The 133056-nt window shown below is 39.2% G+C and overlaps 1 protein-coding gene across 1 annotated transcript; it reads right to left on the reverse strand.

Moving 5' to 3' along the window:
- Positions 1–4865: 4865 nt before the first annotated feature.
- Positions 4866–78534, reverse strand: LOC139472170 (uncharacterized). The gene is made up of 49 exons (XM_071254547.1): positions 78474–78534; positions 77614–77814; positions 74855–75001; positions 74671–74688; positions 71435–71688; positions 69289–69375; positions 68638–68758; positions 67962–68176; positions 65346–65431; positions 64976–65039; positions 64306–64494; positions 63590–63837; positions 62701–62971; positions 61931–62086; positions 61158–61341; positions 60168–60355; positions 59502–59759; positions 59095–59209; positions 52351–52604; positions 51814–51900; positions 50327–50462; positions 49716–49942; positions 49325–49410; positions 47902–47965; positions 47602–47790; positions 46738–46991; positions 43751–44024; positions 42079–42234; positions 29362–29551; positions 27369–27556; positions 26986–27249; positions 25684–25798; positions 24830–25237; positions 23196–23449; positions 22563–22649; positions 22121–22250; positions 20878–21098; positions 17588–17673; positions 16720–16783; positions 16386–16574; positions 13098–13345; positions 11674–11947; positions 8649–8804; positions 7899–8085; positions 7427–7614; positions 7036–7299; positions 6683–6797; positions 5182–5540; positions 4866–4976 (listed from the first exon to the last, which is right to left on the reverse strand). Exons 1-49 carry the CDS (start codon positions 78532–78534, stop codon positions 4866–4868), a joined length of 8688 nt encoding a protein of 2895 aa, XP_071110648.1.
- Positions 78535–133056: the final 54522 nt, after the last annotated feature.

Below are 133056 nucleotides of genomic sequence, written 5' to 3' on the forward strand. Positions count from 1 at the left end.
ATGTGGAGGGATATAGCGATCAGCCAGTCTGTCTGTCCGTCCGTCTGTCAGTCCGTCCGTCCGTAATCATTTCCTTTTCCGGGACAGAATTCCAAAACCATTCAGTGTATTTTGATCGAAACTTGGCAAGGCTATCAGGCACATACTGAAGTGGTGCCTTTTGATATTTTGGGATTTTCAAAAAAACATTTTTTTCAATTTTTATGGTTGGACATACACTCAATTGGGGATGGGGTTCGTTTCCGGGGCAGAATTCGAAAACCATTTAGTGTATTTAATCGAAACTTGGCAAAGCTATCAGGCACATACTGAAGTGGTGCCTTTGATATTTGTTTTTTTTACGAATTCATATTTTTTACAATGTTTATGGAAAGAAGTTGGACCTAGACTCCATTGGGGAACGGGTTCGTTTCCGGGCCAGAATTCGAAAACCATTCCGTGGGTAAACAATGTAAGCTTCTTAAAGAACATTCAACTGTTGTCTCATTACATACAGAATTGCACATTTACTAGTGGTTACTTTACAGACAGCTGCCGGGGGTATATGTCCTGTTTCTGATGACTCTTGTTTTTCTTCCTGTAGGTGTTGTTTCGTAGTTTAAGAGGGTTATATAAGTATTGTTTCAATTTAGAACGAAATTTAGTTTTACAATTGGTTCATTGTTTATTTTTTCCCTTCCTTTTATAAGCTCTGTGACGATTCAGGAAAGAATTGTTTTTCAGCAACCCATGTTTGTCGTAATAGGCGATGACTTGGTTGATGCATCTGCATTGCATAGGTTGATGTCAATCACTGGTTTGCCTGGTCCATACTCGACTATTTACAGACCCCATTCATATGGCCAGAATATTGCTAGAATAAGTACGGCGTTACACACACACTAAAATCGCCCACAGACACATATGATATTGAAGTCTTCCTACAGGATGGAGTCTTGATGTATTGGTGAATGTATTGGTGAATAATCTCCCCATGTCAGTCAAGAGAATGGGAGGTACCAAACCTGAGGTCCCGAGAACAATGGGGAGTGGTACTTACATTAAATTCATTGTATGATCTACATTTCATATTCACATTTTGATGAAATATTTTAGTGTTAAGGATGGAGCCATGTTACATTCGCACACGTCTACATAAAAGGTTTTCAGCCTAGTAACTGGTTCCCCAGGCTTACCAGACATCACCGACCCGTGAAGATTCCGGGGTAGAATAGGTCTTCAGCAACCCATACTTGCCCTAAAAGGCGACTTAAGGGATCGGGTGGTCAGGCTCGCTGACTTGGTTGATACATGTCATCGATCCCGATTACATGGATCGATGCTCATGATATCAATCACTGGATTGTCTGGGGTCCAGACTCGATTTTTTTTTACAGACCGCCGTCATATAGCTGGAATATTGCTGAGTGCGGCGTTAAACAACCAACCAACCAACCAACCAACCAATCGACCAACCAGACACCCCTTAAGGTGAGGAATTCCGGGTAGTTCATTTAATTGAGTATATGAACAGTTGGCTTGGACCCTAAACTAGGAAACTTTATATCCCTGAAATGAAACAATTTCTGTGCATACTTTTGCCAGTCAAACACTTTCATGTTAGGTAGTAGTACCAACCATTATCCACAGGCAACGAGGTGTGAGATATTGATATATGTTTATTCCCAAGGTAGTAGAAAATACTCAAGAGTATAGTTTGAATTTATTCTGTCATAACAACGATTACACAATATACATAATGTAAAGTCACAGCTAGTAAACATATGTCTTCGTCACGAACAAGGTACTTAAATAAGCTTGTCTATAATCTTACACAGATGTTACATAATAATGCAATATTAGACAGGTGACTTTACATGATTGATAAATGAAATGACTGTTAACATACTCGTAAAGACATTTATCAATCATGTAAAGTCAACAACATGACATAATAATGAAACAAGACTATAAACATTGTACAGCGTGTCCGTGCACCCAGCAGCCTGACAGACAACACGTACATGTATTAGAATCTTATATAAAATGCAATACACTGATGTTTTCCTGATCAGGACATAACGTGCTAACATTATACCATCTGAAAGATAAGTATATAATTGTAAATACCATGATGAATTGCTACCATGATATTGCTTACATTTCAGGATTGAAAAGATATATCAACCAAACAGAAAATAGTTACAAAACAAGAATGGCTAGCCAACATATTGACCAGATTAAACATATTGAAAACAAACCATACACACATTCATACAAGTTAATTGGCAGATTGTATATATCTACATTACGTTTATCATTAACTTATTTACACCTATTTAAGCAGTGAATACCTGTTATGTGCAATGATTCATATCAATGATTACAATGTATATAGTTACTAAAATATATAATGACTATCTACAACTAACTTTCAGTTTGATCATTCTAAATATTGAGTGTAGTCCTCATGGGGTGACAGTGTTGTGAAACAAACTAGGAACGTGGCGGATGACATATATATTGGAAACAGGACCAATCAACGGGTGAAGTTTGGCCTGGGCTATTGTCCAGCCACTAAAGGCAATGACATCAAAATAGATTAGACCTGGTAGCCCCAAACACGTGGGGTCGGGTGTCATTTGTGCTTTTGACACGTTCATGGAAGTTCGATTAATCTCGGTGGGGCCATTATTTGTCAATCTTATTTATTCTGCTTATCCTTCTGTTTAATTATTTACTTGATTTCATTCAGTTTGTTTGTCTACACGCCTTTTGACATGCTGGAAACTGGCATAGGTCAGCATGTAGTGGTCATACGTTCAATGTTTCACAGGTTCTGAATATCAGACAACCCAAAATGTTGACAATCGACCCTGATCAGGGCGTCCCAGGTAAACGACAAGCATACAGGATTGATTGATCTACGAAAACGAGCTCAAACGGAGAAATCAAATTGCTGACAACTTTCATCAGTCAACTGGAGTACGAATTACGGGTCGCCTATATGCAGAATATGTCCATGCTCGACGGTCACAAATTGTGGCGATATTACGCACCACTGATTCAAAAGCTTTGAAACCAAATCCAACTTTTAACATTCCCAATGAACCCATATCGTCCTTCAAGACGTCATTCAAGCCCTTCATGTGCAGACGAGATGTAATGCCCTTGATCTCTGTTGATCAAAAGTAAGCTAGCTGTCATGCGTTTCTGATAATGATAACAGTGAGACTTTTAGTCAAAATTAATAGGAAAGCGCACCGCTCAGGAACGGCTAAAGTATAACTTTCTTAGTCATATAGTCAACAAATACGCAAACAAATATCAAATTGATTCTGAATAATTTGCGGGCTTCCACAACTTATCTTTGTAAAAGATGGCCTTGGTATATATTAACGCTTACCTCATACCTTATATAGTGATCTGATGTTACAATGTACTCGGCTATGTTCTTGTTAGCAGATTACTTGTCACATATTCCGTCTGTTCTATGGATATCTAGGCTGCCACCCAAACCGATTAAAACAGGGTACCCCTTGCCTATTGTGTACCACATAGTCATTTTGTAGTGTACCAGATTTCAGAACGAGTGTGTTCTTACGTTTACTTTTAAGTCAGGAAAAATAACTTAAAAGGTGAACTGTTAAATATAATTAATAAATGGTTCCCTTGCATATTAGCTACTGGATGTGCTAGTATGTCCTATTTGTGCCGTCTTATATATACGTCCATGTATCCATATTGTTACCGTTCATATAACCTGTGTATAATATTTTAACCAACAATATCTAGCGCAGCATACTGCTCAAACATCCAAACACAGGCTGTTATCAACGACTAATGCAAGCATGTGATAGATCGTTAAAACTGTATCGTGATGAGTTCAGAAACACAATTTCTTGCAGATATATTGAATTAACATAACGTTGACTCACTGGTAGTACGTAGAAAATATCGCTGATTACGAATATCACGTTTGTGAATGTTAATACTGAGGGCACGCACATATACTCAATTTAAATTTACTTTTTCAGTAAAGAATAAACACTTACATCACGATTATTAGTAACAATCATCAATTGTGCTCTTTGTTTAAATAACCCTTTTTTCACACATTATATGCGGCATTGCCCGGTTGCCCGACCCGACTAGTCTGTCATACAGACCCTAAAACAAAACAATGTAAAGAAATGTATATTCATGTCTATACCAGTTCAGCTGGTCTAGATGTCTTCAGTTACGTCAAACCAACTCCTTACTCTTGCCGTATTTTAGGAGAGATGTTTTGTATTATTTTCATTTCAAGTTTTCAAGTTAAGTCCAAGGGTATCTAGCGATGAAAGTTCGCTCACCTTTGCCAGTATGTGACAATCTGAAAAAACGTCAAATCTTCAGAGAGGATTTGCATATATTAAACTGTTTCTTTTTTGAAGCTATGAAAAGATATTTGTTGAAAGAGTCAGCACTTTGAAACTAGGACAGAAAGTATTTGCACTATTTGCTTGCTACTAAACCAGTCAATAATGTTTATGTTGATTTAATGGCATACATATCAAAATATATAAGCAACAAAAAGGTAAAAAATACCAACACACGTGTCATGTGAAGGGCAATATTTCAGCCATATCGTGACGAGATGTCTAATAGAGGAAATAGGGTATATATATAAATTTTCAGATCGCTTGCCAAACATAAACCTTTATAAGGTCACAACAAAGGATCATCAACTCATCCTTTAAAGTCAATACAAAGGTTTATCAAATATGTTTTAATATGATTATTCGTCAGTATGTATAGAATGTGTATTAATATGCCCTTAACAAGAGTATCGAAATGCATACAAAAATGTTATGAAACACATGCCATGATAATATCAGTATTATTTATGTCATAGTTTTCGATCTCGGAATCCACGTGGTCTTTACAAGAGAGTTTCTTCCTAAGGGAGGTAAGTTCTGCTGACTATTGGCCGATATGCTTGTATCCAACTGTGCCTGTCAAAATAGATGAGATAAAGATGAATGTCAATATATATATTTGATAATAATTTCCCTTTTTTGAGATAAATTTATCAACAAATAATTATAATAAAAGTAAATACAACGATTGACAATAAATATATTTTTAATTACAAAAAAACCCTATTCTTTAAGAAAAGCCCCAAATGTTTTGAGGAGTCTATTATGCGTTTATACCCACCTTGTGATTGTTCTTGTTACGCACGAAAACAACGAAGAGGATGACAGCAACCACGCTTAAAACAACAACTCCCCCTACCGATGCTGCTACAGATGCGACGAGGGAGATTTTGTACCCTTTTACGGATTCAGTAGCTGTCGTTGTCTCCGAAGATGTAGTAGTTGTAGTTGCCTTGGCAGACGAGGTAGCTGTAGTTGTCTTTGCAGATGAAGATATCTCGCCGGACATAGTAGGTGCAGTAGAAGTAGTTTCCGTGAACACAGTAGTCGCTATTGTTCTAGTTGTCGTAGTAGGTGCAGTTGTCTCAACATACGCAGTTGTTGCAGACGTTAGTGTGGTCGATTCAGTGCATGCAGGAACTGGTGATAACAAGCCACATGCATTAATGCATTCGTTACTGTATTGCAAATGTAACAAAACCAATCCATTAATAAACTGGGGGAAATAAGTCCACCATTGTTTTTCGTTCCGCAAAATTCCAGAAAAATCACTGAATACTTTTTATCAATCAGTTTTCAAGCTTTTGCACTCAAATGATGCCAAAATATTCAACATGCGATTCAAACTTACAAAATATAAAAAACAGACTTTCAAAATATATAATTATCACTTTTAAACGCACTTGTGGTATTAAGACTACATATACTATACTAACATCCAACAATATATAAATTTCAAAGACATTTGGTATTAATTTGTGATGGGGGAAAACGTTTTTTTTACTGAAGAATTATATAATTTGATAATTTTACCCCAGGATTTGTCTGGGACTGTTTTGTGCAAAGGTGCAGTAAACACGTTGTTATTCGTAATTGCAACATGAACATGGTCACAGAAAACGATGTTCATTTGGTTGGAAAATTAAATAAACTAATAATAAGTGATAAAACCTTTCTGTAAAAAAGCGACAAAGCCCTTTCCATATTAAATAGAAAACTCTGCATAACGCAGAGTCGATTGTACGATTCTGACTATATCATGAACATGTTTTTATTAATCACTATCAAATAGTAATGATACCAAGTGTTCGCGAAAAGGTGAGCTTATCCTGCCCCAGCGCTGTCACCGTCACAAACAAATGCAAAGGCAAGTCAATTGTTAACCTGAACGCAAATTCATCTTTTCGCGAATACCTGCTATCACCACTATATGACAGCAATTCATGAATACATGCCTGTAAAAATAGTTTGAATCGTACAATAAATATACTCTGCTTTTAGCAGATATTTATTATTATTACGGAAAGGATTTTGTCGCTTTTATTATGATTGTATTCAATCTATCCTTGACAGAGAATTTACATGATGGGATGAATTCAAATCTAAACCGGACATATGATATCATTAGTAAATGATTGATAGTCGGAATCGTACAATCGACTCTATTTTAGGAGAAGGTTACTTGTGAATATGGAAAGGGTTTTGTCGCTCTTATTCAGTTTAGTTTTCATAACCCGGAGACAGAGGTAAGATGATCCAACGTTATTGAAAAGGATAATCACCTGAACTGCTTATCCAGCGTCTCCCACCATCAGAAACATCACAGACTGTACAGGGTATGACAGGGTGACTGCTTCCGTTCATCACACACTTCCCCTCATGCAAGCAGTATGCCCCCTGCAGAAACAAACTCGACATGGTCAAGTAGAACTTCCTAAAACCCTCGAGTTCATGGCGTGTAACCCCCAGGTGTGGGTGCATTTGTACTACCAATCTGTACTGAGGAGACACTATGAAAAATACACTATTTTATCCTAAAAATGAATGCATCATTTTTAATATTTTGTGTTTTTACATACTTTTCACGGGCCCCTTTTTCAATACACCAAAAACTTATAATTATAACGTTTAGTACCTTCAACGTCCAGGTGAAGTCTGTCCCATTCACCGTGCCATTGACGCAGGTGCTGTCATACAGCATCAATCCAACGCTGGAGCTGAAGTTGGTCGGGTTGTTAGAAACTGAAATTTTGTAGGCCAAAATGAAGGCTGCATTTTTGGCTGCATCTCCGTTATCAATGACACTCTGAGGTGAAATATCACACTCCACCTGGCTGATACTGACAACTGACCCAAGCGACGTTCTTGACCATTTCCTTTCACTGCTGGTGTTGTATACCTGTGAAGCATATAGTGTGATCAGTGGAAAAGGACAATATCCATGATGGTGTTGATACTAAATGTTGTCACTGGTCATCTTACAAGGCATTTATTTGGAGTTTACATAGCAAAAGAATCATATTTACCCTAAAAGCGTCCACGTGACAAGACGTTAGGTTATCTAGGTATATTTCGCCATAAACTGATATCACATGACACTGATCACGTGACGTGTCACAGTGGCCGTTATCTTGTATGCTGTCTATCGCTGGAGGAGCCGTGAGATCAACAGAGCAGTCGACTCCGTCGTAGTCAGCGTCGCAATCACATTCACCTGCATATGAGGGTTTCACTGTTAGTATTATGTGACACAGAAATCACATTGGTTTCTAACCAATCGCAAATTACAAGGCAAATGCAGATATTGAGGAAATAGTCACTGAGGTTCAAGACAATCAAGGGACGTATGCAACATGGTGATTTGCATAAGGAATAAAACAGCACACACCTGTTACACTTCCAATACCTATATGTTGTTAAAGGTTTCATATCTCCATGCTTCCATTGTATAATTTAATTTCTAAGCAGCCTATCTAGTGAGTGAGTGAGTGAGTGTACCTTCAGTACAATTCCCATGTCCACTACAGTCGTTTAAACACGCCTCCGCTACAACGATGTCATAGATAGAATGGTTGGCAGAAACACCGCTCTTCTTCTGGAGTACAGGGTTAACTGCAACCTCATGAAGACACTTGTCTCTCACAGTGTCCAAGGCAAAGGCTGTAAAGGCCGTGGTACCAGTCAGCTAGGATACAAAATTATCCCCCGTTAAGTACATGTATTACAGACAGGCAGAAATCCTGTATCACAGTGAAGAAGGCGCCACCAAGAGGCACCGCGGTTAATTGAAAACAATTCAATCAATCATTCAACGCATAAAGGATTACTACAATATAAAAGATGACAACTTTAAAAGTTAGATGATGGATACAGTGGTCGATGCGATGCACCAATAGTTGTTTTGTTTTGCAGTCCTTCGAAGACATATATATTTCTGATCAATTGTGAACATTTAAAATCACAATATTGCTGAAATACTGCCGATGTGACATCTGGCTCAATCCTTCACACACACGGAAATCCTATGATAACCAAGGACAATTAAGCAGTGTGCCGTTGTACAAAACGACCTTGGCGCTACGATTGTCGTAAGTCTATGTTAAAGTATCAGTATAACAATCAACTTAGCGCTAAGGTGGCGTTGAACAAAGGCTACCTGTATCATCCAATGAGAGATGCATAATTGGTTAACATGATGTAAAGAACCTTAAAATATACTTAAAAAGGTTTTAAATAAAATCAGCATACTCGTATATCCAGCACACAGTTGTCTATGCTTCCCATGGTGTCAACTCCAGTCACGTTGTTGCAGACCTGCACGGACCTTGAAGCCTGGAATATTTTCGTACAGTAGGCCCTGGCTTTTTCCTCTGTCCATCCATCCAGCCACTCTCCTTCAGCTTGCTACGTAAACAAATATTTGGTTACAATATAAAGCATAATGTAGAGAATAAGGATATTAAGAACATCAGAGGCCATATCCCGCAAGGAGGGCATAAACGGGTTGTCTCAATGCAGTGTATCAACATTACACTCCAGGGCACGGCAGTCATCGTTGAGTGTCGGCCCTGGAGCGCCAGACTAGATATTTAGGAGGAAAACTCCTTTTTGTGTTACCGGGACCAGTAAGGGCACAGGCACGGTTCACTGACACGGGATTTGGCGCTCCCAGTACCATGCAAATAAAACAAAGCAGTTCCGCTCATTAATTTCATTACCTTACTTATTCATGTTAAAATGTATTCAATGTTCAGTACAGGTGATGAAGTTCAGAGAGGTTAATGTTTATTTAATGCATGTCAAGTTAAAATGGTTTAAACATAATTGATTTCTATTTCGACTGAAACTTGCGACTAGCGAACATGACAACGCATATGTTAATACCTCTACCTGTATTAAAATAATGTATCAGAAGAAAGTCAAGGTGTCGGTTATCAAACAAAATCAATAGTATTCGGTTTGATAGAATGTTTTGATTATATATAATAATAATTACAAGATATATATATAAGTTCTATTTCGAATATTAATTAAATTTAAATCTAACAGAATCCGTAGAGTATTGTATTGACGTTCCCAGCCCATAATCTCGTTAGTGGTAATCTCCTGCTGAGGCCTGTCCCTCGGAATATAGTCTCTGGTGTTTACCTCCTTCCTGACCGAATTGTGGTTCTGTTGATTACTGCTATCCTGAAAGGACATATCGTTTACAGAATACAAGGGCCCTTTGTCTGACACTGCACCAAATAGCTCTTCTGTAGACGTATGTCGTTTTGGTAAACATTGTTCATTTCTTATACATGAGTTATAAATAGACAGTGAGTAGCCCATGAAACGTTTGTATTAGTGAGAAAATGTTATGTAAGTATAACAAGATGGGGCAAGAGTATCGCAGGCTATGTACAGTTACCTCCCTTAGGCATGTCAGAATCAATAGATAGCGGGTTGCACCATACCTACATTCGGATGTTTGACGACTAAGCAAAATTGCCTTAGACCTACACCAATATGGGGTTTCCCTCACGTTAAGCTGACGGACATGAAACTTAAATGTTGTACAAAGCAGCATTAAACTTTACTGAATAACTTGATTTATATTACCATGGTTTCTCTATATGCTCTGAAATGAACTACATACAAACAGTTAGATGTCCAGCGTAAGATTTCTGGGATATGCAAAATAGAATAATAAACATTAAAGTTGTATTCACTGTACTGGAGAAGCATATGAGTGTTGGAATTTAATTTTTATAAAATCCGCATTTGAATCTGCATTGAGGGTTTATGTAATACGAGCAGACAATACATGTAGATTGAGGAAATTACTTACACATACATACATACATACATACATACATACATACATACAGGGATCGGGTGGTCAGGTTCGCTGACTTACTTGATGCATGTTATGCTCATGATATTAATCACTGGATTGTCTGGTCCAGACTCGATTATTTACAGACCGCCGTCATATAGCTGGAATATTGCTGAGTGCGGCGTTAAACAACAATCCAATCCAATCAATAATTTTACCTAAAAACAGAGTCCAGATATTTGTGCCTGTCAAAAGTCCTTTATCCACACAATATGTTTATCCGTTTAACGACACTTCAGGAGTAATTCCAGGTGTATACATATAGATATAGATATATTGATATACATGTGTGTGTATTTGAGTAAAACTACAATACATCAGCTAATGTAAAATAAGATATACCGGTAAGGTGGTTTACGCTTTGCTGCTGGTGGCCAGTATTTTAATAGTAAAACATGTAACATTGATGTATGTATTTTAATATTTGATATGGCTAGATCTTAGGCTACCTTTTTATTCCGTGCTTATGCTTTACTGTCCATTGTGACAGGTGATTATCTACATAACTGCTGTATCACAATTTAGCTGACATACTGCCAATGTGACGTTAACATTGAACTCCCTCACTCACTAGTACAAGTCAAGGCCCGAGAGTAACCCGTTATTTATGTTATCCGCCGAGACAGATTCCTTTAGGCCTGAAATACAAACTAGTGGCGAAAATGACATGAAATTGGTAAGCAACCATTTATAACTTCAGTCATACAACAATTACACCTTCTAAAAGTCCAAAATACAAATAGGTGTAAATATTCAATATGCCGATCCATGCATATGGTAGGGTTAGAGCAAAAGGTACTTGATTTTGAGTGGCATGTAAAATGCGTTTCCTATCACCGAAGTGGTAAACGTTTGAGACCTGCATCACGTCAGGCCTTCCTCCCATATTAAGCTGACACGCCCCGATATAACTTGAATACGGTTAAAAGCGGTGTTAAACCTAACTCACTCACTCACGCACTCGTGACACTGGATTTTCTGGTCCATAGATCACTTGATTGTTTGTTCACAGGCAGTAGTACTGCTGTGCAGCGTCAGAAATAAATTCTTCAAATTGTATGAATGGCGGGTGCTACCGGTAGGGCAGGAAATGCTTACCCTTTTCGCGAACACCTGGTGTAATCACTGATTTTCAGTGGTCCATTCATAAAATGTCCACAGCCATTTGCCCTTTACGCCAAGAGGAATCTGTTTCGGCAGGGTGGCTATTCTCTTGCATTGACAATTTATATTGACATATTGACATTATGTCCAAAGCTTAAGTAAGCCAGCTCTCTCGTCTGGACTGACGGGCCAAACTTTATAATGTAGATCATATGTGGATAAATAAACATCAAATCGATTACATGATAGAATGCAGTTATGCTAAAACAACAAGAAAATAACTATAAATACCCTTTTCAGTCGGTGTTGTTCCTTCCTTGCAGACTGAATGTTTGCATACCGCCTCTTGCGTCTCGCCTTGATTGAACAATCTGTCGGGCGAACATCAGAAAACCCATAAAGTGTCCTGCAGATTGTTCGAGCTGCATCGGCAGTACAGATGACTTCTCTGACCAGTTGAATCCCTGTAGGATCTTTTGTACAGGAACAGAATGTGTTTGTCTTCGGCCAAGGATCCAAACGTCTGTGTGTATCATAATCAAAGAGATCCTCTTCCCCGTTAACCCTGCAACATTGCATTTGTATTTATGCGCGTTCAAGAATATTGTTCGTGTCTGCTTGCACAAAGTCTGGACTAATAACGGTCCCCTAGTGCTAGCTCACTGAGATTCCATGCCGCGGGGCTAATTGATAATGGACGGAGCTAATTTCTAGCTTTAATAAAGATCATCGTGAAGGCCAATAATGGCGTTCGGGATTTAACTAAATGCATCGTCAACGCCTGGAGTAATAAAGCCTCGATTATCTGCCCTAAAAGATTACATTCTGCTTAAAAGGCGAAACAGTAGAGGAAGCATAAGCTCTTTCCCTCTCATCTTGTTTTTATCTCCTACGCAACACGTACAGAGAACGCCTTTATTGGAACAAGGGATGTTAAAACGTTTGATATAGGATATTGTACTCATTTCGCAGAGGTCGTTTCCAGATCGCAATTTGTGTAAGATACGAACACTCAAATGCTGTGTTTTCCTGGGGTTGATATAATGGGGAATGGTCAGCGAAATCAGGCGAGATCAGGTGAAATGGGGTTAACGTCGTGTTCAAGATTATTCCACGTATATAGCGACGTGCATGCACATGTATGTACGGCTGCTTGTAGTAGTCCGCACTGATGCCGATTTATAGTGTTAGCTCACTGAGATACCATGCCGCAGTTTAACATGAATACCCCGTTCAGACACAGTATACTGACTCGGAGACGACCAGTTCTTGTTTTAGCCCCTTAATGCCGAGCGCCAGACAGGGTAACAACAAATAAAATTTTGACGTATTTTTGTCCGTGGATCGAACCACCGACCTTCCACTCTCCGCGCGGACGATCAAACACTTGACCAGGTAGGCGGTCCAGCGAAATGAGGAAAACATTTTGTGTGTCACATTACACGGAAAACCAAGCAACCTCGTCCCAATCTTTTCTCAAATACCCTGAAATCTTCCCACTAGACACAACAACGTACTGAGTACTGAGCATTTAGTTTTCATCTGAGTGATCGGGTGCATGTTGTATGCCGCCGCAGTTTATCTATCTCTTAACACAAATTGTTTCAAATTTTCCTATTATTTTTCTCTGTATCAACCTATTCACATTTACAACTGAAAAGAATACGAGCGTTATAGTCCTATGTGCGTTAATGTTCTACATTAGAGTCTCTCACCTCCACGAGTTGGAGAATGTCGTGAGTAGGTTCTCCCAGACCCTATACCCAGCATTGCAGGCATCGGTAGAAGTATTGTCGGTGGAGTAGCTGCCGTCTCTCATGACAAAGTCGTCGCTGCAGACATCGGATAGTTTACCACAGAGACCTCTACTGTTCCCGATATCTTGGACCGACGGGTAGATGTACACGTTGAGGAAGTTGTAGTACAGGTAGATACTGATCTTCCCTCCTGTCGGTAGGTATACCTTCAAGACACACCAGTGGGATATTGTTCAATAAAAGCTCTCCCCCAATCAGTCTCTGAAACTCAGCAGAGTAAACTGAAACTCTTAAGGGCCAGCACATTTTAAACAAAAACGTATGCCGAGTGGAAAAACTGTAGTCCCAAACATTTTAGCTGAAGTAGGGATACCTACTCTTGCAATATATATAACAAAACACAACCAGATAAGCAGAAGCTTTACTGCTATCACACCAAGTTTTCAGAGACTCGATGGTGATAGATGAAGCCTACATTTATCAGGAAATTATCGGCTCGTAAAACTTATGAGCGACTACATGTTTTTTGAAAGGTCTAATCCTGCTGTTTATATAAATATGAAAGTTATGTTTATAACATTACTTAAATATGCTTAATAAATAAATAAACTGTACGCCGTTAGGGCCTGCTGAAATTTTAAACTATCAGCCCGAGATAGGCCTCGGGCCTACTAGCCGATGTCTATTTTGAACACTGCCCCCAATGTCCAAATCACTTGGGTTAGAGTGTCTTAAAGACTAAAATCTTACAATATGCAGCCCATTTCTGGTGTCCCCCGCCGTGATATTGCTGGAATATTGCTAAAAGCGGCGTAAAACCTTACTTACTCACTCACTCACTCACTACAATATGCAAGTATTCTGTGTTGCGAACAGTAACTTGTTGTGCAGAAAAGTAGTCGTCTATGTTTGAATGACCAAGATGTTCGTTAAACACTTGGTGCTCGTGGTCGTGTAGTACATACACACTTATTGCTTAAATTTATTGTGTCATTATGCCTAATAAGAAGGGTATAACGGGCTATACACGTATCAAAATCACATGACTTTTACACGTCGATTTGTAAACACTCTCCTGTTTTTAGTATCCAAAGTGTGCACGTGTATGATGCGAGGGTTGTACAACCTCATCCTGTCTCACCGCGCGGTTTCGTACCTTGCCCCGCAATGGGGCCATTCTCTTTTCAGTTGTAGCACTTTATTGTGTCAGTCCTTGGAGGTGGGGCCCCGATATTCCTACATACAGTGGCTGCATGTCCGATTTCACCGCAAGTGCTGCAGGGCTTGGGGCAGTGCTATAGCCAGTGTCCAATGGGGTATGGCACACTTGTTTGTACAGCTAACATTCGAGCGTCAGATCGACAACAGCTACACAGTGACTCGCCTAAAGCAGCGAGTTGACTCGGTACCTCGTATACCAGGCTAGTGCAGCCATGCTGTTTCCTAAGATTGGAGTGAGGTATCACAGCTCTCAACGCACTTCTACACAACCTGAGACCAACACCCTACCTCCTCAAAAGGCCGATGTTTTCATTTTCATTTTATACCTTATATATTTTTATATCTCTTTGTGATTTATATCTAGACAATTACCCTCACTTTGCCGGCAGGCCGGGGTCAGTCTCGTCTGGGACAAACTATAGTCTTACTCTCCATTGTTCTTAGATTTACCTCCGTCTGGTGATATTTAGTTCCAACACACACCTGCGGCAGTGACCATAAAATAATTTATGATCAATGCTGCCGACAATCGTATAAGTTGGTCTGTGAATAGTTTAACATAACCTGTTTCCATAATTTGAATCCTAGTGTATACCATTATCTCCCAGTCAATGTAGCAAGTTCTTAAATTGTGTTACGGTATCTGCCCCCGTCAGGTTGTTTGGCATCATATTCAAAAAATGTGTTGTAGCTGGTATAAATAAATCAGCATAAGCTTTTGTATTACACTTCACTGTTCGAAGATTAGCTTTATCTCTTAAGTTTTAATTTGTAGTTTCCGAAACTGTATAAGGAACAAAGATATTCGGGTGAGAGATTTCATTTTGTAAAACATTACCAATTTCCAATTGTATCTTCTCTCTTTCTATGACTTACAATTTGTTTCATTTTAAATTTTCTGATGACTCGTACCCCGGGCAGCGCCACATATGGTTCTAAGAGCACTAAGTTTAAGTTTTCCAATACATTAGCGTGTTCATTAAAACAGTTATCCCAAATATGACAATAAAAATAACAAATTGGTGAAAAAATTGTTTTGTACATAGTTTCTAAGGTAGTTCGGGATAGACGACATTTATAATTTTCTTGCTACATTTTCTTGCTACATTGTATCTCATCAATGTGCATTTTCGTGTACAATTACCTTGTAATGTAACACCTAGGTGCTTATGACTTTGAATATCTTTGATTTCTGTGCCATACATATAACAGTTAGTTTTGCGACTAGGGTTTACAGGTAAACTGAATAGTTTCAGTTTGTCGGGACAAAATTTAACTTGCGGTCTAGCAGCCCATTCAGAAATTCTGCAGGAGCAGCTGTAATAATAGTCGACATGAAAGGAAAGTTGACTATTGTAAAATTGAAGTCATCCCTCTTATCATACAGGCAATGTAAAATATTTAAATATGAAACAGATGAGGCGGTCAGACTGGTTTCAAACTTCACTTTATTTGGATTGATTGGATAGGTCGACCACTTGTATGTGAGGTATTTTTGAAGTACTTAAAGCACCAAACATTGGTAAACCTACAATGAACATAATTTCCGTGTTTCAGTGATTCCCTTATCAGTTATCAGCTGGACCTAGACCACACACATGCAGTGAGTCGTAGACTTTAAGTTACGACCCATGTCATTCGTAGATGATGAGTGATGTTGTAAATACAAAACGGCAGCGCCAGAGAAAAATTAGTTTCGACTATCTACCATAATAGATTCAATTGAGCATAAAAGGCAAAATAGTGTTGAAATCAGTGATGACACCAGGCGTTCACGAACTGAGTAAGCTTGTCCTGCGCTACAGGTAGCATATCTAGGCTCATGCAGGAAAATAATTTGTTTACCCAATAGATTTCCCCAATTACCTATGTTACACATATTTACACATCCAAAAATTTAACAGAAATGTAAAGCCAATTGAAGATTTCTACCGCCGTGATATGTCTGGAATTTTATCAAAATAGGCATAAACCCTATTCATTTACTTACTTACACCAAACATATACCTTACAAAGAAAGAATACCTCATAGCTGCTTCCCCTTCTCTTAACCTGCAGCACGTCTCCACCATCCTCACACAGTGTGTACTGTATTTTCCAGATGTTGGTCAGATCCTCGCACCTGTTGAGCTCAAACACTGTCCGTCCTGCTCGAACAGCTAAACCACAATTACACGACGCTCGCGATCCACATTGTGTTGTCTTGAGTTGAACCTGGAAAAGGTATTGTTACAGTGCAGTAGCATTATGTTTAGTGAAATGGAAACATAAGATGTTGTTGAAACTATCGCAACGAAATTTAATATTGCCGATGTGACTATAAATTTAAGATGCCTCAGTCCCTCATTCACTATCTTACCTCAATAGGAAGTTTGGAATGCTTGTACATTGTGAATGTTCCCTCATATTGATGTTCGTACCTCCTGGAAAAAAAACATGAAGCAAGTGCATTAATTGTAATCTTAACACCGCGGATAATATACAGTATAATGTTATAACATGGGGGACATTTTATCGGTATCTATTCATGTAATTTTAATTCAATTTACATTGTCTCAAATGCATTGCATGATATATGTTCTTTGCAAGAGCAATAGTTAAAGGTATTCAGTGTATCGAGTGATGTATCTCACATGTAGGTACGCATTCTTAGCTGGCAGGAATTAAACAATCAACATTTCTGTCTTAATGTAATGAATATCTTAACCCCTAACGATCTATAGATTAATACACCATTTAGTGACAATGTTCCGGTGAACGAAAGTAATTCTTTATACAGTTGTCAAAAGTCACGTTGAGCAACTACTGCTTCCAATGACATTGGGTGTTGCTGTCCTTATACATGCTTATGTAAGTCTATTAGAATCCCTGTTACAAATAATATCAGACCATTGTCACATTGTAGTTCATTGACTATATTAAATTCTATCAATAAATGAAGAGACAAAACCCTTTCCATATCCAATAGAAATCTCTGCATTAAGCAGAATCGATTGTACGATTCATATGCAATGGCAAATCAATTGTTCACCTGAAAAAAACATGGGAACATAGTCAAAATAAGGAATTGGTTCGGACATCATTTTGGTCACTGATGCGTCAAATTTGGAAATATCCTCCACATGTCTACCATAAAACTTGTTGAAAGCTTTACTGAGGCCTTGAGTGTTGTAACCTTGATCAAACAACAAGCGTCGTATGACGTCATAAAGCAAGAATATATTTACCTGCCATCAAATGTTTTCATGTGTGGGTCATTTGTAGCGAAGCAATCCTTGTTCTGTATTTGCGAAGTGTTTTTCGAAACTTGTACCTGTGATCAAGAAAAAATACCTTGTTTTATGATATTCTGGATATGATTAACGTTTACTGTTACCTTATGAATCTTTTAAAATGGATATGCATTAAGAAGGATGCACGGCCTATTGCTATTCATTCATGGAATTTGAAATTTGATTTTGAAAATTTGAATTTGTATTTTACATGCTCTGTAAAGAGAAATGCAAAAGTAGTAAAATCGTAAATATCTGACAGTGGTGCCGACATCCATACAAAATTAATACCAAAATATAAATAGCTCATTTCTCCATGGATTGGAACTGATTTGTGAGGAAAGGATGAAATACTGTAGAAATTTGGTAAAAAAATGGAAAAATACCCAAAACATAAACAATTTAGAGCCTAGCGACAAAACACACTAACATGACTTCCACATGCAACATCACTTGTTAGGCTATGAAAAACGTTGGATTTTCATATGCATGCAATCACAATCGTACTGCAAGTGAACAGCGAAAACATGCCACGATTGACGGAAGGCCAAAGCAAACAGGAGAATCATCTTCAGCTGCAGCCAGGTTTTTCCACGTATCACTAAGCACCATTGAAAGACTGTAGGGCCTTTATCAGACACACGGCACAACACGTGACCTTCCCAGCCTCGGTCGAACACGTATCACTACCAGAGCTCAAGGGAGAATCAAAAGGTTACGTCACTTACGTGAAAGAACCACCACGTCCACGTCTACAACTACGGCAATAGCAGGATTGTGTAGGATATCAGCCCAGACAGTGAGGAAACGTTTAAACGATGAAGGTATTCGCGCTAGACGGCAAGTTCAATGTCATTTTGACGGATCTTTATCGTCGGCTGCGACGGTAATGGTTTCAAAGTCACTGAGCATGTCGACCGGTTTGGTTCAGTAACGAGTCACCTTTTATGCTTCGCCGGGCGGATGGTAAACGCCGTGTTTACAGGCGTCGCGGGGGATTTTATGCACGAAAGTACACTCTTCAAAAAAAGAAACGCATAGGTGTTTTGAGAATTCCAATTAGATTTTTTCCCCAGAAAGCGTCATAAAAACAAATCCTAAGTTAGATTCCCGTTAATCATGTCGTGTTTGTTGTGCATTGCGCGCAACCACATCTCAAATTGTTTTTTGTAAACTTTGCTCAGCCAAAATGCAAAGGATGCACAGAATTTGCTTTCAGAAAAAGTTTTCAGCACAATGCACGTGCAAAATGTTGGAAACAAGAGTAGAGACACTGACTATAAAAGACCGTACACAATTCATCAGTTCATTACGAATCTTCTGACGTGAACGGAGATCGAAAAATGCCAAGATTAAGTGCAGCTGGCCGAAATATCGCCATTGGACGTTTGGAAGCAGGGGAGTCCAAGTCTGCCGTTGCAAGACATTTCAACGTTTACCAAAGCACTATATCTCGACTATGGGATCGATATACCCGCACTAATTTGACTCAAGATCATCCAGAAGTTGAAGACCAAGAGTGACCACATCCGGTTGCATCACCTTCGGAATCGATTTCCTACAGCAACGGACACTGCAGGACAAGTGCCTGGTATGCGAAGAACTTTCGACCAAACCATCAGAAATCGTCTGAGGGAAGTTGTAATTCGAGCGAGACGACTAAAGGTTGGACCTATCTTGCGACGTCTACACCGTCAAGGACGTGTCCGGTGGTGCAACAGAGTACAGGCATGGGATCTCAGGAACTGGCGACGCGTATGGTTTAGCGATAAGTCACGTTTTCTTCTTTAACGATGGCATGGAAGATAACGTGTATAACGACGTCGACATGAACCTTTTGCGCCGAACTGCGTTCGACAGGTGGACCGATTTGGCATAGGGAGTGTCGTGGTGTGGGGAGCCATATCCTACGCGGGTAGACCACAGTTAGTGGTTGTCCAGGGCAATCTTACAGCAAACCGATACATAGACCAAATTCTGCGTCCTCACCTCCTCCCAACTTTGGACCGGCAGAGGGAACTGTTCCAACATGACAACGCTCGGCCCCACACATCAGGTGCAACAGTTGATTTCCTTGTTAATGAGAACATCAATGTCCTTCCCGTCCAAATCGCCCAATCTCAACCCGATTGAACATTTGTGGGACGAACTTGATTGACGCGCCCGTCAACGCCACCAGCGTCCCCACATTCTGGCACAAGTCCCCAACGCCTTACAGGCGGAATGGCGAAGAATTCCCCACGACAAAATCTGATGACTTGTGCAATCTGTGCCAAGGAGGTGTCGAGAAGTGACGCCTGCAAGAGGAGGTGTGACCAGGTACTGACCATGACGCCCCCTTGTGGCTACACATGTGCAATGACTGAACTGAATTAATGCTAACAATGACGACAATGCTTCTGCCCATCACTGTGTCTAATTTCATTTGATTGTGTTCACGCATATTCTGTGTAGATACTTTCACATCCGCTTAATAAATATCCTTATTTTTTTAACTATGCGTTTCTTTTTTGGAAGAGTGTTTCATGTAATGGGCATATACTGTGGTGGTAGTGTTATGATATGGGCAGCCATCTCCTCCACTGATAGAACAAACTTGGTGCCAGTTCTGGGAAATTAAACGGTGCAATGTTACACGGATGGGATTCTTCGGCCACACGTCCTTCCCATTATGCAACAATCAAACGTCATTTTATAACAAAACAACGCCCGACTTACACGTCAAGACTGACAACAGCCGTTTTCACGAATCACAACATCCAGGTCCTGCCATGGCCCTCCGGGTTTCCAGATTTAAACTCAATCGAACATGGGATGCACTCGATCAACGACTGTGGCACGCAAGCAACAACCACAGAACCTGCGACAGTTGGCACAAGCACTGCAAACAGTGTGGAGGAACATTCCCCAGGCCACCATTCGGGATCTGATTGCGTTCATGGGACGACGATGCTGGTCAATTTTGGACTCTAATGGTGGCCATACAATATATTGAGATCAGATTACTTCACCTTGAAAATCTACTGTCCCATGTGTGCCATGTGAACCCTGATCAATGACAATCATGACTGTCAATTAGAACAATCGATTACCTTCTGTTGATATATGTGATATATATCTTTAACATACATCTAAAATCACTTTTGCGTTTCCTTTGCAGAGTATATAGAATAAGTGTACCAAATTAACAAAAGACTTTAAATAGTCATGTACAGGGCTGTCTACAAATAAACATGCATATTTACCGTTATTGGTCCTGGGTTGTAATTCGACCACAGTTGATGTTGAATCACATCCCCTGTTCCCAATGTAAGTGTTAGGTTCTGGTTCGATAAGCCATATCGCACAGATATACTCCCAAAGACCTTGATCGTGTATGTTTCATTCCATCGAGAAGAATGAATTGCCACTCCACAGATGGAACGTGTCAGGACAGTATTATCGCATGAATTGGGATTTTCCTTTCCTACAAAGTAAAACAAACCAGTTGATGTATAAACAATGGAACTGTTACTCCGCATGTCGAACGTGAAAGGACAGCATTATCACATGGATCGGTATTGGTTGGATCCTTTTCTACAAAGTAAATATAAAACGTCAACGCCACAGTCTTGACTATGCGACGAAACAGATTCTAGTTGGCGTAAAAGACACAGTAGCGACGAAACGAGTGAATGGATCACTAACATTTGAAGAAATGTCATGTACTTTTACATAAATTCCCTAAACTAAGGAAGATGTGTTACATTTAAAAGAACTATTGACTTCAAAGTGATTGACTGCGTGGCGTCAAACTAAGCTTCTTGCTTCGTATCCCATATCACACTGTTCAATTTGACGACATATGTAATATGAGCATATATCTTAAATAACAATATACCTTATTATTTTGCATTCCTTTCCTACAAAGTAGTCAGTTTTTATAGAACTATTCAAAAGGAATGATGGGATAACATTCAATTAAGGCATGAGTTTCTGTCTCATTATATTGTACAATGTTACTGAAGATATACTGTATATAAACAATAATAACCACCCTTAAACGACAACATGCCTCCTTGTTAGTACAAATAAGACTGCCTCCGTGGTCTATTGTGTACAGAGTATGCCCGGAGATGGGAAGGTCGGTGGTTCGATTCCCGGCCGCGTCAGACCAAAAGACGTTAAAAGATGGTACTTGTTACCCTGTCTGTCACGTTGCATTAAGGGGGTAAAACAAGGACTGGTCGGCTCGGAGTCGACCTTGAAGCCTTTTTCACTTCAATTTGCACAACGCCGCGATATGACTGTAATACTGTTAAAAGCGGCGTTAAACCAAACTCACTCACTCACTCACTCAATTTGCACAAATAGGCGATTTTCAAATACGAAAAAGTGACAAAGTCCTTTCCATATTTATGAGACATCTCTGGAAATCGTGTATTTCTATTTTTTTAAACAACAACAACTATTAAGCGATTCAAAAGAACTGAGGTCTAAAGTACTGACCAAGAGTATATGCATTGATGAATATTTCACACTGGTCAATAACTGATGTCTGGCAGCCAAACGGGGCAGTGAGCTGAAGAGAAATATCAGCAGATTCCCCTTCCTTCAGGATTAATGTGGTGCTTGACAGCTGGTGGTAATGAGAAGTAAGATGGAATCACAAGTATACCAATACGGAGATAGCACCTATCATGCATCCAAACCAATAGTTCACTACAAAATCAACCAAAATAAGACAATAAGATGTATTAATGTATCAGGATTGTCTGGTCTAGACTAGATTATTTACAGACCACCGTCATACAGCTTGAATATTGCTGAGTGCGGCGTTAAATAACAAACAAACAAACAAACTTAAGATTTATTTATCCAGATATATCATGAATGTAAGAAAATACTAGCAATTACAGCAAAATGTTATTCCTGTGAATCGGTAACCTACCTTTATACCTATGAACTTGGGTTCAGAAAAGACGGGAACGCTGGCCAGAGTATTAACGCCGCGACGTACTATGATGGAACAGCGTATCTTGGAAATACAAGTTAAGTATGCATATACATGCATGGACATTTATGTACATTGATGATCTTGTCAATACACTTTGTCTTTATGACACAAATTCTTACAGGAAACTCAATGCGTTGGTTTCCACGTTAGAATTGGCCCCAAGCAATGCTTGTTGTACTGGATGGATCAGGTGGTCAGGTTCATGTTGGATTAACATACAAAGGACCACGGGGTTCGGCCCCTGACAGAAATTATGTGTTTATTGCGGCACAGTGCCTAAATATTTCACTGTAATTGAAGAAGAATTACAATAATGCAAATATAACTAGTTTCTTTTTTTTATTTATCACAGCTTTTTCATTTATCACTCAACTGCGGAATAAATATTGAAAGTAGTTTGAACATTAAACATATGATACAGAACAGTATAAAAACATACAAGTATCCATCAAATCCTTGTCAAATGCTCGTCTGATTTATTAAATAATTATTTTGATGTTTTGAAAATATAAAATGAAGCAAATGTAAGTTATATGGTGTTGTATGTATAAACGAAGACGGGCATACCTCGAATCCAACACTAGTTATTCCTGCAGCTCTCAGGACATCCTCTGTCAATGCGTGTTTCTGGGTAACGTTTCCGTCATTCCATTGCTCTGGGTCTTTAGCATCTACTTGTCCGCCGTCAACAACCCAGTAGGTACTGTAGTAGACGTCGTCGGGGTGTTTCTGGAACTCGCAGTGGAACTCCAACTCCGTTGTAAAAACGTCCTTACGGACGAGTTTCGTTGATACAGTGGTTTCCTCATTAAATGCTGGTGCTGCAAATATAATCATTGTTTTCGTTAAATATTACCAACCCACCTTTAATTTAAGAAATAAAGAACGAGTGGGAATTGTTTATCGTACAGAAAACACTGCAGCCCCGAGTTGTTTATTCTTCCTGCAGTGTTCCCCACTCGTCGTTTATTTCATGTATGAGATATCCACATTATGTAAAGTCTCTGTAAGAATGATGATAAAATGTAAAAGCTTTAAAAATATATACCCGTATTTAAATAATAAAACCCAACCTTGGAAATATCAGATACGTCCCTTTTATGAACAGGTTGTTATTTCCCGCATATCCTCACAATCCTCACGTCGATTACCTGTACCTTTCTCCCAGTACCGATTGTCATATCTCTCACGCGTTGGGATGCGATCGTTCGGCCACTGCGTTTATATGCGTTACCCAGCTACATCTTTGCAGAACAACTCACTTGACACTCTCCTCTCAAAAATAACCTACGACAATATACGACGTCATCAAGTTGTGAGCGCATTTTCGAATCTCCAGAAATGACGTCATGATAGAACAAGGTTTTGTCGTGGAATTAACCACGCTTCATTCTTCATTGTTCTTTGCTATGTATCGCGTAGCTATCTTATATTGCATGCTAATTAAAAGCTAAGGTTAATTGATAGTAACATATCTACTATTGAATAATCGCCATGTTGATTTGGACTAATTATGCTTTTATGGTGTTTGTTTGTGTATTGTTTAACGCCGGACTCAATAATTTCCTGCTACTTGACGGCGGTCTAAATAACCGCGTCTGGACCAGGCAGTCCAGTGATTGACGTCATGAACATCGATCCATGCAATTGGGATACGATGACAGGCATCTACTGAGTAAGAAAGCCTAACCAACCGATCCCGTTGACTCTTACGGCACACATAGTCGCCACTTATAACAAGAATGAGTTGCTAAAAACCAATTCTAACCCGGATCTCTACGGGTGAGTACCATGATAAGCAATCATAATATTTATCACCTATGACTTCAAGCATACGTATATGTCCTGTGTGACAATTACATCATCCAACCTGCATGTACATTGCCAGTAATGTGACGAATAAGGCGACTAACGGGATCGAGTGGTCAGGCTCGCTGACTTGGTTGATGCATGTCATCGATCCCAATTGCGTGGATCGATGCTCATGATATTATTCACTGGTTTGTCTGGTCCAGACTCGATTATTTACAGACCGCTGGAATATTGCTGAGTGCGGCGTTAAACAACAAACCAACCAATCAAAATCATATAAGTGAAGTCAAAATAACAGGACCGATAATAAGTTGTGTAACTTTCGTCGTGTTGAAGAAACGGAAAATATATGATAACGCCTCTGGCGTAATCACAACCACGCTAATTACCTGTAGTAGTTTCGTCATACGTAGTAGTTGTGGAAGTCTCGCTGGACGTAGCAGCTGGAGTTGTTTTACTTGAGGAAGTACTTGTAGTAGTATCGTCATATGTAGTAGTTGTGGAAGTCTCCGTGGACGTAGCTGCAGTTGTTTTACTTGAGGAAGTACTTGTAGTAGTGTCGTGATATGTAGTAGTTGTTGATGTCTCACTCCTTGTAGTAGCAGTAGTTGTTTCAGAAGACGAGATAGGTAAAGATGCATCTGTGGTTGCCTCGGTAGATGCACTTGACTGGGCTGAAGCAGCAGTAGAGGGAGTCATAGTAGATGTAAAAGTCTTCGTTGTTGTAGTGGTTGCAGGTGACGCTGTGGAGGTTTGTGTTACCACAACGGGCGTCGTCGTGTCGGAGCATGCAGACGCTGTTGATTAATAATTGTATTTGTTGTTTTATTGAAAGCAGCCTTGACAGAACGTAGTGTGTAAAACCTGCAGAACTGACTTTTGTATTCAGTTCATAATTATGTTCAGCATTGTAATATATAAGGGGACATGAGCACACAGTATGATGTACACACACACGCACGACGAACCTGACACGGCTGAACATGTAAACATATCTTTTCATATACTTTAGCATGACTTATATTTAATTGATACATATACACTGGTAACAAAACACTGGTTATAAAATGACAGAATTGTACAGAAACGACGAATTTTTAGTTTCATCTGGCATCTCCAATAACAATTTAAAGCTATGTATCTAATAACAAAAGATGATAACAAATGATCTATTGTTTGTCCGTACGTGTCACACCAAGAACCTGATAACACATTATCAAATGTCATAAAAAAGGACAATCACCTGAACTGTTGATCCAGCGTCTCTCGCTATTAGAAACATCACAGACTCTGCAGGGAACATCGGGATGACTGCTTCCGTTAACCACACACTTCCCCTCGTGCAAACAGTACGCTCCCTGCAGAAACAAAACTCGACATGATGAAGTAGAACTTCCGAGAATGTCCTCCGGATGTGTATATTTTGCCTCAGATCCGCGGTAAAGGACAATATTTGTGAAAAATGAAACTTAATGTTTACTGAGAAAAGTCTATGTGAAAGTCTGCATACTCATACGCAGTTTGCGGGTGAGACATTCAGACAAGAAGTGGGCATCCCCATTGGCATCAACTGTGCTCCCCTTCTTGCGGATCTATATCTTTGTGCATATGAATCGGAATTTCTGCACGGATTGGCAAAAGTCAAAACAAGAGATTTTGACCAAAAGGTCAGCCTTCAAATCTACAGATAAATAACCATCAAATAGACAATTCCCTTCCACTGATGAAGAAAAAAAGGTGTCCAGTTAGACCGCCTCATCTGTTACATATTTAGATCTATGCGTCCGATTCATAGTGACAAAACACAAGACTGTGTGACAGGAGAGATAACTTCAACTTTCAAACAGTCAACATTCACTTTTAGTCGAGCAATATTCCAGCAGTTCCAACCTTTGATGTCCACATTTCACAACTTTTGAGGTACCATCGAGCATGTACGTTCTACGAAGATTTGAAAAAGTGTCATATTCACAAAAATCTTTGCCACACTCCAACATGTTGCATATGTCAAAAATTGGTCCGACATGCATGTCCTCACGGTACAATGTGACCTATGCAACAAAGTGCATAACTGCTAGTGCCCTTTAGATGCCTGATATTATCTTTGCTTGTTTGTTTGTTGTTTAACGCCGCACTTGTATTCCACTTGTATGACGGCGGTCCGTAAATAATCGAGTCTGGACCAGACAATCCAGTGATTGACATCATGAGCGTAGGTCAACGCAATTGGGATACGATGACATGCATCAATCAAGTCAGCGAGCCTGACCACCCGATCCCATCAATCGCCTCTTACGACATGTAGAGTAACCTTTTACGGCACGCATGGGTTGCTGAAGGCCTATTCTACCCCGGATCTTCACTGGTCCCTGATATTAGTACTCACCTGAGTACAATCACCTTTGCCAAATAACAAGGGAACATCAGTTGACATTGAGCATGCACTTTTTCAAATGAATTATATCGTAATGTTAAAAAGAAGTATACTAGTATGTCTCTTCAATTCTATCATTACGATTACATCAGAATCTATAATGTTCAGTACCTCAAGTGTCCAACTGAAGTCTGTCCCATTCACCGTGCCATTGACGCAGGTGCTGCCATACAGTATCACTCCAATGCTGGCGCTGAAGTTGGTCGGGTTGTTAGAAACTGAAATTTTGTAGGCCCAAATGAAAGATGCATTCTCGGCTGTATCTCCATCATCAATGACATTCTGAGATGAAATATCACAGTCCACCTGACTGATGCTGACAACTGACCCCAGTGAAGTTCTTGACCATTTCCTTTCACTGCTGGCGTTGTATACCTATGAAGCATATAGTGTGATCAGTGACCATGACCGTAATCATGACAGCGTTCATATCATCATTGGGTATTTAACGTTTTAATTATTGGGATTTTACTTAGTCAAAATGTCATATTTACCCTAAATGCCTCCACGTGACATGACGTTAGGTTATCAATGAATGTCTCTCCGTAAATTGAAATTCCTTGGCAATCGTGACGTGACATGTCACAGTGGCCATCATCGTCTACGCTGTCTATTTCTGGAGGAGCCGTGAGATCAACAGAGCAGTCACCACCACCATAGTCTTTGGCACAAGCACAGTCACCTACAATGAGGGATTGTGTGACACATTAAAAATAACTGCATTTTACATGTATATATAATATAGCTACGCGATAATTCGCAAAGAACAATGAAGAACGAAGTATGGTTTATTTCACTCACTCACTCAATGCATCCGAAAGTGGCAATCTGTATTGGGGGAAAAGGTACATATCATCGCCTTGAACATTTTTGAGAATATCCATGAAATACCAAACAAAGCCTCACAAAAGCTGACCTTGATGTAATGTCAGGTAAAATGTGAGATAACCTAAGAGATGAGATTGGCACGCACCTGCTCCATTTATATAATCTAATTTTCTTTCAGCACTTTCCACACAGTGCTTGACCAGTCCAGTGTCCCTAGAACATCACAGGATATTCCTCATGTTTCTAAAAGCTTGACATCCATCCATGCTATTCCGGAAGTTTACAGATAGGTCAAGCCTCTAAATTGATTGTATATACTATAAATAGCCTCTATATAACTTCCTCACCTCTGCTTACATTCACTAGTACTACATTCCTGACAATGAGCTTTTACTGAATCTCAACAGAAACAATGTCATACAGTTACAATCATTGTTCAACAATATATTACACTGCCATATAACAATATGACAAATCATCTCAAGTGTCATACCATAACCTTAGGTTTGGAGAAATGCATTTCAACCACAACATGCCTGGCCTCAACCTAACATAATGCAGAACCTAATTGAAGTGACAAAACCCCTTCCACAATAAATAATGCAACGACATCAGTTCTAATCTAATGCGAAGCACAGTATATAATACGTAAAAGCCGGAGAATAAGCAGTTTCCAAATCGTCCGAAACAGATTCCATTGGGCATAAAAAGTCAAATGAGTGTTGTAAATTAGAGGAATAGATCACTGAAAATCAAAATGGGTTGTACAATTTAAAAGTCATATTACTGTAGCTGTATATGAAAGGTATAACCGCTTCCGGTTGAACAATATCACTTTCTGTCTGTTGGTATACATATATTAATAATATGAAGATCGTCGGCTTCAAATGACCTCAATGAGAAAGGTATATGCACATGCGGTGCAATTATAACCAGCAATCCAAATGTCTCCAGATAACTTAATAAGAAAGGGTACATGCACTTCCAATTGAATGATATCACTTGCAAATGGCCTCTTTAATGAAAGTTCCATCCATGCCTCCAATTACCTAAATAATCAAGAAATATGCACTTTTGGTTGCATGATATTTTTCCGGTTTTGGAGACAACTGTTTAATGCAAGGCAAATTTAAACAGAAAATGGCATGCCCCTGACTACCTGATAAAGAAGTGTACTTAAACCTTTGTTACACGTTTGATTATTTCTACTTGAAAACATTAATGTACACGCCATACAAGCACAGAGTGTTTGTTCAGTAAACAAAGATGGATAACAAACGAAGGACCAACCCTGCTGCGATGACCCGTCCTTGAAGGTCATTCAAACCATACCACTACCATGTCCCAGTCTAAGGACGATATGTACTAAATTTCATCTGTCTACAGTAAACACTTCATGAGGTATCATGTTATATGTATCAAGTATCACTGAAAAATAGGAATTCGCGAACACCTGCCATCACCATTATTTGACAGTGATTCTTAATGTATTGATCATGTTAAATGTATCAGTTAAAATACACAAGCAATTACTTAGATGTCGAGGCTTGGATTTGTTTCAAAACGTTTAGCGATGGTATTTGAAAATATGTCAAAACAAATCTTTAAGATTGCCCATTAACGCGAGGATGCTTCATAAAGCACACACTGTATGTTTACCTTCAATACAGTTGCCATTTCCACCACAGTCGTTCAAACACGCCTCTGCCACAACGATATCATGGACAGACTGGTTGGTAGCTGAAGTCTCATTCTTCTTCTGGAGTACAGGATTGACTACAACCTCATGCAGACACTTGTCCCTCACCGTATCAACAGCATATGGGGAAAACTCTGTGGTTCCAGTTAGCTAGAAGCAAAAGTAAAATACCAAATGGATTTTATTCAAAGAAGATGTCATGATAGTTACCAATAGAACAACAACTTATGCTGGAAAGAAAACGTTCAGTCAGGCATATGTGAAACATAAGGGAGACTGACACTCAATAGATTAAATGTCATAACTTTTAATATTAGTATTTTTTTTAAAAATAACTGTCAGTCTCTGATTTATTATTTGACAGCCAAATTCATTTGAACACCCTCAATTAGGTTGATACAACATAAAGCTGAAAACCCGGACAACACTGTGATGAAATCAAAATCTCTCACAGGACAGTTTTTCTATGGACGTGTCGGCTAATCAGAAGGATGCCAAGTTATTTGAGAGTGTAGCAAAGGATCTTATCGAAGGCCTAGCCAGTGATATTGTTCAACCGCTAAAGCAAGAAGTCATTGATCTTCGAGATGAACTTGAGATGAAAACTGATGATCTTGAGCAGAAAAGTAGAAGAAACTCTCTATGAATTAATGGCCTACCTGCGTCCAAGGATGAAAACAGGGAGGCATTAGTGATGGAGGTCCTTAGAGACCTACACCCTGACCTTACAGCATCGTACATCGACATATGCCACCAAGTCGGTAAGAAAAACATGGCTAGGAAACAGACAGGTCATCGTAAAATTCGTCAGCTATAGAAACAGGAACAAACCAATTTCTAACAGAAGAATGCTGAGACAAAATAGAAGTACAGTCTTTATATAGGACTTAACCAAGCATCAACGTAAACTGTTCAAACTGACCCGAGACTTAAAAGCAAATCTAATCTCTTCCACGAGGACTTATGATAGCCGAGTGTAAGTTGAGGAACAACCCGAGGGTGTTGTGAGGGTGATTCTGTGTCTGACCAGCACAGATATCGTTGATGTTATTGAGAACTTACATTAGATTAGATCTGTACCCTGCACTGTACAGCTTCAGTTACAAGTCATTCATACTGCGATGCAACAGTGATAAATAAGGATCCGCCAAAGCATCAAAACTTCTGTCACGTCTCCACACGATGGAAAACACTCCATGTATCTGTTGTTACTGTTAGTTAAGTGATGTACTAAAATTGTATATAAGCTCAGCTCTCTCTCTACTTTCTGCCAGCTTTCATATGTATTCCTACTGAAACCTTCCTGTATCGTTTTCCTGCTGCTTTCTGGTGTACAGTTTTATAATGATTAACTATCCTTGTCATAATTCCTCGTCAAGAACTGCATTGCCGGTTTTGTTAAATATGCATGAAATTTTGTTCTCGAAGTTATCTTACTATTGTCAATGTTCCCAATCACACTACCACACACCTATGAGACGTATGTACATATTCATCTTACCGAATGGGTAATGATATAATTCAACACTGTGTGGTGATCGGGGTTTTCAATTGTATTTTGTGTCAAAAGAGCCCGCGTTGCACAAATAAATTCAGCCTTAGTAGTACTTCATTCATTGTATCTTTTCTCAGGATAATTTACAAATTGTGTGATATACTTTATATCGAATGCAGAGCGTGCAGTGTGTTTGTATTTCTTTGTTTCATACAAGCTCAGATCAGAAGCGCCAATGTAACAATTGTATTTTTATTGTTGCTTATGCTAGCCGGGGACGTGCATCCAAAGCCAGGGCCACCGAACCGTGACAACGCTGACCAGTCACTGTCTTAATCCAAGAAGTATACTAACAAACTCTCTTATTTTGGTGAATATCTTTCATATTACAGCGACATTTGTTTCACCGAGAAACACCTAGATCACAGTATTAAAAATGAAGACTTGAGCTGGGAATATTTTTACGAACCTGTACGAAAAGAAATATGTTTGGAGGTAGTGTTATGATATATGTCAATATACTGTTGTCTTTTAAAAGACGACATGAATTAGAAAACATGTAAGACGATCTATATGGATTCAAATATGCTTACCTCAAAGCTCCATTTTATTGTGCACTGCCTACAGACCGGAACATAATTCAGTGATTTTTTGGAGTCGCTTAGATGATAGCATTGAAAATGCCCTGGATATTTCGTGCAAGATTATTATTGTTGGTGACATAAATGAAAATACGTTATCGTGTAGGAGCTTAAGCGTAAATGAATTACCAAATTGGAAAAATCTACACACTATCAATACCGAGCCTACCAGAATTACTGACCATACAAGTAGTTTATTGGATCCTAGTATTATCAGTGAAGATATAAACGTCATGGACAGTGATGTAATTGATTTTGATAACGTCAGTAACATTAGCGACCATAGGGGAATTAACATTGAAAACGACTCTAATTTGCGAACAAAATTAACATATAAAAGAGAATTTTTATGTTTCAAAAACGGTGACTATGATAAACTAAATTCGCTCATTGAAAACACTTGCTGGAATGAATTATTTAGTCAAATTTCAACTTGAATAAATATGTTAAAATCTATGTTCCAACCAAAACAGTTACTATTCGTCCACAGGATAAACCTTTGTGTTTTTAGTTTTAGATGAGAATCCAGGAAAAGAGATAGATTAAAAACGAAGGCTAGAAGAAGTAATAAGGAAAACGACACTCGGGCCTATTAAAATCAGAGGCACAATGTCTTGCCCCTACGAGGCAATATTTTACGGTCGCTTCTCTTTCAATTAGTCAATTAGAGTTATCTTTTCTTACCTTTTTTTCATACTTCCGGAAAAGGCAGTGTTTCAAATAAGTGGTTTCTATTCCTACTCAAAGGTCTTATCACCATAACTCAAGTGCTGACATGTACAGTTTTTTTACCCTTTTCATACTGCGGGTTTATGACGATCAAAGAAACAAATACAAGCATCATTTCGAAGTCGTTACAGTAAAAAACCTTCATCGCCACTCTCGTATATGAGGCACAGCGCTCCGATGACTACAAGACGTACGATCCATTGATATATTATTCTTCCAAGAATTGTGCGTGAGTATTACACTATGGCATCACGTAAAGGATCTAGACGTTTAACGGAGCTAGGTTACCAACTATATCAAGAAAACGTGCAAAATTACGTCATCAAACTTTCCAAACTAGCAAGGCAAACAGAGAGTGCCTGTTCACTCTCAACACATAATGATTTGGGACAGCTAACCAGTGTGCGTGCAAATATTGACTGTCAATACGGGAAGTATGAGGAAACATATTGGGAATTCTATGCATATTTACAACGAACTGGCACTGAAGATAGTCCACAAGTACAGGCTACACATCAAAACATTGCAGAATCACTGTTGAATAAGGTGCAGATGGCACTGAAGGACATCAATGCTAGAATTACTGGTTTGTCAAACACTGACAGGATAGAATCAGCTTCAGTGTGAAGCAAAAGCCTTCATTCAAGTGCAAGTTCTATTCTCATGCTACAAAAAGCAAAGGCTGAAGCGGCCAAGATTCGACTGAAATTCGCTGCACAGGAAGCCAAGATGGAGAAACAGCGAGCTGAACTGGAAGTGAATCTGAAACTTTTACTTCACAGCATGAAGTACATGAAACCGAGGCAGAATTAAAAGCTATGCAGTGAGTCTTGGAGGTTGACAAGAAATCAAGGCGAGATGACCATTCTTCACAGACATCATCGAATTTCAAAGAAATTCAGAAATTTGTCGAAACCAGCAGACCTTTTTTAAGTTTGAAACTAAGATACTTTGAAACTGTGTACAAGAATCAAGACATACTCGTAAATATGAGTACACCTTACAAAGCCGGTCAGAGTAATAGCTAGAAGAAATTCAGAAATTTGTGGAAAACCAGCAGACCTTTTTTGAGTATGAAACTAAGATACTTGACCAGGTTGAAACTGTGTACAAGAACCAAGACATACCCGTAAATACGATTACACCTTACAAAGCCGGGCAGAGTAATCGCAACACAGTTCATGACTTCAAGTCCTTCCATAACCATGGTGATGACTCCCATACTCAACCAAGGCAAGTACAGGTACCAGAGGCCTCGTCAATTCAGCGTGGTACTGTTCCACCAAATAGTATGCTCAAACCTGCAGCTGAACCTTATGTCCCAGACATGACGGCTCCCCCTGCTTTGGGACAAGTAACAAGCCAACTGGGTTTGTGTTCAGAACTCTCCAAATATTTGATGAGGAAAGACCTCCTCCTCTCTCGGCTGAGTAAATTCAACGATAAGCATGAGTAATTTGCTGTGTGGCAGAATAGCTTTACACAAATTATGTACGAACTAAATATGTCACCGCAGGAGGAAATCGACTTGCTGGTCAGGTGGCTTGGACCGGAGTCCAGCAGACAAGCCGCTAGTATCTGTGCTGCTAATGCTCATAATTCACTTCGCTGCCTTCAGAAGATTTTTGGAACGACTTGGAGACAGATATGCCAGTCCCGAGCTTGTGGAGTCTGCACTCAAGAAGAAATGGTCTAATTTCCCTAAACTTTCCAACAAAGATCATGATAAACTCTATGACCTGGCAGACATTGTGTCCGAAACTGAGTCTGTGAAGGACAGTCAGAGGTACTCAGGCCTTCTGGCAAACTATGACTCTTCAGCGGGCGTTACTCCGATAGTGAACAGACTTCCCTACACCCTTCAAGAGAAATGTACCAATGAAACTGTCAACTACAAGGAACGGTATCATGTTGCTTATCCTCCATTTTCTGTGTTCTCAGAATTCATTAGCAGACAGGCTAGAATACAAAATGATCCAAGCTTTCTTTATGACTCACAGTCAGCGCCAAATTCTACAAAGAAATTACATCCCTTGAATATCAACCCAAACTTCAAACTGTTGTCAAAGAAAACTGACATCGGAGAGAAAGACAATGTTACGGAACGAGTTAGACTCTGTCCCTACCATGATAAGTCGGAGGAACATACTCTTAATTATTGTAAGGGGTTCCAACGTTTGTCTCTGAGTGAGAGAAAGGACTTTCTTGGTAAGCATAGAATATGCTTTAAGTGTTGTGAATCTGCTCAGCACAATGCGCGCGAATGCAAGTGTAGGATTCAGTGTTTCTTTTGTGGGAGTGTTCAGCATGCTACCGCCATGCACAGTAACAATGAGGGAGAAAATTCCGCTAATGTTGCAGACAGCATGACTCCGCTAAGGAAGCATGAAGGGGAGAGAAAGGTTACAGCTCTGTCGACGTCACATCATGAAGAGAAGCCAATAACAATGTCAGCTTGCACACAGATATGTGATAATTTGGTTGGCGGCAGGTCATGTGCCAAGACTCTGCTAGTCAAGGTATTTCCAAAAGGATGTCGAGAACAGTACTTATTCTCATATGCTGTTATCGATGATCAGATCAACCGGTCACTTGCGAAAAGTGAATTCTTTGATAATTTTCATGAAGACAGAGATGAAGTTAAATACACACTCTCATCTTGTGCTGGCTGTGTGACAATGCCTGGCTGACGAGCATCAGGATATGTCATTCAAGCCTTTGATGGGTCGTCGTCATTACATTAACCTACCTTGATAGAGTGTAATGAGATTCCAAATGTGCGAGAGGAGATCCCTACTCCAGAAACAGCGAGCATCAGGATATGTCATTCAAGCCTTTGACGGGTCCTCGTCATTACATTAACCTACCTTGATAGAGTGTAATGAGATTCCAAATGTGCGAGAGGAGATCCCTACTCCAGAAACAGCGAGCATCAGGATATGTCATTCAAGCCTTTGACGGGTCCTCGTCATTACATTAACCTACCTTGATAGAGTGTAATGAGATTCCAAATGTGCGAGATGAGATCCCTACTCCAGAAACAGCTATTCATCATCCTCACTTAAGGGACATTGCTGAGTACATCCCACCTATTGATTCAGTTGCAGACATTCTGTTGCTCATAGGACGTGACCTGCTTGCAGCTCATCATGTACTTGATCAGCGCACTGGACTGCCTGATGAACCGTATGCCCAAAAGTTGCACCTTGGCTGGGCAATAATTGGGGAAGTCTGTCTCGGGCAGGTACACAAACCAGATGTGATAAAAGTTAACAAGAGTCACATGCTCAGGGATGGTCGAACGACAATCATGGAGCCCTGTCCTAATAATTTTGAAGTCAAAGAGAGAAATGACTTTGGGGAGAGTGTCTTTCAGAAAACAAGACTTGATGAAACGCAAACTTTGTCTATTGAAGACAAGCAATTCCTGAGGATTATGGATGCCGAATTCTCAAAGGATAGTGATGGCTGTTGGACTGCTCAACTACCATTTCAACAAGATCGTGCTAGGCTGCCATGCAACATGCCATTCATCGAGCAAATCTATTGGACTCCAGCATGCGCAAAGATTCCACAAAGCGAGAACATATGACAACATTCATGGCAAAAGTCATAGACAAGGTACAAGCAGAAATAGCCCCTCCATTGGAAAAGGATCAAGAGTGTTGGTACTTGCCCTTGTTTGGTGTTTACGATGCCAAGAAACCAGGACAAATCAGGGGTGTATTTGATTAATCTGCGAAGTACAATGGCGTCTCTCTGAACAGTGTCCTAATGACTGGTCCTGACCTCACAAACAATCTGTTGAGAATCCTTCTTAGGTTCCGAACAGAATCCTTTGCAGTGACAGCAGATGTGGAGCAAATGTTTTACTGCTTCAAGGTGAAGCCATGTCATCGTGACTACCTCTGATTCTTCTGGTACAGAAATAATGATCCCAGCCAAGACTTGATTGAGTACAGAATGACTGCTCACATGTTTGAGAATTCACGCTCTACTGCAGTCGCTACCTATGGTCTCAGACGATCAGTGGAAAATGCTGATGTTGATGTGAAACGGTTCGTGGAGAATGACTTTTATGTTGATGACGGACTGTTGTCCGTCTCCACAGAAGAAAAAGCCATCGATCTGATTCAGAGAACCCAGAGTGCGCTCCAACATGGGGGTAACATAAGACTACACAGATAGCCTCCAACGGTCGAACTGTGCAAGCTGCGTTAGATACGGAGGACCTCGCCAAGGACATCAAGGACATGGACTTCAACACAAACACTCCTCCACCTCAGAGAAGCCTTGGCCTATCCTGAAAGACACTTTCACGTTCCAAGTCTGCGCCGAGAGGAAGCCCTTCACCAGGCGAGGGGTATTGTCTACCATAAACAGCCTCTACGACCCTGTGGGCTTTGCAGCACGAGTTGTCATCAAAGCAAAACTGTTGCTTAGGGATCTAATGTCAACAATCTCTGGTTGGGACGACCCCTTTCCCTCTTCTTACTTATCTCAGTGGCAGAACCAATGTGCCTCTCTTAAGAATCTTGAAAATGTTGTCATCCCAAGACCTTATTCAAAAATCTCAATGTCTGATTCCCTTACCAAAGAGATTCATATAGTCTCTGATGCTTTGAAGGAAGCAATAGGTGCTGTTGCTTAACTCAAAATGTACGACGTTAATGGCACCAGTACTCTGAGTTTCTTGCTGGGCAAGTCCAGAGTAGCTCCACGTCATGGACATACCATACCTCGGTTAGAGTTGTGTGCTGCTGTTCTATCTGCAGAGATCGCAGACGTCCTACTCCAGCAGCTTCACATTCAGACAGAATGCCTGCATTTTTTCACAGACAGCCGGGTCATATTGGGTTATATATGCAGTGAGAAACGAAGATTCCATGTGTATGTCGCCAACAGGATTGACAGAATTCGCCAAACTTCACAACCAAAACAGTGGAACTGGGGCAAAAAGACTGGTGTCATCTCTAATCAGCAAGTGTGTCACGTGCAATCAGAAACTCAAATGAGGTCAGATTTGCCTCCAGACTGCTTGGTGCCATGCCCACCATTCACTTATGTTGGTGTTGACGCTTTCAGACCATGGGAAATTGTGACTCGTCGTACCAGAGGTGGCAGTGCAAACAGCAAACGATGGGCGATATTGTTTATTTGCCAAATAATACGTGCAGTACACATTGAACTCGTTGAAGAAATGACAAGCTCCTCATTCATATACTGTCTCAGAAGGTTTATTGCCTTAAGAGGGGAAGTCAAACAATTCCGTTCTGATAGGGGAACAAATTTCATTGGTGCTATTTAATCCCTTAATGTCACTGCTGTTAATGTAGAAGATGGGCCTGTGCAAGACTTCCTGTACAACAATGGTGTGGTTTGGTTGTTCAACACCCCTCACCTATCTCACATGGGAGGTGTATGGGAGCAAATGATTGGGACTTCTCAGAGAATACTTGATGGTATGCTCCTTAACACAAAACGGTTAACCCATGAAGTACTGTCGACCCTAATGGCTGAAGTGACGGCAATCATCAATGCTCGACCTATCACATCCATCTCGACTGATCCTGAACAACCGATGATCTTATCACCTGCAATGTTATTGACTCAAAAAACGACACACACCCCAAATTTTGATCTGTCTCTAGATGTCAAAAATATATGCAAGTCTTAGTGGATGTATGCAAAGACACTTGCAGAAGAGTTTTGGCGAAGATGGAGACTTGACTACTTGCAGAGTCTTCAAACCAGGTCGAAATGGAAGATTTCCCAGCCTAACCCGCAAGAAGGGGATGTTGTTCTTGTGAAAGACAACTGTGCAAGGAATGAGTGGCCTCTTGGTGTTGTTGAAACAGTGTTTCCTGGACAAGATAACCTTGTCCGCAAAGCCGCGATTCGTGTGTACAAGAACGATTAGTTTGTGACTTACAACCGTACAGTTGTGAACTTTACTTGTTTTAATTCAACTTGTGTCTGCGAGATATGTGACATTTACTGCGACATTTCAATTGTGTGGGATTTCCATGCGAAATCAGAAGGGGGGTGTCTTGCCCCTACGAAGCAATATTTTACGGTCGATTCTCTTTCAATTAGTCAATTAGAGTTATCTTTTCTTACCTTTTTTTCATACTCTCGGAAAAGGCACGTGTTTGAAATCAGAGGTTCTACGCCTACTCAAAGGTCTTATCACCATAACTCAAGTGCTGACATGTACATGAAGAACTCTGGCTCAGCTAACAGCATAAACGTGCTTAAACAGTATGATACGGACGAACAGCCGACACTTTTTACAGATATTGAAAAGGCAGAGAAACTGAATAAATATTTTCAATCAATATCTAATGTCTATGATACAAGAACAACTATGCCCGACTTCCCATTTCGTACAGAGACAGAGATGAACAACATAGTCATATCTCAAAAATAAATTGAAGACATCATACAATGTTTGCCTCTGAACAAAGCCTCCGGACCGGACAAATTTTGTCATAACTTATTAAAGTCAGTGAGTTAAAGTTTAACGTCACATCGGCAATATTTCAGCCATATCGTGATGAACATAAATTATTAAACAAAACTGTATATTATATTAGCAGAGCATTGTGTTTACTGTTCAATGTGTCACTTCACGTATATTTTCATCAGTGTGGGAAAAAGCAAACGTTATGCCATTATTTAAGAAAGGTGATCACACTATCGTTTCTAATTATAGACCGATATCACTCATAAGGTGTTTAGGAAAATTGTATGAGAGAGTGGTGTTCAAACATTTATATAATTACTTTCATGAGAACAAATCGTTAGATAACAAAGAAAACTATTGCATTTTATTCTGTGGTGTATCAAAGGCCTTTGAACGGTATGGAACAGTGGGCTTGTGTATAAAATAGAGAGGTATTGTATAAAAGGACAATTGTTAAAATGGCTTACTGGTTACATAAATATTCGTAGCCAAAACGTCATTGTGAATGGGAAGATATCAAAACCATGATACATGGAGGCTGGCGTGCCAAAGGGGTCCATGCTTGGTCCTTTACTCATTATTGTTTATGTAAATGACATTTCTGATAAATTAGACTGTATGACAAGACTGTTTGCCGAAGATACATCGATTGGGATGTCATCCAATAATAAGAGTGTCCTGGAACGTTCCTTAAGCACAAATTTAGCAATATTAAGTGAATGGGTGAAATTTTGGCTGATAACTGACAATCCCGAAAAGACTAAATCTGTTCTATTCTCTAGCAAAGGCAACATTGGAGGTCGATCTAAAACTATATTTCAATGGAAAAGAAATCAGCCCAGTAAATAGTTATAAGCACTTGGGTGTTATACGTGAAGCCAGGGGCAAGAAACAAAAGAAAGATATATTATTAACAATATAATACTCAACAACACAAGTTCCTGTGACACCAATATTTTAGTGTATTTTTCAAACAAGTAAAGTTTGGTTTTCAATATTGTAGTACATGTATGGAATCAAGTCACAAAACGCAACTGCTACAGAAAAGCATGCATTCCATGCAAAAGTTGACTTTTATGCAAGACCCATGCATTACCCAAGAATGGGTATAAAAACACGTGCGTAAACGGGATTCCATAAGCATTATTTAGCATCGTGCTGACAACAACCACTCAGATAAAAAAAAAACATTACGCAATTAATCAACATTACAAAATGCCACGCCCGTCCGAAAATGAGCGTCTGCGAATCATTGGTATGCTTGAAGCAGGATCGAGTCAACGTGATGTTGCAAGTCAATTTAACGTCCACAGAAACACACTTTAGTATTATGGCAACGTTGACAAAAGACGAATGCCGTCAGAGACCATCCTCGGAGTGGGAGGCCACGCGTAACCAATAATCAAAAAGAACAAAATTCGAACAACACACCTACGAAATCGATTCCAGCCAGCAACATTGACTGCAAGAAGCATCCCTGGCCTTCGACGAATATCTTCACAAACCGTACGTCGTCGCTTCAGATGTGCAGGGATTGAAGACCCGCCAGACGTCCCTTTTAGACAGGAAATCACCGTCAAGCACGTCTACAGTGGTGCAGACAGGGTCCACGCTGGACGGCCACAAGTGGGGACAAGTTCTATTCACTGACGAGTCTCGTTTTCACCTCAGCCACAGCGATGGACGGATTCGAGTGTACCGACGTCGAGGTGAACGAACGTTACGGACAGCTCTACCGCAATGAGATCATTGGCCCCGTTGTTCTACCGTTTTTGCGCCCTGTCATGGCCCAGGCATTACCTTTCAACATGACAACGCCCGGCCTCATATTGCTCGACTTGTTCAGGATTCTCTTAAAAAAAACAACGTGAATGTCATACCCAGGCTGGCTCGCTCCCCTGATCTCTCACCAATCGAGCACATGTGGGATGAGATGGATCGGCGCCTTCGACGTCAACCACGTGTTCCACAGACACTCCAGGAACTTCGAAACCTGCTCTAGCAGATATGGACAGATAGCCCAGAGGACTTTGTGCGACAAATTAAACCATTTGAACGCTTACAGGAGTCTTTTATCTGTTGCATCTGGTAAAAAACATAACTTTGCATAAAATCTTATTCAGTGTCACAGGAACTTTTGTTGTTCAATATATATATATAAAATGTTCACAAGACCACACTTTGAATACACATGTGAGGTATGGGATGGTTGCACTGAAGGACAAAGTGAGACATTAGAACAATCACAATTAGAAGCTGCATGCATTGTAACTGGTCTACCTAAATATGCCCCCAGGCATTCATTATATTACGAAACCGGTTGGGAACCCTTAGTTGAGCGTAGAAAGAAACGTAAACTTTGTCTTTTTTCAAAAGTAATCACAATATGGCCCCAACCCAACTAACAGATATTCTACCAAACACTGTTGCTTGAAAAAACCCATAAAGTCTCAGAAACTCTGAAAACATCAGTGTTCCTCTCACAAGACTAAGACATTCGTGTGAATCCTTTTGCCCATCGTCTATCCGATTGTGGAACTCTATTCTGTTACCAAATCGAAATTCTACGATTTCTTGTTTTAATAATTATTCACAAAAGTACCACCCCACGTCACCTGCGTATTTCGCATATGGAATAAGAAAATATAGTATCTGACACACAAAACTGAGATACATGTGCAGTCAGTTGACTTATGATTTATATTGAATTGGTATAAAAAATCACCCGAACTGTAGATGTTCAAATACATGTGAAAATGCACATCATTATCTCATGGAATGTACATTGTTTAGTCATCAGCATGAAATTATGTTTAACAGCCTTAAAAATATTGTTCATATCATGTTGATGTACACCTACTGTTATACGGCAATGCAGGTCACGTTGTAGTACAACTTTATATATATACAACTAAAAGATTTGTGTAAAGAACTATTCATTCAACAATGCATCTCTCCCCTTTAAACTTATTGAATTTGAAATTGTGAAATTTTGTGAATACCTGGGAGAAGGCAATCTAAGTTTGAAGAACTTGTTCCCCCAAATCCCGTTCACTCCTTGTGAATAAATATGTTTAAATAAAAAAATAGTGAGATTCGAGTAGTATTAGATAAGTGTATTGAGTAGAACTGAAAGTATTCTTTCATTGTCATTTATCATGCATTCACAGCACCTCCCTTTAGCCACAATGGACAATGATGCGTGCAGGAATCATTATAATTAAACATAACGTCTATTTCACACTAACGCTACTGCTCCGTCAAGACTCTTAACACCACACGATTCCTCAAGTCACATGCTTTATGACCGTCGATAAGCAGACATACAAGCGTGACAGAAACATACCCGTATATCCAGTACACAGTTGTCTATGCTTCCATGGGTGTCAACTCCAGTCACGTTACTGCAGACCTGCACGGATCTGGAGTCCTGGAATACTTTGTCACAATAGGCCCTGGCTTTGTCCTCTGTCCATTCATCTTGCCACTCTCCTTCAGCTTGCTGTGCAGAAAGCATACTTCAAATATGGAATTTTGATATATGCAGAATAAAAAATCAACATATTTATGTCATGTTTCCACATTATCTAATGATAGATAGGTTTCCTGGTAGGATAAAGCCAACGGAATAAAACGATATCCGTTGGGGTCATATGCACATATCAAAGGTCAAGTAGGGACTACTTTCAATAACAAACATGGCGTCGTACTTGAATAATTGCTATCATTATCAAAAGAATAGTCTAATATACTGTAAATCAGGGTCTAACTGTGACGTAGCGAAGGCATTTTGGCACTTTGAAGATATAAATGACGTAACAATTTTGTGAGAACACTACCAAAGCGGGATAAGTTTCCATATATGTGTACGTAGACCTTTTCCATAAATTAAAACGGTTGAATTTGGCCGAAATATGTCCGAATTGATTCCTTGTTTCGTTTTGTCGTTGTGTGTACATCTGACTGCACTTCGTAACATTATGACAGGACAGGCAGACTCTGTCAACAAACGTGACGTCTCATAGACAAGGGTTAGTGTAGCTTCCCTTGGATAAAAGGCAGTTACTCTAGCGGACAGACCAAAGGATTGCAAGCAAAAACAATTTGTGGAGGCAATTGCTTTTTTGTAAGTTTGTAGTTACGCCACTGTATATGAAACAGGTTTCAGATGGAACTATATTGACTGTCCGACAGACACATCACTTACCTGTTAACGTAATATATATTAATGCGCATATTCCAAGAAAACTTCAGTGTTTAGGTAATGTTTGTGAGAGATGGTAAGGCTTGAAGAATGGCATTATATGATAAAGAAGTTATCAGGCTGGTGTGTTTAGGTGTGGTAAATACTCTGTTTTAGGAATTCCTAGGAATACTCGCAGGATAAACCTGTTTGTAAAGTATGTATGGTAGCAAGATACGATAGAAGTTTTTGCAAGCTAGGGTCTGACAAATGGAATGTTGAGAAAGGTTTAAACTGTCATCGGATATGAAATGGAATTTGACGTTAATGTTCAATTGTATGCATGATATAGGAATTATCAAGATCAGTTCTAATTAAAAATGATTGTACTAAAACTGTAACTGCACTATCTTATAACCTGTTGATATTATTAGTCTGATATACATTAGCTTTGGACGTATATGTGACATGAATTTAACTGGTCTACTTTTGACTGGGGTTGAAAATCATGAATCTTGTATGGCCCCGGTCATAAACTGATTTTCTTAAAATTGCAATGCATATTTTGCTCAAGTATGTAGCTTAGAAACCGCAGAACATAATCCGATTGGAGTCATTGGACAACAAAATATATGCATAATTTACTTGTTTTCATGAAAACAGATATTTGTATTCGTCCGTCATTTTTAAATGACAAAAAAACATGCCATGTGATACATTTTCTAATACATATAGTACATTAATGACACGATACCTTAATTAAACTGAATGTTGTATCTATAACCCCCCATGAAGTAGATAATACAGATCATCTGGTGAACACATTGATACATACCCTTTTTTGTCTGTGGGATTCCTTCCATTTAGAAGTCAATTTTATGGATCTCCTCTTGCGTCTCTCTTTGATTGTACACTTTGATGGGATTACATCTGTATAACCTCTGAGGGTACTGCAAACGTTTACAGCTGCAAGAGCAGTACAGTTTACTTCTCTCACAAGTTGTAAAGTTGAGGGGTTCTTTGTGCAGGAACAAAATGTATCTGTCTTCTTCCAAGGGTCCAACCTTGCGTGTGTATCTCTATTGAACAGATCATCATGATCCGCAACCCTGAAACATTGGTATTTTCTAAAATAACCAAAATTTATAAACTTTACTGCATGCACACATGTGCTACTCTACATGTTTACCATTTGTAGCGATTTATCATTATAAGTAATATCTATATTATTGAAAGAAGTCCATATCTTTGTGCTATTGGAATATTGCAAAAGGTGGCACTCACTCATTCAACTATTCACTCAACTGTAGTTGGTTTAAACATAATTTGCTTAACCTTGTTTGAGTAAAGATAAAAAAAAGAGGAATAGTTTGATAGCTTACTGTGGCGATTTCAACCTAAAGTTGCTATTTTCATGTTCAGACGATCTTTGATAAAAGTCACAAAGATTTCTTAATTACGATTTTATGGAGCAGAAAAACTGAAAGTCGTCTTCTAATAATACGGAATGAAAGATTGGGGGAGGAAATTCCAGATCAGAGCATCATTGGATCACGATCCATCTTGCAGAACGAAACTGCCAGACCTCACAGAGCTAAAGTCCTTACCGCCTTCCTGCAACAACATAGGCATACGTAACATGATTTTGGAAGTTAACAAGAAATAAGTTGGGAAGAAACCTATATCGCGTTTTTGCCCGGTTGTGCCGTATATCACTGGGGGGTATGATTACCAAAGAATCTGAAACTCAACTTGAAATGGCAAATTTTGTCAAAATATCAAGCCTGCGTCCAAGAAATTGATTTCTATATTTACTGAAATAAATAACATTTACATTATGATCAGTTTTTTGCACAGCTTTATGGTTGCCATCTTGAATATGTTTCACACAGGTCCATTTCATTCAAAGTTCTGAAATGGACTCGAGCATTCTACTATGAACCTCTTATATGCATACAAAAGTGAGTGATATCAGAGTTGTAAAGAAGTATTCTGTATGATTGTCCACAAGTAGATCAATAATCAGCCTACATCAAATTATGGTGTTTATATATGGTTTCCTGTGGTATATAACACATATAGGTCGATGAAACACACAATATGACAAGCCAAATCCTGAGCATATATCCAAGCGTTGTTCCGATGTAGCCAAGCCGAGAATGCAATATTGGGTATCCTACTCTGATATTATAAGAGTAAATTTGTTCCAAATTGTGCAAAAGATTTTCACCTGGTAACATCACATGTTAAGAAGTACTTCAAGAGATGTACTGGAACATGTGTTAGAAGATTATAGTTAATTCAGGGACACGTACCTAGAACATATAAACGGTTTCTGCAAGAAGAATTAGGTTTTGTCGGCATATATGTCGTTCGATTAGCCATGGGTTGGTCCATATTCACTCAATACCAATTATTGATACCTCAATGGAGATGTACTTATATATGGCTTCCTGTGGTATATCACACTTGAAGATCAGTGAATCACTAGTGAGATGACAACCCAAAACGTAATCATACCCCTAAGTGATATACAGCAAAACCGGGCAGGGTACCAAACTTTGAAAGGCGGTAACAACAAGTTCTTCCCAACTTTTTTCTTGTTAACATTCATAATTATGTATGTATGCTTATGGCTTTAAAGAATTAAGTGGGGTTTGGATGGGGGTGGGGAGGGTTGGGAGTGGGGGGGGGTTGCTCGTTGGTCATACCTAGCCCACGGCCTAACGACCTTGGGACGAATCTGCGGCAGAACTACTAACTCTGCAACAGCTGTCTACTTCTTCCAAAGTGAGGATTGCGATCCCCTAAGACACTCTGTCGTCAACGTCGTTGCAGGACGTGCATACGTCAAAGAGGTGGTCATACACATTATTCACACAATTTAACAATGTCTGATTTTTCACTTATAACGCGTATGTGTTCATTACCTACATTCTGGCGCCCCTCGCATTTATTCCATAATATTTATTTGCAGTTTCTATACAGTACTTTTTGTTATCATAATAAGGTAATGTTTGGTTTTAATGATCCTGTCTCATGAAAACCAGGTGTTCCCGTACATTGACTTGGATTTGTTTGGAGGTTTGGAGTCATTCGTCTTTCTAATAATGCTATTTCAAATTCATTCAACGGTTCATATGATTAAAAGGAAGTAGCAATTCAGTTAGGAATCTTGTTTTGAAGTATGACTTAAATAAAAATGACAAGACCCTTTCCGTATTCTTAAAATGAAAGCGGCAAAACCATTTCCTTAATCCGTACAAAGTCGATTGTACAATTCCAACTGTAGAATGAGTATATGTTTGTGAATCACTATCAAATAGAAATAACACCAAGTGTTCGCAAAAAGGTGGGGATATCATGCCACACTAGTGGCATTTGTCACAATCACATGCAAACATGGGCACATATGATACAAGAATTGCATCGGACATCATTTCTGTCACTGATGCGTCAAATTTGGAAATGTCCTCCACATGTCTACCAACATTTTTTGGGAAAGCTTTACTGAGGTCTTGAATTTTGTAACCTTGATCAAACCACTTCTCACTTCTCAGTCGTATGACGCTCTTTGAACCCTGGTAGAAAGAGCATGTTCGATTCTATCTCATAATTCGTCAAATGTAAACACCAAAGGCTAGAGCTGCTGAAATATTGCTCAACATGAAGTTTACTATTGGAAAATTGGGACATCTCTGCCAAAAAGACAAATGTTTAATGTTTCAGGCACACTTTGCAAATTCAAGTGGACAGGTGATTACTCGAGTGAATATGAGTGAAGGGTAGCGTATGTCAAAGTTCTATTTTTGTATCTCTCACCTCCAAGAGTTGGAGAATGTCGTGAGTAAGTTCTGGAAGAACCCATTCCAAGTATTGCAGGCATCAGTAGAAGTGTTGTCGGTGGAGTAGCTGCCATCTCTCATTACAAAGTCGTCGTTACAGACACCGGACAGATTACCACAGAGGCCTCTACTCTTCCCAACATCTTGCACAGATGGATAGATGTAGACATTGAGGTACTTGCTTTTCGGGTAAAAGTTGATATCCACTTTCCCTCCAGTTGGCAGGTATACCTTCAAGCCACAACATTTGTATTTGTTGTATTTTTATCTCAATTTCATTGTCCAAGTCAGATGGGGATTACCAAACATTCTACTGCGAAATCTGATGCAAGTTTTCTGTTTTGTGTAGAGTAGCAAATTGTGTAAAATGTAAACGAAATACTAGACTTTCAGTGTATGTCGAGAGTGTACTTTATGTTTCCATGGCTAAATACAACCATGCAATCACAAACATCTTTGTTAACCGCCAGGTGCTAGTGGTCGTATGTTACTATAGTACAAATATCTTGTGTTCATAAATATACCGCTCTTGGAAACAGAAGAATTATGTATCCGAAATGTCCAAAAGATCGTTTGCCGTGATCGAAGCCTCAAACTTAATTTACATGTGAGAAGACTATGGACAATACCAGGTCTGAAGTTAACATTTTTCAAGCAAACCACCCATTTGAGAATTGGCTCTTTTCATATCTCATATCGTCAGCTAAAGAGCTCATAAGAACGCATTAAAATATTGACATCCGCACGTGATCAAAAAACGTAACCAATGGCTGTTGTTAAATGTGGTGTGAAACTCCATTCACTCACTCGCACCAGAAATGCATATTAGAAAGAACAATACCTCATAGCTGCTTTCCCTTCTCTTAACCTGCAGCACATCTCCGCCATCTTCACACAGTGTGTACTCCATTTGCCAGATGTCGGTCACATCAGGGCACCTGTTGAACTCAAACACTGTCCTGCCTGCTCGTACAGCAACACCACAGTTACACCAGGCTCGCGATCCACATTTGAATGTCCTGAGTTGAACCTGGTACATGAATTAATGCAATGCTATATACCATTTACGTATTGTGTAAGCATTCATGTGTGTTATGGTTGAAACATAAAAGGAACCATTGCGTCTGGATTGATATCTTACCTCAATAGGACGTTCGGTATGATTATACATTGTAAATGTACCATTGTATTGATGTTCGTACCTCCTGAAAAATATATATGACCACTAAATACTTTAAAGACGGTTTATACAGTAAGAATGTGTTAACGTGTCTATAATTCACATCTCTAAATGTGTCTTACAAATACGTAATGAGATAAACATGATATTTGGCAAGACAATAGGAACGTATTTTATTCTCTGCTCATTTAATGGGGTGATGTTGTACATGATGTTATATTGTTTGATGACTCGCAAATTGTGTGAGTGTGTGAGTGACTTGGGTTTAACGTCGCTTTTAACAGTATTTCAGTTATATCACGGTGTGTCAGCTTAATGTGAGATGAAAGCCCGAAGAGATGCAGGTCTCAGACGTTTACCACTTCGGTGAAACCAACGAGCACGGGTATGGTGGTGACAAGCCTAGAAACATACTAGGTGCGAAACAGGATTCCATCCCACAATCATAGGTTTCTGGTGTACCCAAGGAACGCAACTCTGCACAGCGAATCACGGCGCCTTAGACGACTGGGCCACCCGTGCCCCCTCGCATGTTGAAATAGATGATTTGGCAAGTTTAAGAGAATCCTCGATTTGATTCATTAGGGTGTACGGTCGAATATCTTTTTGCGATAAACTGCACACGGATTAATTGCAGTTCTGCCCAAGAATTAATTATAAAACTCAGGGGACGCAACTCACAACGTTCAATAGAGAAGTCTTTTATATCTAATGCTGTATGTTTAAATGGTTTCTGTCATGTCGACTGTCACAATCCTCTCGTTACCGAAGGGAAATGGCTGTTTCAATCAACCAAAAATATCAGTTATTGAAAAGAATGTATTTGTTTTCTAGAAGATACATTGGATCTTATACAAGAAGAATTGTAATTTTAAGATATCTTGCCTGAAAATCATGGACTTGGTTATGCTGATTAAACATAGAATGTAAGTGAATTGTTCTATTGTCGTTGGTTTAATATTGTTCAAACAAGAAAGGAAAATTTGAGATCAGATACGAAATATAACTCAGAAGGCAACATATTTAAGAAAAAGTGTTTCGTTGCTTATGTGTTGCTCGAGATTATAGTAATGTGAATCCATCGTGAAGTTGTTCTTTTACAGGTAATCGTCTTACTCGTTGTTATCAAAACGTATTGTATTGTATGTCACACCATGTTAAACGTTTTTAATACATCTGAGAATTTTCCTTTATCAAGCTGATCGTTCAAGTGACCAATCGACTCTTCTATATCCCTGCATACAGATGTATCATTTAGTTGACATATATATATATATATATATATATATTGATAACATACTTTAACCCCAAAATAGAGTATGGGGATGCTATGTTTTGACACTCAGTACTTGTATAAATCGCCTCTAAACGTTGATATATTTACCTGCCATCAAATGTCTTCATGTGGGGGTCATTTACAGCAAAACAAGATTTGCCCTCCACATTCGAGGTGTCCTTTATTACTTGTACCTGTGATCAGAATAAATTGATCGTACATATTTTTTTTTATAAAAATACATACAACACTTATCATACAGTTCACATATACATCGTATGTATACCCTACATATAAGATATAACACATTTCATTAAATTAAATTTGGGTTTGCAGGATACTGTCATTTGTAAATAGATTCTTGAGATATTGATTACTACTGATGTGTAGTCACTTTCCCTATAATGTGCAATTCAAACCTTACTGCTTAGACCAATCTCGCTGTGTGTTTATTCCATGATAGTCCATGGTACGTTAATAACTATCTGTGCAAATTTACCGTTATTTGTCCTGGATTGTATTTCGACCACAGTTGATGTGGAATCACATCCCCTGTTCCCAGTGCCAGTTTAAGGTTCTGGGTTGAAAAGCCATATCGCATAGATATACTCCCAAAGACCTTGATCGTGTGTGTTTCATTCCATCGAGAAAATGGAATGGTTACTCCACATGTCGAGCGTGTGAGGACAGCATTATCACATGGATCAGGTTTGGTTGAATCCTTATCTAAAGTAAATATAAAAAGTCGGAGGAGAATAATCAGTCTTGACTATGCGACGAAACAGATTCCATAGGGCGCAAAAGGCACAATCAGTGATGACAAAAGCAAAGATTTAAAGAAATGTCAGGTACTTTTTATATAAATTGCGTTACATTTAAAAGAACTATTGACTTCAACGTGATTGGCGTGTAGCATTAAATTAAGCTTCTTGCTTTTGCTAATATCAAACTGTACAATATGTCGATACATGAATTATGAGCATATATCTTGAATAACAATATTCCTTCTTATTTTGGATTCAAATTTGAGGAACAGGCAATATCTCATTTCAAATCAATTCATGATCATTTATTGCAAATCCATCAAAATAGCAGGTATAAGATACTGACCGATGGAATATGCTGCGACGAGTAATACACAAAGATCAGTGCCCTCGAAAAATCTCTCGCAGCCAAACGGAGCAGTTAGCTGAAGAGAAATATCAGCAGATTCCCCTTCCTTCAGGATTAATGTGGTGCTTGACAGCTGGTGTAATGAGAAGTAAGATGGAATCACAAGTATACCAATACAGAGATAGCACCGATCATGCATCCAAACCAACAATTCACAACAAAACCAACTCAAATAAGACAATAAGTTTTATTCATGTGTCAGTGAATTATGTTTATTTGTTGTTCAACACCGAAATCAGCAATATTCCAGCTATATAAAACATACCTACATGGAGATGGCATCCATCATGAATACCTGCTTTGCTGAGAAAGTAGTTTAAACGTGACATGAATGTCACAAGTAGTGTGGATCGATGCTCATGATATAAATCACTGGATTGTCTGGTCCAGACTCGATTATTTACAGACCGCCGTCATATAGCTGGAACATTGCTGAGTGCGGCGTTGAAAAATAAACCAAACCAACCAACTAATGTCCTCACACAAGGTTCTTGTTGATGGGTTGTCAGTGTTGTATGGACGGTAGCAAAACGTCCTTGTGGTTATGGGGAGAGGTTTGTTGTTTCTATTTACTTCTTTCCGCAATTAATGACATTTGTTATTTAAATTTAAGTCCAATCAAAAATAATGTTTCTTAAAGTCTTAAACCACCCCAACTCTTGTCTTTTAATGTCATGAATACATCGCTAAAATGGTATGATGTTAGACGTCCTAAAATTTCAGGATCCTACTTTCTGCTGTTTTGGAGACATGAAAAGTTATGGACAGATGAAGGACAGACCTGGGTGAATGACGTCAGGCCACGGACAACAAGTCCTGCAAAAACTCACCTGATTTACATTATAATTATCTTGAAATGCTACATTAAGTTTTTACCATGATAAAGAAGTAAATAAGTTCCAATGATATTCTAGTACATTCAGGAAGCGAACAATATCTATTATACACAACTGTTTTGTCTCGTCACTGAAAGTAGCAAAGTTTTACAAATGAAAAACTGATACTTTCATTTATGCATGCCCGCGTATCTAAATATTCAGGAAATATCTACACATATAGTAATATACATAAACTTAGTAAAGGCGGCTTATTTCAACGATTTACAGACTCTCTCGAAAGATTTTATTCTCAACAATTCTCTTTCTTATAACTAACTCTTGATTCACAATACTTAATCAATCGTTTTGTCTCGTTTACTAACAAGTAATTTCGTTTCAAATTGACTGAAGTATGTACTGGTTAATACACTTTCTTATTTTCAGTTGACATATTATAAGGCTTCAACCATGTTTCCAGTCAAACACAGAAACACTGAGGCCAAAGCAACGCTAGTATGAATAATACTGGTGTGTCAAGCATATTAGGAATGCGTAAAACTTCTTACAAATAAACAAAAACGAAACTCGAGAGAATGAACAACCTACCTTTATACCTATAAACTTCGCTTCAGACAGTACAGGAGCGCCAGCCATTGTATTTAAGCATTTACTCACTCTCACGGAGCAGCGTATCTTTGAAATATGAAATATTATTATACATGAATATGCGTTTTAAGTATACAATTATGTTCTTGTCAAGATCTTTTATTTTAAGGGAAATTCGGCGTTTCAGCATCCACAACTTGGTTCGGAAAATCTAGTAATCACAAGATATCCCTTATATATTTTCGAAGGTGCAAAAGGACAATCATATGCACAGAACATGTAACATGCACAATTTTAATAAACTAATTTTTAATCAATAAATTGTTTGATGGGTATTTCTTAGAAGCTGAGGAATGACAAGGTCGGCACAATTTATAGATAACAGCTTCTTTTACATGCTATCACAGGACGTGGGGTTATAGAAACGTATACCGCTGTTGAGCAAGATGGTACAAGGACATATATCGAAAAGTAGCATATAATAGAAGTTGTTATCCATAAATTGTGTCAGCTTTGTGAGTTTTCAGTAGTTTTTACCTCGAATCCAACAGTGGTTATATTGTTTGCCCTAAGGTCATCCTCTGTCAAGGCGTGTATCTGGGTAACATTTCCGTCGTCCCATTGCTCAGGGGTTTTAGCCGCCAAAAGGTCGCCATCAACAAACCAGTTGGTGGTGTAGAAGACGTCGTGAGGATGTTTGATGAACTGACAGTGGAACTCCAACTCCGTTGCAAAATCACCTTTACGGACAAGTTCGGTTACTATGGTGACTGGTGTATTGAAATCCGGAGCTGCAAACAGAAACATTGTAATGCTCATATCTTCTGTTTTAGCTCACCTGCAACAATGACAATGATCACGAATCTCTTGCAATTTGTTCACAGCATTACTTGATGTACGTCATTTGAACCTAAATGAGTAAGTTTCCAAAGTTAGTGTCATATCAGTTATGCCAAATGAACGCAGGCTTTTTGTGTGAAAACAAATATTACCCAAACAAAAGAAAGGTATGACAATTATTTAACAATTTACATATGGGTTAATTAAGGTTGTGAAACATCCCGTTTATTGTCATATGCAATATATGTGGTTTCATAATGTACAGGAAGACTAAATGTTTATGTTATTGTATCAGTCTCGGTATATGTTATAGTCCTGGAAATACTGTAGACTCAAGAGATGTTGTTGGTGTAGTGTTTTCGGCGGGTGTGGCTGTCGCCACAGATGTTGTCTCAAAAGATGTAGTTGAGCCAGGTGTAGTAGTCTCGGCAGGTGTGGCTGTCGCCGTAGATGTTGTCTCAAGAGATGTAGTTGAGCCAGGTGTAGGAGTCTAGGCAGGTGTGGCTATCGCCGCAGATGTTGTCTCAAGAGATGTAGTTGAGCCAGGTGTAGTAGTCTCGGCAGGTGTGGCTGTCGCCGCAGATGTTGTCTCAAGTGATGTAGTTGAGCCAGGTGTAGTAGTCTCGGCAGGTGTGGCTGTCGCCGTAGATCTTGTCTCAAGAGATGTAGTTGAGCCAGGTGTAGTAGTCTCGGCAGGTGTGGCTGTCGCCGTAGATCTTGTCTCAAGAGATGTAGTTGCGGCAGGTGTAGTTTCTCGCCGGTGTGGCTGTCGCAGCAGATGTTGTCGCCTCAAGAGATATTGTAGTTGAGGCAGCTGTTTTCTCAACATTTGTGTTAGTCTCAGCAGATACGACGATGGTGACTTTGGTAGAAGCATGTTATTTGAACTGATGCGGTAATCGACGGGGTTCATAGTGGAATAGACTGATTTGTCTTCCAAGTTATCAACGATGACTGCAACGCTAACTTCACTTGCAACAGCGGTTACTGATTTGAACTGAAAATGTGGTCATTTGGAGAAACAAAATACATCCCTGAGAAGAGAAGTGGAAACACTCACTACGAAACTGGACTACCTCGAAAATCACAGTCGTCGAAACAAGCTCTTATTCCACGGTACAACGAAAGTTAAACAGCAAGAAACCTGTAAAGATTGTGAGGATTGTGTGCGAGAAATTCTGAAGAAAACTATGGATATTGATACTGACGTGATTATTGTAAGAGCTCATCGTGTTAATTGCGGTAAATCAATTATTGTCAAATTTCTGGATTTTAATGTAAAATCAGCTGTACTTGGCAAAATAAAACTCCTGAAAGACACTGGCTATTCGGTATCAGAGTATTTTCCTATGCTGTCCGGCAGAAACGCAAACACCTAAAAGTGCTGATGGATGAGGCTAGAGAACGTAATGAGAGGTGTCAGTTGCGATTTGATAAACTTTTAATTGGAAACGGGAAAATTTATACATATGATCTGGAAACAAACACCCGTGTACAGCTCGCCAAAACACAACCGCGTGCACATGACCGAGAGGCGGGACGACGACTCACTGCACGATACTTCTAAGAGCTTGGAGGATGGCCGAGGTCCGCATGGATGTCTTTCCTTATTTCATGGAGTGTGCAAGGTTTGAGGAATAAACTTAATAATTCTAGCTTTGTCAGTTTCTGCGAAAAGTATGAATTATTTGCATATCTTGAAACCTGAAAAAGTTGTTTAAAGGAAAACTTAGAAAGTATGATTGAACAGTACTTAGTGTATTTGAACGTGACTACAACAATAGAGTGGCGTGGCTGCCTTCGTGAGGGAGACATTAATCAATGTGATAAAACACGTAAACTCTTTATTTAGTGACTGTATATTTATTGTGCTCGATTTAAGTATATTTAATGTTCAGAAGGATATTCTTTTGTCCTTTGTTTACATTCACCCTGATAATAGTTCTTTGGTGACAGATACCCGAGTACCAGAGGTGTTGATAATTTAGATAACTGTTTACTAGAATAGCTAAGAGATTACCCAGACGTTCATTTTATGATGGCAGGAGACTTTGACGTACGCATTGCTTTACTGCCTGACTATATATTATGTGATGACGATATTGATTACATTCCATGTTTACGTGACATGAAGTATGATCATTCACGTGTTTTGCAAACACTTGGGCCAGTGTTGTCGACCATTTGGCTGCTTCAGCTGATTTATTGTATTCATTATCAGACTTTACTGTTCAGAAACGTACTGAATCAGACCAGGTCCCAGTTACTTGTAGTCTTAAGTGTAAACCTAATGTGATAAAGCATTACACAGAACTAATAGAAAAAAAGTGTTTCAATACCGAAATATATATGGCGTTCTCAGAACGTTGAACTTTTTTATGTATCTTTGAAAGACAGATTACTTAAGATGCCAGTTAGAGAAATATCTAACTGTATTACCTCTTCTCAAAAGAAAGGCAGAACATTTGACATCTATTATTCAAAAGTGTGCTGAGGACAGTGGTATGGCTGTTTAGAATTAGTGGTGATACAGACACTTTAAAGAACTTGCATGTAGTCCGCAACAGATTTAGAGAAATATGCCGGCGAAAAAAGATGTATTTGAAGAATCTGCTATTGTAAATATTCTTAACTCCTGTAATAAGGGAAATTCAAAAACATTTTTGTCCGAACTGAAATTTCAACTTCGAAAGCCATCCGTAACAGCACCAAGTATTGAAGTTTCTCAGTGGATTGATTACTTTAAAACTGTTTTGAATATAACTGATAATGCAACTGATGTGGATTTTGTTGCATTCTGCAAATCTGTTATTACAGAGCATCCAGTTAAAAGCATGAATTGTCATGTTTGATTGAGTGAGTGAGTTAAAATTTAACATCGCATCGGCATTATCTCAGCCATATAGCGACGAGACCAAGTTAATATATATATATATACAATTTAGTCAGAAATGCAAAGTTTTGTTTAAAAACAAGTTGAAAACATATTTAAGAAACTATACTATATTAAGAAACAATTCATGAAACATATTTGAGCATAACAATATTATATATACAGTTTTAAAACATGGGCTATAGGCCACCAGTAACCAAAGCTAGGCCATCTCGCTAGGGATCATGGGGACTTACAGTACCTCTGCTTCCTGCATGATACCCCAGCAGGATTTATGTCATCACTTTAGCCACTAGTGGTTGTGCACAATGCTAGCCAATATTAAAAAAACCTCATCAATGAGTTGGCTTAAAAACACTGGTTGATGATAGTTACATTAATTATGATATCTTTAATTCCTATAAAACAGCTCATTTATAAACTTCGAAATATCGCTCCTAAAGTTTTGTTTAAAATGTTCGACTCTCAGATTAAACCTATTTAGGAGAACTACGCTTTGAAAACGGCGCTCTCTTGCCACGCGCAATAACACAGGTGCACAGGTCCGCGATCTTAGAACATTCCGAAAAGTGGTCACAGGTAGTTATATATGTAACAAATATTACTAAAGTTCAAGATTAAAAAACACCAAAGTCGTGAGTAGTTCATAATAAGTGTTCAAAACAAATAGTTTTTCAAACGAAGTTGACAAATAACACTCCTAACTTAATCCAAAGAGAGATGTTTTAATATCTATCAAACTGGTGCACACTGATGAACACTGTGGACTTGGCTGTCGTTTCTCGGAAATTTGTGAGAGAGGTCATTTATTGGAAATCGAACATGCCATCATTTCTATTGTAGGGGTGACGGGTAATAGAAAAAGGTTTTAAAATGATGAACGAATATATTTCTACAGCAAACTTTATGAATAAACATTCTCATATACATTTAACATGTCTAAGAATTATTAGTTAGATAGCAATTCCCCCCAGTAAACAAGAATAACATCAAAGTAAATGCCTCTCTACCCCGAACTTGGATGTGGCAGAACTTGACCTAAATCACGGTTACTCACACCTCACAGCTGTCAATGGCTGACAATCATGTGTTTACATTAACTTGATCTAGTTAAAAGAAGCAAGATAACAACCCCGATCTATGATGTGGTTCAACATTTACCTGTAGATATACTGGGATTGATCGAGCCTGCTGGTACATCCATATGCTTACTAATGGAACTGAGTATGACTGAACAGCCACTGTTTAGGCTGCAGACGAGCCGGATATTTTGAAACGAGGAATCTGCATGGTGTGACCTGTCAATTTCAAGATTTCACGGATCCAAAGCCAAATAGTGACAGAACTTAGACATTTGTGGTCCAGAAATAGTAGGTAGTGTTTAATTTTCATAATTGTGCGTGTTCTGAAATGAATTTCATCAAGTTTGATAAGCTGTCACTTCAGTTGGGACTTTCGAAAGGGAGTGTGTTCTGATGCACTTTCAAATCCCCTCCTGCCAAATTCCAACGGTGGTGGTTGACGGAGTTGGTAATGGATATCGATCAGGAAAAAGGTTTGTAAACACCATGTTGTCATGAATAAAATGTCTTCAAACATATTTTATTATGTTATATTTCACTTTCATTGTCGGTTGTTTCAATAATGAAATTACCTGTTTGTGGGTTTCAGAAAAAGTTACCAAAAAAATGAACAATTATTATTTTTTTTATTTTTTTATTATTAGATATCACTCTTTCACTTATTTTGAATGTGTGAATCTTTGAATTATACCTCCCCACCCTGAAATGAGAACCGTCCTAACGTGTCCCGGTTGTCACTGTACCATCTGCACTGCACTCTCAGTTATGGCTGCCAAAGAAATTGTTAACAGTAACGGAGGAAACCAGAAGACAACCCAGTACTGATGCACAGTGTGATGCTGTTCAACATTAACACGTTGACTAACTGTCCCTGCTGATGTTATGTTGTTTTTTTCAAACAATTTTTATAATGTTATATTTTACTTTCATTGTCGGTTGTTTCAATGAGGAAATAGCTTAAATTGTTCCGATTCTGGTCACCATAGAACATTTCTGTAGATCTAACAGTTTCATAAACATTTCATTTGTATGCAAAAGATATGCCTTCGTTAAATCTTTTAATGTCATCATCGAAGCAGTCAGGGTTGCGGCCCAGAACGCCCCAAACATCCGATATCAAACTACCGTATTTCCTCTATTTAACACTATACGCCGTCTATTAATTTCGCGAGAGCCCTTGACTCGGCGCGTATTAGAGACCTGTCTGGTATAAGAGACCGAGCGTGTATTAGAGGAAATATAGGTATGTTTTACAGTTCATATGGGGGTGATAGATCGGCAGCCATTTTCTGTGAATCGATATGTAGGCTATCTATGTATTCATACGCACGTTTTTTTGAGAAAAGGCTTACTATATTTGAAAGGGGTTTCCGTAGCAAAATGGAAACCTCTTTTTAACCAATCAGAATCAAGCATTCATCAATGTCATGGTAGAATATTTTATATCGTTCGGAGATTTGGGGTGTTCATAAATGGTTGTTTCTCGTACGTTTCCAAGCGAAATGCTCGGAGAATGTGGTCGATATGGTATTTATACTGATTCTTACACAGGATGTTTAAGATACTGGTTTCAGCTTCTTAATATGTCTCAGGAGAGATTTCCAAAGCGCTCAAACAATATGTTAGTTAGGTTTGATGCTAGTGGTAGAAATACATTGGTTTCTGCTGTTAAGAATATGTTATATTCACATGGCTTCAGACATGTGTGGGAATTTCAAGGTGCTGGTGATCCTGAATATTTTATAAGAGAGTTCATACTTATGGTTAAGGATCGTCAGGCACAAATATAGTGTTCTGGGGTGTCTTGATGCTCGAAATTAGAACTGTATTAATCATTTAAGACATCATCACTTGAACTGTATCTTTTAAATGTATTATCAAAAGAAAAGCGATGTATGCTTACACTTTTACGTATTGGAGAACTAAGAATTATACATAACACATGAAGGGGGGATGGCATCGATAAGACACTCTGGTTTTGTCCATTATGCAAGTTAAGGGCAGTTGAAAGAAATTCATTTCATTCTTGTTTACCCTATTTATGAAGATATTCGCTTAAAGTATTTCCCATATTTAGACTTTATTACTGGTAATAATCGTAAAGACACACTGGTTAGAATGTTAAGCTCTTCTGAGAACTTAGCCAGTTATGTAAAAGATTGTATCTGTCTTCGTTCTTCTTACCTGTAAATGTTATTTCATGCATCAGTTGATGTGAAACTAAATTGTATATATCTGTACGTTGGCCTGAGGCCTTATTACCGAATAAACTGATTGATTGATAGTAGATGTAGATGTATTTGTAATGGTTGCAGAGCATGTAGGCGCTGTTGATGAAAAATACATATAATAATTAACCCATTCATTAAAAGGGGTTGACACAGTTGTTCTTTTAATATACTGTTACAAAATGTTCCATAATGTAGCACTACTGACTGAGCGTACGTTTCAGAAAAGAGTAATCACCTGCACTGTTTATCCAGCTTCTCGTACTACCAGAGACATGACAGACCAAGCAGGGGTCAAGCGGGTGAGTGGTACCTTGCAGAAGACATGTCCCACCATGTAAACAATATGGTCCCTGCAACAACAACAACAACAACAATATAACCTAGTAGAACATCCAAGAGCACAATCTCATCAGTTGGTTCAGAAAGGCTTAGGCGTATACATATTTGATCATTTTATTATTCTTTAATGTTTAAATGTTGCTCATAATGCCAGATCTGCGGTCAAGACTTGAGTTGTCATTTATTAGGATCAGTGAGAAGTGTTGCCTCTGAATGGTATACAGATGTACAAGCACAACAAAGGTTACATATTCCCCAACTGACGGCCACGTAAAATTAAACTGGAATCATGACGTTTAAAACCTCAAGTGTCCAAATGAAGTCTGTCCCATTCACTGTGCCTTTGACGCAGGTGCTGTCATACATGATCATGCCGACACTCTCACTGAAGTTGGACGGGTTGTTAGAAACTGCAATTCTAAAGGCCCAAATGAAGGCAGAATCCTCTGCAGCCTCTTCAGTCACACCCAGAGATGAAATATCACAGTCGACCTGGCTGATGCTGATAACTGACCCACGCGACGTTCTAGCCCATACATTTTCACTGGTGGTGTTGAATACCTGTGAAGCATACAGGACTCCAGCCATGGGACGGCGACATGTAAACAAACCAGACAATCAATTGATGGACCTGAAACCCAGTCACACAATTGCACATTTACTGATTTTGTTGAAGGACCGCAGTTGGACTTTAAATGTGTTATTTCCTGCATCATTAATTCCATTTAAAAAAGGGCGACTATGTTTGTCGTAAAAGGTGACTATGATTTTCTTAAGAGGCGACTATCAGGATCGGGTGGTCAGACTCGCTGACTTGGTTGCTTCATGTCATCACATCCCAACTGCGTTGATAGATGCTCATGATGTCAATCACTTGACTATTACCAGGCCGCCGTTATATAGCTGAGATATTGCTGAGAGCGGCGTTACAAGAGAGACAAACAAAACATTTTAAAAAGTCATATTTACCCTTACAGCCTCCACGAGGCATGATGTTTGGTAATCGAGGAATGTCTCTCCATAAACTGAGATTGCTTGACAAGGACCACGTGACGTGTCACAGTGGCCATCATCTTCTATGCTGTCTATTTCCGGAGGGTCCGTGAGATGAACAGAGCAGTCACCACCCCCGTAGTCTTTGGCACAAACACAGTCACCTACAATAAGGGATTGCGTGATACATGAAAAATAACTCTGCATTTTACCAGTATGTAACAACACTGATGCAAAAGTACAAAATGTGGTTCATCAGCCTTCATCAGTCTTCTTTGCAAACGCATGTACCTGCAATGACGTTTTCTGTATCTGTTTCTAACTAAACGGATGTGAATCGATTGTTGGTGAACCTTAGTTTTGATCATCATGAGGAACAGTGACAAAGATCATTAAAGACAAAGATCAACTATAACCTTTTGTCCAGAGATGTGTCTGCTCAAGTTGAATTGCTTCACATCACTCAACATCAATCTTACCTGGTTTCAGATGACCTTTGATCAATATATTTTTGACAAGTGGCTAGGTGTGTTTACAAATCACAGGTCCATCAATCGATGATATTTTTGACCTTGTCAATATTGAAAAAATATCTACCCCTCATAACAAACGTAATCACATCAATCAATCTTATTTTACAACTACTCGTGAATCCAAATGTGAAATTACGACTTTGTCTAATGCATATTCCGATCTCACAGCAAACAAAGTGTAGGTTTCTGGAAACATTCCCCAAAAATGTCAAAATATGGCGGGGATGTATTTTGTTCAATTAAGTGTGATACACATAAAAAATATTTGAAACTTACCAAGAAAGTTGAAGATTGCGTAAGGTTCCCGGAGGGTTTCCAGAAGGTATCCAGGCCGGATTCAAAGTGGAAATTCACATTGCGCTTTCGTTAATTTACATAGGGTCGTGAAATGGTCAGTGCTGGCGTGTTTTCTTATCCACAAACTTTACTGTACCTTCAACACACGATCCATGTCCACCACAGTCTCCGGAACACGTCCTTGCCTCAACGATGGCCTTGACGGACTGGTTGGACGCTTCACTGCTCTGCTGGAGTTCAGGGTTAATGTTGACTTCATAGAGACACTTGTCTCTCACCGTGTCCACGGCAGATGGAGAGAACGTTGTGTTACCTGTCAGCTGATATTATAGATCAAATCATTTCATACACGAAATAGACATTTTTAAAAGAAATACTATAAAAAGTAAAACAGCATTTTATGCCATAAACAGTCACGAAATAATACAAAAGGTAACGAAACGCATACACGATGACAGCATTCTAACGACAATTGTACATGAGTAACAGAGTGATGGACTTCAAACACGATAAGCTGGTAATTATAGTTATCATTGAAACCGAAGGTTCCATAGGGTTTGCAACGGATAAACCATGCATATACATAATACCAATGTCCATGATATTTTGTAAAAGAAGCTATGTCTTAATTAAATCATACTTTGCTTTGGATTGTTGTTTACTTTTCAATCTTAAAGAATGAGTTATATCGGTAATATGTTTTCAGCCATATTTGGCAGTCACTTGGCACATATAAAACAATGGTGTACATGCGTCAAGACTTGTCCAAATAACGTTTGTTTTAATTATCAATTTTGGTTATCAGTTGAAATGGAAACCCGGACCTTCCACTCTCCAGAGGGACGACGACGAAGGTGGTCTGTTTCATAGAGGTGACCTCAACATAAGATCGATGTAAATAAAGCATACTCGTATATCCAGTAAACAGTTGTCCAAGCTTTCATCTGTGTCAACTCCAGTCATGTTGCTGCAGACTTGCACGGACCCTGATTCCTTGAATACTCTCTCACAGTAGGCCCTGGCTGCTCCCTCTGTCCATCCGTTTAGCCACTCTCCTTCGACTTGCTGTGTAGACAAATATTTGATCACCAAGAATTTACAATTTAAGAAAATATGCATTAATGCGTTTTTTTTGCCTTTTTCAGCTTTGTTGTCAATTGGTACCAATGAGTTCACAGAATACAGAGATTGTTTGTCTGACATAGAATTTTAGCCTTTCTATAGAATAGTGAGGGGTTTATGTGAAGGCATTAATGATTTTCATTAATCATTCGATGGTGTATAGAACGGACACTACGTTCAGTTGAGATTTCATATCTGAACTATTTCCATCTGAAATGGAAGAGACGATGGAGACCACCTCGTCTCTTTCGTATTCAGATGTATGCATAAAGATTGACAAAAATATCTCAACAAGACTGTTTGACCTAAAACCTTGTTCACTTTAAGGCCATAGGTAGGTAAAAAGTTAAATATCGCCAAACACACATATCACATTATATCACATTATTCAGCACAGCATATCACATTTCATGACGGCTGTGTCGCACGTTCACAGTTTTGGTTCCTTTGAGCACCTTTTGTGGACATTATGCATGTGATCATGCATTCAAAGTGTCAAAGCAGTGTAGTTGTGTTGGAGGGATAGATACGGACAAAGTGTCACGAGTATTTGTTACCCTTTTGTGTCTGTAGATTTCCTTTCCCGTAGAAGTCACTTTTACAGACCTTCTCTTGCGTCGCTCCTTGATTGTACACTTTGCATTTACGGTAGTGTACCCTTCTGATGGGGAGCAAATCCTATGCGCGTTACTGGCCTTGCAGGTTACTTCGCGGACAGGTTGTCCATTTTGAGGTTCTGTACAAGAACAATATGCGTTTGACCTCGGCCAAGGACCCAAGCTCGTATTCAAATCTGGATTAAAGAGGTCGTTTGTCTGCAAGTCAACTCTGAAACAAAGCAATTTTCAAAACATAAACAGCTTCAATCCAAAACAACAATCTGGCATTAAATTATCTTTAGTATATGTCTCTTGTAATTATTGGCCCTACTTTTTCCTGAGAAGTAAAACTAGATATTCCTAACAAAATTGTCAACGTCAATAGCATCTATAATGAAAGGATAGCGTCAAAGCAAATTTTCCAACAATGAACAATTGTTAACATTTGCTTACCTAATATCAACGCATAAATATTAAAATGATTTTAACAATAGTTCTTAAAGGACAAATTAAGTGAATGAAATTCAACACATTTGGCAATATGTACAAAGCAACCTCTGGTAACGCCATGTTCTAAGTTTTGGAATGTACATGTCACGCAAGACATTTTACCTACTGTATCCAAATCATAAATATAATGCATGAAACTTTCAATTTATACAACCTTCTTCGATATAAACGAACCTTCCTGATACATTAACATTATACAATGTTATTAATAATGCCTGTAGAGGTGAACATGTGAATATTCCCGTTGAGGAACACGTGAAAGTCAATGTATGTTGCACATCGTATCAGCTTATGGTAGGTTTCATCCTAAATTCGTATGACTGAGATCATCCCTTACCTCCAGGAGTTGGAGAATGTCGTGAGTAGGTTCTCCCAGTTCCTGTACCCAGCATTGCAGTCATCGGTAGAAGTGATGTCAGTGGAGTAGTTGCCGTCTCTCATTACAAAGTCGTCGCTGCAGACATCGGACAGTTTACCACAGAGGCCTCTACTATTCTCGATATCTTGGACCGACGGGTAGATGTACACATCGAGGTAGCTGCCATACAAGTTGACCCTGACTTTCCCTCCTGTCGGCAGGTATATCTTCAATACAAATTTTCAGGAAATGTGAAGACCCTACTATGTTAACCCTGTTTGAATAAATTAAGTGCGAAAGAAAGAGCTAGGTAGTTGTCTGCTGTAACATGTTTTCTCATTCATTGAATATATGTATGTATTGCACCTGATTGTCATAGTTCTGATCTTTTGGCTTGAATCTAAATTTTACCATTCCTTACACATGATGCTTCAACATATTTAGCGGGGGCACGGGTGGCCCAGTCGTCTAAGGCGCTGCAATTTGCTGTGCAGTTGCGTCCCTTGGGCACGCCAGAAACCTATGATTGTGGGTTTAAATCCCGGTTTGTCCCGTTTTTAGGTTTGTCAGCACCATACCCATGCTCGTGTGTTTCACCGAAGTGGTAAACGTCTGAGACCTTCATCACTGACAAGCCGTGATATAACTGGAATACAGTTAATTTAGATTTATTATTTTATAAATATAAAATTTACCTCATAGCTGCTTCCCCTTCTCTTAACCTGCAATACGTCTTCTCCATCATCACACAGTGTATGCTCTAGTTTCCAAATGTTGGTCAGATCCTCGCACCTGTTGAACTCAAACACTGTCCTGCCTGCGCGCACAGCCAACCCACAGTTACACCAGGCTAGAGGTCCACATTCGGTCGTCCTGAGTTGAACCTGGTAATCATTTCATGTAAGGTTCTGTTTATTTAGTCCAATATCCCAATACATATGGCGTACACACATGTGGTGATAACTTCACCTTATCACTACTTTAATGTTGAAGCTTTGTCCCGAGGCTTCACCCATTCGTTGTTACCCTATTTGTTTCAGATGAGTTCTCCGTATCTGACCTATATTAGCACGTCTTACCTGGTTGGTAAATTACATGTTTATGAACTGTCCCAGGATCTTACACTGACACATCTTGAAATCAATGCCAATGTTTTGCTTCATTAATACTGAATGCATAAGGTATAACTTACTGCTAAATGCCTATGGTATAACTTACTTCTAAACATCTATGGTATAATTTACAGCTAAATGATAAGGTATAACTTACAGCCAAATTATATGGTATAACTTACTGCGATAGAATCTCGAACACAGGCATAAAACCAATAAAGAAATCGAGTATTAATTTTAATTGATGTCTTACCTCAATGGGAAGCTTGTCGTGTTTGTACATTGTAAAGGTTCCATCATATTGGTGTTCATATCGTCTGGAAAAATATATTTACTGATAAATGTGAAAATTTCAGGCATTTTGACCAGAAATTGTTTTACTCTCGGGCCCTTTAGAATATCAGATGGTCGGGACACGAATATTAAAATTAAATGATATAAGTGTATGCCTCTTGTAACTGAAAACAATCCTCAACTAAAATGCTATGTTGTTATGATCAAATATTTATAAACGTCTGAATGCACAGCTGTACAAGAAAATACCAAAACATTGTTACAACACACTCCATTTACACTAAATATAGACATCACGTCAACCACTAAAACAATGTAAATGTATTTACCTGCCATCAAATGTTTTCATGTGAGGATCATTTGTAGCATAGCAAAACTTGTTCTGTATTTTGGAAGTGTCCTTTATGATTTGGACCTGTAACCGTGACCATGTGTTACATAAATCATACAGGAAACTGACTGTTTTTCAACTGCATAATGATCATCGTAACAGTAAAAACAGTTTGTTTGGCTTTGGCTGTAGTATCTGTATTACATATTGATCTTCTGGGGCCAACAAACGAGTAAATCTTACACGAGATATTGTTGCAAACTTTAAGCTACAGTAAAGGTAGATACTGAGTATTATTTTTTTAAACCCTGAAATAATTGCCAATTCCCAGGCAACACTTTCTAAATACTTATATGGAGATAATTATGAATTATGTTTATGATTTGACGGGTTTGTATCATGTGTGAACAGTCATCGTCTACCACAACAATAACAAATGAACAGCACTGTTTACACGTTCAAGTTGTTGATGGAGATTTACGTAAGCGTAATCTTATCCGCGTAATAAACTGAACCGCAAAAGAAACGTCACCCAAAGTAACATTGCATGAAAAGTTGTCATTTAAATATCTTGGTAATTTTTGTCAAAGTTTCTAAAATCTAACATTACCTTGTCCGGAAAAATGAAATTTGGTGATACAAAACCCAAAGCAAATGACAATAAACCGTGCAAATTGAAATGCACATGCGTTCACCCATTTATTGCCCTATAAAAATCCACCCAGATCGGATAACATTCATTCGTTATTGAATTGCTACCACATGCTAAGATTGACAAGAAATCAGCGACACCAAGCCCTAGGACAATTGCAAGCAGGACGAACCGCCCGGCAAGTAGCCAATGTCCATGTATGGACCATATATAGACTCCAGCAGCGGTACCAGACCACCAACACTACAGCTGACCGACCACGTAGTGGAAGACAAAGGGTAACCACCCGACGTAAGGATCGGCAGATTGTGCGACGGAATCTTCAAGATCGCTTTGTTACTGATGCGGAAACTGCTCGACCGACCACGGGGACACACCAGCGACACATTAGTGCGGACACCGTGCGTCGATGATTGACGTGCAGACACCTCCACTGTCACAGGCCACATCGAAGACCCATTCTGACACCACATCATCGCCAGGGCAGTCTTCAGTGGGCAACACAGCACCAGCATTGGCGCCACCAGCAGTGGAGAAGGTCCTCTTCTCAGACGAGAACAGTTACTGTATCTCAAGAGCAGATGGCATAGAGAAAGTTTTGCGACGCCATGGGGAACGTTAATCGGATGCTTGAGGTTATTGTGAGAGACTCTTGGGGTGGTCCGAGCATCATCGTGTGAGCTGGAATTGGTCTTGCACTGAGGGTCGGCCTTTGGTCTTCCAGAACATTGGTCCAGGGAGAGGCAATGGTGTCACAGCAGCTCGGTACATTGATCAAGTCTTGAGACCACAGGCCATACCTCATTTGCCCTGTCGCCGCAACCACGAGTTTCAGCATGATACCGCCAATGCCCACACTGCGAGACCGGTAAGAGACTTCCTCCAGCAGAATGGCATCAGAACCATGCAGTGGCCTGCCCTCAGTCCCGATTTAATCCCCACTGAGCATCTGTAGGACGAGATTCAAAGACGGCTGAATGACGTCCGACCAAGGTCGACAACTGCAGGTGAACTGCGTCTGGTGTTCCTCAGAGTGTGGGCTCAAGTGCCTATGGCCTTCACCAACCGCCTCATCCATTCCATGTATCAATGTTGCACGGCAGTCATCAATGGCGAACTCACGAGATTCTTACTTGTGATGCCATTTTCTGAGAGACTAGTGGTGTGTTTCACTTTAAGAACATTGACACTTTCATTTCAACCTGGATCATCAGTTTTGCCAAGTTACATCTTTTTATTATGTCTCAAAGTATGTTTACAGTGTTTGGACAAATAAGGTTTCTCATATATCTTTCCATGGGGACGTTTCTTTTGCGGCTCAGTATAGTTCAGGAATGTGTAGCAAAAACGTGTATGACACTGCTGTGTAATAGATTATACTTGATAGTCGAAAAAAAGTAATGTCGACAAAAAGTGATATGTGTATAGTTGTTATGTTTTCTAAGTCGTTAATATGATTTCATGTGATATGAAGTTGTTTGGTCCAGGTTACAACACTCAAGGGCCCAGTAAAGCTTTGTATTGTAGTTATGTGGATGACATTTCCAAATTTGACGCATCAGTGACAAAATGATGTCCGATGCAATTCTTATTTTGACCAATGTTCCCGTGTTTTGTCAGGTGAACTTTTTGCCTTTGCATGTGTTTGTGATGGTGCCGACGGTAGGGCAGGATACGCTCACCTTTTCGCGATCATCTGGTATCATTACTATTTGACAGTGATTAATAAACACATACCCATATGCATGACATTGTCAGAATCGTAAAGTATATCGTAAATGACTATTGGGGTTTCTATTGGATATGGAAAGGGTTTTGTCTTTATATGTACACTTCAAGATGGGATTACAAAATATTTATTGGTCATGAACAAAATGAGCCCCTTAATAGCAGTTCTTTTATCATGGGCAGGTATATGTCAGGTTGGGTTTATAAGTAGTCACTAAATTAATGTATATGTACCGTTATTTGTCCGGGACTGTAGTTTGACCACAATTCATGAGACGGATGTCCATCTGTCGTCAAGATCAACTTTTGGGTGTTGGTAGCAGAACCATAGGCGCCTGTAATACCGCCAACGACTGTAAGGTTGTGTGCTACTTCCAATAAAGGCGGCGAAAAAACTCCACACTTAGATGGTGAAAGTATGCTGTTTCCACATGAGCTCTGGCTGTTTGCTAAAGTAAAAAGATCGAATAATCGTATTGCATTCTTACATAGGTATATAAATAGGATATTTTTGCATAATATTAGATACCATTGTTATCACAAATGATGTTCATAATTCGCAATGATCTGCAAATAGTAGAAACGATATATAAAACATATATTGTGCACTGCATGTGACATCGAGCATAAGAAAATATTCATCCATCGGTGGTGTTTTGTGCATATTAAAAAGTCTAGTGAGCAGCTTATCACAACGGCAGCAACCTAGTACGGACTTAATTCATCTCTTCATGCCGCGATGTGTACTACACAATGTATAATTTATCAGGATGATTTAACCGGTTGTATGTTCCGCAAATGACATAAACATGTTTATGTAACTGCATATGAGGGAAATGAAAGGATATCAAGACATCTTCGTTATATTAGTTCATAATAACGAAACGAAAACAAGGTGTCAAGTATTTACTTTTACGTGCATGGATGAATATTTGACAGGGAACATCCACCAGGCAGCCAAACGGAGCAGTGAGCTGGAGAGAAATGTCTGCTCTTTCCCCTTCCTTCAATACTAATGTAGAAGGTGACAGCTGTTGGCAATCAAAAGTCATAATACATTAGCAACATGATGAAGTCTGAACATCTAATTTACACCCGAAACATGTTTTTTGCACGTTCGTGATGTTAACTGTCCATGACGCCATCTGAAAATTGGATCGGACCATGTAGAACAAATGTTTGTTATTTAACGCCGCACTCAGCAATGTTCCAGCTATATGACGGCGTTCTGTGCATAATCGAGTCTGGACAAGACAATACAGTGATTGACATCATGAACATTGATTTACGCAATTTGGATACGATGACATGCATCAACCAAGCCAGCTAAACCGTACACTCGCTGCAGTCATATAGCTGGAATATTGCTGAGTGCGGCATTAAACATCAAACAAACAAACGACGCATTACGACAGAAAAAAGATCGACGCAGATCGTAAACTATTCAGTGGTGCGCGTGTTACATGTTGCAATATACGCATGCAAATCACATTATCAAATCTAGCTGTCTGAGACATACGTCCCTGTCTTGTCGAGTCGGTTGGGGATCTGAACAGCCTACCTTTATGCCAATGAACTTGCGATCAGACTGGACGGGAATGCTCGCTGGTGTATCGATGCCACGAGTCACTCTAATGGAACAGCTTATCTTTGAAATGAAATGATAAATGTTGTCCACTAAATACATTTACTATCTTACTTTCAGACGTCCTAGCAGGTACAACATAACATGTGTTACTAATAATATCACAATGATTACTTCAAATATAATTAGCCTCTAATTTCTTATCGCATTTCTGTGTTGTTTGTGCACATCATTGGTCAAATTGTGCAAATTGTGTCAAATTCTGTGCCGCTCATGCGGCGGGAGAGTTGTGGATGTGGCTTTGGGCGACGGACAAACCCTTGCATTGTTGTTCAAATTGTGTGTGTAGCGGTGCTACCGGTTGAGCAGGACGTGCTTATCCTTCTCGAGAGCACATGGTTTCATCTCTGATTTTCAGTATCCATTCACATAATTTATATCAATGTTTTGCCCTGGCGTTAACGTTTCGATTTTTATGTTTTGTATTAATAGAATCCGAAAAAGCAGATTGGTTGATTGATTGACATCCTCAGAGAGACTTAAGGTACAGTTATTGTGATGTCTTGTTCTCGTAACATTACAACAGCAGGCTTTTTTCCACTCCATGAACAGGGTTAAAATTCATTGCACTCTAACATGTAGGCACACAGGTGTTCAGGTTTGATAAGTTATCTGCTGAGTGACAGACAATCGTCACAAATATTCATATGACATATGCCAGTTTCCTTTGACCCTGTTTGTCTGAGCTTCATACAACTGTTGCTAAGAAATTTTTTTATCAAGGTTATGACATCCAAGGCCTCACTAAAGCTTTATAAATGTTTTGTGGTAGACATGTGGACGAGCTTCCAAAATTTGACGCATCAGTAGAAAAAATGATTTCGATGCAATTCCCTGTTTTTACTTTACCATATGATCCCGTGTTTTCGCAGGTGATTAATTGGCTTGCCTTTGCGTGTGCTTGTGACGGGTGCCACTTGTGGGGCAGGATACGCAAACACGTTGTATCATCATTACGTCGTGGTGAGTCATGAACACATGCTCATGATGAAGTTAGAATCGTATATGTGCAAGGGGTTGATATTTGATGGGTTCGGCGTGGTGGGGTGGATGAGAATATGTATGTAATTTTTTTCACAATACATTTGTCTGATATAAAACATGTTCAGCTTTGATCAATATTTCTACTGCTTGAAGCATTTCAATATGCTATAAGCATTGGAAATATAAATGACTTTAGATCAATCAGACTTGAGTGATGCTCAAATGGATACTGAACTTTTGCTGGACAAAATGAATGCCAACAATGACAAAACTGCATTACTTAATGCAATGTCTAAAAGACTTATTGTTATAAGGTTGAAATGCATCTAAAAAACATTAGTAAGAAATTAAACTTTTGAAATGATGAGAGAGAAATCACCTGCATCAGGAAAAACTAAACAGGGTTGTTCAGAATATCAATAAAGAGATTCTCAATCGGTCACGTGGGCGCCGGTAGTATTCAAATTACGACACACATTAGTTAATGGTATGGTCAGATTTTAACGAATCAAGTTGATGTACTATGACACGTGACAAAGAAAGGTCAAAACTCTTGTCACCTTAAGAAGATACTTGTAACCCAAGCGGAATAGAGCGGGGTTTTACAGTGACTGAAGCAAATCGACATCACTCCGTTTTCCACTCTGTGATGAGTCTAACCTGTTTTGTTTAGAAGTTGTATTTTGAAGATGGACTGAAGCGTTAGTTAAGTCTTTGAGTCTAAACCATGTGTTGTGTTGATCAGTGCGGATGTCGCTGGATATATTTGAGGTTAGTTTCCAAGAGTTATCTCTATTTGATTTTACGTATGCTTCATTTCTCATTCTCACTCCTTGCTGTCGGGATGGAAGAGTTTTTTGAAAGCAGGATGTAACCAAACACACAAACCAGGTGTTTGTGAAAAGGGTAAGCGTGAATACTGATAAACTTAAAACGATTGTTAAATTTGAATAACGTCTGCTGCGTGGAAGTTAGATGGTGCTGCTTGCACTTCCACACTTGGGTGATGGGGTTGTAAAAGAAGTTACAAATGCTAGCTTGCATTATGTGATTAAATGTTAGTTACTGAAGAACATACCTCGAATCCAACAGTAGTTATTCCTCCTGTTCTCAGTACATCCTCTGTCAAGGCCTGTTTCTGTGTAACATTTCCGTCGTCCCATTTCTCAGGATCTCTAACAATCATCAACTTCCCGTCAACATACCAGTAGGTTCTGTAGAAGACGTCGTCGGGATGCTTGTTGAACTCGCAGTAGAACTCCAACTCCGTTTTATCAACAGCCTTTCGGACAAGTTTGGTAATAACAGTTGGCTTCTCGTTAAAATCTGGGGCTACAAATACAAGCATTCTTTTTTTCACAAGTTCTCCCATACCCTGTTTCAATGAGGATAAGAAATATAACTGTTAGTACTTTATTAGTTGTGGCAGTAAAGGTTCAATCGATTAATATGTAATGATAATGTTGTTCAAAATCCAGCTGTTTATGCCATATTCACAATGAAATAAACGCATCATCAAATGGATCAACGTGCTTCAAAGAAATCCTCATTTTACTGTAACACGCATAAGTATATCATTAATGAAACAACTCATATTTAGAAAATTATAGCATCAAACTCGCGAAAATGTGTAAATACAATGGTGATATGTACTTCCGGCAAATAAATGGGTGCTAGTGAAGTGACGATACATATCTGTACAAATAATTTCGGGCGTGTAGACCCATATCTGGTCTGTCCAACACGTTTGGAGATACATGCATGACGCCTGTTGATTAATTTGTGTATGGTCGCCCTCAGTAATGACCGACATCCCACCTGACGCTGGGCGTAAACTCTCCGCCCACGAACATCCCACAGATGCTCTGTTGGGGACATTCAGGGGACTTAACGGTCCCGGCCAATGTTCGTATGCCTTCTCGTCGGAGATAATCGGTGGCGACCTGGGCACGACGACGTGTGGCACTGTCATGTTCATGTTCATAATTCGAGCGAATTGAACAACGACAGGACGCACACGTTTGTCTACACGTGCGGGCAAGTCAAATATCAGTTCACAGTAACCAAATCAGTTCGCCTGTCATGCGTGATACCGTGACACCATGACATCATTGCCCCCCTCGCGATCATGGTCAAGAAACGCTGTCATGGAATACCGCTCGGCAATACGTCGCAAATGTTTTCTGCCATCTGTGAAAACATAGTTTTGTCTGTAAGCATGCTGTAAAACCATTGTCCCACAGTCTGTACTTGGTGTTGCCTAGCCCTCCCCAATCCATGCCGCCTGTGGTAGACTGTTAGGGTTACACCCTTCACAGGACGCCTTGCGTTCAGGCGGCTTGTATAGAGCCGGTGTGTAATGGTTGATGTTGACCGTCTCCGTGTTCTAGTGGTAGAGTGGTCGAGTGTCCGCCCGGAGAACGAAAGTCCGGGGTTCGATACCCGGCCGCGTCATGCTAAAAGACGTCAGATGGTACTTGCTGTTATTCTGTCTGGCGCTCGGCATTAAGGGGCTAAAGCAAGTACTGGTCGGCTGAGAGTCAGTATACAGTGTCTGAGTGGGGTATTCATGTTAAACTGCGGCATGGTATCTCAGTGGGCTAGCACTATAAATTCTGATTAGCTGAATTCGTCACGTGTTATTGCATCCATTTCCCAATGAATGTGATAAATTAAGCCAAGCCCGCCGAGTGGGACTAACTTTATGACAACGGAATGTCGGGGAATCCCAATATTACAGTCGAGGGAATTGCCTTTCCGCTCACGTGTATAGTCATGCACAGGACATTTAGCGAAACTAATGCATATTCAGTGTCCAAACAACAGTTTGAGACCGAAGGCCGAGTATGACTGAAACAGCAAACGTGCAGGCTCGCTAACATTAATGTTGATGCTACCGGCACGAGACAGATGAGATAGAGATGATGTGGTTAGCAGCTACTAATAAAATGAAACATCAGCGCCATTAAGAGCAGTTAGGGTCCCTGGACTGCGCATGTTTTGCCTCTATAATCTAGCCATTTAAAAAGCAGCATCTGACATCTAGCGATGTAATGTGATATCTAGAAAACTTGCAAAGCAGTGCGATTATGCATTTCTTAAAATTTGACATGTTGGATACACTAGATCATGGTTTAATTTAAGATATATTTTCGAATAAATTTTCCTTCATTTGCTGCCCCAGGGCTTGTGGTTGGTAGTGTATAATATGAGAAAACTGTAAATCTTACATCAATAAGACCAATCCATTTAAGATTGTGGCATCGTAGGAAAGTTTCATGATTATTATTACACATTTTGATGAATACATAGTCAGAGTACAGTTTTACGCCGCTTGCAGCGCTATTGCAGCAAAATCACTGAGGTTGACACTAGAAATGGGCTTCACACATTTTACGTGTGTGGGAAATGGAACCCTGCCCTTTGGAGTGACTAGCGAACTACAAGGCTACACTTCCTCTCCTACATATATACAGTAGAGCCATAGAAAGGTTAGGGGGTCAGGGATGGCCCAGTCCTCTAAGGTGCCGCGATTCGTTGTGCAGAGTTGCGTCCCTTGGACACGCCAGAAACCTATGAGTGTGGGTTCGAATCCCGGTTTGTCCCGATTATGTTTATAGTTTTGTCAGCACCAAACCCCTGTTCGTGGGTTTCACCGAGGTGTTAAACGCCTACGTCACTTCGGGTTTTCCCCCCATATCAAGCTGATACGCTGCGATATGACTTGAATACTCTTAAAAGCGGAGTTAAACCCAGCTCACTCACTATGTAAAGGTTAGAACCAAACTAATCATGATTGTTGATGTACCTAGAAACAATGTTAACAGTGCTCAAGTAAAAGCGTGCAGGTTGGAAAGCATGTTAAAGAATGCTACGTTCGTCCATCCATACATAAACAACCAATTACATACAAACACCGTTGTGTCGAAGTTGAAGGGACGTAAATACTTCGAGTTATCCGAATTTCGACACACCCGGAAAATAATGAATAAAGATTTTACTTCGAGGTAACCGAAATTTCGACACATCAAAGTTCGACACAATGGTTTGCACACACAAACACGCAACCACCACCTATCAACCAACATTACCAACCACCCCCACTCCCTCCTCCCCCTACACATACATACATACATACAGACAGACATACAGACATACATACAGACAGACAGACAGACAGACAGACAGACATGGTTTGTCGTGAAAACATATCTTTCTGAATTCTGATTCAGATTTTGACATATAAACGTATATACAAATCTAACAGATTTACACCAAGCAAGTTATTTGTAATGGCTCGGCAAGAATACTCACGTGTAGCTGGAGCCGGCGCTAATGAAGACCAAACGAATTATATTAATGGAATAAACTGTTGGTCCTGTATTCTATTTTGAATATTGTCTTTAAAGTTCATGTTCGGCAATGACGCCTTGCTGAATGCGTTATCGTGAAGTAATAATTACAGTGTGTTACATTTGGTATGAAACAAATAACTCACCAAAGCAATATCCACTATAGTGAAGAGTTGTTGTTTTGAGCTTATAAACCTCCACACCTGCACACATTTGCGTTTGAATTTCGAAGGAGCTGTAGCAAACTTCCGTCGATGTTTGAATGCACAGAGTAGATGTGGTGCCGTCCTTTTCTAAAACAGGGATAAATTCAGCAATGGAATGAGGCCGATCATATCTGATTTAAGCCATGTTAATTCATATATCAATGGATTTGGCCTTATAATGATGCATTTGTAGTCCCTTTTAACACACATGGTAATACCAACACACAGAACCCGATTGTATAAAACGTTAATGCAAGTTTTGGGGTACCATTAAACCGAACATGCCTTATACATGTTGTTTGTTTGTTTGTTTGTTTGTTTATATTTCTAACACCGCACTCAGCATAAGACCAGCATTATGACGGCGGTCTGTAAATAATCCAGTCTGGACCAGACAATCCAGTGATTGACATCATGAACATCGATCCATGCACCTGGGATGCGATTACATGCATCAACCAAGTCAGAGAGCTTGACCACCCAATCCCGTTAGTCGCCCGTTACAACAAGCATAGTCGCCTTTTACGACAAACATTGGTTGCTGAAAGCCTTTTCTACCCCGGATTTTCACGGGTCGTCTGATACATCTAATATAGGCTAATACGTTGATAAAATGCCGGTTTCCCTTAAAATAACCGGATTTTCTGCTTTGAATCACCAAAACGGGTGAGGTGAAGTGAAATGGGGTTTAACGTCGCGTCCAAGATTATTGCACTTGTATAGCTACGTGCATGCACGTGTGTGTGTGTGTGTGTGTGTGAGAGAGAGAGAGAGAGAGAGAGAGAGAGAGAGAGAGAGAGAGAGAGAGAGAGAGAGAGAGAAAAATGTAAACACTAAAGGCTTGAGCTGCTGTAAATAGGTCGAGAGAAGGGGTTGACTGTTGGAAAGTTGAAGTCATCTCTTTTGTCATACAGCCTCTTAGAGATAATGCGAGGTGACATGGGGTTTAACGTCGCGTCCAAGATTAGTGCACTTGAATGCACGTGTGTATGGGTGCTTGTACTAGTCCGGACTGATGCCGATTTATAGTGCTAGCACACTGAGATACCATGCCGCAGTTTAACATGAATACCCCACTCAGACACAGTATACTGTCTTCGAGCCGACCAGTCCTTGTTTTAGCCCCTTAAGGCCGAGCGCCAAACAGGGTAACAAAGAGTACCATCTTTTAACGCCTTTCGGTATGACGCGGCCGGGGATCGAACCCGGATCTTCCGATCTACCACTAGACCACGGAGGCGGTCCACTGTTTACGAATATTTCAGAGCGCCATACGAGTAATGCACCAAAGTTGATTGATCAGGGTTACAACATTTAATGTGTAAGTAAAGTTTCGAAAAGTTTTCTTGAGACGTGTTCATAGCATTACATTTGAAGGGGGCACGGGTGGCCCAGTCGTCTAAGGCGCCGCGATTCGCTCTGCAGAGTTGCGTCCCCTGGACACGCCAGAAACCTATGATTGTGGGTTCGAATCCCGGTTCACCTCGATAATGTTTCTAGGTTTGTCAGCACCATACCCGTGCTCGTGGGTTTCACCGAAGTGGTAAATGTCTGAGACCTGCATCACTTCGGGCTCACTCCCACATTAAGCTGACACGCCGCGATATAACTGGAATACTGTTAAAAGCGGCGTTAAACCCAACTCACTCACTCACATTTGAAGCGTCAGCGACCACCTTGGCTGATGTTCGATACAGTTCCCTGTTTTAACGTATATATTTCCGTGTTGTTGTTTCTTTCAGATGATCAGTTGACAGGTGTTCGCATGTGTTAGTGACGGGTGCCATCGGTTGGGCAGAATACGCTCACCTTTTCGCTAAGACCCGTTGTCTTCAGTATTTCATAGTAATACACAAACACATATTAAGGATACAATAGGAATCGTATTTCTTATCAATATCGAAAAGAGTTTCGTTCGCCACTTTTGTTGCACAATATATATGTTACAAGAAAACCATGACAGATTACAACACAACTGCATCGCTATCTAGTATGTATGAATATATATGTTTACTGAAATATGTTGATGTAATGGCTAATTGTTCGAAAGCATGATATAATAATTGAATCACACGTAAAATACCTAGTTATTCAATCAGTAATCACGGAGAGACAGGCTCATAGAACACGCTTCTTTGCCTTTGTAGGTATGAGAGAATTATAGGGGAACACTCTAATTTAATGACACGTTACTGAAAATCTTACACGTTAAGAAGCATAACTTAATGAGAGTTTAATGACGGCTTTCGACAATTCATGTTAATGCCCAATTCAGTTATAAAGCATTAAGCATTTAAGGTACTATTAGATTTCAATGAACTCATTAATAATGAAGGTAATTTCATTACAATCCAACCGTGTCCAGACCAATACAAACGGCGTGCTATTTCAAGATGATTAAATGGACCTATATAATGGACTCCATATACAGTAGCTAAATTAATTGTGAATATTGGAAGATTATAGTCCAGAGTCAAATCAGGGAGAGGTCTATGCTAGCTCCCCAAAACATTGAAAGATTTAAATTTAGATAACCAGATACAAAATTACATAAAATGATTTTCTCCAAACCAGAATCAAGGAAACTAAATTCCGTTCAATCAATAACTATTTCTTATTCTTTGATATGGTGGTCGCCAAGCACAGAAAGTGGTATCGGATTCCAAACCATAATACTCATGTTTCATATCAAAACTTACTTGTTCTATATATTGGATAAACTGTTCCACAACGTTGGCTCCCTGGAGCTGCTCCGGCCAGTACAGCACCATTTTGCGGTTTATACCACCCTTCTTTCAAGAATCTGTCGCTGATAATATTCTCGCTACTGGAACGTTGGTATTGTATGTCTCTCTTCTCAATATCTGGGATTTCAATTGCATCTGCACATGGATCTGAAATTGAAGTATTTAGGTCATGCTTAATATTCATGTGATGAACCGTCTGTCTTTAAATGTTTCTCATTTAAATGAGAGATTAACAAAATGTGTTTCGTGACAAAATGAAACGTGAACAAACTTTAGTGATAGTGAAGAGTTTGTGTGAAGCGACATGGGTTGACAGTTGTATTTGTGAGTTGTTGATTGAAGTGAGGAAACACCTGAAAAGCCTCCAAAGTAAGTTTTTGAACAAATATTTCTGTTGTCCCACCGTCGTGGTATCGTTGGAATATTGCTAATAGCGGCGTAAAACCATACTCACGCACTAAGTGTTTACATCATTTGTAATATTGTGGGATATCCTTCAGCAGATATATCTCATGAATATGGAAAGGACTTTGTAATTTATATTTAACACCTCATATTGACAAAACGGATGAGAGGTATTTTTCAAATTTCTACACTCATTATTTATACTATCATAAACGTATTCTAAATTGCAACATTTGCTCTATATGTCAACGTCACAGTCCTTGCGATTGCAATTGTGGTAATCAATGAAGAATGCGTATTATCTCAGATTATAGAGCTACATGTATGCCAGTTAATATTACTTTTGGAATAATCCAAAATCTGGAAATGATTTCAGATAGAAGTAATCACAAGTTTTTACATCTTACCTTCAGAGTTGCAAATACGGACCACGTGCAGCGCACATAACAGGACAAAAAATAACATCATGGCTTCTCGGACACTGAAAGTAAAATATGTATTATTGGGTGAAACAATCGGAGCATGAGGAGATCACACTTTGTTGGCGTATTACATTTCGTTTGAACTGTTTGACTGGATTTTAAAAGCTGGTAAGTAGCAGTAGAGCGAACATAATTTATGGATGACAACTTCCTTTTTCTATTGTGCTGCTTCCTGTATAGATCCTTACACCGTTGTCTAGCAAGAGTGAAGTTAGAACATCATTATCATCATTTGGAGTTTTACGTACACTTCTAGGGTTCTTTGAAAGTGAGATCGCACAGTACAGGTTTATATACATCCAATAAGGATTAACAAAAATAACATGATAGTTTACATGAAACGGATTAACGGATTCGGAAAATTGGTTATATTTCCTCATTTCTGTGTCCAATGTCTTATGTTTGTGAAATAAATTTTATAATTCCTTCAGAAATATGATCATTGTATTTTTTTTCAAGTACAGAAACATCATCCCGCATGCACATTCTCACAGCCAGCGAGTCGCCCGTGTGAATGTGAATTGTGCGTACGCGATCACCCGGAAACTTACAACAGAAGCTGAGCACTGAGGAGAACTCTTGTGTCAACATGCCCTATATATTGTCAGGCTTTCGGTTGAAATTCACAGCGGTCTCCTCACTTTGACACAACCTATTGTTTGGCCAGCCTGTCCATGCTGCAAGTGTTTTTTTTTCTCTCTTGCAAGCTTTGAAAGAATTCCTTTTATACCACGATACACTGTATTGTTTCATTATCAGATATATCGATGTTTTCTTATTTTTTCATAAGTTTGGCCCTCAGGCTTGTCCCTCGCACGCGATTTTACATTTCAACCCAAACCACGGAGGCGTGTTTATCCCATACACGATATGTGAGGTTGTAGGTTTGATTCAGCTCATGGAATTTTCATTTTAGAATACCGTGACTCTTAAGCAGTCATCAAATACAATTGTGTTCATATGAAGAGGCAAGTTTAAAAAAACGTTAATTGTAAAACCTAGTATTTCAATTGAAATGTAAAAACTCAAAGCAGGTTTACAAGTGACTCATTTCAAAAACTAGGAAGACGAGCTGGTTAGTGGGTTTACTCCATGTTGATAGGAAACTTATGAAATGTAGGATAATATAGTGATAGGCTTATAATGAAATGATAATGTCTTTGTACAAATCAGGAAATGACAGCCAACTAAACATTTACAGACGTATAACCATTTGAAAGGGAGAACTGTTTGCATTTATTGTTGGAAAACGAATAATTACTATCTGGCTTGAAATATATGATCAGATATCTGAAGCTTAAGCAGGGTTTCTCTGTGAGTATTCTACAGTTGCCATTAGCTTTGTTTTACAATCACTTTGCTCCAAATATTTAAGGCCAGTCCTTGTTTTAGCCCTTTAAAGCCGAGCGCCAGACAGGGTAACAAAAGTACCATCTTTTAACGTCATTTGGTATGACGCGGCCGGGGATCAAACCCCAAACCTTCCGCTCTCCGGGCGGACGCTCTACCACTTGACCACGGAGGCGGTTCCGAAGCATGAAAACTGGATATATTGTAATAAACATTTAGAAGTTGTTAGTTATTACAAGTATTTAACTCTTTCTATTTCCAAGCTGATCCGTGGCTTGTAACCACTTAGCGCTAAAGGCATCTGAGGCAATGTTTCCTATTCATAAAGTATATAAGGAAAGCATATACCGTATATCATATTTTTTCACAGCAAGTTCTATATTCTAGATGGTAAAATTGAAACCATTTTGCTATACGGCTTGGAATTATGGGGCATTGAATATTTTGAATCCATTGAAAAAGTTCATACTTTGTTGTTTGAGCGATTTTGATGCATTTGTAAAAATATGCTTCAAATAAGGAAGTACTCAGTGAAACTGGTTGCTGTAGTATATGTGTTCATAAAAAGCAAATAGATGATGATATTGGATATCTGGCGTTAGAAGCGGGTTATTTATTTGTGGATTTTCCCTTTGTATGGATCTGACAAGATGCCGGTAATGAAAAAGTATTTGTAAATACATTTAAACAAGGACTATTAGATATATTTCAGCAAAACTTGCATCAACAAACGTCCTCTTGCCATTCTCTCAAGCATTAAGCTTGTCTGGAATCAACCAGAAACATATTTAAGTGTATTACAAGACAAATCTCGATTGAGAGCTCTTTGTAAATTAATAACATCTCTCCATAACTTCCATGTCAATAAATGTCGTAGAACCAAGGGTATTGATTCTGTAAATTGTATCTGTACTAACTCTACCGACCAGGAGATTGAAGACGAATTTCTTGTTCGATTTATTTGTGAAAACTATGAAACTTTGAGATCAACGTTTCTATCTAATTTAGATATTGCACACAACGACAATCAAAAATAAATGATATATTTGTTGAATTTCAACAATGAAGAATGTATTGAAAACATGGATTCAGACTGAAGGTGAATACATATTATGCAATTGTCAAGATGAAATTGATTTCGATCAACTTGCTAAAACTAAACTGTACTGAGGGCCATATGACCTCACATTCTGAATAGGCTATCTGTCTGTTTTCAGGACTTTGCATTCAAGACAATGCTGTCAGTCTGTCTGTGTACGAGACTTTCAATGAGTGACTTCAATGCAGCCTTGACATTTGATAGGTGACGAGTTAGTCATTCGAATTCATCTGAAGTGATTGCAAAAACTATATGATTGGCATTCTAGAAGATGGCGAGTAAACAAGAAAACGTACATCTTCATGGTAATCAACTTCTGGCGTATTGCATATAGCGAGGTTTCGATGTCATGAATTGATCCTACGTTCCCTGAACGTGTGTGTGTGTGTGTGTGTGTGTGTGTGTGTGTGTGTGTGTGTGTGTGTGTGTGTGTGTGTGTGTGTGATATTTTAGAAAAACTCCAGCCGTGAAGAATGTGATTCACTTCTTAATGCTCAAGACCAACACCCAAACAAGGGATCTGTTCTCACTGTCTGTATATGTGATCCTATAAAGTTTCGTTCGTCTTTATTAAGACTGGATGCACGATCATGTCATATTGTGCATACAGAATCACAGCAGAATGTTGTCATTCAATACGTCCGATGGATTTATTCAAATCTTTGTCATCAGCATTTAAAAGTTCTCATAGAAATATCACATTTCTTAATGAAAGACCATGTTATTTTTATAAACCGACAAAGCAAAATAAGTTTCTCTTGATATTTTATTTAACGTCGTCTAACAAGTTCTTTCAGTGAAATTGCCTTGTGCATGTATAAGCGTCATTCATTCGTGGGTTATGAATTGCGAGCTGCAGCTGAGTCTCTGTTACGCCCTATGAATATAGTTCAGGCGTTTAACGACGTCCCCACGTCAAATGTAGCGATTTTGTGCATATCGGATACCAACATATTTCTTGAACACCTTGTCCAAGGCGCGTGAGACATTAGAAGTAACTAGAATCTGAACTGTACGTTTGCGGCTGACAGTTCATTCTCGACTTAATTCTGTGTACTATTACTTGGATTATACCACATCGTGACAGATTTTCACTAACTGGTCAGTAAATCTTTATCCTCTATGTTATCTTTATAGTGTCGTCATCTGTTCTTGTGTTAATTAATATGTTGGCATACTATCTTTACTGTTTGCCAGAGTGTAAGTTTCTAAAATTGAAGACTCTGACAATCCGCTGGTGTTTTTCCCGTTTTTCACAAATTTCTGTTCATAATTATCTTAATCACTCGGTTTACTTGTCACAGGAGATTAGGGGTCTCTCCAAAGATTCGATTGTATTATAAAAATCACAATTGTATTGTGGGTAAAATAGATTTTGCGTCACCCAGTACGAAACATGATATAGAAACGGCCCGTGCTTTAATATCTGTTTCACATTCAGAAGCAGGTTTACGGTCAGATTATGCTCAGTCAACTACAAGAGAATTGTTTGGGCCGAAGCATTAAACTGTCCTTCTGTGGGTTGCAAAACGAATATAGTTCATGTTTCTCTTACTTTTAAGAAATTGCACGCAGCTCTTGAATATTTGGATAAGATTAATACTTTCGCAAGTTATATAATCGCCAAATACGCAAACTAATATCAGCCTAAATGATTGAACGGCTTTCAGAATGTATTTTTTTGTAGAAGGTGGTGACCTTAGTGTATTGCAAGATAACTTATGCATATTTTTTTTCGATATTGCTTGGATTTGAAGAAACTATATTTCTTTATAGTTTTAAGCTTCGCCTACTTTCTCATTTGCACATGTCACTTAAGCAGTTATCTGCTTAATGTATAATGTAGTCGAAAATGTTCTGTTATTGTAGACAGATTAGTGTCAAAGTCCAAACTGGTGATGTCTATTTAGACTAATGCTAAGCCTTTAAAAATATAATTTTAATAGAAACAAATAACTCTATTTAAATTGAAGAGGAGGCCCAATGAGATGGGAGATTCAGAGATGAACCTGATGAAAATCTAGACTTGCTTCATATAGGGCTTTTTGCATTATAGAAAGGGCTGAGCAAAAGGGAAAATGATATGGTTCAGGGACTTTGAGGCAGACCATTGTCTATTCTATGGATATCTAGGCTGTCACCCAAACCGATGTATGATTTTATAGTAATAGTGAAGTGGACCAGGATTATACATTGTATTCCGCACGATTGTGTTCTTGCAATTTACTTTTAAATCAGGAAAAATGACCCTGAAAGAGAATTGTTGTATCTAATTTTAAGATGTTTCCTTCACATATTAGATACTGGAAGTACTACAAATAGTTCTATTTCTGTCATCTTATATATATATCAGAAATACATTTACGCCTATTACGGTTATAGAGTCATCCTCTCATATAACCTTTTATTGATCATAGTATCAAATTTTAATCAACAATATCAAGAGCAGCAGTTTAAACTACTGAAACACCCAAACACAAGGCTGTTATCAAGCGCTAGTGCAGACGTAATTTGTCGTAAAAACTGTATCGGAATGTTTTGAGAAATTCAATATCTTGCTGATAGACAAACTACGAGATGATAAGGCTAATGCACACATTATCGCTGATACAGATATCATGTAATTGAACGTTAACACAAAAGAAAAACATACGTCATTATTTGTTTCAGGGAGGATATAACACTTTTACACGTGTATTAGTAACTTTCAACAGTTATGCTCTTCATTTAACAACTTTGTTTTCACAATCTACATGTAGCACTACCCGACTAGTCTGTCATACATAATTATGTGGCAGTTTTCATTCTTGTACTCACTCTGGTGTTACTGAGGGAAGCCTTTGCTACCCTGTTATCTTTTATAGTAATCCTGTTATAACTTTTTTCTTAACGTGTTCTCTGAATCACAGCTCCGTGATAATTCATAACAATTAAGATGAAGTAAATACAAGTAAATGAATGAGTGCGTTTTAATGCATCATCTACACAGCCCAACGCTCACGCACACACCGCTATAGATAGACAGACAGAGAAGACAGGTATGTGTATTAAAGTCTCACTTGTAACACAGATTTACAGCCAATCGCTTAGCGATTCATGGAAGACACTAAAACAATATAAATTCATATAAAATATAGGTCTATACATTGTTTATATAAAGTACCCCGTCTTAAAGTTAAAATGCTGTGGCAGGCTTTGGAAGCATCAAAGACCAGTAATGGGCTGTCATTTTGCGAGCCTAACAAACCGCTGATTTTACTGTTACAAACAGCAAACAATTCATGACGTATAGAACTGGATACAGGACATTCCAATAAAACATGCTTTGCATCTTCAACACAGTTTGTACAATTAAAACACAATCTCTCATTAAAAGGAACATTTTCATAACGCCCTGTTTCAATTCGTAAAGGAATTTAGCAAGTGGGCTTCTGTGAGCCCTGGGTAAATGCTGAGCAAGGTATGCCTCCGTCTGGTCAAACTGTTTATAATTTCAATAATTTCGCCACTTATAAAAACTAGTACTTGAACGGTTATACCTAGGGCTTTCGACGAGTTTCTGGCGCCATTCCACCTCGTTCATGGTGTAAGCTACATTATGAAGTAACTCAGCATATAAACGATTCTCAGTTGGCCCATTAGCAGATGCTAGGCGCTTCAGTCCGTTTACTTGTAGTTAAAACTTTACTCTGTGTGACCGATTATTTCTGTTACAGCTAACTGACCACAGAAAAATCCTTTTATTCACTGTTCTGTTGCACATGTTGACCAGGCGCGTGTATGATCTGACCATAGCTGACCATTGCCTCACAGTTGGTGGGGTCCAACCGGCGTCTCCATTGGGTGCACACTTTCCAAGTCCAATGAAAAAAAGGGATAGCTCTGTGTTGAATGGCGTTAACTGATGAATGTTCATACGTTCCCCATATGCCAGGTCCATAATTGGAATAGACCAAACTATTGAATCATAAAGTTTCGCGAAAACGTTGAAAGGCAATTCACTGCAAACACGAAAACGTCGTTTTTTTCCGTATATGGTCATTGGACGAAAAAACGACGTTATTTGGACGCTTTCAAACCATCGTTTTTCCGTCCAAATAATGTCGTTATTTTACATCGGAATTTACTGGGAGAGAACGATATCATCAAGCTCCTCCCTTTCTTGATTGGCATTGTCAATCAAGCAACAGCGTCTACCGGTATTCCTACTTCTCAGATTTCATTGGTCAGTTCTCGCGTGTTAGATTACAGGCCCGAGTTTGACGCTATACTCGAAGAGCTTAGCGGAAGTACTGAAATCAATCGTTCTGCGCATTGCTTAATGCTTTGTCCAAATTTTCCGTTCTGTGCATGCGCGATTTCGCGTATTGTTTCCACTATATGTCACCACTATTTGACAGTGATTCCTAAACACTGTCTCGTGATGAGTTCGGAATCGTACAATGTCGCTTTAATTTATGGCACGTACTTGATCGGCGCGTATTTCCCATTAACAAATACAATGATAACGGTAATAATTTTAGTCAAAATAATTAGGAAAGCGCTAGGCTCAGGAACGTCTGAGTATAGGAAAAGGATTCATACTTTCGAAAGTTATATACTCGTCAAATACGCAAAAGAATATCAACCGGCTTTTAAAACTTATTTTTGTAGAAGGTGATCTTGGTGTTTATTGCCAGATAGTATATGCATATACATTTTCCAGATATTGCTCATTTAATGTTTATTAATAGTTTTAAGGTTCGTCCGCCTAATTGACGGGTTTCCACTTTCTTATTTGTACATGACACTTAAACAGTGCTCTGTTACTGTAAACAGATTAATTTCAAATTCCAAACTGGTGATATCTATTCAGACTAATGCTTAGTCTCTAAAACTGTATAGTTTTGAAAGAGTCAAGTAACTCCATTGAAATTGAAGAGGAGCCCCAGTTATATGGGAGATTCCGAGATGAACCTACTTTATGGATATCTAAGCTGCCACCCAAACCGACCCAAACGGGATACATTGTATTCCGGACGATTGTGTTCTTTCATCTACTTTTAAATGTTGCCTATACACTAATCTGGACGTACTAGCATATCAGATATACATTAACGCATGTTACCATTCTAAAGTCATACTCTCATATAACCTTATATTGTTCATAGTATCAAAGCTTATTCAACAACATCAAGAACAGCAATTTAAACTACTGAAACACCCAAACACAAGGTATCAAGCGCTGGTGCAGACGTGATGCATCGTAAAAAACTGTATCGTGATGCCTTCAGAAATACAATTTCTTGCAACATTATACTACGAGATAGTAAGGCTAACGCTTACTCACCGGTGGAACGTAGACAATATCGCTAATACAGATATCACGTATTTGAATGTTAATACTAAACACAACACTCATTATTTTTGCAGTGACGATATAACACTTATACACGTTTATTGGTGACTTTCATCAGTTTTGCTATTAAATTTAATAACTTTGTTTTCACATATAAAAGTAGCAATACCCGACTAGTCTGTCATACATACTTATGGGGCAGTTATCAATCTTGTACTGACTTACTCTGGTGTTCCTGAGGGGAGGTTATTGGCTTGGGTGTTATACCCCGTTTTTCGGGTAATCCTATTATTACTTCATTTTTATCTAATGACACCCTGTTCTCTGGATCACGGCTCCGTGACTATCAATAACAATCAAGATGAACATTCAGATCAAGTACATGAATGATTTTGTTTTGACGCCACAGTCAATCAAAGACCAATGCTGTGCGGTTTGATTACACACTTCTACCAGGTCGAACATCGTGGATCTTTTTCTACCTAAAGAGAATCATAGTTCATATGCTAATCCATCTATCGCCTACGAAAACCGTCCCGGTCAAGATGACCTTACGTGTTGTTAAATCCATTCAAATGCGCTGAAATGTGCGTGTCAAGGACAGCTGATGTCCGATGCTGAAGAACCGTGTTCACAGCTGACCGACTTGGTATTTTTCTGCACTGACAGAAACTGGATGTACTGACACACAGCTGTTATAGATATTTAACTAACCCCTGATCAAATAGATGCCCTTCGTTAATCTCTGTGTGGAGTACCGTATATACCTGTGATAACGATACCGGTGGCGATGCTGATGCTGATGGTGGTGGTGATGATAATGATGGTGACGGCGATGATGATGATGATGATGGTGGTGATGGTGATGGTGATGGTGATGGTGATGATATGCTGATACCCTTGCATTTTACAGAGGTGATAAATATTATCTGTGATTGCAAACTTTAACATTTGAAAAATGAAAACACATTAGGTTGATCATATGATCAAGGCCGCTGGCGTTGCCTAGTGGTAAAAGCGTTCGCTCCTCGTGCCGAAAGTCCAGGTTCGATTCTCTGCATATCATAGGCACAGTGTGGGAATCCCCCGCCGTGATATTGCTGTAATATTGCTAAGGCGGCGTAAAATCCGACTCACTTAAACTCTCATAAATCACTGTGCCATTGCTAACCAAGGTTCTGCAGATGGCACCGGAGTATGTCAAGATTCAACTCTCGGTTGGTCTTCTTCCATTATATCTCACTAGGTGGCGCTACTGGCTTCGCTGTGTACATGAATGGCGGCACTTTCTTAAAGCAGTTGTCAAGTAGGAGTTTATGTCATGGGAAGTTCACCTCAACCGATTCCAGCAGTCCTGCTTTTATCTGATCCATTGACCTAAGTTTGTGGCTCTGTGACAACACGTACAAAAGAAAGTGTTTGTACAGGAGATGCAATGGGCTATTCATGGCATATCACAGGCTTTTACGGATTGTGAACCGGCCTCGCGATATCTAATCCGCTTTCCTCGCATAGATATTAACATATCTTCGAGATCTGTCTGAATGAATGGCGTGACAACATTCAAGAAGTACGTTAACGGTTATGTGAAATATTAGAATGATTCCACCACAGAAGCCAAATCTTAAAGTTGTTTGATTCTTCGGTAGCATTTTCAATAAATGTTGTTCACGAAAGGTTCCTGAATACATTAATCGAGATTACGCTATCCGCATGGATGACCTATTCCTGCATAGATATATCTAGATCGCTGACGCTAAGCCGGTGACCCGTACCCAGATCCGAACATACCAGTGAAATAGGCACTCACTCACTCACTCACTCACTCACTCACTCACTCACTCACTCACTCTGTATCAATCCATCAATCTATCAATCAAACAATCAAACAATCAATCAAAATGGAAATCGAGTGACGGATGCTTGACTCATTGTAAGTCTTTGTACACCATTGTATCGTTGCTAGTGTTACCGGTTTTGGATAGACGAAGCAAAGAGTTTAATCCGACGTCTCCTTGGGGGAGACTGGTATCACACCTGTGATCCCTGGCGATAAGAAATATGACATTGCATACCAGGCCAGCAGTTAGACGTATCAACGTATAATTGTAAATTCTCCTCGGCGTAATATATATCTTGCAGGTGTACGTAAACAGCACGTGTTTGGTAACTTGAGCAGGAAGTACAAGTGCACAAAGGGATGGTATTTCAGATGAGTGAAAGTGAAAGAAGACAGAAAGATTGTGATCCAAATTTAGTGACTGGTGGCCGTGTCGCACACACGAATTTTTATTAAATGTATCCTCGAGAGTCAGTAAGAAACTAGAAATAACTGCCTTTGTTCGGTAAATCTCACCAAGTTTCAGCTTTCGCCTCTTCCTTTGTGGAATGAGGTTTCACATTTGTAAAATGATATCTGTTATCTGTCTGTCCATCAACTTAACTGCCCTCACCACCTGCATTTTTCCCGTCCCATATTGCCAAGCAGGTGACCCACATGGAGGCATACGGCCCTCCCTCAGTCCAGACTCATGGGTTATACTGTGCCTACCACAATAAGTTGTGAATACGTAGCCTTGCTGTGGCCAAATATTTTGTAACAATTTGGCAAACTTTGATATGTAAACAGCACATATAATTCAGTTTTATTTCATCTTAACATATCAGTTGAATCCCACTTGACCTTTGAAGATCCGGTTAAGAATAGATTTACAGCAACCCATGCGTGCCGTTATAGGAGACTATGCTTGTCGTAAGAGGCGACTAAAGGGATCGGGTGGTCAGGCTCGCTGACTTGGTTGATGCATGTCATCGTATCTCAATTGCGTGGATCGGTGGTCGTGATATCAATCACTGGATTGTCTGGTCCAGACTCGATTATTTACAGAAAACCGTCATATAACTGGAATATTGCTACGTGCGGCGTTACACAAAGAACAACAAAAACGGAAAAAAACGGATCCTACCTTTTTTGTGGATACCATAACAATAAATCAAACCAATAGATCGCTAGCTAAATATAAACAAATAGTCGATAGTCATATTTCCCTCTGTTGGTTCCACGTGAAATGTTCTTCATGAATACTGTGAATCATGAAATTAACGCAATAATAAGTCAGCACATTAACGCGAGTATAGAAGAACCTTGGCCTCAAATGCGTCATGACATTTATGAGAGTAGCCTTGCAAAAATCACTGTAGTCATAAAAACGATTTTTACATATATAAATACGTACAGAGGAAATGCTTAGCATTTATCTTTTAAGGAAGAATGTGGGACTTGCTTAATACATATGTATGTGGACATATATGTATGTACATTTGGATGAATATAGATATACCTCCTTATAGATAGTGATCGTAGATGATTGTAGAACGAGAACGAAGAAAATGGAATAATTATGTGAGTAATCGGGTTAATACCACGTTTAGCAATATTCAGCCATATTGCGATATTGGTTTCCAACATACAAGACGGACCATGAAATTATGACTTGAATTTGGACCTGACTTTCTGGTGTGATGTAACACCCCATAATCTAATGTAGAAAAAGAGCTAAAAGCACGAATAAAGATCACGAGATGAAACTTATGTATACATCTTGACATATATTTGCGTAGTATTACTACGTTAATTCATCAGTATATATGCCATAATGTATTTTGCGCAAAGGATTTGTAGATCGACGCTTACATGCGCATATAACCTATTCACCAGTGCTGTAATATTTAATTCATTTGTCTTTTGATACATATAGATAGGAACATGGAGAGGCTGTCTGAGGAAAGACATGCATGGGATCTTTTGGATAGTTGTACTTCACGGTTAGACAAACGCTTAGTCTCTGAAAAGACATTATTTTGGTTAAAACGAGAAACTATATTTAAATTTAAAAGGAGCCCAAGTGAGATGTGTATTCCAAATGTGACAAATCAGAACTACCAAGACCTAGAGGCTCAGGAGGCGTAGCAATATCTGTTCGTAAATGTGACTGTTGTGTCTCGTCTGTGATAAACACTCCAGATGATGATAGAACGATCAGTATCAAATTGACTATGAACAATGTTCCTGTTTTTATTATAGGAACATATCTTCCACCTAGTAAAGTGCTGGACAGTGTTTATTGTGAAGCGCTTGACTATGTCATGCAATTATATGATGTGTATTCACAACATGGACAGACTATCATACTTGGTGACTTTAACACAGACTTACGCACTCCTGATAAACTGCGTTCCAAGTACTTAAGCAGAGTATTGAATGAGAGATCTCTGTACTCTGTGATCCCCATCGATGACGTCACTAGATATACATATTTCACAAAAAGTGGAAATATTAAGACTATGCTAGATTACATTTTTGTAAATGCTGATTTTACACCTAATGTTGTCGGATTTGTCATTGATACAAATGTATCTTACTCTGTATCAGATCATTTGCCTATTCTTGCCTGTCTAACTATAACAACACCTATTAGCCAATATGGAGGTGATAAACTTAACTGGCGCAAAGCAACTGAGACGGATCTAATGCTTTATCATTATGAAACAGAAAACTGGCTTTGTGATATATTTTTTTTTCAATTTCAGACAACCAGACGCCAGTAGACTTTATTCAATATTACAATGAATACATCACCTCAGCCCTTCAAAATGCAGCAATAATGTACATTCCTTCATCAAAATTCCAACCTAGGCTGAAACCGTACTGGAAAGAGGATAATCTTAAATCATTACACAATAGTATGCGCAAGTGTCGTATAGAATGGAAGGAAAATGGTAAAACTCGTGATAAAAGCAACATCTTTTTTGCTAGATACAAAGAAGCCAAACGGTTATTTAGAAAACAGCATCGGATATCAAAACAAAAGCTGATAGATGATAGATACAAAGAAGCTTATAAGGCTGCTGAGGTTGATGTTCATGAATACTTCAGGGTAGCTAAACGTTATCGTAAAAACAAAGGTCATACTCAAAAACTTGTCTGTTCAGATAAATCATCTAATGACCCGAAAGATATATGTGATATGTTTGGTGAATATTACAGAAATCTAGCTGCCCCGGATACTGATCTGAAAGATGATATTTTATTTTCCTCGTACGTCAAACAACGTGTTAATGACCTTGAAAATGAGGTATTAGATAGCACCGATTCTTATGACAATAATGGTGTAGCTATAGCATCTCCCCTTTCAAAACCGTTCACTGGTGAAGAATTGATGTATACTGTCAAATCACTTAAAACAGGTAAATCACCAGGGCATGACGGAATCTCAAACGAGCATATTAAAAAAGCAGGTAGATCTATTCATCACCATCTCATGCTTTTATTCAATGCCGAGTCCGTGCAAATTAGCCAGGTGTGCGACACACAGTAGTCAGTACATGTGCACTTGCCGAGTCCGTGCATTTAACCCAGGTGTGCCACAACCTAGACTTGCCCCAGGCGTGGGCTCAGTTTATTCATATTATTATTGTTATTTATCCATTTATTTTTGCGCTATATCTACCGGCATCTTTTATATTTGTTTTCTATAGAGGCAGGCGGGGAGGTTACGCGCGAAGTATAAATTTGAAATGCTGAAATGCACTATATATAACAAAAAACTGACAACAGAAAGTTGAATAAAAACTACAGAGAGAAAGAATGTCACAACACTAACAGACAAAACATGACCAACACAAAATTAACTTTCGAAACATAAACAAAATCTATATACATCAACCGAAATGGTCGGTTGTAGAATAATGATAAACAAGCAGATTAATCGGGTAACAATAAGAGGAAAGGATAAGATCAAAGTCAACATAGTATGGTGTAAAATAATGAGAAACTAACTGAGAGGGGAAAATAATAGAAGATATGTTTTCATAACAGATTGTGTAGTAGAAGTAGTAGATAAATTTAATATAAAACAAAAATAAATGGATAAATAACAATAATAATATGAATAAACTGAGCCCACGCCTGGGGCAAGTCTAGGTTCTGGCACACCTGGGTTAAATGCACGGACTCGGCAAGTGCACATGTACTGACTACTGTGTGTCGCACACCCGGCTAATTTGCACGGACTCGGCACGTGCACATGAAATGAACAAGCCACAACGATTAAAATTAGCCTTCTAACAGGTTGGGATATCCTTCAAATATCAAGGAATATGCACCAAATTAAAGATTAAGGACATGATGGAGCAAATGTTCATGCGAACCATATACAGGTAAGTTAAGAGTTAATCTACTAACAAGACCAGAATACTAGAGATTATGCTATACGCTGCGTTTGAAAATACTCATGGCCCTTTATAGTATGATGTGGGTTGACGACGCACATTGTATACATAGTTAATCATGTATAGCTGTACCGAGTAAGGAAGGCAAGTGAAGGGTAATAACGACACATACCGAGAAGTAGCCTACTTGTACCAACTGCCATAACGCATAAGCCAGGTAAGAGTCATATAGGTGGGTCCCATCCTCACACAATGTTGACCTATACATTCAAGTACAATGGTAAAAAGGTAAAAACACAATGTACATTGTAGTATTTCAACGTTGATTTTAAAGGTCACATATCACACTTTCGAGTATAATGACCACTGTCCAACAGAGAAGATGTAAGCCTGTCTATCACTATTGAACCTCAAGACGAGCAGAACAATAGAACCTCGGGTCATGACCGTGACCTTGGAAAACAAGAAACTATTTACTCACGAAAGGTTAACTTTAACCAAGAGTGGAAACGTGTTTTTTCTGGGGCCTCACGTTTCAACTCAAATAGACTAGTGTTGTCCTACATAAAAGCTGATCAACCATTTGAAATCGTCAGGGACGCGATCATCGACTACGCTAAAGACCGAGGAGAGACAATTAGTAAACTGTCACTTCTGAAGCACTGGAAGACATATAATCCAACGTACACCATACGTATCCATGTTCCTAACCAGGGTGCCAAGGTCATGCTTGAAGACGATACATTCTGGCCAGAGAATGCCAACTGTAGAGAGTGGGTTCCCAGCAAAAGATGGAAAGTACACAATGGTGATGAACAGTCAAGATATTAAACATGACAAGTAAATCAAGATCCCGACTATTTGTGACCTATCTCTTGTTTCTTATGATCAGACTTGCTACATGGAATGTGCGTGGCGTTATGCATGCTGCTACTGAACTTGCTGATACACTTGAAAGTTGTGATATAATGTTCATTTCTGAACACTGGCTAAACAGACAAAACGAATCCTACTTAAATCGAATCCATTATGAATTTGATGTGTATTCCAAATGTGACAAATCAGAACTACCAAGACCTAGAGGCTCAGGAGGCGTAGCAATATCTGTTCGTAAATGGGACTGTTGTGTCTCGTCTGTGATAAACACTCCAGATGATGATCGAACGATCAGTATCAAATTGACTATGAACAATGCTCCTGTTTTTATTATAGGAACATATCTTCCACCTAGTAAAGTGCTGGACAGTGTTTATTGTGAAGCGCTTGACTATGTCATGTAATTATATGATGTGTATTCACAACATGGACAGACTATCATACTTGGTGACTTTAACACAGACTTACGCACTCCTGATAAACTGCGTTCCAAGAACTTAAGCAGAGTATTGAATGAGAGATCTCTGTACTCTGTGATCCCCATCGATGACGTCACTAGATATACATATTTCACTAAAAGTGGAAATATTAAGACTATGCTAGATTACATCTTTGTAAATGCTGATTTTACACCTAATGTTGTCGGATTTGTCATTGATACAAATGTATCTTACTCTGTATCATTGCCTATTCTTGCCTGTCTAACTATAACAACACCTATTAGCCAATATGGAGGTGATAAACTTAACTGGCGCAAAGCAACTGAGACGGATCTAATGCTTTATCATTATGAAACAGAAAACTTGCTTTGTGATACTGTTTTTGCAATTTCAGACTACCAGACGCCAGTAGACTTTATTCAATATTACAATGAATACCCCAGCCCTTCAAAATGCAGCAATAATGTACATTCCTTCATCAAAATTCCAACCTAGGCTGAAACCGTACTGGAAAGAGGATAATCTTAAATCATTACACAATAGTATGCGCAAGTGTCGTAAAGAATGGAAGGAAAATGGTAAAACTCGTGATAAAAGCAACATCTTTTTTGCTAGATACAAAGAAGCCAAACGGTTATTTAGAAAACAGCATCGGATCTCAAAATAAAAGCTGATCGATGATAGATACAAAGAAGCTTATGAAGCTGCTGAGGTTGATGTTCATGAATACTTCAGGGTAGCTAAACGTTATCGTAAAAACAAAGGTCATACTCAAAAACTTGTCTATTCAGATAAATTATCTAATGACCCGAAAGATATATGTGATATGTTTGGTGAATATTACAGAAATCTAGCTGCCCCGGATACTGATCTGAAAGATGATATTTTATTTTCCTCGTACGTCAAACAACGTGTTAATGACCTTGAAAATGAGGTATTAGATAGCACCGATTCTTATGACAATAATTGTGTAGCTATAGCATCTCCCCTTTCAAAACCGTTCTCTGGTGAAGAATTGATATATACTGTCAAATCTCTTAAAACAGGTAAATCACCAGGGCATGACGGAATCTCAAACGAGCATATTAAAAAAGCAGGTAGATCTATTCATCACCATCTCATGCTTTTATTCAATGCAATTGTGCACTATGAATATATGCCTTGTGAGTACAACATAGGTCAAATCCTCCCAATTCATAAAGGTCATGGTAAAAGTTAGTCGGATCCTGCTAATTACAGGGGAATAACTATGACATCTGCTTCTTGTAAACTTTTGGAAAGGCTCATACTCAACAGAATCGAATCCTGGGTAACTAAAAACTGTAATTTCCCACATCTTCTCCAATTTGGCTTTCGCAAGAATGCAGATGCAGACACTGCAGTCCTCACACTACTAGAAGCAATAGCATATTACAATGAAATAAGTTCTCCAGTCTACTGTGCATTTCTAGATAATGAAAAAGCCTTCGACAGGGTATGGCTAGATGGACTTTTTCTAAAACTTTATGACCTTGGTATCACAGGTAAAACATGGCGAATACTACGTAGCTCTTATATGTCTATGTACTCCTATATCAGCTTTGCAGGCTATAAATCAGACTTGTTTCATGTACGCCAAGGAGTTGGTCAAGGCAGAGTTATATCTGCTTGGCTCTTTACATTATATATAAATGATCTTTTATGTGAGCTGGAATGCGCTAAGCAAGGGCTAAATCTGCCGTGGGCACATACTCCAGGCCAGCTCTTGGCAGATGATACAACACTGTGTAGTAGCTCACCAACAGGCCTTTAAGATCTTCTCAATGTTGTAAATCAGTTTGCATATAAATGGCAGCTTAAGTACAATGTCACGAAAAGCGCTGTTCTAATATTTGATGTGCAGCGTAAATTTACCTGCTCTCAATCCCTGTACTTGGGCAGTATGTGTGTTCCACTTCAGCAATCTATAATATATGCAGGTGTCAGGATTAGCTCTGATAAGTCTTCCTTAGAACGAACACAATTAGCTTGTGAAAAGTTAAAAATGTTAATAAATAGTAATAATGATACTGGACTAAAGTTTGGAGGCATGAATCCAATCCCAACAAAAAGGATCTGGGAACGAGCGATACTTCCATGCGGGCTCTATGGATGTAATGTCTGGGGACTATTAACCCTCAAAGAATACGATATGCTGGAAGTTATTCAACGTTATTTCAGTAGAAAAATACAGGGCCTTCCAAAATGTACATCAGGTACTGTTGTTGTGGACACCATGGGCTTGATATCTCTCCAATCCTTTATTGACAAAAAGTCACTGTTACTACTTGGAAAACTATGCCGGTCCAGTTACAGCTATGTTTTTAAAAAGGTATTCATTACTAGCCTTGGGCAGTTTAGATACGAAATAGCGTTGGATAACTTCAGAAAACGATGTGCTTTGTCACCTGTATATTACATGCTTAGACTTGTCAAAAAATACAATCTCTATGCAGAAATAGAAGATTATCTTATTAAATGTAGCTTCCCAAGTAAAATGGCATGTTCTGATATTGTTAAGGAAAGGATTATTTTTGCAGACCAGGAAGCTGTATGCTTTAAGCTGCTAATATCTACACTTAACTTAAATAGATATGTTTCGCTACGTAATGATAAAGAACACAGACTCTGGCTGCATGCACTTGAACGTCCTGAACAGTTCCCAAACCTGTCTCATCTTGTACGGCTGGGATGCCTAAATATAGAATCTAGGGAATGTCGATGTAGAATTGTAGCTCATGATATTATTAAGCATGTCTTCTTGTACTGTACATTGAATATGAATGACAGAAATGAACTATTTTAAATCATTTGTGATGTGATAGATGTCTCTACATTTGCAAGACTATGTAGTGAGGACGATGATATAATCCTGTCTGTACTACTTGGCGGTATGCCTGAGTGTGTTAGCTCTTTATCTCAAAGTCTATGGGGTGACCTTATGGTTATTGTGTCAAGATACTGTAGGAAATGGCTGTATCTGTTACAAAACAGTTATAAGAATGCTTGATTGTCATGCATTTTGTAGTTATCATTTCTCATAATATTGTTAATTTGTACTACTGTACAGATCTGTAATTATACATAATATCATATATGATATGTATCTTCAATATCTGGAGGAAATAAAGAATATCTATCATTATAGTATATCAACGTTGATTTTAAAGGTCACATATCACACTTTCGAGTATAATGGTTAACTCACAGTATACATTGTAATATATAAGCGTTGATTTTATAGGTCACCATATAACACATTAGAGTATAATGGTAAACTCACAATATACTTTGTGATATATAGACATTGATTTTATAAGTCACCATGTCAGCACATGGCACGTTCGAGTATGATTGTAAACTCAATATATACATTGTAATATATAAATGTTGATTTTATAGGTCACATATCACACGTTCGAGTATGATGGCAAACTCACAGTATACATTGTAATGCATGGACGTTGATTTTATACGTAACACATCACACGTTCGAGTTTGATGGTAAACTCACAATATATATTGTAATGCATAAACGTTGATTTTATAGGTCCCCATGTCACACGTTCGAGTACAATGGCAGACTCACAATATACACTGTAATATGTAAACGTTGATATTCTAGGTCAACAGTTTGTTGTATGAGGTCATCCCGTCACATACCAATTGTCACTCAGTGTCACACGTGTTATTCCATGTCACACAATGTCACACATTGTCATACTATGTCACACAATATTAGCCGCTGTCCTATGTGTAAGTAATATTGTGAATGGGATGGCATGGAAAGGTACTCAACTAAGTCAGTTCCGATGAGTATGTATACAGCCTGACATCCTGCTACGCACATACATATGTCAGAATCTCTGTATCATGAGTTCAGGCATTCACTTCCAATGGCTAGAATAATCATTGTTTACGAAGACTACATGTACATTAGCCATTGGAAGTGAATTTGATAACCGATATTTATACTTGAAAATGGAACGAGTTTGATTTGACAACAGGCAATCACATCATAGCATCACCATTATCGTCGTCGTGCGTGTATTTTGCTTTTCTTACTATACTGTCCTTGCGTCTTAGTAATGATTTATTTCTTCGCAGATTTTTTTCCAGTTTTTGGATTTGGTCGTTTTGACAAGGCTTTGTACTTCATGGTTTAACTGATGTGCTATCTTTAGATATGTGTAGTCTCGTTTGGCTTTTTTAATTGCGCTTTTGCGTATTTTCCTAGTTTTTTTATTTTCTCGGTCCACCGGGGTACTGTGGTTTTGCCTATTTTCGGTGTTATGAAGGGGGTAGTTTTTTTGCTATGTTGATTATCATACTGTTAAGTTTTGGCATTATTGTTCGGGGGTCTTTATTTTCGAGATCCACTGGGTTGATCTGTTTGCATAGTGCTTTGAATTTGTCCCAGTCTGCCTTGGTGTAATTGAATTTTGGTTCTTGGGGTTCATTTTGGGTTTGGATATTTATGTTTCCTATGGTTATGTGGATTGGAAAGTGGTCGCTGCCGAGTGGCTCCTCATGCACTTCCCACAAAGTGCTTTGGGCGAGATCAGGGGCACGGATTGTTAGGTCTATTGCCGACATATTTTGATTACTTTTTTCATATCTAGTTGATGGGTTGTTATTTAGTAGTATTAGTTTTTTTGTTCTAGCCATTCTGCGATGAATTTGCCGTTTTGGTCTGTTTTATCTTTAACACCCCAGGAGGGGTGGAGGGCGTTGAAGTCACCTAAAAAGATGGTGGATTTATGGTTTAGCTGATTTAGGGTTTCTCAGTCTTCAGGTTTAATTTGTTTCACTGTCCAGTTGTTTATGTTCACAATGTTTATTTTTTGGTTGTGATGAGTTATTTGTATACCATTAGCTTCCAGATTTGGAGTTTTAATTGGTATTTCTTTATGGTTTATGTCCTCCCTGATATATATGATTAGGCCATCGCCTGCTCTACCTGGGCAAGATTTAACTCTGTCGAGTCTTACTGAGTTATAATTAGGTAGGGTGGATTTAGATTTTGGGGAGAAGTGAGAACGCATTATCATATGAGGACCAAGGTTTTTCCGAAATATATTTTTTAATTCGTGGCCGTTGGCGACCAGTCCATTGGCATTCCATTGTAATATGTGTAGTCCTTCCATTATGTAGAGGGCTTCGAGTTTGGGGATTAATTTTTGTTTAGGCGTAGGTTGTTGTTGTTTCTATTTTGAGATTTCTTTTAATGTGTTATTGAAGTGTTCAAAGGAGAGACTAGTAAGATTTAGTTTGGAAGCCACTGTGTGAAAGGATTTAATGTTGGCGCTGGTGGTGTCTTGTTTGAGTATATATCCTAGTAACATTGTAATGTTATTTAGGGTTTTGAATCCTATCTGGTTTGGTGTTTTATGGTTATGTTGTTGTTGTTTGTTTTGTTTTGTTGTTTGTTGTTGTTGTTTTTTCGGGGGGGGGGGGGGGGTGGGGGTGAAGAAAACATTTGATGTGTCGAGAGGGTCATATCCTGTTGTGCACCAGTATGGCTTCTTATTGTGAATGTGCTGTGGGGCAGCTTTCTATCGTTAACGTGCTAGTGGGCATGGAGTTGCCTCCCTTTGTCTTGCCTCGTTTTCTGTTTCGTCGGCCATGTCTGTCGGTTATGAATAAAAGTTAAGTCGTGTTAACGATTGTCTCGTGTCCTGGTTGGTTTGCTTGATACAGGCAATGCCTAACACTGGTGGTGAGTGGGTCTTCTTCACTTATGGTTTGGGTTGAAGTGTCCATGTTGGTTTGTTGAGTGTTTATTTGTCATGTTGTGGGTTGCTGTTGTGTTTGTTTATTTGTGATGGTGGATTTTGAGGCTGCAATGTTTAGTTGTTGTGCTTGTTTGGGTCTGGTAGTTGTTGCCCTAGTGGCTGTAGTGTTTTGGGTGATCGGTCTGGGTATGTTGCTTGCTCTGTGGCTTGTTTTGCCGTTAGAGATCTGGATGTTGGTGGGTTGGGTGCGGTAAAGATATTTTCGGTGGGTATGTCCCAAACAGATTTTATGTTTTCTAGATGTTGTGTTGCTTTTGGTAGTGGTATGATGTTTGTCTGTGGTGTGGGGAGAAGTGGTTTGGACGTTCGTGGTGCTGGTTTTCTTGTTTGTAGTTTTGCCGTGTCGATGTCTATGAGTTTGTTTGCCTGTTGTGTGAGGGGGTGTCTGCGACGGCAGTGATTTGATAGTGAAGTGTGAGTTATAGTTTTGCAGTGTATGCACCACGAGGAGCATGATCCGGGACATTGTGGTTGGGCGCATTTCCACGAGTATTATACGCTTTTACCGTTCCCTTTTAAAATGAGGTATTACCACCGACAGTCGGCTAGTTAATGACACGGGCCGCCCGTGGTCGTCTGTTAAAAGAATAGTTACAGAACGTATCTTGTCAATTTTTAAAGACAGGAATTCTCTTCAATGTACTACATCGTTCAACATTTTCGTTCTTACAGGTGGCAGAGTCAGCAGTGTGTTAGTATTTTACCTAAAGCGCCTAGAACATTATTTCTATGAGTAGTATGCTTCTACACTTCCATTTTAAAATGTAGTATCACCACGGGTCGCCCCGCCATCGTCTAAGTTACAGAACGTATCTCTCAAATTTTAAAGACAGGTATTGGATTTCTGGAATATTCCCCACACCAGTATCCCCTTGACCATAATGCCTCCCGGCATACACTGGTATGCGACCCCTCCAACCCTCGTACATTATTTCAATGAGTAGTATGGCTCTACCCCCCGCCCCCTTTTAACATTAAGTATCACCACCGACTGACCACTTGCGACTGACACGAGCCACCCGCTATCAACTGTTATAAGAATAGTTACAGAACATATCTCTTCAATTGTAAAAGCATTCATATCTCTCAAGTGTGCTACATCGTTCATTATCTCCTTTTGACAAGTATTAGAGTGAACAGAGGTGACAGAGTGTGACCGACTAACCGATCTTCGATAATGTCCGAATAGACGTACATATTGTAGAAGAGCAACTCCTTTGAAAATTTTGATCACGTATCGGCCTAGGCGCTCGTTCTACGTTCTAACGGAATTCCTTGGTACCGGCAACGCAATCGTCTACTGTCTCAAACATAAATCAAGCAAATCCGAGCATCCTGCATCCTCACATTTACGGTACTGTTCATACTATCCAAACGTCATGTCACTGTATAATTCTTTTGAGGTAGGCCTAGTTTAGGTTCTAAACCATATCTCTCCTTGACCACTACCCTGTTTTTATACACTCACTCACGGACAGGAACCGTAATATACGCCCCAAAAGAATTATGAGGAGGCTGTAAAGTATGCCATGTCACTGGTAACTGTGGAGTCCTAACGCCCACTCAGTGACGCGTTTCGGACTGGCTAATCTGTCAGACCGGTATTATTACTTATAATGCAATGGGTTTTTATCTCATACGCTATTGTTTGCTAACAGGAACAGTCGACGTCCACTACGATTTCTTACCAATGTCAGCGCTTCTGTCTAATGTCTCAGACACACCTATAGTGAAACAGTGCATTGAAGCCAGTTTAGGAGACACACCTATCTAAAACAGGTCACACTTCACTAGGGTTAATGAGGGTAAGAAATGTGACAGGTCGGTACTAGTACTAACAATGTGGGTGATACTCTCCGATAAGTTATAATTTGTTAACAGATGACAAACACTACAACTTCTTACCAGCCCTGGGGTCTTGACACAACTGTTCTCTCCATGAAAATGGTCTTATTAATATAAAGATGAAGTCACTTTAATTGTACAACACCACGCCAAAATCGTGCAGGAGTTTAACAAAAGTATGAAGGACCTTTCTTAAAGTATGACAAAACCTTCCAAAAGTATAACGAACGTTCTAAAAGTGTGAAAGACCCTTCCATAAGTATAACGAACGTTCTAAAAGTATGACAGACCGTTCTAAAAGCGTGACAGATCGTGCCAAAATTATGCGATTGGTCGTGTGCCTTTACGCCGCATTTTACTACAACAAAAAAAGATGGTAGAATGTTTAACCCAGCCAAAAGTATGACAGACTGTTCCAAAAGTATGACAGACCATTCCAAAAGTGTGACAGACTGTCCCAAAACTATGACAGACTTTTCTTAAAGTATGACAGACCATTCCGAAAGTATGACGAACCGTTCCAAGAGTATGACGACCATTTTAAAAGCATGATAACTCGCTCTTAAAGTATGACTCAATATTCTAAATTATGTCTCACCTTTACCAAAAGAATGACACACATTTATGAAAAGTAGGTCTCGGCTTTACCTAAACCAAACCTCATGGTACAGCGTGTTCACCACTGGACAGGAGAATAACAACCGGATAACTGTTACAACGAAGTTATGGTATACGGTCACGAAAGGATGGCTACTTTCAAGGATTGGCCCGAGCAACTTGTTCAGAAGTGTGAACAGCTGGCCAGGAGAGGATTTTATTATGCCGGACATTCGGACAAGGTCCTGTGTGCTTGGTGCATTCTGAGATTGTGGAAGTGAAGTGCTTAAGATGACATTGACTTTGAACACAATAGGTTTACGCCCTCGTGCTCTTTCCTGAAAATTACGTGTGCTAGTAGATTTGACGATGATGTTGACACGAGTGCGGGAAGAATGTACACTACTGTGTGACGAATAGTACCCCAGGCTTTATTTGGTTGATGTAGTGTTGCGTACTCTTAGTACAGGGACTGTATTAATGTTCAATAATGTACTGTTTATTCACGATTTATATGCAAAAGAGGACGACTTAAGAATAAATATGTTGTAATGTGATATCTAATGAGGTAATGTCAAACCCACATTTGCTTATCTTACCCCTTATTATACCCTTTTTGTAAGTTCGTTGACTATTTGGCTTGCTCTTATATTTTATTATAGGATTATTTGTACTTGTAAGTTCATAGAACCAGCTATTTGTATCTAAAATCCTTATTTACGCTTAAAGCGTTGTAGTTCTTCTTTTAAATACACCTATTATCCCTTAGAGGTAATTATCCCCTGTCCTTTTGAGTCCCCGCTAATTGGTCCAATAAAGAGCTTATGTTAAATGGTCACTGCTCATTGTCTCAAGGTGTGAATTCCTGTCACACGTAGACGTTAGCATATCCATTGTCTTGTCTAGCGTCCGGTCAGATTGGTTAGCACAGCCTATTTAGTTGTGAGTTTGTCAATTAGCTCCATTATTTATCTATCAGGTCCTACATACCTGTTGTTGTAACCCCTACTTGAGTCAGTATCTTTGTTGTTATTGTTATCTCATGGTTAATTAGTTTGATTGCCTATGTAAATAAACTGTGAGTTTTTAGATTACAAGCCACTTGTTTGTATTATTTTTTCTATCCTGACAACTGCTATTCACTGCCTGACATGCGGGTCCAAAACCTAAATAACCTCACCTTACTCCTAGCATACATGCATAGTCAAAACTCCCCAAAAGTTAGCATGAAATCATTCCACAAAGTAGCTTTCAATCTAAACTTAACCAATCTACCCTTCTTCCTCTTTAACCTCCGTCTAAAAGAAGTCACCGAATAAACTAAAAACTAAAAACTAAATCACCAACCCAATAATGGAAGGACTAAATATTTTTCAGTGGAACGCCAACGGACTCACCTCCCACGGCCATGAACGAAAAACTAAATTTAAGCTAAATAAAGGCCCTCACATTGCTTGTATCCAGGAAACCAAATTCTCAAAAACATCCAAATTTACACTACCTAACTACAACTCAGTTAGAACTGACAGAGCAAAACCCAAAACAAGAAGAGCCGCAGGAGGACTAATCATATTTATCAGGGAAGATATAAATTACGAAGAAATAAAAATAGACACGCCAAACCTAGAAGCCAACGGCATTAAAATCACATTAAATAACCGAAACATAAACATAATAAATATTTACCACTGGGTGGAACAAAAAGTCCAACCTGAGGATCTAAACAAACTACTCCGAATAAGCGATAAATCTACTATATTCCTAGGAGACTTTAACGCTCACCATCCTACATGGAACATAGATGATAAAATAGATAATCATGGCAAATTAATCTCCGAATGGATAGAAACAAACGATCTAGTACTCCTAAATAGCAACCAACCCACGAGGTACGATAAGATAAACCAAACAATGTCGGCTATCGACTTAACCATATGCACCGCAGATCTAGCTCAAAGTACTCAATGGGAAGTGCACGACGTCCGGCTAGGTAGTGACCACTTCCCCATAAACATAACTATAGGAAATACAAACGTACCAATCCAAACAGAAAACCAAGAACGGAAAATTCCATTACAATAAAGCTAACTGGGATCAATTCCAAGATATCTGCAACGAAGCTAACTTAAACGAAATAGAAAATAATGATCCAGAAACCTATTGTAAAAACCTAACAGACTATATGATAAACGCAGCCAAAACCTCCATCCCCTTCAAAACATCTAAAACAGGCAAACCGACCGTACCATGGTGGAATGAGGAAATAGAACAGACTAGACGAAAACGTAAATCAGCCTTCAATAAAGCAAAACGCGACTACAAACATCTAAAGTTAGCCCACGAACTAAACCACCAGGTTCAAAAACTAGTCCAAATAGCCAAAAGTAGAGACTGGAAAAAATTCTGCGAAGGTAAAAATAACCATACAGATGCCAAAACGGTCTGGCGCAAAATCCACGCCATTAGAGGTTTAAAACGACATAAAAAAACACCTAGCATTAACAACTCAACCAACCCCGCCCAAAAAGCAAATAATCTCGCCAACCACTTTTCGGCCGTTAGCAGTAACTCCAACTTCAGCCAAAAATTCCAAGAAAAACTTAAAACAGAAAACAAACCCACAAAAGAACCAAACAATAACAATCTGGAAATAAACCAACCCTACACAATGGAGGAGCTCCTCTACGTAATCCAAAACAGGAAAAAGGGCACAGCCCCAGGATTAGACCTAACTTCTTACCAAATAATTAAAAAACTCCCCCTAAAACTACTCCAGGCATTACTCAAACTATACAATCCCATCTACCTAAACGGACAGGTTCCTACTCCCTGGAAACCAATAGACCAATATCCCTAACTTCAAACTTATGTAAAGCAATGGAATCAATGGCTAAAAATAGATTACAACATTACCTAACCCCCAAAAACATCATAAACCGAGATCAAAGCGGTTTCACTCCTGGCCGCTCAACCCTAGATAACCTCGCGCGACTAGAGCAAGATATTAAGACAGGACAACTAAATAAACAATATACCACAGGCATCTTCTCAGACTTCTCTAAAGCTTTCGACATGGTATGGCACGACGGGCTAATACAAAAACTTCAAAATATAGGACTCAAAGGTCAGATAATAAACTACATCCAGGACTTCCTAAACAATCGTAAAATAACCGTGGGTATAGACCAAACACTATCGGACCAATGTCCCCTAGAAAATGGCACTCCCCAGGGCAGTATCCTCAGCCCCACACTCTTTGATATAATGATAAACGATCTATTCGAGGGCCTATCCCCTAAAGTAAACACATCGAAATTTGCGGATGACGGAGCCCTCTGGATCCGCACTAAAAGCATTAAAATGGCCCCAAATTTACTCCAAAAATCTCTTAATAAAATTCAACAATGGGCTGACAAATGGAGCTTCTCCCTTAACTCAGAAAAAACAACAGGACTAGTATTCAAACATAAAAACATGAAACCCGCCTCCCCAATCCTCCAGCTAAACAACCAAACAATCAAATTTCAAAAACAAACCAAATTCTTAGGACTTATTTTCGATGAACATCTCACCTGGGATGCTCACATCCAAAACCTAACAACTAAATGCAGTAAAGACCTAAACACCCTAAGATGCCTAACTGGCTCTAACTGGAGAGCCTCCAAAGATACCCTCCTCTCTCTCTACATATCACTAATTAGATCAAAACTAGACTACGGCTGCGCCATATACAACACCCTAAACAACTCTCTATCTAAAAAACTTGACTCAATACAACATCAGGCCCTCAAACTAATTACACGCACCCAACATGGCACCTCCTACACTTCACTTCAGGCCTTAACAGGAAAAATGCCACTAAGTCTACGCAGGGAACAGCTAAGCTTAAATTTCTGGGCCGCGTCCCAATCAAACCCTCTCAAACAAAACTTAATAAACCAAAATATCAGCCCAAAAACCAAGCTCTAGCTCGTAAACACCCCTTACTTACCCCAATATCCCAAAGAATAACAAACTACCTCAATGAACACCAAATTAAAAATCTTAAACAAAACTGCAAACAATCAAATATCTTCACCCCTAAACTTAAAATACCCAAAATAGACACAACACTAACTAGCCAAATAAATAAACAAACCGACCCAAACATAGCTAAAACCACCACACTAGCATACATTCACGAAAATTGGCCAAATTGGTGTCACATTTACACGGACGGATCCTCAGATCCGACCTCCAAACACACAGGTTTCGGAGTCCATACCACACAACCAACTAAAACCACACAATCCTTCCGACTCCCAAACAACCAATCAATATTCACGGCAGAACTAATGGGCATGGCCTCAGCCCTCCATAATCAAGAATAAAAAAACCACAAAAAAATCCTAATACTTACCGACTCCCTAAGTGGACTGCAAGCCCTCAAAAACAAAAATACCAAAAACCGACCTAAATTAATAAATCAAATACTTAAAAGCTCCAACGACCTAACTAAGGCAGGCAAACAAATAACCTTCTTGTGGATACCCGCCCACGTAGGAATATACGGTAATGAAAACGCCGATAAAGCAGCTAAACTATCCCTCAAAATCCAAGAAATAAGCTTAAACTTACCAATCTCAAAATCAGAAATTAAAAGCGTAAACAAGCAAAAAATCACCAAAAAATGGCATAACCTTTATCTAAACTCAAATAGCCAAATCAAAAATGTACTCAGCAAACCACTAACCAAACCAAAAATTCTCCATCCATCAAAAAAAATCGACAGAGTAATCACTAAACTCCAAACAGGACACACCAACCTAAATAACCATCTAAAAAAATTTAAAAAACATACTACAGGTAACTGCCCACACTGCAAACAACTAGAAACCCCAGAACACGCACTCATCCACTGCACACACTACCTAACACATCGAACCGCATTACAAACCACCCTCAATCTAAACAAGGCTCTCACTCTAGAAGCAATACTAAACCCACAAAATAAACTAGAAAACTTCAAGGCCTTAGGCGTATTCTTAATCAAAACGGAACTAATAAAACGCATCTAAAAACACTATAATCTACCAAATCCAAATAACATAAACAAACAAACATCCACCATACCCAGCTCCCTTAGTTCTCCTCCCCAACCCCATCGGCATCTATTCCAATTCTCAAAATTCCAAAAATATATATAAGCAACCCCTAAATTCTAATCAAATCCTTGTGTTCTAAATGTAGAATATAGAATTCGGGAGTTAACAGTGTCTTAAAACTAGAATAACTTTCTAAAAAAAGAGAATTTTCTACTTTACTATGCCAATTTTGAAATCCAATATCCTTACACCGTTGTTTGAACTGCTGCAGAAATGCATCCACATCCCCATACGATTGCATAATCCAAACATATGAAAAACCTGTATTGAACAAATTTAAAGTTCCCGAACGTGACTGACCCAGTTTACTCTTCCTAACTCATCATGTGATTTCAACATGGCATAACAAGCCCTGGGATATCTACCACAATCTAAGGTTAAAAGTTTACACCAATATACTTTTGTGAAACACTCAACATATATTATTTCTTCCACAGTCTCCGAGAACCGCATTGCTGGAAGAATATTTAGATAAACCTATGATTTTTTTAAAATACCACTTTGAACCTTTTTCTATATTTTATCGTTATATTTAAATCCCCAAATCTCGGAACCATACATGTATGTGAAAATCGGTAATATTTTAGTATCGAAAATTCTACATGCAACAGCAAAGGAAATATTTGGAAACAGAAAAAAACAGCTATTCTAGCCTGGATCGCCAATGTTTCACCTGCCTTTGACCAAACTAAACGAGAAGAGAAAACAATTCCTAAATATTTATAATATATAACAGCCGATAACTGAATTCCTTTATAGAACCATTTTTCACAAGCTCTGAGAATGCCCCCATTTCTAATCACAACAACATTTGACTAACCTAAATTAACTTCTAACCCCCATTTCTTAGTGAACTTTTCTAAACTATTTAGCCACTTTTGAAGATTAAGCTACCAACACCACATCATCTGCAAATAAAAGCAGTAAAATGTCTTCAATATCCTGATTTACAAATATCCCCCAGTCTGAATCTTCCTTTATATCATCAGTCAACTGGTTTATAAACAATATATACAATATGGGACTTATCATGCACCCTTGTCGAACACCAGATGTAGTACAAAATGTTTCAGTATACTTACTACCGACTTTAACACATGCCTTTACACGGCTATACATACTTTGTAGAACATTACATAATTTACCGCGAAATCCATTTAATAATAACCTATATAATAACTTTTCTATATCAACTAGATCAAATGCCTTTTTGAAATCAATGAAAACTGCATAAAATCTGTGATTTGGTTTACTAAGGTACTTTTGACATAGTGACTGAAGAACAAACATATTATCCACAGTTGCATATCCCTTTCTAAAACCAGCCTGTGATTCATCTACTTTAGCAAAGAAGTCTGCCCATTTCTTCATTCAACAATGGGATTAATTGATACATTTTGAGACTCTGTTCAATGTATACATTTCGTGTTTAATTGGCAACTGAGATAGTTAGATGATGTATCCTCAAAGAAAGTTGAAGTAGCGTGGATAATAACTGTCAACATAACAGGGTATGAAATACCAAAGCATTCAAATATTTTAAAGCCACTATCTGAAACTTTCGTGGAAGTTTTTAATGTAAATCTGGGATAATCTGTACTGCCTATCTTCGACAGATTTCATACATTCTGATGCAAAATGTGTTCTTGTCATGAAAAGGCTGACATACTCAATCACCAGTTTACGGATCATGCAATCCAGTGATTGATATTCCCAACGATCCTGGCCGTCGCAGTACCAAGATTGTCTAATTGCAGAGAGGGGTGAATCAGTAGCACTCACTACCATACTGATACATAATGAAAACGCTTAATCAACTTTCACTCAGAATAAATGGCAAGAAATCAATTTTAGTAGACAATAATGCATGACAAAGAATGACGACTGTGTTACAAATTGAGTGCCCAGGAGATTCCCTGGGATGACCTTTCCAGCACCATGATGGGGTATAGAGCACAACCACCACAAGATAAAGAGCTCAGGATCTGATGTGACCATCAGTTACACAAAAGCACATACGGCAAGGCACTGAGTCACGAAAACAGGTCATGCGTGCAGCAGGTATGTTCCGCCATCCCTCAAGAACGAAACGTCATGGGGTGGGTGATCATTGACGTCAGCACATGCGCCTTCCGAGCTCACCCTAATGCGTTCTGACGGGTTCAGGTCAGGGAACTGCGGACCTTTCAATCAACAAAGCATAGGCATGGATGGATCTCCCATGGTCGTGTCATGCATAAGAAAATGGTCTCAATAAAACAATAAAACCAACAAGTAACATTCCAAGAGTTTGGTTCCCTTCTACTTGGGGCGATGGGGTAATCTAGTGGTTACAGCGTTCGAAGATCCGGGTTCGATTCCCAATATGGGTACAATGTGTGAAGCCCATTTCTGGTGTCCACCGCCTGATGTTGATGGAATATTGCTAAAAGCGGCTTAAAACCATATTCACCCACTCACCCCTCTCTTCTTATCTAACGTCAAGGATGGCATGTTTATGAGGCGCGATCTTCTTCACATTACCTTTTAGGGGTGTACATGCATAAAATATCATCATCAAGTCCATCTCGGAACGCATAAAATGAGATTCGAACCCGAACAACATTGTTGTGTTTGATATCTCCTGCCTAATATTAACATAGAACAGCGTAATTTGTCGAACATCAGTTCGAATATGTATGTTCAAAGTGTGTCGGTATATAAAAGTAAGCACACCATAACTATTTCAAGTGAAGAAACATCCCTATCTCAAGGTGAAGACTTACCTCTAGTTGTCTCGCTTGCCAGATCACTTCATATCAGTCATGGTGTGTATATGAGTACATGTAGGCATCATCAAGGAAGTAAAATAATTATCCTCAATGATGATTGGTTCAAATCTCAGGGTCAGTCACATAAATGCATTCTATGAGTAAAACGTGATCTGGGAGCAGGGCGCGCACATTAGAAGCGTGTGCAATATGTTTTCCTATTGGTTAACAAATATAGATGCCATTAATGAAGTTCACAATCATCCTCAGTTTCATTTCTCAACCATAGAACGTTAGTGAAGAGTGAATGTTTGGAATTTGGGGACAGAGCTTCAGTTGTTACTTTGCATAAGCAGTCGTTGCTATTTAGAAGATCGTCCAAACACCTGGATGTCCAGTTAGTTTCTGTCTCATGCCTACTCCTCCCACACCTGGACCCTCATAGTCCCACACATCATGAACAGGTTGACAAATGCATTCCAGAAATCAGACAAACTGGATAATTTACCTTGTCACAGTGAATATAATGCGTGTTTTTTTAAACAAATAAACTTAATCCGATCATATGTATGACATTAAGTATCAGTATCTCATAAATAGTTATAGTCGAACATCCATTTTTAAAATGAAGGCTGGGCATTTGTATATTTAGAAGTTAAGAAGAAAGTTCGCCAACCGGTATGGTGGGTTGATGTCAGAACGACCTTATGCTTATGTACAGTGACTGTAGGTGCAGTGTAACTCAAAGGGCTTCGGCAAGGATGTCCTATCTTCTGTATACTGTATTTCTATGGGCAGAGAACATTGCTTAGACTTCCTAGTCAGGAGTAAACTTTAAATTGTGAGTGAGTAAGATGCGTTTAACGCAGCTATAAAAATAGTCCAGCTATATCAGGGCGTGTCAGCTTAATATGGGAGGGAAGCCTGCAGTTATGCAGGTCTCAGACCTTTACCACTTTAGATAAACCCACGGGGACATGTAAGGCGCTGACAAATCTAGAAATGTAGTCTGGGCGACCAGTATTCGAATCCACAATCATTGGTTTCTGGTGTGTCAAAGGGAGGCAACTCTGCCCTGAAAATTGCGGCTAACCAATATAAAAAAGACACAACGCAATCTAAGTTCTAAAACACAAATGAATATTACGTACCTTGATCGAAAATGGACTAACGTGCCACGGGTAGGAGGATGTCCCACTTCTTTTGCATTATATCTCTGATGTAACATCTAATCACAGGTTCGATATCACTATATGGGATAAGAAGTGTCACATATTTGTTGAGTCCTGCTTTCGCTGCAGCATCAATCATTGTGTTACACTATGCAGATTCGGCTGGACAGACAGCAATATCGTATTGACCAGTGGCAAGATCATTCATTGTACAGTTCTAATACATCAAAGATGAATGGATGAACCGAAGACACGTTTTTAATCGCCCGAAGACAGGACAGTGAATCAGAAAATGTTATAAATTGTTTGTGTATGGATTGCTGTTGAATGAATTCTATGTTGTGAATTGTGCCTTGGACTCAGTTATGAATGTAGAGATGTTGTCTGGCAATCGGTAAGAGGTACTTTAGAACCACTGACAGTGGCACTGGACACATTGCCACGATCCCAGGACCCGTCAGTGAAAATAGAACGATGAGAATCATATTTACTCCTTAACTGTATGTAATCCTGTTGATATTGTAACTCATTAGATTCTGATTTTTTGTATGCCATAGGAAAATGCAAAAGTTGGTATTTTACATGTACATTTACCAAATATGTAATTTAGTGTTATCTCTAAACGTACATGTTTAATTAATGATATAATTAACGTGAATTACTAGTTCAAATAACAACAATAAACTACGGTTATAACGAATTCAAAGGTACCACCAATTTTAGTATAAGCATGTATAGGGCTTATATACAACAAATGGCCGGGACTAAAAAATAAGTTCATAATATCTGTCAGTTCGTTATAAGCGTGTTCGTTATAAGCGTAGTTTACTGTCCATGGTCTGTGTGAGGACACACCCTGCCGAACCATCATGAAGCAACATAACATTTCATTTGTTATACCCACAGGACTTTACACCTACTAAACTATCAGCCGAGTGCACGAACAGTTTTGTTGTTCCTACGACAGCTGAGTTGACTAACGTCTGTATCGAGATATATGGTAATATGGAATTCAACCGAAATCCCAAGAGGTGGAATCAGTTCTGGGTTCTTCGGAAATAGTTCTTCATATCGTTGATGAAAAACTGTATAATGGCATACTACACAGAACAGCGTAATTTGCCGAATATCAGTTCGAATATCATTACAGAACGGCACCATAAGGCTGAGATATTGCTGAGTGTAGCGTTTAGCAACAAACACACACACAAAACAAATATAGGTTCTGTTTTCTGATGGTCCTACAAAAAATTAAACAGAACCTAATGTATTTCTCTATTACAAGATGTAAATTGATGAATGTAGCATTGAATAGGAGATGCCGTCCCCGTGCTAACAAGAGGCAATGTTGCTGCATAACGTTACACTGGGGAGTGACGTCTCATTTTGCAGTACTTTGCTCTGACGTAACAATGGGCATGTGTTGATTTATACAGATTTAGACATATTTGAGGTCTTTTTCTTAATTTTGTGAGCATAAAATGTAAGAAAATGTTTTGTTTCTTCGTTGTATGCCACAGACTGCAATTTTGCAGTTTTGTCATGTCCACCTGTTCACACCCACACTTTTCAGAGTAAAAGTAACATATTTTTTCATGACTTTTCAAAGTCGGAACTCATGGTAAGCATCCTCTACAACCCTCAAAACAATGGTAGTGTGTTCAAGGTGTCAGTATGGCCTATGTTTATTTGCTTGTTGTTTAACGCCGCGCTCAACAACATTCCAGCCATATGACGGCGGTCTGTAAATACTCTAGTCTGGACCAGCCAATCCAATTATTGACATCATGAACATCGAACTACACAATTGGGATACGATGACATGCATCAACCAAGTCAGCGAGCCTGACCACCCGATTCCGTCTGTAGCCGCTTACGACAAGCTAACACTGTCCAACAGTTTTATGGTAGACATGTGGAGGACATTTCCAACATTACGCATCAGTGACAAAAATCATGTCCGATGCATTTCCCTATTTTGAATTGTACCATATGTTCCCGTCTTTTTTCAGGTAAACAACTGACTTGCCATTGCATGTTTTTTTGACGGATTTCTTTTGTGTATGTCACCTTTTCGCAAACAACTGGTATCATCACTATTTAATGGTTATTCATAGACACAGAATTATGCTATAGTCGGGACACTGGACGCTTCTTATTATTATGACATTGCTTTTAGGCGGAAGTCTATATATACTCTCTAAAACAAGTAACGCATAAACGACTGCATGATTATCGTTTCTGTCACCAAAATGGCTACAAAATTGTTAACAAACGCCATGGATCATCTACATGTACGGATGTGAGAATCTGGTATAGGTGATAATGCCATTTTGTTTTGAAATTTTCATTTTAGGTGCGTTGTTAAAAAGTACTAAAACGTGCAAACTATGGAAAATATACAGGCTCTACTTGGCTATAAAAGGAAATCTACAAATTTGTTTGTTATATTGTTTTGCAATTTTGAAACAACTTAAATATGCCAAAACTTGACTCTATAACGCGCAATATCGCCAAATGCCTACTTCAGACCGGTGAGTCTTAGACATCATTTACCCGTCGTCTAAATGTCAACCATAGTACAAATGCACGTCGAATTGTACGATTTCATCATTCTGGGTCAACCAATGACCGCCCATGTTCCGGTCGACCACGAGTCAAAACACCCGCCTAAGATCGGTACATCCGGGTGCTGCATACGTGCCAGACTACGAAGGATATGTGCCAAGACTGTACGGAATCGCCTTCGTCAGGAGACCTTACTTTGGCTACCTCTGACGACGATTTCAACGTGTTCGTTGGTGTCCAAAACGTTCAAATCTGGAATCTGCGACATTGGAGACGAATATGGATTTGTGATGAATGCCGTTTTCTTTTACAAACGTTAGCGAACGTTTTGCCCATCATTTTGTACGTTAAGTGGACAGATTTGGTAGAGGAAGTGTCATGATGTAGGGGGGGCAATATCCTACATACAACGTACAAACTGCTGGTATCAGTAGAAGGTGAGTTACACTATTGTAAACGGTGGTGTTATTGATGTCATTGTACCCCGCCGTCATCACAATACACACCACTGTGCTGTCTTGTCTATTTCGAATATTTACAGGCCGCCGTCACAAAGTTGGAATTGTGTTGAATGCGTCGTTCAGCAATACGCGCACACCCGTGAATACCATTATATGGGTAAAATTTGTTAAGACTTTTGAAGTTACACTGCCGACACTTAGAGTTGCATACCTTAACATATTCTTTTGCATGGGTGGTAAATAACAGTTGTAACATATCACATATAACGTATCTAAATCAAAAGTATATAATTACTTTGTACATGTATATGAATGTAAGTTCAATATGCAATATTTACTGCTTTTTTGTAAATTTCCGCATTTTGCTTCTCTTTGCCTTCTCCCTGACCTACATGGTGTCAACTAAGAAGTCTGCACAGTCATCAATAAATGTTATTTTCTCAATGCCATCCGCAGGATAAATGTATATGGAACAATTTCAGACGAATTCTGTGGGAAATCTACCAAAATTCGGCGGTAAAGTTTAAATACATCTACAGCTAACATCGCACATGTCAGCGGTAAATTCTACGGTACAAACATAACTGTGTCCCCATTACAAATTAATATAAACTCATGTTTTTCATAAACAAACATAATCTCATTCCAATTCCATTGCAAACACATAAAATGCATAGTGACACTGATAATGTCAAATGTCGTTTTATTGTAGGATTCATATTTGGTATGTTTGAATTGCACATCAAAAGTTTGAACATCAATCGAGTACGAAATTAGACAGAAAAGCTTGAAAATGAAGAATTAGTGTACTGATTGATAAAAAGGCAAATTCCGAGACTTGTCTGCAGTTTAGGAGTAACTATCATTTTCTGCAAGTCTTTGCGTAATCGTGGAATGAAAGACCTCACATGTAGATGCCAAATGTAGACTATCAATAATCTGTTTCAAATCAATCAGTTGGTTTATTCAGTAGAAAGGCCATAGCCCACGTGTAGAGAAAACATTATACAGTAACAGATGGTAATATTACAACGACATTTTCTTATAGCAAGAGCTTCTAACACATATTTAGCACAGTCAATAAGTATAAACGTTTGCCTAACAGTCAACAAATGTTTGTATTTGATTACATTCGGGTTATGTAAACAGCATCGTATAGAACTAAAATACGGACAGGGTAGTAAGAAATGTTATTCACCATTGACTGCCTTATGATAAGAACAGAACTTGAATATTCTATTACATCTTTCGATACGATCCTAAATATTAAAATACCAATTTAACTATGATATTCTACTAATACGTCACTTAGAGTCAACACCGTTAACTTATAATTTGTCTGAACACTAAGAATGTTCTGTTGTAAATATTTTCTAAACAATGAGGCCATCCAATTAAACACTTGATACAAGTGTCTTGTAGATGTAGCCTGTTGGAATCAGCTTGATTTCGCTGCATATGATCGGTGAATGTAATGGCCGAGGATCGTGATCCAAAACGGTTTCGATTTCCTTTCTTTTCAATCAAATGCCTAAAATGACTGACAAGCGATATGCGAAACAGTTGGGCAAAAAGGTAAAACAGCAGTGAACATTGTAAAACCAGTGATGACACCAGGTGCCCGCGAAAAGGATGGACATGGCCTGGCGCGACGGTGACACAAATACAATCTGTGATAAGCAAGTTATTGTACTGCCTATTGACGACAGGTTTTTATTCAATCTTCATGTATTTATTACATCTTCTCGTCAAGATATGGCTGGATTATTGCCAAATTTTAAGTCACCCATTCACTCACTATCACCAAGGAAGTACAGGGTGACCCTCAAAACTCATTGGATTACATATCGACCATACAAGTATCTATACCAGCCAATCACATGCTTAACATGACAGTTATGTCCCTTATGTCAAGACGTATTATGTCGTATTATGACCGACATTGACAGAATTGAAGCTGAAATAAGTAATTGACATAATACCAGAGACCAAAGCAAGACAGGAAATGGTGTCGATCGACGTCTATAGAACAAGAGTTGGACTTTTCACTCAACCAAAGGCACTCGGCAAGTAACACTAGACAAACTTGGCGAGTATTCATCGACTGTCGGTGGGTGTGATATACACTTTCTGAATTTCTCTATGTGCAGTTGTGTTTATCATGCATATTCGTTTGAGCAATGCTGTTTTGAACGCATGTGGAAATGTTGACATATACTCATATGACGTCAGCTTGGCCATCTCAATCTTGACGCATGCCTTTCAGGTGATAATCTGCTGCCCGCTGAGGTAAAAATACATAGAATCCTGTGTGCAAACGACATCGAAATGAATCCAGGACCCCTTAATTTGGCAGACGTCACAGATACCATTTTGAAGGAAATCCAATGCGTGCAATGTGACCTCGGAAGTCAGATAACCACACTCTCAAATGAGGTTCGAGATTTGAGTACCAGATTTATTAACATTGAATGTTCAGTGTGACATGGAAACTGAACTACACAATCAGTGCATAATGGTCGAGGACGTTGGTTTGATCTCCGTCAAGATAAAAACCGTCGAAGAAAAACTAACCCAGTTCGACGGCGAGATCGACAAACAAGAGGCATCTAGCAGGCGTGACAACGTTATCCTCTATAACGTGACAGAGGAAACGCACACTGATTGCAAAATCAAGGGACTAGATATCTTGAACAGCCATGTTCAGACCAAGACATGGGTTAACTATCCGCCAACGTGAACAACATAAAGCCTTGAAAGATAGATGACTGATTGGATATTTCAAGAATGGTGATAACTGATAACTGAACCACGCAATGATGAACATAATCATGACACACAAAAATCAGACAGCTCCATTCGACAATTTAGGAGTAACTCACAGCGTGGTGGCTACCACTGAAAATAACAATCTGACCAGGGCCAGTATTCGACACAGAATGGAAATAACTCAAACACCGGTAACGATAAACATTTGTCATTGTTGTCCTGGAACATTTGTTGGCCACGTAAAATATTTGATGATTAAGGGTAATTAAGTATTGAGTTATCATTATAAGTTATGCGAATGATGCCTGGTAGATACCATATCAGTGTTACAAAATGTTAAAGGATAGTGGCTTTTCATATGTATGGATTCCTCAAGATGTGGGAGATCCACAGTTATTTATATATTCACTTAAGCAAAGACTGAAGGATGTATTATGTGAACAGTGGCACCAAAGTAATTCTGAATCACTTTATCTTAGCAATTACAGCAAAGTAAAATCATTGTTACAAACTGAAAGATATTCAACTTGTTTAAATGATAAAAGTTTCATCATAGCTTATTGTAAACTTAGAATTCCATTGCATAATTTTAATGTAAATATATGTCGCAGGTCCAAAGACGATGATATTGTTAACTCTATTTGTAAACTGTTCATCCGGAGAAGTAGAGGATGAATACCATGTCTTACTTATATGTGAAACGTATTCCCATTTAAGGTGTAAATTTCTCCCCATGTTGCAAGGTATTTTTAACGACCGTCAGTTGATGATAAATCTGCTCAACTGAAAATCCTGATATGATCCAAGTTGTTTCTGTATTCCTAAAACATGTCTTTATAATGAGGAATGTGTAACTTGATTTAAAATCTAATCGTGTACATAACGTGACAAATGTTAATATCCAATCTGCATTGTACTATGGGCCTTGATGCCCAAATTACTGAATGAACTGTCTGTCTGTCTGTTATTTATTACCTCCAATCGTTTGATATTGTGTGTTTATTGGAGACGTTTATATTAGATTTCCCAGATTTAAACTGGCTACCTGGTTACCAAATGTACTTTGCCCTAGCAGTTAAACTGTCCGTTTCAGGTATATGTTCTGGTGGTGCATCAGGCAAGAGTTGGGAACCACCTTAACACCGATATAGAAAACTCCTTATGTTTAAAATTTCCAAAATCTGTATTCAATTCAAAATGTGATTTAATGTTGTTGTGTACATATGTCTCTCCGACAGGTTCTACCTTTTACGATAGGAGAACTGATTCAGGTTGTCTTATTGATAAAGAGGGAGCTTTTGTATAGGTGCATTGGTCTGATCCACATGTGCTACTCTGCGTTGATTTTAATGCCCACACAGCCAACAAAAATAATCCCATTTAGTGATGACTTTGGCAATGCTGATTTATACATTGATGTAGACAATGCCCCTGTTAAAAAAGCATGTATCTCACGATGGTACTATCAATAGACTCCGACGCATGTTATTGTATCTATGCTTTGTTTTTCGTATGTATACACTAAATGGTAGAGTTTATGGTGATAGACACGTTTGTAGGAGCTACTGGTCCTATATAGTGTCGTTGATTGCCCTGACCGTCGAGATCTCCAGATTTCAACCCAATCGAACACCTCTGGGATGGACTCGATCTACGTGTACGTCAACGTCAGAACACGCCGCAACTGGCCAACGCGTTACAGTCAGAATGGCGCAGAATTCCGCAGGACAGAATTCCTGCACTTATATGGTCAGTGCTTAGGAGATGCAGAGCCAGTGATTGCTGCCCGGGCGGTCAAACGCGATAGTGAGTTCAGCAAAACCTTGTGGCCTGATGTGAAATGACAATGAAAGGTTTTCAATGCTATGGACAACGACAACATGTGACTTTCGAGCCCCAAGATTTCATATTTGTATTACGATATTAAGTTAGACATATCGACTTTATTAGGTACAATAAATTTACTAAACATCTACCTGTGCGATTCTTTTTTGAAGGGTGTAGGTACGTTAAATGTGGTGATCGATTTTATTCAGACCATTTCCCCCTTTAGTTATCCTGCAGGTTTCCTTGTAGCAATCGTGCCATACATAGTTTAGACCGTGAGGATTAGGTCTTTATGAACAGTACAATTTCATGGAACGAATCAAAGGAAAGTTTTTGTGTCACAACACTGTGTGCCCTTGCATATTCATGAATATTCTTCGGTGGATAAAATTAAAGCTAAGGTAGAGGAGGGGATGACATATTTGGTACAGTATGTTATGAACTCGGCGTCCTGTATAAAGAAACAAACTAAATATAGTGAAACAAAACACAATAAACCAAAGTTGAATATAGCAAGCAGGGCAGCAAGATCTGAATCCAGGAAGGCTCTCAGAATGTATTGGTGTTGTTGCAGTAAGTACGAAAGGAAGCGCTGAGAATTGTGCTTAAAACTTCTTGTAGCGAGGTTAAAATATGATCTTAAATTGTCACGTCTAGTCCAACTAAACAGCACTTTACATAGTCCTAAATTATTTTGGAAACTATACGTTCTCTTCAGAGACATTCTACCACCAGAGGATCTATATTCCCAGCAGAATGGTTACACCATTTCAAGAAGATATTCTCAAAAGATAATTCTATATATTTGGTAGACAAATGAGTTCTTTGTACGTGATAATGATGGCGTCAGTGAAAATTTTAGTGATGTTGACATGCTTTTGTTGAAATCGCCGGAAACGGAAATATTCAATGCTATATCTCGCTTTAAAACTGGTAAATCTGCTTGGGTTGATTGTGTTATAGCTGAAATGCTTAAGTTCTCATTACCTGATATTATGCCTTTTCTTGTTAAATGTTTCAATCGGAGTTTGGATACAGGTGTTGTTCCTTCTGTTTGGTCAAAATCTATTATTATTCCTTTCTTCAAGAATGGAAACGTAAACCATCCTGACAATTACCGGGGTATATCTAGATCTCTCACTAGTATTCTTGGTAAAGCATTTACTTCTATCATCAATGATAGATCAACACAGTGGTCAGATTTGGGAGATTTGATTCCTGAAACACAAGCGGGATTTCGAAAGGACTATTCGACTTTTGACCACAAATTTTCTTTTATGCAGTCATTGAGAAATATCTATCCTACAGCAAACGTAAGGTGTGTGTGGCCTTTGTTGATTTTAAAAAGGCATTTGATTCTGTAAAAAGAGCTAAATTGTGGAGTTATTTGAAAAATAAGGGTTTAGGAGGCAAAATGTTTGCCATTGTTAAATCAATGTATGCAAATGTAAAATCATGTTTTCGCTGTGGTGATACTACAAGTGACTTTTTTATTGCCCGAGTCTTACATCAAGAATGTGTTTTTCGTCCTTTACTTTTATCTTTTTTAATAAATGAGTTATGTGTTGATCATGCAGTCTGGTAGACATGGCGTCCAGCTCTTCCCTGTCATAATAAACTTTTCATGCTACTGCTCAAGATGATGTGATTTTGATGTCTTGTATTATTATTGGTCTACAGACGCACTTGACATACTTTCGGAATATTCAGATAAATGGAAACTTAGTGTTAATCTAGATGAAACATATTGTTATATTTCGTAGAGGTGGTCGAGTGGCTGCAAGAGAGAAATGGTTTTTTTAGGGTAAATGTATTAATGTTGTGAATGAATACAAATATCGTGGCATATTGTTTACGCATATACTGAATCTGAATAAGTCTGTAATTAATCTCACTAACATTGTACATTGTATCTTACATTCGTTGCTTGAAGTATTGGTGTAAAATAATAATAATGCCTGAACACCATTTACATAACTCGATATCCTGGGAAGAACACATAGGCTTCTTGTATACGTATATTGCTGTTTACATATGGCTGAGTGCGGCGTTAAACAACAAACAAACAAAACATATGGCTTTGGTTTCATTTGGCTGTCCCAGACAATTGGAAATGCAAATGTTTTCATTAAGTACTTTCGATGCGTGCCATTGATATGCGTGTCATCATAACATGGCATTCAGATATTTACGAAAGTTCAAGATATAACACTTATCGCCGGTTCAAGTCATTGGACCAGAATCTTATTTTTCAAATTTACGGTACAGTAATTTTCGTAACATCATTATTCGCTTTAGACTTGGCCTGAATGATCTTAAAATTAACATAGGGAGATTTTCATCTGTCGAGAAATCCCTAAGGTTATGCCCATTCTATGACATTGTTGTCGAAGATGAAAACCATTTTATGTTTATGTGCCCTATATATGAAAATCTAAGATACAAGGACCTACCGCAGTGTTCTTTGTCTCATTTTAATGCTATAAGATTGTCTTCATTACTGTCCTGCATCAACTGGCTTTGTACATACATCATGCGGTTTTGTTACGAAGTGAATTGTTACCTTGACTGTGTATCTCATAAATTTGATATGTAACTCCGTTGTATATTGGCCTGTGGCCTTTCATACAATAAAGAATTGAATTCAATTGACTGTCAAAGCGATGTGCGCCCATATGTTTTAACCAATGAGAACCATCAAGGAAGTTCAACCCGACCCTCAAAAGTGATTGGATTACAAATCGACAATAGAAACATGACTTGACATAAAGTATGAATAGAGGCTAATCACAAAAAGGACGCGGTGAGAGACGCGTTGAGAGACGCGGTGTACGTTGAAATGCAAGCACGTGTTTCAGCTGTGTTGAGACGAGTACAACGGACAAGGACATCCTGCTAGTTGGCAAACAGACGCACTCCTAAACAAAAATCACAAACCCTCTCCAAAATGAAATATGAAACAACAATTCTGACTACTAGTCTATAACAAGTATGTGTTCATACACTATAAGACCCGTGAAGATTCTGGGGTACAATAGGTCTTCAACAACCCATGCTTGCCGTAAAAGGTGACCATGCTTGTCGTAAGAGGCGACTAACGGGATCGGGTGGTCGGGCTCGCTGACTTGGTTGATGCATGTCATCGATCCAAATTACGTGGATCGATGCTCCTGATGTCAATTACTGGATTGTCTGGTGATTATTTACAGACCGCCGTCATATAGCTGGAATATTGCTAAGTGCGGCGTTAAAAAACAAACCAATCAATCAACCATACACTATATAGTAGTGATGGTGCCAGGTTATACCGGTAGAACCCGTCACAGACTTACGCATAGGCAAGTCAACTGTTCTCATGGAAAGACACAAGAACATAAGAACACAAAGCAAAATTTGGAATTTCAAGCTCAGTGACTTGGTTGATTGCTTGTCATCTCATCTCGATTCTCTTGTCAATCAGTGGACTTTCTGGTCCGGACCGGATTATTTAGACCGCTATCATCTTTACACATTAAAGCGGCATTAAGCAACCAACAAAAGTGAAATGAAGTGGGTTTTTTTTATCTTGCAAAACCTACAAGTAATGGGAGGACATTAGTTCAGACTGGGTATTTTTTAGGTGTGTCGTTATCCGACTATATTTCTTAGTTTGCCAGCAGCATATCTGAGCTCATGGGTTTCACCAACGCGAAACTGATCTAAAGACAACAGGTTTCCATCGGCGGCACGAGTGGCCCATTCATCTAAGGCGCCGCTATATGCTGTGCACAGCTGCCTCCCTTTGGCACGTCAGAAACCTATGATTGTGGGGTTGAATCCCAGTTCGCCCCGATTATGTTTGTAGGTTTGTCAGCACCATACCCGAGCTCGTTGATTTCACCGAAGTGGTAAACGTCTGAGATCTGCATCACTTCGGGCTTTCCACCACATTAAGCTGACACGCAGTGATATAACTGGAATACTGTTGAAAGCGGCGTTAAACCCAACTCACTCACTCACTCACTCACTCAGGTTTCTATCACACTGACATGCCGTGATATGGCTGAAATACCTTTCAGCGTTTATTCCAGCTCACTTAAATCACTGATGGTAATACATGCTTGCCGTAAAAGACGAATATGCCTGTCGTAAGAGGCGACTAACGGGATCGGGTGGTCAGGCTCGCTGACTTTGTTGATGCATGTCATCGTATCCCAATTGGTTGGATCGATGTTCATGAAATCAAACACTGGATTGTCTGGACCAGGTTCGATTATTTACAGACCGCCGTCATAGAGCTGAAATATTGCTGAATGCGGTGTTAGTCGACAAACAAACAAACAAAACCTACTGGTAATAAAATGTAGGACTTTTTTCGTTCCGCCCTCGGAAATTGTAACAAGGTGGCCTGTGGATCATAGACTTCGGGCTTGGCTGGCCAGTGTTGGACTAAGTCCGCAAATATCGGTGTCATCGAATACACACAATCGGCCAGATCATTGTAACAGTTGGTATGGTGGCCACGTAGTTAAAGTGTTCGATCCTCACAATGAAGACCAAGGTTCGACTCCCCACGTCGAAATCACAATTGACAGATGAGAGATAGTGACTCAATATCTTAAAAACATGACGTCACGGCTGCAAATGGGGTTTCTGACAAATAAATACATAAAATACAAAACCCACCAGATTGTGCTTTGTCCGCGTCTTTGCTGTGACACGCAGTACACCCCCACCTAATATTCCTGCTTTACCAGTTGTCTTTATAATTGAGGTCGTAGTTTTGACAGTCGCCGGAAGTGTTGTAGGTATAACTGTCTTGGGTTCAACTGGGAAAATATATGTCAGTAGTGGTGATTGTTAATCGTTGATATTGTTATTTAAAATATAAGGTGACTTGATATGGGAAAATAAAACGTTCAGTTTTTAACGAAGAACAAATTAAGGTTGTCTGATGGTATGATATCGTGAACACTGCACAGGTCATTAATCGTGAAACGATGACTACGAGCATCATAAGCCTTCTAATAGAGGGCATAATATTCCAAAACAAAATGTCCAATTTACGATATAGGTCGCATTAGTAGTAAGAAAACTAGTAGATTGGGAGAACAAAGCCCAAAACCTCCCTTTGAGATAATAGGACAATGGAAACACAATGCGAGGTATGTACATTCCCCCCCAAAGGGATGGTATTCTAACGAAGGGAGGTGAGGAGGAGTGTCTTGAATGTGGGGAATGGTATGGCAAGTCTGCTCTATCATGCCATGTCTTGCATGTGTACCTTTTAGTTGTTAATAAACACGACTTCATCCATGCTATGTACAAACAGTTCATAATCGCATTCATCAAGCTGAGTCGTCATTTGCATTTTTTAAATTGTTTGAAGCAGACTGGAAGTCTCTCGACTTAGTAACATGTGAGTATTTACCTTCTTTAACTCTGTACGAACGCGAACTGTTGATAATATGTATGTATTTCTAATCGAAAAGCACTCAACTGAGTCAACATTTTCTATTGACATTGCCTGGCGACAGCTGAATGAGGATCACGTGATATCACAAAGGTGTGAACCCGAGCATGAGAGACACGAGTTGCTTTGTGATATGTCAAGACTTCCTGAATGCTCAACTCAAGACGGAAGAGTGGAAAGACAAATTGAAGAAGCAAATTATCAGACTGCTGTATTTGTAATGTTGTCTTTGTCATTTGCAATCATGTCTAGCAATAGAAAACTTTCAAAAACATGTTGGGAGATTATTATTTTAACCGCCCCCCACCCCGAATTCTTTACATGTCAAATTTAGCGTCACTCATGAAGATGGGAGCGTGCTGACTGATGATGAACATGTAGGCCCAGTCAACCGGTACATACAATCTCTCTGGTCTCAAGTGGCTGTCTATCTGAAAGGACAGTTAGTCATTTCCAACTGCAAGACGTTTATCTGAAAGTCTGTAAGCTGAAAAAAATTAAGCATTTGTTCTTGCGCACGCAAAAAAAGATTTAAAACGCCAATGCTCTGTATCCTTACATGAACAATGACATTCGTCAAGCCAGTATCAGTGCATCACAGATGACTTACACCTTTGACAGCTTGTTTCTGGACCAATACCTATCCCAGCTTGTTAGATTTGTCAGTGGTGAAGGTGTGAATGGGTCATATACCAAAAACCCGTTCAACTTCCAAGGATCAAACATTAAAACAGTGGGGTTGTATCAGGATGGTGTTGAGGCAGAAGACATCGAAGCCTATGTCAACTTGTTCGAGGCTACCAACACATGGAGAGAGGACAAGGACAACTCTGTTCAAAGTACAGAGTTTCATTTAGGCATCGCCCTATTCGTATTCAATTCAGAACCGCTGTCTATCGACGACAGTTACCTGAACTTGGTAAAAACAGCCAACCTCAGACTCGAAGTTCACTTCAAGACAGCTCAGAGCTGTCCTCTCAATCTAATAGCTCTGTCGACCAGCTCCGCGATGTTCGAAGTGGCGGGGTGAGTGAGTGAGTTGGGTTTAACGCCGCTTTTAACAGTGTTCCAGTTATATCGCGGCGTGTCAGCTTAATGTGGGAGGAAAGCCCGAAGTGATGCAGGTCCCAGACGTTTACCACTTCGGTGAAACCCACGAGCACGGATATGGTGCTGACAAACCTACAAACATAATCGGGGCGAACCGGGATTCGAACCCCCAATCATAGGTTTCTGGCGTGCCCAAGGGACGCAACTCTGCACAGCGAATCGCGGCGCCTTAGACGACTGGGCCACCTGTGCCCCCAGAAGTGGATGAAGTGAAGAATGTATTGGTGAAGTAAAACAAAGAATAGCTACAATGTGCTATTAACAACCACCCCCACTTCGAAAATGTGTCGTTGGGGTGTATGCTAGGGACACTCTTTTGAAAGTCAAACCTCTTGCACCCCAGCAACGGGAATGGGGTTGCATTGTAAACACTGATGCTGTTAAATTACCAGGTAAACATCGCATGTTTATCGCATGTATGTAATAGGCTAAATAAAAAAAATTAATCTCTCTAAATGTGATTATGTTTACAGTCTAAAGGGGGATTTCATGAACAACAGACCATGACAAGTCATGTTCTAACCCATTACAACTTTTTGAGACATCTTATTCTACGAAATGATTATGAACCAAACACTAGACGACATACGTAGTATGTCTAGTTCACAAATCAAAGCCGTCAAAGCTATTGTTAGACGCCTGCTGAATGGTCGCTTACCTGTAACACGCAATGAGAATCGAAGGTACTTGCAGCTAAATCTATACAACTCCTATTCGAGAATTTTACGGCGCATCTCCCTCAACACCACTACTTATAACAGTGTCAAACGCAGTATTATCATTCGACAAACACAAATGATACCGTTTATCTTTAAATATACTCAACAACAAAAGTTCCTGTGATACCAATATTTTAGTGTATTTTTCAAACAAGTAAAGTTTGGTTTTCAATATTGTAATACATGTATGGTATCAAGTCACAAAAACAAAACTGCAACAGAAAAGCATGCATTCCATGCAAAAGTTGACTTTTATGCAAGCCCCATGCATTTCACAACCCAAGAATGGATATAAAAACATGTGTGTTAACGGGATTCCATATGCATTGTTTAGCATCGTGCTGACAACAACCACTCAGAAAAATAACAAAATTACGCAAGTATTCAACATTACGAAATGCCACGCCTGTCCGAAAAATCGCGTCTACGAGCCATTGGTATGCTTGAAGTACGATCAAGTCAACGTGATGTTGCAAGACAATTTAACGTCAACAGCAACATCATTTTATGTTTAAGGCAACGTTGGCAACGTTGGCAACAGACGAATGCAGTCAGAGACCATCCTCGGAGTGGCAGGCCACACGTAACCAATAATCGACGAGACAACTGGATTCGAACAACACACCTACGAAATCGATTCCAGCCAGCAACAGTGACTGCAAGAAGCATCCCTGGCCTTCGACGAATATCTTCACAAACCGTACGTCGTCGCCTCGGATGTGCAGGGATTGTCGCCAGAAGACCCACCAGACGTGCCATTTTGACAGGAAACCACCGTCAAACACGCCGTCTACGCTGGACGGCCATGCAGTGGGGACAAGTTCTATTCACTGACGAGTCTCGTTTTTCACTTCAGCCACAGCGATGGACGGATTCGAGTGTACCGACGTCGAGGTGAACGTTACGTCAATCATTGTGTCATGGAAGAAGATAGGTTTGGGGGCGGCAGCGTTATTGATTACAGCAAGACAGAGAACCCGTTTGATAGTGGTGGAGGGAAATCTCTACCCTGACGAGATCACCGGAACTGTTGTTCTACCGTTTTTGGCGTTGTCATTGGCAACGCCCGGCCTCATATTGCTCGACTCAGGATCTCTTCAACGAAACAACGTGAATGTCATCCCCTGGCCGGCTCGCTCCCCTGATCTCTCATCAATCGAGCACATGTGGGAAGAGATGGATCGGCGCCTTCGACGTCAACCACGTGTTCCACAGACACACCAGGAACTTCGAAACATGCTCCAGCAGATATAGACAGATATCCCAGAGGACTTTGTGCGACGCCTGGTCCAATCCATAAGACGAAGATGTGTTGCTTGCATCGCAACCAGAGGTGGACACACACGCTATTGATTTGTAAATTGACATATTGACATAAATTGGCATGTTCATATCTTTTTATGAAATAACGCATTTTTTGAAGTCAGTATGGCAAATGAAACCATTTGAACACTTCAAGGAGTCTTTTATCTGTTGCAAACCGAAATTGTTTCAGATTTGGTAAAAAACATAACTTTGCATTAAATCTTATTCAATGTCACAGAAACTGTTTTTGTTCAGTACTCAAACTCCAAATGGCACAGCCCAAAAAAACCAAACGTTGTTTGGAAGATTCCTCAGATAAGAGGACTACCATCCTGAAGTGTTTTTCTGGTAGTTGGGCTAGATTTTTAGTCGTTTCCGCCACTGATGGTACACCTTTGAAATTGAATCCTTTTGTCATTTCTAAGGTACTTTATGGCATTGCTGGAGAAGCCCAGGATGTCAAAAAATTCGATCTGGATTGCTGCTACTTGCATGTACATGTAAGACTGCAAAACAATCAACCACCTTATTGGCTGCCAAGCAATTAGTTACCACTCCAGTTTTGATTTCACTGCACAAAAATCAGAGATAGGGAACTTTGTCTCTCTGATAAGCCAGAAAGTGAAATAACTGATGAACTTAAATCGTTTGACTTACACACGTCAAACGCTTCACGTACAAGCGAGATAATAAAACCTTCAACTCAGATACTTACCTGATGACATTTTCCAAGCCAACACGTCCAGAAAATATCAAAGCAGGATAATGTAACATCGAGGTATCAATACATTCCAAACCCACTTCGGTGTTACAAATGCCAGCAGTTCGGGCACGGTGCTCAATCTTGCAACCATCGCAAGATATGTCATCAGTGTGGTGAAGATGACCACAATATGGAAACAAGATGTACGAAAAAACTCATTGTGCAAACTGCTCTGGTGACCATGTGGCATCCTCAAAATTCAAATTGTAAAGCTGAAACATGACAAACACAGTATCTTTCCAGAAGCTAAGCGTTTGGTCATGGCTTCTGTCTCTCCCACCACAGCTGTGTCTTACTCAGCAGCTGTGACACGCATAACTTCTAAATCTGTCATGTCTGTTGAATGCCAGACTGATATTACTTGGGTGTCAACAGACACCTATTCCTTTGTACAGTCCAGTTCATCTTCTCAAACAGATGAAATTTCAACATCAGCAGCATCAACGCCCAAATCGACACCAACAGCAGTACCCGCACCTAAACCATACCCGGTTGTAAAAAGTGCCAGAAAAAAATTCAGATCGTGTGCCAAAGGGGCACCGTGACCCCATACAGATTGTTCTGTCACTCATGGGTATTGTACGACGCTTCAGTATTGGGTAGTCACAAGTTACTTCCCTTTGGAAGCTCTCCCACCGAGAGAGATAATATTTACGTTTTCACGCTGAAAGCATGTTGTGTTTGACTGCTGTTTTTTTAGCTATGACAGAATTCAACACGTTTTATACAGTCCCCAAAGTGTAAGTACAATCATTTGTGTTCCCTTATAATATTTGTTAGCATGGAAAATACTGTTAATGCCAAATTTGTTTAGATTTCTCAAAGTTTCGTTGTTGCCTTATCGAAGTTGAAGTGAGTGAAGTGTCGTAAAATATCAAAGAACACTTCCTTAAGATGGTTTTGTTCCAAAATAATAATTATAAAGATATGTAACTTTCACGTAATAATAATAGACTTAATTAGCCTTTATTTGTATTTTTCAGTCTTTTTACCACTCTACCATGACAACTAAATCATGATTATCATGCCACCAACAGAATAAAAGTGATGTCGGTTATAGCTGGATGTGCTTTTTTGTTTATGGAACAACTGGTCACAGTACCCAGATTTATAATCGTTTTGAAACCTTGGAGGACGTGGATGTCTGTCCTCATCCCGGGCGCAACAGAAGTAAGTCGCCGCGAAATGGGAGATGTAGATCTCCTGTTCATCCACCAGTGACTTCAACATTAGGAGTCCACTGATTCAGTGGAATTGCAGAGGTCTCAGGACCAATTTTAATGAACTACATTTATTAATCCAACATTTTACGCCATCAGCAATCTGTCTCCAGGAGACATATCTCAAACAGAATGATAACTTTGATTTGCGGCGGTATGTTTCAACCATTCATATTCTCCTCCATGTGTTAAAGCTACTGGAGGATCTTCTGTTTTTGGTGAAGCAGGGAGTGATCCACAGCCCTGTTTCACTTCATACCAATCTTCAAGCTGTCGCAGTACGACTGACTTTGCACATAACATTTACGCTGTGTTATTTACATATTTCACCTTCCTCTGTGCTTCAGAGATCGGATCTTCGATCCTTATGTGATCAACTCCCTAAGCCTTGCATGATCGTGGGTGATTTAAACGTCTATAACCCATTATGGGGAAGTGTTAACGTTAATTCAAAGGGAAATTTTTTCGGAAAGTACATGTTAGGGTTAGGGTTAGGTTAGGGTTAGTCAGGGTTAGGGTGAAAAGTAAAGATTTTACTTCTGATTTATTTATTCAATTTATGCATTTTCAATGATGGATCAAATACCTATTTTCATGCTGCTACTGGAACTTATTCCGCTTAGGATCTGTCACTAACAGAATCAAATCTATGATACGAATTTACGTGTTCGGTAGATTAAGACTGGATATGATCAGTACTGTTACCGACCCTATTTAATCTTTTTCGGATAAGCTGAATGAAATTGCTGACATAACCATTCCAAAGTCCTCTGCAAATCCACACATTCGAAAACCATGGTTTGATAAAGAATGCAAACAGGCTAGGACGTGCAGGTAAAAAGCAAAGAAATATTTCAGCCAACATCCAACTGTACATAATTGAGATCATGTTAAAATCACAAATGCAAAGGCACGCCGTACATTCAAACAGAATAAGCGTAAGTCCTGGAGGAATGATGTCACTAAAATTAACTCTCGTACACCAATATCCAAGGTGTGGAACATGATTGCAAAAATTAAAGACAAAGGCTCAAAATCGACTGTCCACCATCTCAAGGAGGGTGACCATCTTATAACAGATAAACTGGACATCGCAAATAAATTGGGTGAAACGCTAGCCAAACACTCTTCATCATCGAACTACGATCAGCAACAACAGGAAAAGAAGAGGGTTGATATTACTTCTCAAAATGGGGAAGATTACAATGAGATATTTTCACTCTACAAGCTAAATACTGCCTTAGGTCAAGCACACGATACTGCAACGGGTGCTGATAATAATCACTATCAGCTCCTGAAGGATTTGACCAATTCATGTTTAGAAACACTTCTCGATATATTTTATCAGATCTGGACGTCAGGAAATTTTCCTCCTTCTAGGCGCGATGCAATAGCTGTTCCCATACCTAAACCTGGTAGGGACCACACTGACCAGCTGTATATGCAAAACCATGGAGCGAATGGTAAACGATCGACTGGTGTAGTACTTGGAAACCAACAATCTCAATACAATGTGGATTCCGTCAAAATAGAAGTACCATTGACCATCTGGTACGTTTAGAATCTTTTGTCAAAATTGCAATTGTAAATAATCAGCATGCAGTATCAATCTTTTTATCCCCCGCCACGAAGTAGAAGGGGGATATAGGAATGTGTGCCGTCCGTCTTCACATTTCGTTTCCAGAGCAGATCTTGAAACGTACCATATTTCTTCACCACACTTGGCACATAGATAGGTCTAGCGGTGAACTGGTGCCTTTTGATAGTTTGAGATCTGAAAAAAAATAATGTTCGAGTTTCGATGGCAACGACTTTGATTTAGACTGAAAATGGTGGTAGTCCTCGTTTCCGGAGCAGATCTTGTAAACCATAGCATACTTCTTCACCAAACTTGGCAGTGGTAAACTGGTGTCTTTTGATAGTTTGGGATTTCTAATAAAATAACAGAGTTATTGTTATATGCAATGTTATACATTCTGCAACAGCCTGTAAGGAAGTATTTTGTGTAATAGGGCTATGAAGGGTTCCCTGCTTCGCTAGTATACTTATACCAGAGGCCTTACCATTTGTCACCCTTGCAAACTAACTGTAATTTTCATACTGACGTAAAAACAAATAGTTGATCATCTCTTTAAATGTTTCCTTGAGGTTTAGCTAAACGTTTGACTTCATCAAAATTAGCTCAAATTCCTCGACAGTTCTCTTGTATAGTATTATGATTCATCTACCTCTACCCTCTTTCTTTTTTGAAGAGTGGCCATGTATATGGCCACTTTTGACTGATTGGGGAGTCACTTCCATGTCTTCTAGGAGACCAAACCAGTTGCAAATTTGGACAGGATCCTGTGGTCCTTTTGGACATCTGTCCGTTTCTGGTTTGTTGCAAATTGTGAACCCTTTGTTTAATTAAAGGACACACTACTTCTGCTCGTGCTTCTTCTGGTTGAGATGTTACTTCTATTAGTGATATTTCTGGTAGTTGCTGTGTTTGGACATTTGTAGGGGATGTTTGAACGGAAACTGAAGATACGTTATTCGATTGATCTGTGTTTAGAGGAGGATATGAAGGACTGTCTGTCTTGACCCTTGTACAGTTTGTTTGACACATAACAGAACTTTTGGTGGGTTTGAGAGCTGATGCATACTTTTTTTGTTGGTCCTGCAGGAGAATTTCCCCTAACTATCTTCCTTGCATCAACGTAGCCAAGATTTTGTTCAGACTTGACCCACTGCACTGCTGACTCAAATTTCAACACACGACATTCAGAGGAAGATACCATATGAGCATCGTGGCAGTAAGTAAATTTGATGATAGCATCAGAAACAGAGCTTTCATGGTCTTGCAATGTAATAGTGATGCACAAGGTTTGGCTTGACCAGACATTGATAGTCACGGGCCCATCCTACTACCCATCCAGGCGAAGTAAGGGTCCCTGTGGTGTATTGGGCAAAGGAACGCTGTTCCTAGAACCAGTGCCCTCAACCACCAGACTCCTGTCCTCCGCCAACACAAGGGCGCAACCCACGAAAAACGGGTTGCCCAATTTGGTCGCCTTTTACGACCAGCAATGGGGTGCTGAGGACACATTCTTGTTTATCTTTCATTCATTTTATCTTAATTTTGTCAAATTTGATTAAATTTACGGCCAGTGGCCATGCCATTTTACCTGTGCGTAGTTCAAAACTTTTGCTTTAGGATGACAACGCTCGTGCCCACAGAGCTTGTGTTGCTGTTTATAGTTTTTGACAGCAAAGGTGTCTGAATATTGCACTTGCCCGCCAAATATCCAGATATGTCATTGATTGAACACCTTTTGGATGTTCTGGGTCGAAGGGTTCGCAACCGACCGCAGCGTTAGTCGAAATACGTAACAGCTTGGACAGGCCTTTTAAGAAGGCAAAGGATACGACATACAATTCGACGTTTAATGTCCAGCCTGCCAAGAATATGTCCTGGCTGCATCGATACTCATGGGACATGGGTTGGTTGGTTGATTTGTTGTTTAACGCCGCACTCAGCAATATTCCAGCTATATGACGGCGGTCTGTAAATAATCGAGTCTGGACCAGACAATCCAGTGATTAATATCATGAGCATCGATCTGCGCAAATGGGATCGATGACATGCATCAACCAAGTCAGCGAGCCTGACCACCCGA

Source organism: Haliotis cracherodii, unplaced genomic scaffold (assembly GCF_022045235.1).
Source record: "Haliotis cracherodii isolate W230 unplaced genomic scaffold, xgHalCrac1.p SCAF_24, whole genome shotgun sequence".
Classification (NCBI taxonomy): Eukaryota; Metazoa; Mollusca; class Gastropoda; order Lepetellida; family Haliotidae; genus Haliotis; species Haliotis cracherodii.

Bases quoted from the DNA above. Each gene is read 5' to 3' on its own strand.
- LOC139472170 (XM_071254547.1), bottom strand. From the start codon at position 78,534: ATGATGTTATTTTTTGTCCTGTTATGTGCGCTGCACGTGGTCCGTATT. The intron at 22,251-22,562 runs GTAGGTTACCGA...CATTACCACCAG, and splicing joins CCAAGTTCATAGGTATAAAG to CTGTCAAGCACCACATTAAT. The intron at 7,300-7,426 runs GTAAATATGATT...TATGCTTCACAG, and splicing joins GTCACGTGGACGCTTTTAGG to GTATACAACACCAGCAGTGA.